Source organism: Colius striatus, chromosome 1, assembly GCF_028858725.1.
Source record: "Colius striatus isolate bColStr4 chromosome 1, bColStr4.1.hap1, whole genome shotgun sequence".
NCBI lineage: Eukaryota > Metazoa > Chordata > Aves > Coliiformes > Coliidae > Colius > Colius striatus.
This window is the reverse complement of record NC_084759.1, coordinates 71149828-71294006: the sequence shown is the minus strand read 5'-3', so window position 1 is coordinate 71294006 and position 144179 is coordinate 71149828. Positions and strand designations below refer to the sequence as shown.

Here is a 144179-nt window from a genome sequence, read left to right as displayed (position 1 = left end):
TATCCCTCCTGAAGAGCTTGTAGCCATCAGTAATTCAAACCAGAGTCATCTCATCCCCAAACTAGCTTTGTAAACAGAAGGAAGAAGTGTTTAGCCATGCAAATCACTGTCCAGCCTTTCAGATATCTTAGTGGTTAATGTATTCGGATGAGGTGTGAGATACTTGTCTTTTATCCATGACATCTTCCTCTAGAAAAGTATCCAGTTACTTGAACATAGGATTGACTAAAAGGAAACATAGTTTACCTTTGTGCTGTAACTGGATCACTACATAGTCAAGAGGTATGGGTAGTTACTTCATAAATAATTCTTCTAGATCATTCCATTATTATATATAATAAAAAAATATATTATTATTTAAGTATATTAATCATGTATAATTGAGTAAATCTACTAGTCAATCTACATTTACTCTTTTTTCTTTTTTCACTAAATGCATTCTGAGTTCCATAAATTATCTTCTAGAAGATACAGTTAATAAAAAAATATCTCTTATGCACATAAATACTCAACGTCCTTATTTTGCAGTATCAATGCAATTAAGTACTGTCATTTTTGTATACAACCTTAGAAATCATGATATCAGTTATTATTAATTATATGAAAGAATACAATAAATATCACTCTGTATAAAGAAAAATTATCTATTATTTTCTGACCACTATCAATATAAGATGCAATGGGAAGAGAAGTCACTTATAACACGTGTGTTTATATATTCAGAGTATTTAGCATTTTTACTAGACTTTGACTATTTAAACATAATGCCCCAGTCGTAAAGCCAAGACTTGTACTCTGAAAATTCACACATGGCATCAATATAAAGTATTTTATAAACACAAATGGGAAATTAAGTTTTAATAAACAATTTCTCCAAAGAACTCTGATGCTTCTGAAATACACAACACATTTACAAAGCACATATTTTTTCTCAAACATTTAATATCCTTTATCCCTCCAGCTCAGGGGAGGGATGGGTGTTAGATTTTGCTAATTCTTAGAGCTATGAAAGCTTAAGTGGAAACAACTATCCTTCAATCTCTATTACTTCTTTTAGCCACTCAGTATGGTTTGTGCATTGTGAATTGAAGAGTTCATAGCTCTTTTCTTGCTTTAATTCTTTTAATCTCAGGTATAAAAACAGACTATTCAAATATCAGTGCAAACAATTTTACTATTTATGGTAGCTACAACTGGCTACACAGATATTCATGTACACAAAAAAGGTTTTCTGTCAAACACATAGCAAACAGTTCTGCATGGTAATACTTCCATCTATTAAACTTAAAACTTCTCTCAAATTTTCTCTGATATCTCTGAAAAAATTGTGGAAGAAAATATGTCCATCACCAGGTTTTTGTATCAAAATATTGATAATTCTGATCTTTATAGAGCTTTTGGATGTATTTTTGATGTATGTTCTACAAAGTTATGAATTGTATTTTTTTACTTTTCCATGTTGCTTCAGTGTCAATATAGTTCCTGATGATCTCAAAATGTACTATTATATCCAGATTTCTTTTAAAAATAAGTATATTTTTTGCTATACTAACTTTTAAGCTAGTGTTTTACAGCTTCGCCACGAAGTGTTATATGGATGTGCTTCATACTTTAGTTCTGCAGAATCATGGATGAAGAAGGAAAAATGAGCATGTAAAAATCTATGAATTACGGGTATATTCCTACAAACTTTCTGCTGGACAGAAGCAGAGTGAATACTGCTGTTAGCAAAAAAAGGATACAGTTCTCCCACGTTTCAATAATACAAAATGGTGTACTTGCATCCTGTCTGTATGAATGTAGTTTTAAACCAGTTATCATGACCAAAAGAAAAAGTTATTTTATTCTTATGGACCCAGAGTCATACAGTGAAAAATAATCCACAAGAGTATGCATATGGTACTCCAATGTGGAAATATCTCATCTCTTAATCTCCTCAAAGATTGCTGATAGTCAAATATGTTATCCAAATATAAGAGTTTATGCTATTTTTACAATTTATCAGGCCATCTCATTAATTTTTCAAGCTCTTGCTGTAGCAAATAATTAAATTATTTGTACAAGAGGAAAGCAACAAACAAAACAAAAAATTGTTTATATCTTCCTTGAAGTATATCCTCATGTATGGAGCAACTGTAGCTAACTACTTGTTTAAGTAGAAAATATATTATCTCTTCCTGTTTAAATTAATGGTATTAATAGTTACTTGATCATTGAAATCACAGAAACACAGAATCACAGAATCATCTAGTCCAACCCCCAGCTCAAGCAGGTCTGCCTAGATCAGGTCACACAGGAATGCATTAGGTGATGCATTGAAAACCTCCAGAGAAGAAGACTCCACGCTCTCCCTGGGCAGCTTAGTTACAGTGCTCCTTCACACTTACAGTAAAGAAGTTTTCCTTAAGCTAAATATATAATTCCATAATATATACAGCTACCCAAAGTTTTGGGCTTTTTTATTTCAAGAAAACAAAATATATCTTCATCAGTACTGTAACACTGTAGATTTGCTTTCTCTACAAACCAGCCTATTGAGATGTAAGCATCACTGTGTCTACAGAAGTGCAACGTAGTTGCATATTTCAAATCTGTGAGCTTCATGGATGAGCAAACAAAAAAAAAATCACCACTGCACACATTTGTGTCAGGCAATAGTTTAGATATATATTTCTTCTGCTGAAACCTTTTGTCTCATATGCCAAATTATTAGAGCATACACAAGGTAAAGTACTTGAATTAATATTCAATAAGCCGAAATAAAGGTACTGTAATTCTGACAGCTGTTTCCTCTAAGACGTTTATAGACTTTTCCAGTCTGTGAAATACAGCTCCAGTCATAAACAGGCTAAACAGATTTAGAATGAGTAGTTTTTAGTAGATTAGTTGAAAAGTATTTTGAAATATGAAGGCCATCATTTTGTTTCCATTAAAAACAAAGAAACAGAGGGTTCCATTGAAGCAGCACAGAGGATGAAATGAGATTTTTTTACTCCAAAACACACAAGCAAACAAACAAACAGAAAACCCAAACAATCATTTGCATGTCTTCTCTTCAGAAATGCCTCACAGCTGCATATATTCCTATGGGAGCTTCTTAGAATGCTGGAAGGGAATCAATGTTTCATTTAGGTGTTTAGTTTAGAAAATGTTGTTTATAAATAAACAAGTCTATTTCTTTATTCCTTCATGTACTGTGTCTTACAGTAAAACTTGATAAAATATCTATCTCAATATTAAATGTATATTGTAGTGGTTGTTAAAACAATATTGAACTGATAAATAAAATAGAGAAAATTTTGTGGATGATTAATAATCATGTACTAAGAATGCAATTCCACATTAGATTATGTGGAAAATGAACATAAGGAACAGAGAGCCAGCAGAACAGAATACTATTTTTTTAGAACATGAATTAAAATCCAAGTCCAAAATTTTTTGATGTTTAAAAGAAACAGTAGGGTCACTGTGCAAAGTGTTAAGCAGGTTCATATCTCTTGTACATGTACTAGAGGTGCTCTTTTGTGTAAAATAGATACTACTGATTGAGGATTTTAAAAAAAACCTATCATGCATATAAGCAACAGATTATGTGTCCACAATAGTATACATGGCCATTAAAATGTTGTAACAGCTGTGAGGAGCTGTGCTGTTTTGCCAACAAGAGAAAGAGCAAAACCTACTTCAAAGAAGAGAAGACTGGAAAACAGAGCAGGCTGTGGCATGCATTATGCATCATAACACATCCTTGATTGGTCAAATGGATTTTTGCTGTTACTTCATACAAATTTCATTGAATGGAGATTTCTGAAGTAATGAAGAATTAGTAGTCATGTAGAGGTAGATTCAAAAGTAAGAATATTCATTATTAATTTCCTACAAAATTACTAAAATATACACACACCTAAACAAGGCAGTGGGAAAGATGCTTCATTTCTGCAATGTCATTTTCTCTGCAGAATTTCTTCAGACTAAAATGGAAAGTTATAGTTGTGGTTTGACACTGACAACCTCATTTAACACAGTAATCATAGATTATTGCTTCTTGGTCCCTTGGCAAGGGTCAAGATTGTAAATTCTCTCTGTATTTGTGCCATTCAAACTCATTAAATTGATATTGCTAGCTGTTGCCAGAAGGCTACCACAATGTTAAGGACAGGTAGCTAGACTGTCAGCTTTGTTTTCATTACCTGTGAGTAGATGACTCTCCTGAACAGCTCTGAATATAATGTAATTTCTTTTTTATATTTGCCTTTATCTTTGGAGGCCAGAATATTTCAATTCAGTTAGGACTGCAGAATTGAAAATTGTCTGGTATCAGATTTTCCTGTACTTGTAATAAAGAGTAACAGTGTAAAACATTTATCTTAAATACTTTCAGAGAAAGATAAAGTGAGAACACAAGAATGATGGCACCAAATAATCAGTATCACTCTATAACTGTAGCAGAAATATTCAACTTGGATGTAACTCTCCCTTAATGAACGTAACAATACATATCATTTTAGCTTTCATTTCAAGCAACACACACATTCATGCCTAAATATTAGACTGAGGCCATCCTTTTTTAATGCAACATCTAAAATAATGCTACGTGGATCAACACCTATCTATGGAGGTTCAGACTACTGATGACAAACCATAAGGCAAACAACTACTTTTTAACCTATCAGAAAGAACCAATTGTCCCAGTCTTAAATTTCATCTTTTATTTTATTAAAGAGGTTGAGCTTTCTAAAACATAATGTTGTTTTTCACTGCCTTCGATGTAAAAAAAAAAAAAAGTTTTAAAAAAGCAGAGTTTTTATTCATAGCTAGAAGAAGCTGATACGTAATTAGTTTTTGCCCACTCAGTTTGTGGGCAAACCTACATCACTACAGGTGGTAAGCTGCAGAAAGGTATAATTTGTCTAGCAGTACTTAGTTAAGAAAATCAAGGAAATTAATTATAGAATAATTTTCCTTCCTTGACCGTTTAACTTGTCACAGCAAGCTTAAGGGAAAGAGGTTTATCCCCATTCCAATGAGATTACTAGCCCAGCCAACTAGTCCCCAGGCCTCCGAAAATGTCCGATGCACATAGGGAAGTAAATGTCCATACATCATCTGCCATGGCCTAATGAATTCCCATTGCCAAAATTGCTCCTAGACAGCAATAGGGTTGGCAAGTGAGGGAGATCCTCTCTGAAAGGAAAGGTGGAGACTCATTGGCAGGCTGCCAGGATGAGGGACACCAGTATTAGAGGGACAACAGCATGAGGGCTGGTGCAGCCACTGAAGGAGGCCACACCTCACTGGGAGAACAGACCCTAACACAGGAATATAGACCCTCAGAGAGGCCACCGAAGGCACGGGGAGCTCAGGAACAGTATCAGAGACATCAACTCTGAAGTGAAGCCTGTGCCACTGCTCCGTCACCCTTACAGTGAAATAGTTTTTCTTATGTTTGAATGGAATTTTTCATGTCCCAGATTCATCCCATTGCCCCTTGTCCTGTCACTAGATACAATAGAAAAAAGGGATGCCCCAACCTCCTGACATTCACCATTTAGATATTTGTAAATATTAATGAGACCTCCCGCAGTCTTCTCTTCTCCAGACTAAATAGCCCCAGTTCCAGCAGTCTTTCCTCATAAGGAGGATGCTCCAGTCTCCTGATCATCTTGGTGGCTCTGTGCTGGACTCTCTCCAGCACTTCCCTGTCCCTCTTGAGCTGAGGAGTCCAGAACTGGACACAGGATTCCAGATGAGGACTCACCAGGGCAGAGTAGAAAGGGAGCAGAACCTCCCTCGATCTGCTAGCCACATTCTTCTTGATGCATCCCAGGATGCCATTGGCCTTCTTGGCCACGAGGGCACATTGCTGGCTCATATTTAACTTATTATCAATCAGGACTCCCAGGTCTCTCTCTGCAGAGCTGCTCTTCAGTAGTTCGACCCCCAGCCTGTACTGGTGCATGGGGTTGTTCCTTCCCAGGTGCAGCACTCTGCACCTGTCCTTGTTGAACCTCATGAGGTTCTTCTCTGACCAACACTCAAGCCAGTCGAGATCCCACTGAATGGCAGCACAGCTTTCTAGTGAAACAGTCAGTGTTGTGGTTTAGCCAAGCTAGTAAAGAAGCACAATGACAGTCTCTCACTCAGTGCTCCCCATACACTCCCACGCGTGTTAGCATGGCAGAGGCCTCAGTGAAATGGGAGTAAAAAGATAAGTAAGGTTGTTATGGATTAAGACAAGGGCTGGGAGGGCTTGTTGCCAATTACAATTCCAGGCAAAACAGACTCCAGTATTCGACTTAGAGAAGAAAGGAGGAAAGTTTGTTCTACTAACTACAAGAAATAGAACAGAATAATAGCAAAAAGGGAGTAGGATGATGAGAAAATTACAATCAGCACTTTAAGATCTCCTTCCCCCATCCCTCTTTTCTACCCAGGCTCAGCTCACTGCTCCCGATATCTCTACCTCCTTCCCCCTCAACGGCTCAGGAGGACAGGGAATGGAGGATGTTCTCAGTCTCTCACAGATGGGCTCTGCTAATTCTCTCTTCTCAGAGGAAGACCAACTCCTAGTATTCTTCTCCTGCTCCAATACTGGGTCCCTCCCCTGGGACACAGTCCTTAACAAACTTCTCTGCTGTGGGTTCTTCTCAGTAGCTGTGGCTTCTGCTGATACAGGGCCCCTCACACAGGACATAGTCCTTAATGAATACCTCTGGCATGGATTCTTTGCCAGATTTGCAGTCTCTGCAGATACAGGGTCCTTCCCTTGTGACAAGGCCTCTTCTGGGCATAATATAATGAGCTTATTTGTCGTGGGTTCCTCCCTCAGTTACAGCTTCTGTGAATATTGGGTCCCTCCCAGAGGACACGGCCTTCTCTGGCCATAGTCACTGCCCCTGGCTTAGGGTCTTTAATGAAGTGAATCACTGTCCCTGGCTCAGAGTTCTTAGCCAAATAAGTCTCTGCCTCTGATTTGGGGCTTCTAGCAAAATGAGTCACTGCATCTGATACCGGGTCATTATCAAAATAAGTCTCTGCCACTGATGCGGGGTCTTCAGCAAAATGCAAACAAATCTCAGCTTCACCAGTCCTCTCTGTAGAATGCAGGTGAGTCTCTGCTCCAGCACAGGTCCTCCTCTCTTCACTCACTGACCTTGGAGTCTGCATGGTTGTTTCTCTCACTCTTCCCACTCCCTGCACCACTGTCAGCCAGAAAAGAAGAAGGGACAGAAGAAGGAAGAAACAGGAAGAACCCTCCTCTTCCGGCTTCATCTTAAAAAGTGATCCTGGAGGCATCTAATTGGCTCAGTCCCAGAAGTGGGTCTGGCTTAGAGCTGAGGAGAGTTTCAAGCAACTTCTTACAGAAGCTATCTTTACAGGCCCTTCCCCCTTACCAGAAAAGGCTGTCATGGTTTGACATGACAGCCAGTCCTCCCAGTTTGGTGTCACCAGCAAACTTGCTGTGGATACACTCTGTCCCCTCATCCAAGTTGCTGATGAAAATGTTGAACAAGACTGGCTCCAGAACTGACACCTGTGGAGATTCAGATTATTGAAAAGAGGAAATGTGAAAAGTCTGATCATTATTTTTCTGACTTTGCCAAGAGTAACATTTAAGAAATACACATATATACTTATATATAAGCATAAATGTACGTAGGATGACAGGGAACTCTGGATGTTCACAGTCGGAGTGAACTTCCAAAACAGGTGAGGTTGCTCTAGCTTTGTCCAGTTCAAGTTAGAACAGCTTCATGCATGGAGACTCCAGACCCTCTCTGGGCACCTGGTGCAGCCTCACATTCTTAGTCACTCAACATACATGGTCATTTATTTATTATTCATCTCTTATTGAAGAATTACATCCTCATGGCAAAGAAATACAGTCATACTTGTCATCGATATTCACTTCAGTCTGCTTCATATATTTATATAGATAGTGCCTGACTCTCTGTTATATACACTGAAGAAACTAACAGATATTATACAGGAAAATCTGTCTTTCTGCTGTTAAGAGTGGGAGAATTTGGCCACATGAGACAGTACTGATATTTTCCTAGTGTTACTGACACATGAGTGAAAGCTCATAATCAGCTCTTTTTATTAACACTAGATAATATCACATTCATTGCACGATTGGCCTTCAATCTCACAAGGCCACCTTGAAATCCATATACCTCTGGGGCAAAGAAGTCATTACAGTTTTACTAGCTGTAATCTGTAATAATAATTCATGTGAAAAAATCTGGAATCGTCTGGCTTTGATTCATAGATTGAATAGAAGTTATCTTTGATCAAATTACCCATCTGTCTATTTGTGTGCATATTAAAAGAAAACAGATATTCTTCTTCAGAAAAAAAAATAATAGTTACTTGAAAATGTAATTTGGGGGGAAAAAATATGTCCTTGATCCAGGAGAAAGAGAAAAACATACTGTTTTTGCATGGTCCTTTTGGAGGAGCAGAGGAGAAAATTATCTACAGATTATCAGTCTCTAGGTGTCTGAAGATAATGATGAAAGGGAATTTATTTTTAAAACAACATTTTTCAAAACAAGCATATGCAATTTTATCATAGATTGTTACAAATCCTTATGACATACACTAACACAAAAACACCCATTACAGTGATATCATCCCTTTCTTGATTCAGCAAGATGACAACTGTTTTCACTTAAAATATTTTGAATAGTTTTCACTACAAAGTTAATCGTGTTTATGACATATTTCAGAATTATTTGGATTTGTATTATATTGTAACATAAATGTTTTCAAAATATTTTGGAAAGTATTACAAAAGATAAACTTAATCCAGTTCTGTTTTCCAGGACATCCACATACTGAACCTTGAAAAATCAAATTACTATATGAGTCAAGTTTCTCTCATCCTGTCACCCAATTTTCTTTTCTGATTTTGATGGCAAAGATATAATTTGGAAATATTTCAAGTCAGTGCAATGTTGGATGGAAAATATGTGTTCTATTTTTGTGAAACTGGTGATTTAAATGCTTTATTTTATACACACATGGAGTAATATAAATTATTCATGTAAACACACACTAGTTTTGATGTATTTAGTGCAAGATCTACTTAAAGACTTGTATCACTTAAACACAGTCTGAGTGTCCTAACAACGATTTTATTTCTCCTTGTGACTGAACAATACATTCATAAGTGTCAAGACCAAATGGCTCTTTTTGCTTTTTCTCTCAAGCAGCTGTAGGATTACATGAGAAGACAAAGAAAATTGAGAGTGTTAAATTGAGAAATGGGCATGTTCATGCATGAAGTTCAAACAAAATATGCTGGCAAGACAGAACAAAGTTCACCGGGTAAATCCAAATACATTCTTTGGGTAATTTTTCAGAGGGCAATGATCACAGAGTTAGCATAATAAAGGCTCTTTCAATAAGAAAACTGCTAAAGGAACTAAAAATGCTCTTCTCACACTCTTCTCTTGAATCACAGATGTAATTCCAAGACCTTGACAGCATCTGGCTTTCTGTGTGCCTGCTATGTTCTGTATGCCTGCTGCTCTGCTCTGCATGTTCTCCTGGCCTGATTTTTTTCTCTTTTTGTGTGTGTATCCTGGGTAATTTTGCTCTTCTCCATGTCATGGCTTGGAGAAAAGAGGGTCATCCTTTGTAACAGGCTGTATATTGTTAGAGCTCCTTTGAGTAAAAAAAAAATCTCTTCATACCACATTTTTGAACCTCTGGTCATATAAAGAAAATTTTAAGATAGTGGAACAGTCTCATTTACAATTCCAGATCTACAGGTGTGTCCTGGGACGTGAACATATCTGACACTGCCAGGATCAAGATATATAATTTAGGTCAACCAACATAAAGACCACAGGTGAAATTATACTAACGCAGAATACCAAAGGAAGAAGGAATCTTGGAGATTTCTTAAATATAAGCCATCACCATAAAAATCAGAGATTCCATTCCCCTGGTATTGTTGATATTATAAAAGAATGCTAGAGTTAGATTGATGTGAGGTGTGTTAGAATATGCTAGTATATACTAATAGAGCTGGTACTAAAATGGAAGGAATAATGCATGGAAACATGTATATAATTAACAGTCACCCTCATATTTTAACAGGATGACCATTAATTGATCTGTTCTGTATCCTTGATGTGAGGTAGCCACATAAGGTACACAGCATCATGAATTTAACTTTTCCTCTATTTTGTGAATACATAAATATATTTTGCATAAATGTTTACATATTGTAGATGTACAATTTCATACCTATTCCTGCCTTAAGATATACAGTGAAAGTTAGATCTAAAAGGGGATACTTGTTGCTATTGCAGATCCACTGTAAATCTACAGAGAAAACCTAAAGCCAAAATACATACACAAGAGATGGAGAATAGCTCTAGAAAATGCTTTCCAGTAATTCTCCATTGAATAGCCATGAAAAAGCATTAGACATAGAGATGGGTGAACATAGCTGTGGATTCCTCTGTGATCCTGTATCAAGAGCTCTTCTGTGGATAATCCATTTAAAAATGCTCTTTGGCCTGAGCTAGCATGTGCCAAGTTTCTGCATCAGTCATGACATTCTGCCTTACCCAAATAGAAGCCAGTCAAAAACTAATGCGATTACATGGCCACGATAGTTTTCAACAGGAAAATGGCTTAGAAACTTAAAATTGGATTTGAACTGATAATCCCTTGAATTCAAAGGTGACTCTTCATGTACTGATGCTGAAAGACTATTTCTAGCAATGGAAACAGGAGAAAAACTCCAGAACCAATTTGAGTTCATCTCTTTTTTTAAGGCTTCATTGTATTAAGAGTGTTCATCACTTAGTTTGGACCTTATACCTCAAACATATCTCTGACAAAAAGAAGACGGATCCATTTAGATACAGTGCACACACTCTGATCAGCCAATTATTTACTGTAAATGGGCTATGTTCTTTTCAGTCTACATTGCAGGGCATTGCAGCTCTATTAGAAGGAAGCAACAGACAAAGATGTACATAAACATCATTTACTTCCTTTTGAAAGTGCAATTAGGCTGTAGTGAAGTCTGAACTATTTGCAGCTGAAAATTGCTTATTAACTATGTATGAAAATTTAAAGTATTGTATCCCAGTAGCTCTGCTCTATGTCATTTTAGCAGAATGAAATTATTTTTTAGTTTAGCAGAACTAATTTTCTCTAATAGACAAAACACCTTACTGTAGACTACGGGATGAACAAGATAAGGTGTGAATCACAGCAGTGAGGCTAATTATTCCATTTTGTCCAAGTGAATTGCAACTTACTAAATATCAACTTGTTGCACTGATTTACCTCTCATCTATATTTTTTTCTTGGTTAACTATGAAATGTAGGAAGCAGAGCACAAAGCCATGAAATTTTGCCTTCGGAGCATATGGGCCTATACCAGCAGTGATACTTAACTGCCTCAGTCACCCAGCAAAAGTTGTAAACTTAGCTTTAGGCAGAGCAGTTGGAAGGTACCACAAATCCAGAATAAGATGCAGTATGAGGATAATCTGATCAGAAGCATATAAAGCCTACAATTGCCTGCTTCTCTTTGTCTGTCACAAATGCCACATTAGTGGAAAATCTTGTTACTTTTCCTGGGCTATCTTACTCTAATTTGGACATTAGCAATTACTTGATAATTTTGATTAATCATTTTTTTTTTAATCTCTCTGAAATTGTAAGCACTTGCATTTTTCCCGTATTTCTAGCCAGAAGAAGCTATCTTCAGGAGTTCAGTGGCTGCCTGTAGTCTGAAGAGCTTTAGTGAATGTAGGAGTCCTTACATGACCTGAGGCTGACCCTTGCCTGACTCTCAGTAAATGTAGACTACGGTAAAACATTGTGGCTTCTCTGCAATATGATACCTAGAGCACACCCCTCATATTAGATTCCACTCCTGTCTAAGTTTACATTTGCCTGCCAGTCCTTCATCGCTGGAGAATACTAGAGCTGCTTTTCTACAGTTGTTTTCCATGCATTGGATATCTTTGCATTCTTTGCCCTGCTACTTGTAGTAATACTTCTTTCTACAGTGGGTTTTGGGGATGGGTATTTTTTCCCCCTTTTTGATGTAGGTCTTTTCATACTGTGTATTAGGTTCTCCTTTTTTAAAATGTAAGCCTTTTAAATACAATAAGTAAGATTATTATTGGCAAGAAGCTGGATTTCTTGCATTAAAACCTGACATGCTTACCATCCTTTATTTTGAATAATTTATTAGTCCAAATACCTAAGAGTACCTTTAGAAAAACCTGAAACCATGTGTCCTGTGAAAGTACTACACCCACATCCACAAATGCTGATCGGTTGAACACTGTTCCTACAACCTAATTAGTACATCTGAGCCATTTGCTTTTGTACCAAAACAATCTATGGCTAAAGATTCACCCAAAGGCATGTTAGCTCTAAGTGGTTTTTGTTGTTTTGTGTCTGAACTTCAATGATTTTTCAAACCTCAGACTATACTAAAAAAGATTATTAAAGAAATTATCTCTTCATAAAACAGGGAATCTAGTGGCTCCATGTAAGCCTCTTTTCTTCCCAGAAAGTCTCTGAATCTCACCTCAAGATTTAACGTGAGAAGTATGGGCATAACTGAACAGGGTGGGTAATGTTAAAGGATGGGATTCATCAGATTTAGACCTCAGTAAAAGTTTCAAAGGGTTGTTTCACATCCAAAGACTTGACTGTCTGTTGTGAACTGTCCCAAAATAAATCAATGACCTAAAAATAAGACATTGCATTGTGTCTGCCATCTTCCTCCTTGTTATTTTTTTTTTCCTAAATAAAAGAAAAATGCAGTGATACAATCCATCAAGAAACAAACCAAAAATTATGGAGTTTTTATAACCATTTCCCATTGAACAAGGAGGTGATCCAAATGAGAAAGGGTAAGTAGACAATTGGTTTACAGTCCACATCAGACAACAAAAGAGAGAAAATAAATTAAGTTCATCTATCCTTCTAGCTGTTATAAATTATTCACTCTTCTAAGCAAATTAGGTTAACAGATTAGTGAGGCTGTATGTTTCCTAGTTCATCTTAATTTTTTTGTTGTTAATTAATCTTGAGAATATTAGCGAGAATATTAGCATTAGCTTTAATGTTGAGGTTCCTATTTCTTTGTAATGAGATTAAGTGATTCCAAGGTCTTTCATGTGTTTTCAAGTTCTCGTTTCAAAAGCTTTCATAACTGCCTGTTATTTTTATTTCTCCTGCTGTAAAGCCAATGTCACTGAGATACTTCTGCTCTTGCTCATAAGAAATGTTAAATCTGCTATTTTTGGAAAGGGGCTCTACATCATTTGTGCTGACTAATTACTTTCATTTCTTTCATCTTGTTTTCCATTTTCCATCTCTTTTATTTTGCATTGACCCCTTACTGCTAACATTCTCCAGGCAGCAGTTTAGTGAAGCCAGGCTACTATAGCACTGACAGCTCCTTAACAATATGCAGAGATACTTGGAGTACTTCTATGTGACAGGCTGCAAAAACATTCCCACTTTCCTGATATGGTCACATTAAGAGATAAGCTGTGACTGGTCACATGTTTCCTTTTGCACTGAGCTTTTCTGCTCAATTGAGCAATGGCAGCAGGGAGACATTTTTCTTCTAGCACTCATCAAGATGTAATAACAGGGTTCCTATTGTTAGAGAGGCAAGCCTTGCTTTTGTTGGCACTGATAAGTGTTTTAATGTAAACATTGGCCTTGAAAGGCAACATAGTTGTAGTTAAGAGAATACAAAAATGTCTAATAATAACATATGTTCATTCCAAATTCTGACATGTACCTCTGAGTTTGCCAGTCTTTCCTGTGTTAATTCATAGACTTATGTTAGTTATAGCAACTTTATAAAAGACATGGAGGTCACAATACAAGGCAGTTTTCCCCTTCATGAAGTTAGTTTAAAGATAATACTGAAAAAGTCAGAGCCTTCTCACAAAGAAATGGATATGAAAATAAAGGTCAGGATCCAGGCTCTGCCTGCCTCTGCCTTGGCCAGAAGAACCAGTCTTGCAAAAAAAAAAAATGGAAGCAGCTCACTTTGTGCTCCTTCAAAGTGCCAGAAAGGGTGACACTGACACGAGGTATGCATCAAAACACAGTGTGCCCTGTTCTTTGGTATTAGTTATCACATTTAATTCTCTCTTGCTCCAGGCTTACAGGTGCTCAAAACACTTTAGGAGCTGCTAGTCTAAAATAGCCTTCAGCTTGCTAAGCGCTGTCCCTACACTGCTTGCAAGCAACAGATCTCAATACGAGACTTAGCACAATTTGTATCTAAATATTACTGTTACTTAACAGTATAAGTCTACACATTAAATCCTTTTACCAACCAGATAACTTTAGGAGTAGTTGGAGATGACAATAAGCTTTTATTCTGACCTGCTCTCCTGGTTGCAAGAAAATGAACGGAATGGAAAAATCACTTGGTATTTGGCCACAGTTACAGTACTGATTCTTCAGAGCAAAATTACACCAGTGAAATGCAAACTCAAGGGGAAAAAGCAAGCAAGTCTGAAACTTCAGGCTTGTAATACTGAAGATTTAAATCCATGCTCAGATAGTTAAAGAACCTGATCAACAGTTACTGAGGTTACAGGACCTCCAATGAGCCAAGTGTCTGATTTTGTAGATTTATTTTCTGGTTGCCAGTGCACTGTCAATATGTAAGGAAGTTTTTCAGAACGTTATACAGTTTATTTAAAAAGTCATCTGTGGCTTGACAATAATTAGCCACAAGATCCACAACGTAATTAGGACCAGAGAGGCCAATCAGAATGACATTCATTTTAATGTTGTCCACACAAAGCCAAGGCTAAAGATTGACCAGATATATCTGATCCACTTTGGCTAGGTCTTAATGACATGGAATGTGCATAATATGATTATGGACCTGGACACACTGCTGTATCATGTCATTTGCTTTTTCAAACTGTTATCTTCTAGATTCACAACTTATATTTCAAATGTCTCTAATCACAGTGCTTTAAAACATAAAATGTGTGTAATCAATGCAGCAATGTCACTTCAAGTATACAGTCCAGAACAATGGCTTAAAATGGTGTAAATTGCCTCATATTTCCTGGAAGGATGTTATTGTCAAAGCTTGGTAACAATTCTCTTAACATCAATTGTTTCACTACAGATTCTACTAGATCACTACTAGGTAATCACCCACATTGGATGTAAGTACAATTTTTGTCAAATGTTTGCTGTATGAGATTAAAGACATTCACATCTTTTCATAGAATCACAGAAGGGTAAGGGCTGCAAGGGACCTCTAGAGATCATCCAGTCCAACTTCCCTTCAGGAGCAGGTCAACCTAGATCAGGTCACACAGGAACACATCCAGGCAGGTTTTGAAAATCTCCAGAGAAGGAGACTCCACACCCTCCCTGGGCAGCCTGTGCCAGGGCTCTCTCACCCTCACAGTGAAATAGCTTTTTCTCATGTTTAAATTGAACTTTTTATGTTCCAGCTTCATCCCATTACCCCTTGTCCTGTTGGTAGATACCATGGAAAAAAGGAATGTCCCAACCTCCTGACATCCACCTTTTAGATCTTTGTAAATATTAATGAGATACCCCCTCAGTCTCCTCTTCTCTAAACAGCCTCATTTCCAGCAGTCTTTCCTCATAAGGATGATGCTCCAATCCTCTGATCATCTTGGTGGCCCTGTGCTGACTCTCTCCAGAAGTTCCCTGTCCCTCTTGAGCTGAGGAGTCCAGATCTGGACACAGTACTCCAGATGAGACCTCACCAGGGCAGAGTAGAGGAGGAGAAGAACCTCCATCGATCTGCTGGCCACACTCTTCTTGATGCATCCCAGGATGTCATTGGCCTTCTTGGCCACGAGGGCACATTGCTGGCTCATGTTTATTTTATTATCAAGAAGAACTTCCAGGTCTCTCTCTGCAGAGCAAGTCAATCCCCAGCCTGTACTGGTGCATGAGGTTGTTCCTTCCCAGATGCAGGACTCTACACTTGTTGTTGAATCCCATGAGGTTCTTCTCTGCCCAACTCTCAAGTTGGTCGAGATCCTGCTGAATGGCATCACAGCCTTCTCGTGGATCAGCCAGTTCTCCTAGTTTGGTGTCATCTTTTCACTGTATGGCAAAAGTAATTCCCTACCTGGCCAGTAAAGCCAGGGAATGAAGAAATATGTCTCTTCCAAATCAAACTGGTCCCTCAATACTGAATAACATTTTAAGTGTCTGAGCACCCAGTTGTCTTTCTCTACCTGCCAACCTTCAGTATTCTCTTAGCTTCTCAAATGTCTTGTGTTGCTGAATTTAATCAAATGATATTTAATATTATTGTAGTACTACATAAATATGCAACAGGGCCATGCAAGAGAGTGGGAAACAAGAAAGCAAGCACACGAAGTGACCCAGCTTCTCAATGTCATGACATTTACCATAATTTCCAATGTAATGTGTTTCAGAAGTCACTGTTTATCTATTCTATCTAAATTGTCAGTGCTATCAATGGATATATTCTGTTCTCAGGAGAGGCTATTGCTGGGTCCACAGAAACATCATCTAATCCTTCCTCACCTCCTGAGAAAACTTTCAAGCTTTTTAATATGCAGTGAATACTTCAGCATGCAAGGGATGTGCCACTGGCACTTTTCTATTTTCTGATAAATTTATAATGACATTTTCACAAGAACAGTTGAATAAGTTATTCCATAATGTGCTACCATGTCTGTGAAAGAAAAAACAAAAAAAAAAGCCATAAGGAGTCTTATTTACTGAAAACATATGCTGCTTTATTTCTTGACGATCCTTTCATTCCGTTTGGTTAGCATAAGGGAAAAAGAGGAAAAGGAGAGAGTAAGCAAAGTAAAATAAACTCCCCTACCCTTTGAAAGCAGCATTTGGCACACTGACAACTTGCTAGCAGTTTTTCAGTAGTGATATTTAGCAAGTCAGCTTCTGTCTGTTTGTCTGTCTCCTGTTCAGTTGTATTTTGCTATCACAGTAGTTCCAGTCATAATCTTATTTCCCACACAGCAAATTTACCAGTAAATGAATTCTTCTGACACTATTTAATAATTCATCTTTTTAACGTCCACCAGATTTACATGTAGCTATTTTTGTAAAGTGAGTAAAATTGCATTACATAGAGTATTTTTGAGCATTTGCCCTGTCGCATCCTTTGCAACCCTTCCACTTGTGCAAGATGAATAAAGCAGTTTATGAGCTAGATATAGGCACTACTAAATGAAGGACTAAGTCAATAGGAGTAAGTTTCTGGGCTTACAGTTACAATCTTATGTCAGCAGCATTCCCAGAGAGATGTCCAGATGAAAAAGGAGGGTGATGAGCCTTGGAAAGGGTGGCTTTTTGTTCCATAGATGAGTCCTTTTTTGCTAGATTTTATTCTGATTTGCCTGTACTATGACAACAGCTCCAAGGACATATGTCGTGACAGATTTTCCTTCGCTTATGAACAGAAGAAATGCTCAGAAAAAAATAAAGTTACATGCTGCAAATACTGAGGAGTCTAGACATTGAGACAGAGTCCTTCAAATACTCCTTTCCCCCTTTTTCTCCCACCTTCATCCTTTCAACAGGTTTCTTCCATTCTTTTTTCTTCATCTATACTCTGACTTTCTACCTGTTCTTAAATGTTAAGAAAATTTTCATTCAATTGCTGCTATTTTTTCCTCTAATTAACTAAATTTTTTTCAAGTTTTGGACAGGAATTCTGAGGGAGTTTTTTCTTTAAATGTACAGATTCCTTCTCACTCCCATGATGTTAGAAGGCAGGCAGATCAAGGAAAATGCAAAGGATAATACAATTGAATAAAAAATTCTGCTTTGCATTCATTAACTATTTCTAAGAATAAAATCTTGCCACTGATGTCTAGTTACAATCAAGACGCACATCCCAAGGGTGAATAGTAAAAATTCTATGACCACTGCAACAAAGCGGCAAGAACAATACAAATCAGGCAGCAAGGCAAAGTGACTCTATCAAAAAAAGTGTTTATAGCTTTCTTGAAAAGATTTACCATAGGTTGTTTTAAAATAGAGAGAAGGGAAATAGCTAAAAAATATCAAGAAGGAAATAGTAAAACTTTCCATATTTGGAGAAAAATATTCTTATGTCACAATACCATCAAGACAACACACTGCAAGAGGAATCTGAAATTCTGACTGAAAAAAAAAAAAACATATAATGTAAAAATGGAATTGTCTAAAACCATCTACCATCAAGCTGGGTTCAATGTAAACTGAAAAAGAAACAATTACAAATAGATGAAAAGAGTTGGTATAAAGCTGCTGAGAATTTATATAACAAGTTCCAGTGAAATTGGAGTGAAAAAACAGCTTTTAAAAGCAAATTATCCTCTTCAGGATAAACAAAAAATGGTTAGATTGCACAAGCATGTTTACCCAGGATAATTCATACTTTTCAGAAGCAATTTTAGAGTGCCGAAGTTAAGACAGAGGCAAAGAACAGCACAAACTAGATAAACTCAACAGAAAAAAACCCAGTCTCATAAAAAGTCAAGCAACTAAACTAAGGTCATCTATGCCACCTTGATTCAGGCTGCCACTATATGATGTATGTTAGTATGGATGCTATCATTCTTTTTCTATATTCAATGGATAATTGAAGTACAAAGAACTAATTGTGTTTATTTAACAGAAAGAAAACTAAGTTTTCAAAGCCTCCAGCTGCAATGAAAATTAAACTTAAGGTGCTTTGATGACAATTGCTTTCATTACAATGCAGATTCTTTGATCATCCAAAAAAATGCAATACTATAGCATAAGAGGCAAGCCTCTGACTCAGATTTTTTAATTTTGAGTATTTGGAAACTTTATATTTCCTTAATGTGTTCTCCTCTGTATGTATTTTCTGAAATGTAAAATGAAGTAAAGTAAAATAAACCACAGACTGTTATGTAATCTGATGGTCTGTATAGGTTGGCAGTAGAATTGGAACTGCAACAGGGTGGATGACACTCAGGAGTATCCACTTCAACCCTAGTTTCTGCATAGGAGCACGTGATTGGTCACAGAGCCTTTTGCAGTCTTTACCCACTGTCTTCCATCTTCTCCAATTTGTTCCACAATAGGTTTTTACCCATGGATTACCTGTTTTTCCCTTTTTCCATTCTTCTTGACTGCACAATAATAATTTCCTCATTTCAGAGTCTCATTCTCATAATTTGTCCATCTGTCTCAATACTTTACCAGTAACCAGATTTGACGATGAAGATCCCAGACGCCAAGCTTGGGTTCCTCCCTGCCCTATCTCAGTTGTGCTGAGCTGTTTACCACAGACTCCTTTGCTTCCAGGGACAGTCCAGGATTTTCCAACTCTATATTTGAAGCAAACACTTAGAGACACTTTCATAAAATGGTTTTGTGTTTCAGAGAAGAGATCTAATTTAGAAGCTCCTCTCTCCATGAACTCCACAAGATTTTAAAGCAAAATACCTTTGTAACCTGCAAGCCTAATTTTAAGTGTTCCATACATCATCTACAGTGCCTGCACAGTGACTACAGTGATGGGAGTGGTCTTATTTACCCTGGGATATAATCTTTATACATAAAGATTTATACAATCGACCATACATACAGATTCAGTTGCCTATAAGAAATAGTTTTTACAGCAATTTAAGGATATATCTCTTCTTATTCTTTTCACATCCTGGTACTAATGAGGGTGTTGCTTTTAAACTGATTCAGATATATTAACATAAAAATAAACATCCTGAAGGATGTTCTTCAATGTAACAGAAGTTAATGCGAAACCTACTCTATATCGGTATCTTAGTGTGATCATTCACAACATCTTATACAATAAGAAGATATTACTATATCACTACTTGGATAAAGCTTGTTACTGTGTGGAACTATCATTTTTCTGTTTATTCAGAGCAAATAAACTCTTTGTGTGGCATTATATTTTGTAGTTTTGTTTTCCATTAGTAATACAATGCTTACTGTTGGTTCATGTTAACCTCTTTTTAATAAGTGTGGTAATTTGAAACGTGTTTCGGTGCCATCTATTTTTCAGGTGCAAAGTTCTAAAATACCTTGTGGTCAGATAGCATCATTGGACATTCAATTTCAGAACCATAAAAACTGTAGATAGAAAATTCCTGGGTAGCAGCTCTGACCCTCTCCAAAAGCAAATGATGGTCTCAATGGGATATTAAATCATTGTATTAATTATAACATTGGTTATGTGCTGGTGGCTTCTATTGTACAGGGCTAGTTCTTGAGTGGTGACTTCTCTGAAATCCATGATTGACATTGATTTGATAGGGAGATATAAGTTAAACTTTCACATTGAAAGACTGGAAGCTGAAGAAGGCTCTAGTATCCAAAATTTACAAGCATTTTTTCATAAATCAGTATCTTTTCAACACTGAAGATGGGTGAGGTTTTTTTAATTCAGAAAATTATCTGATTACCAAAGGTACAGTTTCATTTGGAGTTATTTATTTATTTATTTAAATTCTGCATTTTTTTCCTAATGATTGAAATAAGATTGATAACATATCACCCACAAGAATAAAAGCTTGTTAGAATGAGAACATTATAATAAGAATTTGTAATTTGAATCTGAAAGAAGGCATTCAAGTGGAAATTATTTTATTTTAAATTGTTAGCATCAATTTGAACTCCTATAATTACAACAATTTTCAAATACTACGATGTAGCTGAGCTAAGCAATTTATATACTTAGTGTATTTTCTATCTAATTATCTAGGTTTTGGGGATCATACACTAAATCCTGTGATCCAGTCATCCAGTATAAAAACTGAGAGGCATAATGCTTGCTCAGGAATTCTGCTTTCATGTCTTGAACCAAATCCCTAGCTTACTAGTCACTACAGGGTCCAGCTCTAGGATACGAGTTTGATATCAATTTGCAGCTGCACTCTTAGCCATATCCATCTCACTCAGGAGGCAAAATTCTCTGCAAAGTCGATTATGTTACTGACATTAATTTAAAAGAACACTGCAAACGCCAAAATGACATAAGAACAAAAAAATTACTGAGTCCATCTCCCTCTACTGAGGCAGGCTAGACCATTCTTAATAGATGCTCATCTAGTTTGTCTTTCAAAGATCCTAATTACAGAAACACTGTTTTCACAGCTTGTTCTTGTTAAAATTATCAGTGGGTTTTTAATTATCTTTTTCCATTTATGTTAAGCTTCTCTTCTTGTAAATTTCACCAGTTATGTCCTTGTCCTCCAGTGAATGTGGAAGATAAGTGAATACCATTATGTAAGAGTCTGTATATCCCAGAGGACATATCCATTCTTTTTTTTCTAGACTAAGTTAGCTCAGTGCTTTCAAATTGTCCTCAGAGATCATATTGTTTAAATGTTTTAGCATTTTTAGCTCTACTTGAAACTCATTCTAACTCACCTACATCTTTTTGTAGAGAGTAATTCTTGAAACTAGACACATCATTTTAGTTGAGACCTCACTAGATCTGGAAAAAGCAGAATAATTACTCTCTGTGTTATATATAACACAGCTGCTAATACCTCCTGAAATTAAATTTGCATTTTTTTAACCACATCACACTGTTGATTTAAGTTTATTATGTTATTGTTGTATGCAATATGTCCAAAACCTTTTTCTGTATTTCTTCTGCCTAAGATGTGATTCCCCATTTTGGTGTTTGGGTTTGGTGGTTTGGCTATTTTTTTTATTTTGGGGGATAGTGGGGGGGTGGTTGTTGGAGGGTTGGAGTTTTTGATCCACAGGTGTCTTAATATGCATTTTCCTTTACTGGATTTCATCTTACTGACCTCAGATAATTTCTCTAACTTATCATATTTATTAAATTCTTTCAATCTTTTCTTTGCATTGAGATATTTTGCTATTGCAAAATTTCATCTATTCTTTGAGTTACAGCTTTCTATCCTGATAGTTATCCTTTCATTCTATCTTCTGAAAATACTCTAATAGGACTTTGAATTTGCTGTCTCCTGTGTTGAAATATACTTCTGTCAGCCTTGTTCTTCCTCTTCCACCCATGTATTCTCTTTCTAGAATCCCAGATATGTCATAATCACTTACATCAATATGTCTTCTATCTTTGGATTTTCAAGTGATATTTGTCTAGCTAGTTAGAATTACTTCTCAAACTGCTGGTAGTAACCATTTATTCAAACAAAAATATTTTACCCATCTGACAAGTTGTTTTTCCTTGTGTGAAAAGCAAAATTACATTTCCAAAGATAAAACCTTGATTAATACCATCTACTACAACCCTGCTATTTCAATGCATCACATAGCTACACAAAAATAGCCTCATCCACCTACTCCTTCTGTTTGGCAGTTTACAGTGAATTCTTACCATTAAATTAACCTTATTCTTTTCCTCTTTCATCTTCACCCAAATATCCAACCGCATTGAATCCTCATGAACTTCAGAGCAGGTATGTGTACATTCTTGATCCACAGAGCAACAGTTCCCTGTGTTTTTCCTTCAGCGTGGGCAGGGTTTCACCCTATATTTAAACCAGACATGAGCTTTGTAACTATTTCACGTAAACATTGACTTATGTCCTGAAGCCTCAAAACTTCTCTGGGTAGTTTTCTGAGAAAACAATGACCTGTTGTAGTGACTTGCATGCGTACCAGCCCAAGAACAATGCAGATTAGAAGTGTATGTAAGGAGAAGCTAGCTGAGTAGGAATTAAAATGGATGAACATAAAAAGGCAGTATTTTATTAACACAATGAAATGCTGTACAACATAGCCAAGCGAGTAAGCAAGAAAAATCTGTAGCAGCTCTATAATTATCATGTAAATTGAGATTAATAATAGTAGAAATATTCATCCTACGCTCTTCTAATCAACAAATAGTAGATTACAGGGTAATTAGTAGGGAATTTATATATGATTATTAGGCTCTAGATTACATAGTGACTAATTATAGTAGCAATCTGAAGGCACACTAATAATGATGGAAGCATCATAGGCAAAAAGTCTATAAATTAAAGCTGTCGTATGTCCTAGAATTGTATACATGTTCAAACAGTGATATAAATATAACAAAATATTTTTCATTCTTTATTTCTCAAAAAAAAAAAGAAAAAGAAGGCATCTAAGTAGTATTATTTGAGAGAGTTCAGTGCAGGGCCACCAAGATGATGGAGTGGAGCATCTCCCTTATAATGAAAAGCTGAGCGAGCTGAGGGTCTTTAGCTTGGAGAAGGCTGAAGGGTGATTTCATTAATGTTTACAAATATATAAAGGGCAGATGTCAGGAGGATGGAGCCAAGCTGTTCTCAATTATGTCCAATCATAGGACAAGGGGCAATGAGTATAAGCTGAAATATAAGAGGTTCCAAAGAAACACAAGGAATAACTTCTTTACTGTGAGGGTGACAGAGCACTGGAATGGACTGCCCAGAGGAGTTTTTGAGTCTCCTTTTCTTGGGACACTCAAAACCTACCTGGATGAGTTCCTGTGTGACCTACTCTAGATGGTCCTGCTCTGGCAGGAGGGTAGGGCCAGATGATCTTTCAAGGTCCATTCCAACCCCTAAGATTCTGTGATTCTGTGTGATTTTTCAAAAATCAAAAAGTAGAGTTTCAGGACAAGATTTATTATTACTTATTGAATGACCATGACCATAAAAACATCCGTATCAGTTTCACTAACCTGGAAAAAGCGCAATTCAGAGAAAATTTGAAAGCCTAAGCAGTATGATGGACACATGGTATGTTTGTGGCTGTCACTCCTAATTCATTCCAGTGAGCAACATATAGGACAAATCCCATCCTTTCGAATGAAAGCATGTCCTTATGAATTTAAAAGTAAAGGGAATTCTTCCTGAAAATGTAAAATTAAAATTTATGAGATTTTCTTATTCAACCAGAAAATGGCTTCCTATGTCCACATTGGGACAACAACAGTATGATTTTGTGATGTGGTAGGCTATGCAGTAACTGTCTTGGGTGTAACTACCAGAAGCTAAGCATTAATAAAACTCAGACCTTATTTTGGAGCCAAAAGTAAACTTTCATTCCAAAATCTAGACAGCCTTTAAAACAACCCTCAGATGAAATAACCATCAAGCATCATTTTAGTAACATTATTGTAAAACAAGAATAATTTATTTCCTTGGAAAACCAGAAGAATGGGCAAGTTCTGGGCAATAGGGCAGAATATATATACAGTCACTGCCATATTCACTCCTTCATTTATCAATGTCTGCTTTCTACTGCAATCCAAAACAACAACAATAACCTTTAAAATTGATAGACCAGCATGAAAAGAGAGCAAGAGTGTTAATGGAAGAGAGCATACACTCAGGAGAATACAGTTAGAAGAACTGAAATGTTAAATGCTTGTGAAAATAATAAAGTGTGGGAGAAAGAATATCTAATGAGAAATAATATGGAAAGAGTGTGGACCATACTCTTGTAGCTGCCTAAAGCAGCTTGACTTTTAAGTTCTAGTTATAAATGCTGAATAAGATCAAAAGACTTGTTCTCAAATGAACAGTTTGACATAGCTTGTTTCATTCACATATTAATAATAACCTGGGAATCTGCTAAAGAACATTAAACTGTCCAGTGCTGCTTAGTCTTATGGGAGACATTCAGAAAGTCTTTCTTACACCAAGACTGAATTCTGCTTATCAATTAGCAGTTCTCATAATCTGTGAAGAGCACTTATAGAATTGGGACATATATCATTTAATCTGTAAATTTTCCATTACTCAAGGCAGGAATTATTTCTGAGATTCTAGAACTGTCTGATTTCTTTTGAGAGTCACCTTGGGAAGAGATCTGGCACATACAGTTCTTCCCCCTGTAGTACAGAAGACTGGTTTGGTTGCCCGTCTGATATCATCCAGACTTCTTAAGCTGGGCCAAGAAATGCCATGGGCTGAGGAACCACACAGAGAAGAAGAAATGGTTATTGAGTAGCCCATTGTCTTGAGATAGTGATGCAGAAATCAAAACCAGGGCTGTTCTCAACCTCAAAAGAAAATTATTAGAAAGCCTGGATCTATTTCTTTTCATTTTGTGCTAATATTTTACAGTTTCTCTGCAGAGCTTTTCTCCGGGGCCTTTTGCCAGACAAAGCTGAGCAGTGAAGTTGCTGTGAAGAACAGTGAGGCTGGGGTGGAAACGGATACATTGGGCTGTGAGATGCAGTTAAAGCAGCAGATTTTATAATGACTTATTTAGCTTATATCACACTCTGTCAGAATGTTTCTCCTCTTCAGTTGTATTTTTATTCCCAGATGGTCTTCACTGATGTTTTCTTAAAAATGCTCCCACATTAAAGTATAAACTATAGGGCTCCATAGCATTAATATATTCACTTAGTACAGCATAGAAGCAGCATTCCTGCTTTAGCCAACCTGAGTTAAAAGGTCCTGTCAACTGAGTGTCTGCATGATGTCACTGCTTCCAAAATCACAAGTGAGGATGACTACAGTCTCTGTTCTACTTTTTGTTCAACACTGAAAACAAAATCAATTTTCTCCTGACTTGCTATCCTTTTCAGGGAAATCCAGCTGCTGCATATACTTTCTTTTCATTTATCACTAATCAGAGCAACATTTAATCCATAAATCACTAAAAGAGAATTTTTACCAAATTTGGAAAAAAAAAAAAAAAGAGTTCAGCTGAGAAAATAATTATATGTGAAATGGATAAGAAGGACAATGAACTCTTACAGAGTAATGTAGGGGAAATGGACCTGGGGATCTTGGCGGACAGCAGGATGAGCATGAGCCAGCAATATGCCCTCGTGGCCAAGAAGGCCAATGGCATCCTGGGGTCTGTTAGAAGGGGTGTGGGCAGCAGGTCTAGAGAGGTTCTCCTACCCCTCTACTCTGCCCTCATAAGACTGCATCTGAAATATTGTGTCCAGTTCTGGGCCCCTCAGTTCAAGAAGGACAGAGAGCTGCTGGAAAGTTCAGCACAGGGTCACCAAGATGATGGAGTAGAGCATCATCCTCATGATGAAAAGATGAGGGAGTTGAGGCTCCTCAGCTTGGATGAGAGGAGACTGAGGTGATCTCATTAATGTCTACAAATATGTAAAGGGTGGGTATCAGGAGGATGGAGTCAGGCTGTACTCAATGATGTCCAATGATAGGACAAGGGGCAATGGACAAGGGGCTGTAACATGAGAGGTTCCAAAGAAACATAAGGAAGAATTTCTTCACTGTGAGGGTGATGGGGCACTGGAATGGGCTCCCCAGAGGGGTTGTTGAGTCTCCTTCTCTTGGGACATTCAAAACCCAAGTGGATGAGTTCCTGTGTGACCTATTATAGGTGGTTCTGCTCTGGCAGGGGGTTTGGACTAGATGATCTTTCGAGGTCCCATTCAGCCCTTAAGATTCTGTGATTCTGTGACAATAACATAGGAAATCTCCTAATTATTTCTATTCCTGTAAAATAAGTAAAAAATTGAATCATTGGGGATCAATACACTTTTAAAGATACATATGCAAGACTAATACAGATAGAAATGCCACTATAGCAGGTGAAGAAAATCTAAAACAACAGCAGGAAAAACAGCTGTGAGTGAGAATGAGGGAAATATGCAATAAATTGTTAGATGTTTTACAGAAAAGAAAGTTAGATACAATGGAAAATAAATAAGTGTATAGGCTACTAAAAAGCTAGGAGTAGTGAAGTGCTCCAAAACAGACTGTATTCCAGAATGATGAATTAGATGAAAGGTCAGGAGAAATAAAAATGTTAAATATGTCATGAGGAAGAACAAAAGCTAACACAGGTAAGTTAAGATATACTGTACAGTAGTACAGAGTGTAGTCTTCAAACTAACAGTCATGATAGATTTCACATATTTTGTATTACAAATGGTGAGATGCAATTACAGAAGAAAGAAAAGAGATTGTTAAAGACAAAAAAAATAGAAATGAGAAATAATGGAAAAAGGAATGAAAAAAATGTCAAAAGTCAGAAAATAAAATACCACCTTGATAATAACTGTTGAGAAATTCATATGGGATCTATCCAAAATTTGTGGCAATATGTTTCAAAGGAAGATAGTAAAGAACTACGAATGATAAGAGGAAGTCAAGATTGGCAAGATCTTCAGTTGAATTTGGCTCTGATGAGAGATTACAATAAGATTACAAGAAAATAAATAGATATTAGAATGTCGGATTTATTTTTCAACTACATGAAGATGGATTCTTCTCAAATACTTGTGAGAATAAAGTCAAAATAATTTTTGAAAGACAACAACAATAGACATGTCTATGTTATAAAAAGCAGATCATGAACTATAAAACGCAAAGTAATTAGGAATATGAAATAAACCACTTCACTTGGAATCAACTCTGGAGTATATTGTCAAGGACTACAGTTTAAGATTCAGTTGTGAATACAGTCTAAAGAATGTGAGAAACCACTAAAGACAGGTTTCACTACCTTTGTGTCTTTTCTGACTATTCTTATAAATTTTAATGAACCAGGTTGTTAGATAAAAAAAGTAATTTATAATTAAATGTAGATAAGCAAATAGAAGCTCTAGATGATATCAAGATTCAGGAGAAAACACAAGCGTTATGATTCTACCATGTTCTGTAGTGAGTCAATGTCAAGTAGTTTCCAAAAAAAAACCTCTGTGGGGTCATCTTAGGTAGGCTTCTTCACATGCAACACCACTGCACATAGCTCACATACATCCTCTATTCTTGAACACCTCTTTCATTTTTTTTCAGAGCTATTTTTGCAGTGGTGTGGTGACCAAAAACAAGGAATTTGTGATGCTGAAAAACCCCCCTTTCTATCATATCAATTTTCCTTTGCTAGGAAAGTTCACTGGGTGCTTGTGCAAATGAGGGGACAAGTGGAAGGGACTGGAGCAAAAAGAAACCATCAGATGAGGGCTGCTTAACTTGCCCCAAATCCCATTTGCCCCAGTGACTAAGATGATTAAAGCATCTGCTTCCCCATCTTGATTTTGCATACTACTATTCTTCCTATCAAAGGTAAAGTCTTACTTTTGTTCACACTGCACTTGCCTTTGCCTCCTCTCACCTTCATTTACTCATAAGCGTCTACTAGTTTCTCACTCAGAGCACTGGCTTCTGCAACTCTGTTTTCAGTTTATATTAGAGTAATTAGCAATACTCATTTTTTCTTCTTTTTACAACACAGAAATAATCTAGTCCTTTATGGAGAAACAAAAAGAGTTTTTACAGAGTGAAAAACCCAGGTAATTCCTCTGCACTTACAGAAATGGAATTTTGTTCAGAAAGCTGTCTGTCACCCTAAATAAATGGGCTTGTTTTCAAAATCTAAACAGTGAAAAAACCTCAGTTTTAGATCAGATTTCTAAAAGAGAAACAAAAATACAGCATGGCATTTTACATTGCAATTATATGCTTTGAGAAAGTGCAAAGCATAACTGTCATAGAGGCACTCAAGTATTAAATGTGTCTCCTAAAGAAAAATATTAGACCCTTAAGCAATATTTGGTTTAAATTTGAAACATGTTTCAAACTAAAATATGTCAACAGAAATTCAGATTCTAACCAAGCTGTAAAGTTCCCTGTGTCAGGTAAATGAACTACTCAGAAAATGTCTGATTTTCATTAGCGTAAACTTGGATAAAAATAGGAATTCTGAAATAGACCAGAATGAATGTTATATTACTTTATATTCATATTTACACATTACAAAAGAAAAAAACAGAGATTAAGTCAATGAATCAGGAATTTTAGTTGTTTTTTGGAGGCAACATATAAAATTATTGTAAAAGGTTTTATATGAACATTGTTTTATTGTAATGACATGAAACTTAGCTAAGTAAGGACAAATAGATACCACCAGAAACCTTTGTGTGATATAGAATCATAGAATCATTATGATTGGAAAAGAACTTAAGATCTTCTGGTTGATATTCGAGAGGTCATATCATTTTTGTCATCTTCAATAAGTTCACTATTTAGAAATTACCAGGCTTCACTGCAGAGGAAGTACTTTCATGGTCTTGCATGGTTGTCATAGCTTCAGCAGAAGCAAAGGTGATGTTCTTCTCATGCAAAGAAGAATCTTTTCACAATATTTATATAACTTCAGTTTTATTTTGAGATGTCTAATGCATAATTGCTTCTGATGACAACTTATGATATTTCTGTAACAAGGGGGAACACAGTTCTTCAGATTATATTAACAGGTGTGGGTTAATAGAAAATATTTTAAGTTTTTGGAAGGCCTTAGCACAGAATTTACATGTACCAATGGCATATCATTTGCTAGTCTATTATTTCTGCACTGCATTGTAGGGTCCATTTGGTAAGAAATCATTTCATATATTCAGCAGATACAGAAAAACACAAAAATGTACATTTCTAGTATTAAACTTCCTTTGCATCAATAGTTTAATGTTTTATGAAATTAATATTTTGTACATATTTGGAAAAGAATAGATTCAGATGCTAAAGAAATACTGGGAAGAGAATTTTTGATTTTCTAGTAAACTTGTGTCATGAGCACACATTTTCCCTCTATGAAATCATTACTCATTGTCAGAAACCATCAGTGTGGTACCTTATTTTTATGAAGTATTCCTTGCTCTGTGCTTCTTTCATGCTTTTGGAGTGGTAGAAAATAATTTCACGCCCAGTGAAATTAGCATTACATGTAATAAGAATATGCAGCTTCATTCTGCTGAATTGGCCTGATTTCGTACAAATGGTTCTTAGAGAGCCATGCCTCTAATTTAAACAGTTTGGTGAGATCAAAGGTAATTTTTCTCTTCTTCTTTCACTCTACTCTCATCGCAACTGGAGAAAACATGTAAATTATGAGAGTTTCAATCTAGTAAAGCACTTACTGTTAAGTATGTGCCTAGGTTTTTGGTAGTTAACAGAGCATTTGAACATTTATTTTGTTCCTACAGGTTTCACATAATTTATAAGCTTAAAATGAAATATGCATATATTTTCTTCCACAAAACAAGGCCAGACTGAGAAATACATTTTAAATGGACTTATCTAAGAAAACTTTCAAGCTCCCGTCTGATTCATTAAAATTCATTAAAGATTTTATCTTGATCAAAGTCCCTAAGTATAGCTGGGGAGATTAAATTGTCAATCTTTGAAATTTAACTAAACTAAAAACCTTCAGTCAAAAAAACTTTAAATAAGTATCAAAGTTGTCATGTTCAGTAGATAACCGCTGATTTTTAAGAAATAAAAATAATCTATGATGTAATGAGATTAAGATATGCAGTACTTGTATATTGACAAATAAATGCTAGTAGTGCTTTTTAAATTAGCTAGTGATAACTACTTCTCACCGAATTTCCGCAATAATATCACTCATTATTCTTTTACCTCTTCTCAAATGTGTAAGTCATCTTTGTGCTGTCTTTTTTTTTCCAACAAATATTAGAAATGAAATCATTTAATTTTAACAGCAGACTATATTGTTAAGGATTTTGAATACTTCAAGTGAATGAAAGTAAGTTATTCCATCCCACATAATGGAGTAGAACAGTACTGAAAAAAAACCTGAAGAAACTTCTGACGTTCCCTTCTTCCAGTGCAGTCTTGTTACCCTACCATACGTGACACCATCATAATATGATTTTCACATATTCAGCTCTTGATTTCCTAACTTCTGAAAACCTGATTGTATGTCTGCTTTACTCTGACCTTTACTCTTGACGTCCACTGGGGGCACAGGGTGATCCAGCCAAGCATTACCACTGACAGAAAAATGAGGTGCTCAGTCATGCTGCCTGAAGATCAACTGCTCATTCAGAAACACCTCACCAGGTGCTCCTCTACTAACCTCTACCGTAAAGCTTGTACCTCTGCATTTCTAGGGAAGCATTTCTGTTTCTTCATCATTGTTTCCTTGTGAAATTCCTGTATCCCATTATCTATGATTCTTTCTAAATGATGGTAATCTTTTTCTTTTCAGTAATCCCCAATTTCTTGCTGTTGAAATTCAGATACTAAAAAAATAGGATGAACCCATCTAAATCATCACTAAATAACTTCAGCCTTTTCCCATTATTTTTTTAATCAGATTCATATCTGGAGTCTAAATCATCCAAAGCTCACAGAACCTACAAGCAGTATAGATACCTTGACTCATACACAGACACAAACATCATGTGCTACTATATGTGCATTTTATTACCCATTCCATCTATGGGATTTGAAATAGATAGAGCTGGCCAGGAACATCATGTTATGAGCCATGATATGTTCAAAACAATCTATCTCTTCATTGTTTTCTACAGACTAGGCTTCCTAGTCTCCAGTGAAATATAAATCTGCTGAACCTCACTAGAGGTTCAGAAGGAAGTTGAAAAAGAAAACTCTGACAATGCCCTCCTTTAAAAGACAGGATTCAGAAACCCTCAGCAGCCCTCCTCCTTGGCAGTGCCACCTGGAATTGCTGACCTGATTCCCATTACGCTATCCATCCTGCATTTCACTTGGTTTTCAAACAGGAAGTCTTTCTCTTTCATCTATATGTCTGCTATTATTATTTGAATTTATCTTTTTTCACATACTATGCTTTTCTACAGTGAATTTGGATATTGTTTTTAATGGAGAATTTGAAAAAGATGAAGCTATCTGGCACAGTTTTCCACTAATTTCTGAGTAGTATCTTTTTCAGTTGTACAAGTGTCATCAGGAGATATGAACCTTGTTTTAAGCAAGGAGACTGCTTGGCTGTTTGACGAAAGGGTGTGTAAAAACAGAAGCAGATAAAAAAACCCACAGTATATAAACATGAGGAGAGCAGCTTCTTATAACATCAAAGCAGCACCACTTATATGAGGTTAAGGCAGCAAAGAATCTGAAGAATAACAGTCATTAAAAAAGTACGAACCAAAGATCAAAACTTCATCCTTATGTTACGGGTACTATCAAGTAGTTAAACATAGCCAAAGTTAAAATCAGAGTTAACCAATAAAATATTTTTTATTAAAATGTATATAGTCAGAGTTTTTTAGTAAATTAGAATATATAAATCTTTGTGGATTTCATAACACATATAACATATAGGAAAAAGAAAGAAGGAAAATAGAACCATGGAAAAATAATAAAAAAAATTAAAATAAGTGCAGAAAAAGCATTATTATGTTTTTTGTCCTCTCCTCTACCCAAAATCCTGATTTTTTCGCCTTCTGTTTCTAGTTAATAGCTTGCAAACATGCACAAGCATAGTTGAGAGAAGAACAGCTCTAAGAAATATATGTGGAAGAACAGTGGTTTGAATCAGAAATATTAGATAAAATATATTGCAGATGGATTGTATAAAATATATTTTTTAAATTAACACATAATATCAAGGGTACACAAATAAATGTTGTACCTTACACCGTATCTAAAAGAAAGGTCATCACCTTATTCTTCTGTGTCCCTTTTTGAACCGCAGTACTAGAAGAAAATGAACAGGGGTTCTAGGGTCTTGTTGTGTCTCCTTCTTAAACATGGCTATAAAGGAGAAGCAAGACGATCATTGTAATTTTAAAAAAAAGTTTCAATTTTTTTAAAAAAAGTTCAGTTAAATGGGCAAGATGCCTGGGTAAAATGTATTTCCTTTTCTACTTGAAAATCAGTTCATTCTAAGTTTCATTAGTAGAACGGATTTCAAGTTCATAAAATTACATTTTGTAAATTCATAAATGTATGAATTCATAAAAATATTAATCAAAGTATATAAGTGCATGCATGCATGACTGTAAGTGTGTAAGTAAGCTCACCTGTAGTCATTGAAACATTGCACCTTGTGACTAATTCCATTGGCTTTAACAGAATATAGGCTTTTGCTTAAAACTAACAGAAGTTAAGAAGGTGTTTAAATACTTTGCCTAATGACTCTGCAGTGACTCTCATGTACTGAACAGTTCATAAACTGTAAACAGAAGAATGAATCAGTTATATCACCTTATGTTTCTTCAGCAAAATACATGATTAGCAGAAAAAGAGTTAAAAAATTATAGATTTTATTTGTATATAAGAATACAAAAATAAATTCTAAGAAATTTAAGATCTTTTTCTTCACCTTCAATAGTGATCAGATTGTAAGCGAATCAGCAGAAATATTTTGAAGCCATTTCTATCTGCTTTAGCTCACTTATCCTTCTATAAGGATATTGACTGATAATCAGAGAATCGGAAAAGTGTAAACCAGGCCAGCTTCAAGTGTTAAAGTGGTAAGTGTGGTATCACAGAATGAACTTGCAGAATGTATAACATTTAATTTCATGAATTACAGAACATCAGAGAACAGATCAAGAGAGAAATTTATTGCTTCATAGAAGAAGATATCAGTTATGGATAACAAAGGCATGATTAATGCTGCTGGATTCAACTTATAATGTCCTTGCTTGTTCACAATTCTATTCCATTTTTAAAGATGTAGCTATCATACATGCAAGCATTTTGCTTTCAAAAAATAGGTAACAAGACTTGCTTACATTTAGCTATAAATATTTATAAAACTTCTTTGTACAATGTCTGTAAAGCATTGAGGACTGTGGTGTCATCTTCAAAGTTTTGTAGAGAATTGTTTAAACTTGGAGTAAGTAAGGATCTGACTGTGCTTAGCTGATTTTAAGTGCTACAGAAATAAGGGATGGAAGGCCAGACTCTTGCCTGGAGCTAACCCGGGCTAAATCTAAGTGCATATTTCCTGATAGAGCTAAGTAGATATCTCCAGAATACAAGAAATCCCGACAGTTTAAATGAGGTGCCCATTTCTTTCACCTGGTTTTATGGCCAGCCTCAATGCCCCTGTGAGTTATTTATTCATCCAGAACACTGAATGAACATCTCTTTTAAAATCCATTATGGGAAACACTATCCTCAGTTGCAGCCATGTACATTCATGAAGTATTCAAAGTGCTGATTTTTTTTTTTTTCTTTCAAGGAGCAGTGGCAGGGACAGCAAAGTCATAAACTGAAGAAAGTGGAGGATAAAGCTGAGCCAGCTTTATGATAGAAACACATCTGATGCCTCAGAATTCCACACAGCTGAGTGATTAGGGCACTGAATGCCCTAAAACCTTGTGCGGGGCAATGGTTTGAGGAACTGATCTGGCTAAAATCCCTAATGAATTTATTTTATAAATGAATCTTTGGAATAAGTCCTGAACCAGCTCACCAGGGAGCCTAAATGTCAAATGTAAAAGCAAGGATGTGGGTGGGACAGCTGATGTGAGAGAGGGAGGATGACAGAATTGTGACGGTGTGGATTTGGATCAGCTTAAAATGAACCACACCTTTCTAAGCCTGAAGCCTGCATAAATTCTGACACGGAAAAACTTGACACTAAATCAATGAAGATACGATGGGGTCTGAAGCCTGGCATGTTTCTCACTTTGATGCCTGCGACTAAAAGATTTTAGCTGTTTCTCTTTACTCACACAAGTCCTTAGTCCTGGATATGAAGATACCAACATGAAACCAAATAGAATTTTTAAAAAAATGTTAATGAAAAGATTTAGCCTGTTCATGAATTAGGTGTGTGTGTCTTAGAAAAGACATTATATGCAATTTCACTTAAAAGTAATTTATTTATTCTAAACATAGGGGAAAAAATGGTTTGTTACAGAAATGTTACATTTAACTAACTGAAGACTCTGATGAGGCAGCTTAGTTGTTGGCAGTAACAGTTGGGTTTTATTGTTCTGTTTGATTATCCTGGATATTATAAAGTTCATGTAATGCACGTAATGCTAAAAAAAAATTATAAAGCTGATATCAATTTAATAATTTCCGGAATTTATTATTTTACAGTAATCTTCACAGAACCCTGATAAAATGTGTAAAAATACACCACAGTTACATATCATAAATTATATAAATAAACGTGACTTGTACTGTATTTGATTTCTACAACTTTTGCAGCATTCATAGAATCACAGAATCATGGGATAGTAGGGGTTGTAAGAGACCTTTAAAGATCATCTAGTCCACCTCCCTTTCAGAAGCAAGTTTCCCTAGATCAGGTCACATAGGAACATGTTCAGGTGGGTCTTGAATACCTCCAAAGAACTAAACACCTCATCTCATGTGCAAGTTAAAAAGGAGTGTTTGTGAAGTATATGGCAGGATATATTCTGCAGTGGCCTTCAGTAATTTAAAGGAAGGAGGCTGGAATGAAAACTCCTTTCATACCGTTAAAAAATGCTGGATATTCCATTTGCTGAGTGACTTCTATAACCAGCATGCTGTCTTGAGTATTCAAAACAAGATGTGCTCATACATAACTAGTTCTTGGGGGAAAAGAATGAACAGAAAGATGTTCTTGTACATTGCTACTCTATTCTGTCTTCCACCCAAAGATAATATCACCACTTGTCTTTGAAGAGTTTTAGTGTCTCCTCAAGATTTTTTTTCTAAAATGGCAGCCATGACCTAATTTTGTGTAGGGAGCAGTTTTGCATATATGTAGAGATACTCTTTCAGAATGCTTACAGAACAAGTTCCTCAGCAAATGCAGGCAAAGCAATGTCTTCTCTCCAGATCTCAATCTAGTTTTGGCAGAAGCTAGGCAAAACTTGCCCAAAGTGGGCAGAAGCCTAGACATCCCAGTAACAGCATTTCCATGTTGGATCTGCCTCAGTCAATGCACTTCCGATGCAAAGCATCAACTTGGCAAGACCTGACAGAAGCATGGTTTTGGACGTTGTATTCTTGGTGCTTAAATTCCCATTTGTATTCAGCCACTATACTCATAATCATTTAAATGCTTTAAAAAAACCCCATTAAACATAATCACATTAAAATAAAAGTGTGGTAGTTGCTTCATGAATGCATAGAGACATTCGCATGATGTGTGATTGTTCATTATACGAATGGTCTTATTTCCATACTACGAAGGAACTACTTCAGATGGGCGGAATTATTTCCCTCTTCCTTTGTTACAGACAGGGATTTCTTGCACGAAAGGGTGCTTGTTTACTTCATAGAACTTGCCTGATCATGAGATTCTTTAGCAAAACAAAACAAACGAAAAACACATACCAGTACTAATTATCTTTATTAGTTAGTCTTCCGCCTCAGAGCAGTCCCACGTTTTTAGGCACTGTATGTAATGTGACAAAAGGAGAAGATAGGGAGTTATTTATTAGTAATCACCACAATTGAAAGACTTCTCCTTTTCCTCCCTACAGGTTTAAACAGGTTCCCTAGCAAACTTGTTGTAGTAGTTTTATTGTGACAGTGATGGTAAAGATATGCTTTAACAAGATACATAAGGAAAATTACATATTTGTAGGGAAGAAAAAAGCCCACTTTCAGGTACACAAATGCAAACATGCTCAGACCACACGAGAGACTCTTTTTGTCTGCACTCATGAAGACATTTAAATGACTGGTTCTTTTCTCAGAGAACCAAAAGACCAAGAGTTGGGTGCTTAAATCATATTCTCTTTGCATGGAATCACATGCATGTACCACAATACCCCCTTCAAATGACAGAGAAATGATATGATCTGTCATATCAATTTATAGATAGTCAGCCAGAAAGTTTGCAATCCTGTAAAACTGTTAACCAAAGGTTTTCTAGGAGAAATTAAAAACCTGCAGACAAACAAAAAGGAAGGAATGAGAGCTCAGTTAGTAATTCAGCGAAGAGTCATTTAACTACTGGTATGGATGTACATGCAGCAAACACACACATGAAAGGCAGCATGGAGTAATCAAATTGACACCTGGTCCCTCAAAATTCTGAGCTTACAAATGAATATAAATACAGTGAAAACATTTTGGACCTGAAATAGGAGAAAAAACCCCTTCATTTAAAATCATAACTATTGAGAAAACTATTTAATCTACTGTTCTCTACATTAAAAAACCTAATAATTTCTTTAGTAAAGCATTCATTGTCTTTGTAAAGAATAATCTATAACATATGGTACTTTTAAAGGAAAATGAAAATTGAGCTAACCCTTGGAATAAGCACCCACAAGGTAAAGGAACTGACAGTAACCTAAAAGAACCTGGTTGTAGGCATGTGTGCAGTAAAAGTAAAAGAGATGAAAACTATGAATTACTGAGAGCAAGGGACAGGCTAAGATTATTGAAAAAGTACCTGTAACCAAATGTTAACATATTGAATTAAAATAGCGGCAAAAATGAAAGAAAAAAGGGGGAACAGGGCTGCACTTTCCTATGAAGTGTAGCTAAACTGGACAAGAAACTAGGTTTCATATCCACTATTGCAACCCAGTGATCGGCCTTACTTCCACATATGATTTACGAAGTTAATGAGTTTTGATTCTCAGTCTCATTATATTTAGAAAGAACGGCATTTTCTTTCTTGAATTATCATGACTAACAATCAGTATCAGCACAAGAAACTCTAAGTAGGTTATACAGAGGTGGTAAAGCACACTAATAATATGTTGACATTCTAAATATAAACATTGCAATTATATTGCTACAACTAGCGAATGCTTTGGATGCCAGTCTAGCAAGGTAGGAAGCTAACTTAATCAAAAGGAAAGACACACTGCAGTGAATAGAGCTAATCCTGAGCTTATGGACCTTGCTGAATCACAGCCTTTTGAAAGTGTGCTGCCACAACAGGTCACCAACTGCTGAAGCATGGCAGTAGAAGATTCTTTAAAGAAAGTTTTAGGTTCTTGAATGAAAGTAATTTAATCACTAAGTTTGTAGCAAAAATATAAGTATCACTTGAAAGTAATCAATACCCTCTATATTTTCTGTCATTTTTAACACCTGAGCAGTGAATGATTTCTTAGTTTTTATGAAAAAAAACCAAAAAAATATTTCAGGAAGATTATATATTAATCTTCTTGGATAGACTGAAGTTAAAGGATTCTCTCTTGAAAATTGTTATCACAATTAGCTTGCATCTTTTCCTAAAATCACCTTGATTTGCAGTTATTTGGCTAAAAAACAAAGTTACATTTTTATATACACTGAGATTTCTTCAATGTATGAATGTATATTTTTCAAATATTATCTTAAATGAAGTTTTCTGTTATTGTTAAGAGAAGTTTGTTAGCTTTCTCATATTTTGACCAAATAGGCACTAAATTTACAGCCTGACAGAACATTTACAATTTGCAATTTAAGGAATCTTTAAATACTCAATTCAAGGCATGAAGCATGATTTTTTGTGTGTAGGTAAACAAAACATAATACAGAGAGAAATTAAATAATGTAGTAAAACAAAATAGAAGTGTAAAATTTTAATTCTGAACAGTACATAAATTAAATTTGAAATTTTGTAGCAATAGTGACATCATTCTCCTTGACTGGCAACTTTTCACAGGCTGACAGGAAGCAAAGATGACCTAGCATTTTTCCAGATTACTCATAACTTTTCATGTCAACAAGCTAAAAGCTAAAAAACATGTGTTATATGCTCTGAGTATCATGCCTATAAATAATATTTTAAGGCTCACCTAAAATTCAGTGAAGAGGGTTCTAAATGTGTAATTCTTAAACATCATTGCTATATTTATTCTTATTTTTTTTCTACATACACTCATTTCTCATTACTATTGAACCCATTCCACACAGAAACTGGACATATATTCCCCTGTTTTCACATCTAATAAAAAGTAGATGCAAAAATACCACCTGTGTGATTTACATATCAGCTTTACAGATACCCTGCTTATCGGAGCACATTGTAGGAGCCGTAAACAGTGTAAAGATGGGCCGGAACAAGGTGTGGGAAAAAAAATAGGATTTCCTTCCCAACTTTATCACGAAGTCATCTCAGTGACTTGACTCACACACCAACTTTCCCCATCTTTCAGCATAATCGCCAACAGTTTCTCGGCCACTGCGGAAGGAGCTATATTCGGTCCCCGGCTGCTGCTACAGTAGATGCCTCTCACTACATTCGGTGCGGTGCAGCTCACCGCACTCGCCAGCCATCCCCAACCACCGAAGTATTTTGCAGGGTCCGGCAGGGAACACGGAGGGGCTGCGGCTGTAGCAATATCCACATAATCCCTTAGAAATGTGCAGGTGGTGGGGACATTTACTGACGCTGAAGCACTCATAACAGGCGCGAACGTGTGGGAATAACTGACTTTTCCCGGAGCTGTCGGTGTGAAACCAGGTGGGCCAGAGAGACGCTTTGCAAAGGCCTCATCAATCATTTCTAACTTTCCGTGGGGAGCAGACGGGACTGTCCCCCGTCCGCCGGCGTGAGCAGCGCTGGGGGAGCGTGGGGCCGGGGAAGGGCGAACAAAGAGTGCCAGCGTTAGCAGATACCTGCAGGCTGTGCCCGCGACGAGGGTCGAGCTCCCCACTCCCGCCAAGTGCCGAGGCCGTGCTTCCTCCCCTGCCCCGCCCCGACAACCCTCTGCGAGACCGTGCCGCAGCGGCCGGAAAGCAAACCCCGCCCCTCCGCCCCGCGTGTGGCGCGGCGCGGCTGGGCAGAGAGCGTCTCGGCTGGGCTCACCCTCGCCATTGTCTGCCTGCGCGGCGGTCGGTGGGCCGCGATGCTGAAGGGCTCCGCGCCCCCTCAGAGGTGGCCGCAGGAACAGCCTCCAACCCCGGGGAGCAGCCACTTCGCCTGCTGAAGACTGAAACTTTGCATCCCCGCCACTCCCTCTCTTCCCCCTTCCCCTCGCCGGCTCGGCTCGCCCTTCTCCATGCGCTGAGCGGCCGCGGGGCGCTCGCCCGGCCCCATGGACGCCTTCAGCGCCGCCAAGGCCAAAATGGGGGCGAAGAGTGGCGGCGAGGCGGCTGCAGCGGCGTTGGCCGCGCCTCAGCCTTCCGCGCCGGCCCCCAGCCCCGCCGGTCCAGGCTCGCCCGCCTCGCCCGAGCCCGCCACCTACAAGCTGGAGGACCTGGAGACCCTGGCCACCGTGGGTGAGTGCGGGAGGGGCCGAGGCGGTGGGACCGGCGAGGAACAAAGGAGCTGCCCAGGTGCCTGCCTGCGGCCGTACTCGGCGGGAGAAGGGCGGGCAGCACAAGGCGTCCCTTCTCCCGCCGGGCGCGACCCCCGCAGGTACCCCGTAGCTGCTGTCTGCCGCCTTCACTTTTCTTCCCTTCCTAGGTACGGTTTTTCTGGGCGCCCCCCTCCCTTCTCCGCTCCTTCCTTTCCCCCGCCGCGCCCCGGAGCCGCGGCCGCAGGGCGTTGTGGGCTCGCTCCTAGGCAGCGGGGCTGGACCGTCGGCCGTTTAACGGCCGGCAGGTGCCGTTGGGGGCGATCCCCCTTCTCCACACACACCCCCGCAGCCCTGGGGAGGGAGGCCCGTGGCTGGTGTTAGGAGCTGCTCGGCGCCGCCGGGTTGTCTGCGGTGGCTGTTGGTGGCTCGGGAAGGCACACTGCAGCCTTGCTGTAACTGGGGAGCCGAGCTGTGAGACTGGGGGAGGCTGTCGGCATTGTCTGTCCCTGGCGTGGTGGTGCGGGAGCGGCGACCAGCACCTAGTCTTGCTGTCACCGGCTCAGGCTGCGAGAGCGGGGTTTTAAACTGCATCTGAGCGAGCATCTAACCGGGCTTGGCCCATCAGTGAGACAGGGACAATCATTGCCGGAGCCAAAAGACCTTTTGGTGTAAAACCTGATTTATCTGGTTTAACTTCATTTACCTGTATCATGATAAAAAAGTCATCATTTAAATGTAGTCGTCGGGCCAGTGAAGAGATCAAACAGGCTAACCGAATACAATTAAGTGTATTTCAAAACCACGACACGCTGTTGCACTGAATATTGATTCAAAAATGCTTTGCATGTGTAGAATTTTGGCAGAAGTCGAGGTTGCATCTCACATCTACTACACTTATTAAAAACTCCTGTAATCAGCGGTGTTGCAGAATAAACACGTGTTTAATAAATTGACATTTCACGCATCAGTGATGGCATTCATTGTGTGCATATCCTCTGGATCATTGTATTTGAACATATGTCTGTGTAGTTATATATGTCTTTGCTCCTGGTTTGGAGGCTTGTATGTTTAACTATATGGAATTTATTTGTTTTTCTTTATAGAGTTGCCATATTATTTTGGGCAAATTTATTCCTGTAGGTGCTTTAAGTCTCAATTTCCCTTAAGCTCTCTTCAGCTGAAAAGGTGCCTTTCTTGGGGAAGTTGATGGTTTTAATAGGTCTTTAAAAATGAAGTTGGAAAGGCCTGAGAACATTATGATCGATGAAGATCACATTATCCTCTCATGAAGTGCATTATTTTTTCAGACAAGTTTTCCAGTTTGAAGTGTAAGCAGGCATTTTATTATTGAGATGCTTAAGAGACTGCTTGAAATGTTTGTGATCCTTTTTTTTTGTTCTACCAGAAGTGGTTGATCTAATTTCTTGCATCATGACTAGTTGCTGTGCATATAATTGTCATCACAGGGGATTATGACTTCAAGTGAAACATAGGCTACAGAAAACTAATAATTTGTAACGAAAGCATAATAATGATGGAAATGTTCCTGGGGCTAATGAAGAAATGTGGAAGTAATCCTGGTATCAGTTTTAAATAGCAGATCTTCTTAAGAGTGTTCTTTGAGGTGCTTCTTATAGGTTAAGAAAGAAGAGATTTGTGGTTCCATGAGAAAATATATAAGGGAGTATAGAGAGAGACTTAAGACTGCTTGATATGAACACAGGGTGATGCAAATAAGATATAAAAGGAACAGATAGCTGCCCATCAGGTCACTGACAGGGTACTTAAAGAACAGGCTTCCTTCTTTCTGTCTTCCCCAGCTTGATTTTTTTTCATTTCCAAGGTAGCTGTGAGAAGATGACCATTCTTTGTACCTCTTAGGAGCTGTGGCTTTGGATGTTTTGTAGGGAGAAGGAAGACAAAAAGGCAGAACTTGAAGACTATAAAAATGTGCACAGCTATATACATAAGTTCTTATCAAAAAGGCTGAGCTGGCTTATTGTAAGATGGTTTTAAAATGAATTTATGACGTGTCTGTGTGCTTCAATAGAAGGCTGTGAGGAGAGGAGGGATCTAGCTCCTGACCAGGAAGCAGTACAGCAGCCTCAAAGTGATACTGAAACTGAATGCATTTATACCTGCCTCTGTGGGACAGAGTTTTTAAAAGATGCAATGCCCTGCTAATGTGTCTGTATTGCATCTGAGATCTGAGCTGGTAACTCTGCATGTGAGTGGACTGCTCCAGATGCACCTAATAACATGCTGCATTGCATTCCTCAGTTAAATGGACTGCAAGTTAGACTGGTCCAGAATACTACAGAATGCTATGTGGATGTGTCTTTTAGGTTGAAAAGTTCAGTTTTGCTTGGCTTAAACCTTTTGAATTAAGTTAGTAAAGTACTTAATTTAGATTTAGGTTTATATCCCATGTACTGAAAGTGTATGCCTACAGGGTTTTTTTTTAGCCGTGGTTTAGGTCAATATTACTCTCTCCTCTGTTTTGATCTCCCTGCAGAAACAGATGAGAGTAATGTCATCAGTTTCACCAGAGCAATTCAATTGTGTGCAGCTTGATTGCTGTGATAAGAATAGCCATTTTCTTTCTGGTGATATTCTTAAAAGCTATGTGCTCTGAGATATTTAGAGATGTTTGTGGAGGGGAAGAGGATACCCAGGACAGAGAGTTCTGATGTCTTCTCTACTGGAATCATTGTTGCTCATAGGTATAAGCAGGCTTAGAAACAGCATGGCCTTGGAAACTTACCAACTTGAGGAAGTAGCAAAATAGGGAGATGAGCTCCATGCTCTTAGAGCTGTTTATGAGTAATATTTAAGGTATGAAAACAACATGGATGTCTGTGAGATTGTGATCATCTCTGATTTTAGACACCTCTTGGAGGGTGGATTAAAGTTCATGTAAAAATAAAAAAAAATAATTTCAATATAATTGTTGCTTTGAATATCCTTCATAGTCTAAGAGGATTAAAATTTTTCTGTTAACCACCATAATGCAGGCTGGGTTGTCCATGTTCTCTGTGATTTCTTTTGGACACTTTGCCTGGTTTAGCAAGGAAATCACTGTGAGGGAAGAAGGAGCAAAAAGGGAGAATGGTTTAGCAAAATGATAGGGAGAGTATTTATCTCCCAAAAACGTCACAGGGCTCGACCTTTGTCTTGGTGTTTATGGGTCCTTTGGCCAAAGACATTGGGAGCGGAGACTAGATGACAGTTATTAGGGGACATGCGTTAATATTTAGTCAATAAAATGAAGTTACAGGTTTGGGGAGAATACAGGAGTGGGGTCCATATGGTTTTTTAGCACTAAGAGAAGTTAAACAGGAAGAGTATTTCTTTGAGGGTACTTCCTGAGAGGTTGAAGATACGTTTTTGAACCTTTGAAGTATATGGATTTTTTTAACTAGTTCTGGTACATGAACGGTGAGTGTTCATGCTCTGGAGCTATTGAAGGTATCTGGATGTCCACTTCTGATTTTTAATTAATTTTCCTTTCAAAGGAGGCTGAAATATGAATGTTTGTGTACCATGCTCAGACACTGCTGCTTGGACCAGGCTGAAAGAGTCTCAGTTGAATTCACATACTCACCTGTGCTGCACAGAAGCAGAAATTAATATGCCTTCATCATCATGGCAGTTAAAAACTGCTGAAACTTCATGACCCACCTGTGCTTATATGAAGCCATTTCAAACTTCATCGGTCTGGTAAATGGAAGTGGGAGGCTATGAACACTAGTGGCATAGTTTCTAAATCATCAGTTTTTCAAGAGCATTTAACAATAACAGCCTTCCTATTCCAGTAGCCAGAGGGACTGCAGTTAGATACCTGACATGTAACCTAAAAAGGACATATTCAATTTTAATTATGCCATAATCAAGAAATTATTCAGATAAACTAGAATAGTAATTACAAGAAAACCAGATAATATTTTGGGTAGATGAAGTGGGGAGAACAAATGTTAGGTTTCTAAATTAAATGTATGGTAATAGGGGAGGGGGAAGGAAGAGAACTCTAGGAAAAAGATGACAAACTTATCCTTGCTCTCTCCTCTGTGAGATCTGTTTCCTGCCCTTTTTTCAAAGTGCAATGAATTCCATAGCAAGCTTATAAGTATAATTTGTTTTTTAAAAATATATTAATTGAAATATTTTAATCATAGTATTTTTATTTAAAAAGTTATTTTGAACAATGCTTCCCATGAAGTGCTTTACACTAACCAAATACAGAATAAAAAATTGGGCAAGCCAGCATTTTAATTTTTCTGACCATGTGGAAATTTTTTTAAAGTGTATGGGAAAATTGAGACCCAACGTATTTTTAAATATTTGGTTTCACTGCATTCACACACAAAATATACTGGCCAAATATAGTTCAAGTGGCATTATATCAGCAGGACAGTAAGTACAGAACTATAGTCTAATACTGTAAGAAGGAATCTGTGCCTGTATAGGACGTTACAGTGCTATTTTCTCTATGTGTAGTCTCAAGCAAAAAAACCTGTGCCAGAGTATTTAAGTTTTTCTTTACTAGTGAAGAACACTGATGACCTTTCTGTTTTATGAAGAGACTCAGCTTAGTTTAGTTTCTTACCAAGTGTTATTTTTAGTTTCTCTTCTGAGGTACTAACCTATTTAAAAATATTATAATATTATAAACATAAATTTACAATTATGCTGTATTATATAAATATAAAATATATGTTGTAAATAAAAATATTATACTATTGATATAAAATTTAAAATATTCTAAGATATATGGGAGTGTTTTTTTCTTGTTTTGTCACCTTTTCTTGATACTGAAATGATAAATAATAATCCATGATTTTACTTGGCCATGTCCCTAGATACCACAAGTTTTGAAAGAAAACACAGTCTGAATGTTATGACTATATAACGGTGACCTGAATTCACCATTACAGTTGTACATCTTTGAGACTTCAGTCATAAAGCTAAATTACTTGTATTTTGTTTTACTCTGTCTATGGAATGTCTGTCTTGTTTCATTTTTCCCTCCCGTAAGATCATACCTCTCTCCAAATAAATCCTCAGTATTCTTACAGCTGATGTTCTAGAGAGAAAATGACCAGGTGTGACTCGAATTTATTCTCTTGCTTTTCCTGTTACCCATTGCTGAGGTAGATTTCAATAGCATAATGTATATTCTGGAGTAGGCAGCAACAGATCCTTTCCCATCAAGTTCTTGTTCTCATTAAGCTGGAAAAAAAATGAATTGAAACAAATATTCTCTTTTATCTTTCAGAAAGATCAGAAAAGTGAAATTATATGGAAAAAGTTATAACGTGAAAATTGAAAGTTCACATTTCTGCTTTTCTGTCTTCAGTGTTTCAATTCAATGTTGAGGTAAACGGCTACTGTTTGCCTGACACCTGTTTCTTTTGCTTTAATCTTACTTAGATATGAAATGATTGTGGAAAGAAATTTGGATTTCTTTCTGTGATGTTGTGACCTTGATGGCATGTTACAGAATAGACGTTGACACTCAAATATCCTTCTTGAAGAGAAGTAATTTAAGTCCTATAAATAGTCCAAAGATGCCCAAAAGTGCCTGCTGCAACGCAAATAAAATCATCTGGAAACCAAATAGTCCTAATATTTCAGAAATAAGAAGTAAACAAAACTCCTCTGCCATAAAATCAAAAGCACCTAACACTGCACCTTCCTTCTGCCAAGTTTGTGCTTAAATAAAACTACTGTTCCAGGGGAAGATACTGTTAAAAAAATCTTCTGTCAAGTGTTGTGTGTCAGTCCAGTCTGAAAAAAAGATAGAAAACCTGAAATGAAATAGAGATTTGATTTTTTATTTCTTTTTAATTCCCTCTTAGTCAAAAGGAGGAAATACAAACTTAAAAGTACTGTTGGCTGACAAAATGTTCGATAGTAGAGCTTGACTCACCTTTTCTGTGTTTAGATTCTTGAGTTTGCATGCCTGGACTGTTAGTAGTGGACAGGGAGAGCAGCCTTTTTGAGATGGAGGTCTTGGTATTTTACTTTTTAATCTTGAAAACTCAGAAAAATGAGTTCAAAGTTAAAATGTATTTAATCCTGATTTGATCCACTTTGATAAGCAATATATAAATATTTGAAGAAATAGAAAGGTTAAGGGTATGTACCACTTGTGTTTGTTAGGAGAGGCACAGACATGGATACAGTGATGAAGAGTGAATTTTTGTGCAGTAAAATATGGCGACTTTGTGTTTATCTTGCAAGGGCTTGCCTAGGCATAAGCGATTCTTAACCAAATTAGTTTAAGTTAAACAATACAGTTCTCTTACTGTTAAATACTTATCAGTGTAAAACATCTTCAACATTAGCTTGTGCTACTCAAGAGTAGTTTAACACAATTTCTTTACTTGAGAAAGCATCCCTCCCAGTCCGAAACAGTTTCAGGGCTTCAAAGTTCTTGGTAAATAAAATTTCGGTGAGTACTGAGCGCTAGCATGCAGCTGGGATATTTAGATGAAAGGGAAGAGCAGTTCTCAAAATTAGGCTTTTTTTTCTGTTTTCCACAGGAAGGTGCTTCATCACATGAATGAACAAATGTGTCTTTTTTTAAAATTTTGTGTTTTTTTAAAGGAAGGGAGAGAGGTATATGATACAGCATTCTTTTAACCACTGTTTGCACTTCACAGTGAGGTAGTGGTCCATTTTTAATTTGAAATATGTATTGCTTTATTATTGTCATAATTATTTTGTAATACTGAAGGTGGATCAGACGTTTTTCCTTAATATAGCCTCTTCTTTACTATAGAGACTGTAAAATTTAGAGTGCTGAGGAAATTCACCTGGGAGACAAGTGAGTAAATTGTGAAAGTAGCTAACAAAACACATTATATTTGGAAAGGTAATGGAACATTACAGAATGAAAAAATATTCAAAACCACTTATTTCAGTCTCACTCTTGTATTTCTGTGGGTACTTGTAGTTTTGCATTGTTAATTTTAAAAGAAATGTTGACGATTTTGCTCTTTGTTTACCATTTTATTTTGGGTAAATAACATATTTCAAATATACTGAATTAATTTCAGTTGCAATAGTAAAGCTGTAAGTTGGCAAATTAAAGACTTTCAGAAGACAGTGTTACTTCTGAAACAATGAGTGGTGTTTGTTTTCTTCTAAAGGTTTAGAGGTACAGCATGTAAATCAGATAGTGTTTCTGTGAGCAGTCTTACCTTAAACTCATTGATAATTAAAAAAAAAATTCTGAGAATAATAGAGATTAATCATTTTGGAAAACTTCTTTGAACTTGAACAAAAGATCTTGTTCTACTCTGAAGGGCATTTTGGAAATACTGAAGTAGTAATCTCATAAAGAGAATTAACTTAAGCATTTGCTTTTATGCAGTTTAAGGGTCATAGTCTTATTGAACTCTAAATGTTGTGTTTTTACAATTCCATTTAAGCAACTGAACTATTCTATGTAAATACCTAACCTCTTTCTCTGAAAGGCCAAGCAGTGACTGGAGCAGGGAAAATAGTGTTGAAAGTCCTAGGAGTTTCATATTAAGAGTATTCAGATGGTACTCTTCTGGACATACCTTCTTTGTAGCATGTGCATTTACAGATCTTCTTTGTAGACTAGATTTAACTGTTTTTCACTTCATTTCAATACAACTGATAGTTGTATTGCTAAAATGCTTATGTTTTTCTGTTAGTAAAATAAACTTGTCTTAACTGCTGTGTAATGCTCATGCTGAAGGACAGGTATTAATATATATGCCAATTTTAAGATAATTGAAGGATGTTTGCCTTGCAGTGGCTCTTCAAGTGTGTGAATGCTCAGATGGGTGAATTCTGACAGCTGCCTTATCCAGTCCTAAATTTTGGTGATCTGTGCCATTTCTGAATGATATCTTTCCACTCAACTGCCCTCTTTCTTCTCCTCTCTTTACTTCCATCCCAGCTTGGAGCAGTTGATAGCTGGTCTGTTAATTGATTGACAGTAACTTTTGTGTAAATGTCATTTTTCTCCAGGGAATCAATTGGTCTGCTTTGATATGCTTTGCCTCAGACAAATTGCTAGTGTGTGTGTGTTTATTTATAACTGAAACACATTAATGAGGGAAGCATGGCTTCTATGTGACTGAAGTGCATGGTGTAACATTTCTATATAGTACTAATGGCAATGGAATGTTAGACATGTTAATTGAATGGTCAGTGGAACTGTTCCCAAAGTCTAGCTTTGACCCTCAACTTTAAGTCTGTCAAGATTGTAGAGAGTTCCAGCTCAATTTGACCTATGTTATAGTTAAGTAAATCTGAACTGCACCCCTCCCCTTCAGGCATTTGGAATACTTTGTAAAGTATCTGGCCTTGTGACCTTGTTGGTGAGTGTTTATTTAATACTAAATTAAAAGTATGTTGATTGGGGGTTTTTTGTTTTGTTTTTCTTCAGCATATTCCATTGTCTTATGCCAACAGGTTGTGATATCTAAAACAGACTAATTTTTGTGTAGAATCTTCTTTGGTCTTGTTTCTTTTCTGGATCTTCAGTATGAGTATCACCTACAACTTACTCTATAACATTACAAATTATACATATATAGAAGCATATGTTTAATTTTTTATAAACTCTTAATAAAACTTAAGTTCTACAGCTTGATGTAGAAAGAGTGAGAATATGGGCAAGTCATTTGCTTATTCTCTCTTGGCATATATAGTCCTTCCCAGTTGAGTGTCTGTGGCACTTAGTACTTTATTTCTGCAAACTATTAATGCAGTGTCTACAGTGTGTGTTAATTTATTCTTTTTACTCCTTAAACGATTGATTTAGAGCTATTTTTTTGTGAAAGGGCACATATCTGGTATTAGTTAATTTGGTTCTACCATGGAATTTGCAGGAAATCAGGTGTCATGATTTATATTTAAGGTTATTTTGAGTACTTGGAAAGGCAACTCATGGCAGAAGATCTATGTAATGCAAACTATTATTAGCAGTTGGAACCTTTTGATTGATTGGGGGTTTTTTACATTATTCTTACATAGGAGGTCATGATTTATTACCAGAATTGTATGCAGTGACCATTTAGGGTGCCCACTAAACAGTATTTACATTTTGGTATGATTCCTCATTAAAACATAGCTTCTTACATGGCATTTGTGGCATTTGCTTAAGTGTTGTTTTGTTTGTGTTGTGGAATTTGTATTGTGGAGACTGAGCAGTCAGAGAGATTTACAGTAATGACACTGCCATTATTGTTGAAGGTACAGGGAGATTACTGAATGTCTAGTTAGTATTGCTTTTTATGCCTCTCTGGTAGTGTTATAGTCAGTAAATTGAATGCTCCAAAATTGTTTAGATATATAAGAGACTTGTCCCTTTCTAGCCTCTTCAAAAGACGGCTAAACTGGGTGTAAGGTTTTTCTTTTCTGATCTACTAATTAGGATGCATAGTAATAGTTGTATGGATGGTGAATATGAAAAACAAGAGACTGGATGCTGTCTATGTTTATGTGAAACTTCTGGGTGCTATAATAATAGCAGACTCTTTGAGCCATTTGCCCCGAAACTGATGACAGACTTGGAGCCTCAGACCTCTTACCCCCAGCATGATTTTGGCTTCTTACAGCTCCTTGGGTGCAGGAATGAGAGAGCCCGTGCAGTTTTAATTTGCATGGCCTGCCAAAAATAATTTCAGAGTATGCATTGTAAAATTTTAGTTTGTTTTGGGGAAGATTAGTATGTAACTTCTTGTCTATCCCTGGAGAATGAACAATGAGGACAACCGCTGGTCGCTCTGTTTCTAAACTGGGATTCTTGTCCCCTCCTTCATCAAAATATTTCAGGTTGCATGTCAATATGCTGAATTTGTGTGCTGTGGCCACTAAACTCTCCCTGACGTTTGACTTCAAAGGCCTGTGGAGACTTCTGTAGTATGTCTTCACTTAATCTGCCCAGTTGTGGATATAGAAGTTATTACTGAATCAACAACTTTGTTCGTCCTCTTTTTTTTTTTAGTGACTGACATATTTCAATCCAAATAAAATAAATTCATATTAGCAACCATATGTGTAGGATTGGCTCATTCATTAATATCTTTGTAAATACTGTTATTTGGGATATAATAAAAAATATTTCTAAAAGTTTCCCAGAGTTGCAACTTCATTAAAATCATTCTGTTTAAAAGCTTTCTGAATATCTTCTAGTAACTTTACAGTGAATAGCAGTGATTCGTTGGATCTGTTTTTGGAATTTTTTCCTTAATTAAAGTTGGTTTTGTTACTTTTATTAGAAGAAAAAAGTAACACGATTTAAATTTGTGAACAGAAGTTGAGCATAAAATATGGCCAGACTATAATTCCATGAATATTCAAACTGGCTGACATCAGAGGCAGACTGAGAAATAGAATGTCAAAATCCTGTTTAGCGAGGATTTTAAATATTCTTTTAATGTGACGTATGTATGACTTGTACTATACCACAATTGATGTTACTTATCAGTGAATTCCATATCTGTTGTGAAATACTTGGAATACATACTAATTCTGGAGAGAGAAGTAACATTATGAAATGGGAAACAGAAGACACTTGGCTCTGTGGATCATCAGACAGTCCTTTGGCAAACTTTATTTTCTTCGGACAGGTCTTCAGGTAAATCCATCTAACATAAAAAAAAACCTGGAAGCTGATTGTGTGGTTATAGATTTCATAGCATAGGGTATGCCTCCTTTATGTTGCTTTTAAGAGCTTCCAAATAGTGTACCTTGGTGATAGAAGCCTGCAACATTAATTCTTTTGAAAAAAAGGGATGACTTGTTTTTAAGTCTTAGATGTTTAATTGAAAGTGAAATACTTTGATGCTGTATTTGGAGGTAAGAGTTCACACCTCTATGTTAATTTTATATATACTTTTTGAAATGCATTGACTTTTTTTGCATGATTGTTATTTGAATTTTAAGAAAGGATTCTTAGTGAAATGGGGACTATCAAATTGGTTGAATAGTGAGAGAAGACTGACAGGCAGTAAGAGAAATGAATACATAGGTGACGCTGTACCTTTTGTTTCAGAATGTTGGAGTTCTCACTTGAAAAACAAGAGTTGAAAAAAGAGCAGGAAAAGGGAACAAAGCTGTTTTGAGTCATTATTTCATTTTATTAGGTAGGTTTATGTTTCCGCAATACTGTTTCTGGAAGCATAGTTGAGTATTTTGGTAGGTATATCAGAACTTGTAGTTATTGCTAGTTAATAGTGAGTGTGTGATGTTAGCAGCTTCGTTATTTCTTCATCTGGAAATAAGCCAATCCAAATTCACTGATACCCTGAAGTTGCATCTTTTGTCATAAAATGCATTGATTAACTACTCTGTGATTTTCACGTGGTTTAGCATTTAAAATATTTGTAGGAGTAAAAAGTTCTTCTGTCAATTGAATGTAACAGGGAGAGATTCAGAAGTTCAGGTACTCTGAGACTAATTGTGATTTTTAGCCTCAATTTTATAGAGATGTTAGGATCTTGCACTTTTTGAGAACAGATACAGCTTTGTTGCTTGGCCTCACTTGTCTCTCTGAAGTATGATTATTGAAATAAAATTAAATAATTATTGTAGTTAAAGGAAAAAACTAAAGCGTGACCTAGAAACTCTAGGACACTTGGGAGAGGAAGAGTGGATGGAAAAAAAAGCTGTACTGTTTGATCACTCTGCTTTGGAGAGCTTTCTAGTTGATTTAGTTCTATAAGCAAGACAAATACTTTCTCTTTTTTTTTGGTGCAAGCTATTGAATAATTTAAAGTACAGTCATCTCTATAAAGAGTTTTGGATGTCATACACAGACTTCAGTTTAAAGATTGAGGAGCTCAGCAAATTTGACTTGCTTAAAAAGGGCAATACAGTGAAAGTTGGTGCTTAGTGACTCTAAACATTGATGGTACTTGTGTACTGGCAAATCCTATCAAGGATAACATTTAATTCTCACATCAACAAGTAAGATATTTGTATTAGTCATTGGCATAGCTTTCCTCTGGTATCTCCTGAGGAGGTGATGTAGGAGGACCTCATGTATATGAAATAATAATTTCATCAGTCTCTATTCTGTCTTCTGAGACCATTACCTGTTCCTAGGAAACATGAAAGCACCTGAAACAAACTGCAATTCACTTCATAGAACAGTATATATATTTGGGTTAAAAATGAACCAGTGACCTGGCCCAGATAGATATGTTTTGTGTTCATTTCTGATCCTTATACTTGGCTCTGCCATCTAATTTTAGCACGTTTGTGCTTGTGCACTATTGCTTTAAGAGTAATTCCTGACTTATAAATAGTATTGTAATTATTATTCTTTAAAATAATTAAAAGTACATTTCTGTTGTCAACCTCTTGGTAAGTGATAATGCCACAAATTTGGAGAAACAATCTATGAGGGCATGTCAGGTACTCTTGGCGTGTGAGCTATAGCTCATGAATTCAATTAGCTGTAATTTAATCAATCCTATCAAAGTGATGTTGGATTTGCTATTCATTACTCTCTTTACTGCAGACTGTGGTCCTGTTTTTAAATATATCAGACTAGGTTCAGATAATTCTGAAATTTTAGGGGGTGAGACAATGGCAGAGAATACAAGTAAGAAGCAGCTATGGCAGTAAACAACACAATAAATTAACATGTGGTTGGTTAAATGGGAGTGTGTGTGTGTACATATTATATATACAAATATCTATGTATATGCTAAGGAATTTGTATGATGAAGCCATACATAGGATAGCAAAGTGAAATAACCAAAAATCTAAAAGAAAATACCGATTCTTCTGAAAAAATGATGACTTGTTTTTATTTTCAAGATTAGATTGTTAATGATTAACTGCTTTCAGTGACTTGAGAGTGAGAACAATGGAGAGATAAAAAAGTCTCTATGTCTGACTAGTTCATAACTGTAACTGCCATATGATGGGTTGGAAATTGTGTTTCTATTAGTAAGTTCTGTCTACCAGTATTCACTGTTATTAGTGCTATCTGAGATACTCGATTGTCTTTATCACCGTACAGAGCATTAAGATTTAAAGATCTGGGAAAGAACTCCTCATGGCCTGTGGAACAGAGCAATTGATAAATCTTTAATGCTGAGCATTGGTAAATACACAATATGTGAAAGTTAAACTTGTGTACAGAGAGAGGTTTTTGAGAGAGGATGTAATCAGGCAAGCTAATTATGATCAGTTTTAAACCTCAAGGTTCTGATCTCCCGATGCCTTTGACTGCCACATTAATGGAGAAGGATTCTTTTTTTAAAAAAGTTCATTTTGGTCTTGTTTTCTGTTTTATTTTAGTTTTGGTTTGTTTTTGAGGTTTTGATTTTTTTTGTTTTGAGCTTTGTTTTCATTTTGAGGCATTCTTTACCTAGGGAGTCCACTTAAGATGGAGAGCTGTCCACATGTATTGAGCCAGCCTGGTGTCCCTGAAATGCAGTTTTTAGCATCTCAATTGACTTTTATTATATATACTTCTTAAGTGATTTGTCTCTGTACTAATTTGAGCTTAGTCACCATCAGGTATCCCGTGAATCCTATGAATTGTTAGGCTGAGACTCTGCAATTTGATATGAGTCTTTTGTAACACTGAGTCATTAGCAAAGATGAGATTTTTATCAGCCTAAACTCAACACATGTGAAGACTTATGTAGTCTTGTCTTCACAAAGCATTTAAAAACTGAAAAAAATTTGTTTTACAGTGTTTGAAGGGCTTTCAGATTTTATAACTCCTTGGGTATTATATTCAGAGGTATAATATTGGAGAAAGACTAGATCCCAGTTTGGAGATGAGAGGGAAAGGAAAATGTGTGTATAAGCAGTTGACTTCTAACCGTGGAAGCCTGGTATAATGGCTTTTCTTTCCTATTAAGAAGCTACATAGTAAAAATAGAAAAGAACCCTAATCAATCCGTTCTGTGTTCCAGTGGAATATGAGGCTGAATTTAAGATAGAAAAGGGAGCTGAATTTTATTTGAGCTTAGATTTTTCTGCATTATATAGAGAAAACAGTGTAGTACTCCATACAATCCTGAACAGTGTGAAAATAGTGTGAAAAAAAATTAAGTCCTTTTCTGCTTAGACTAAACATAATTGTTAAATTAACATTGGCATATTTTCTGTAACCTTAGGTATTAACACAATATTTTCAGTCTTAATTTCTATGAGTAATGTATTTTCTGGTCACTATAGAGATTTTCTTATGAAGTGTTTAACTGATATTCGAGAATGGAATTTGGAGATTGGGATTTTGAAACTTAGTATTTTTGTCAGTGTATTTGTTCCAGTTCCAGATCAGATACAAATTTATTTGGATATTCTAGATTTATTTCCTCTTTCTCACATAATAACTCTTTATGTGGAGAATATTTTTGTGTCCATTCTAGTGCCAGGCAAAGTGATTTCATCACCCTACCTTGAACAATATTACACTTTTTTATATGGTGTAGTATGAGAGAATTTGGAATGGTAAGGAACATATGTGAAGTAAATTCTAGATACATCATGCATCTTTACTCTGGAGTCTCTCAGGAACATCAATTGATATTGCTTTGTGAACATAAAACCTTTCCTTTGAGAAATACTTTGTTCCACACATGAATTCTCAGTGTATTAACCCTTAAACAAAAATTAATCTACTTGCAGTACTTGTTCCAGGTTGAAATAGTGGTGTAGGAAAATATTTTTACAGACTTGTGGCTTCGTTTTTTTTTGTAAAACTTAATTTACAAAAGATAGGACATAGGGTCTTAGTAGCCTAGCACACTGCTTACAGATGCAAGGAAATCGTTTGAGTCTTTGGGGAAGGTATTCATTTTGCTGTAGTTACAACACTTAAGTCCATTGTGCAATTATAAGGAAATCTCTAAGCTTTCAGTACAACTCCTTCACAAGAAAGATGAAACTAAGTACATTGTCCAGAAAATGGCTTAATTGTATCAGAAATCTTTTTCCAGTTTTTGTCTCCATAACTCAGGTATGAGGTAAACATAATAATTTTCAATACCTTCTAAGACTCTCTTGTGCTGTACAAACTTGAATAACACATGTAAAATTACAGATTATATGGGTAAACTCAAGCTTGAAAATTGAATATTTTTTGGGCTGTGATTATTTGTGGAAACTATCTCTCTTCTTTCTTGCATGTTAACCATATCAGATTAAAAAAAAAAAAAGTTAGATGAATGACCTGCCTCTTTTAATAGCACATTTGTGATACTGTGCCAGTAAGTTTCATTTGGGTCACAGTGATGAAGATTGTGATCATTTGACATAGTTTTGGTTATGTATATGAAGACTGTAGTGAGTTGCTAACAATTGTTTTTTAAACCTTACAAGTGTTTACTTCCTTATACTTATTAGCATATTCTGTGTCAATAGTTTCCATGTCATAAAATCCCATGTGCATTTATCAGACCATCTAATTTCAAGGCTGGTTTCTCCTGTTTGAATGTAGACCTATGCAGTGTAAATAACTATCAAATCTAGCTATGTAGAATCACTATAATCAGCAGAAGAAAATAGGTGCTTCTGGATTCATAAATTGTATGTGTAAAACTGCTCAATTGAAGAGAGAAATGTCGTCTTTTTTTTTTTTCCCCCTTCTAACTTGGAAAGGTCCAAAGGTGGAGCATGTCCACAGCAGACCACTAGGATGATGGAGTGGGTCATCTCCCTTATGATGAAAGGCTGAGGGAGCTGGGGCTGTTTAGCTCAGAGAAGAGGAGATTGAGGAGTGACCTCATTCATGTTTACAAATATGTAAAGGGCAGATGGCAGGAGGATGGAGCCAAGCTCTTCTCAATGATGTCCAGTGATAGGATAAGGGGCAATGGGTACAAGCTGGAACATAAGAGGTTCCAAAGAAACACAAGGATTTCTTCACTGTGGGGGTGACAGAGCACTGGAACGGGCTGTCCAGATGGATTGTTGAGTCTCCTTTTCTGGAGGCTTTCAAAACTGCCTGGATGAGTTCTAGTGTGACCTAGTTAGTGCTGCTTTGACAGGGCGTTGGACTGGATGATCTCTTGAGGTCCCTTCCAACCCCTAAGGTTCTGTGATTCTGTAAAGGTGTTTGGGGAGCCTGTTGATTGTTGATCTGAAAGATGGAGAAATTTTGTGTCTCAGCTTGTGTTTGGGGTACAAACAAGCTGGTTGCTTACTGCACATACACTGTTAGTCTGCAACTTTACTACTTTGCGACTGGGTTTTTTTTTTTTTTTTGTATTGTGAAAAGACTTATAAGTTTCTGTCATAAACTGCAACAGACCAAGAACAATGGCAGTCATTCAGGACTTATATCCATTGGATCTTTTAATATCTGACCATAAAGACATGATATAAGGCTACATGGTACTCTGGGGCAATCTTTTGTCTTTGAAAGCAGAAAGATCTTTAGCTTGTAGTTTTTCCAAGCTATCAGTCTTAAGATTTCAAGGTATAATGTGAAGAATGAACTTTCTGATGCTTCGAGGCATTTTAAATACTATTCAGTGGACAGGCTTTGTCTTTAATGTTAAAGTACAGAGGTTTGGGTTTGTGGATTTTTGGTGGGGTTGTTTTGTTTTATTGGTTTGTTTTGTTGTGTTTTTTTTTTTTTATCCTGAGTTAGCTCTATATCTGTTAAATTTTAAAAATGAAAGTTGAAGGTGTGATAGAAAAACTTTAAGGAAAAAAAAAAAGGAAAAGTAGATCTTCACTGCCACAGAACTTTAGTTACACTACTAATTTGATACAGTTTGCTTTCTGAATATGAGTGTATGTGGATTTCAACCTGACCTTTCTATCTAAATCTCAATCTTGTTTTTATATGTGTGCCTAAATATGTAAATGTGTTCCTGGACTAGGACTTTCAGTGCTCAATTCTGTGGTATTGGGTACAGGAAATAGATAATCTTCAACAGTTTTCTGTTAGCTGCCCATATATCTATTTCCTGAAAAAAAAAGATATAAAATATGTGACTGCATTTAAATTGTCAAAGTCTTTGATCTGTCTTCATCCAGCATCTCTTCAACATAATTTACTCTTCAGTCTTAGACTTTAAAAACATTGTAGAAATACTGTTTTAAGTAGTGAATATTTAATCTATTTCAAAAGTGTTTAAAAATATAATTTTTATGCGCTATGTGAAATGTTCTCCTCATTGCGTTTCTCCTTTAGCATTACTTTAGATGGAAGTTAAATGCAATCGAAAGGAATGTATTTTAAGAGGTACCAGTCTGTCAAGGCTTCTGTCCAGCATTAGTGAAGGAGGAAATCAGTCAACTGCAAACAATGTGGCTTTTATTACATTTGTTCAGCAATAATAAACCTTTGTACTTGAACAAGATTTTTTATTTGCTTTTTTAAAGGACAGAGTCAAGGATATTAAGCCTGATACTTTCTTTGTATTAATACGGAACTGACTTGCATCAAGTAGTTCTGAGAAAACAAAGGAAGAAATCTGTAAGACCCGAGCTTCAAGAGAAACAAAAATATACTGATTATGTAAAATCCTAGAAGTCTGTTGAAGCACATATTTCTGGGTTGAAAAGGAAAGTGGCTATCAAGTGTTAGATACCTATTAAGTACTCCCATTTAGACTCCCACGGTTCAGAGAGAGCTTCGGTTAAAGTTTCTACCCATGCTGCTGCATCTATCCCTGATCTTTATCAGACTCAATGTAACTTTAACTTCTGTGAACAAAGAGACTCTAAATCCTTCACAGATTATTGCTGTTGTAAATGTTTGTTTCTTAGTCATCAAAATGTTACTCTCCTTAGATAAGAACATGAGTTTTGGGCACAGCCATGTTTTGTAGTTTGGCTGGTCAACTTTATTTTCAGCTTTTCTGTTTTCTTTGAGTATAATTGTAGGCTTTTTCCATACAGTAGTTTCACAGCAACATATAGAACCTAATGTGTTCAACTATAGCAACTGATAGATCAAAAGCTACTGGAACAAAACATTAAGTATCTGAATTGTGGCAACAATCACCTTAGTGATTGTTTCCTTTAGTTGAAGTTTCTTTAAAATGTTTTAAGTCTGTCGTTGACTTTGTGACACAGTAAATTTTGGGGTTTTGTTTGTTAGATTGTTTTTTGTTTGGTTTTTTTGTGATTTGGGTTTGGTTTTTTGTGGAAGAACAAATTAAATACTTTTGTACTGAATTTGAGTAAAGCAACTAACCAAATCAGTTTTGTAAATGCTTCCTGAAAACAGGGGAAACTGTAGGTGAAGATAGAAGTGCTGATAAAATATGTCAGAGAAGACTTTACTGTCCCCTTCGGTAAAAATTGATTGTGGGAATTAAACTTAGTGTCCTTTTTTTCTAATTTAGATTGTCTCTACGTAGGTTTTTAACCTTCTTACCTTCATTGGCAGGGGATGAACATTTAATTGATGAGCACTTCTATCTCATCATCAGAACAGTATAAATGAGTAATCATACATAAATTAGAAATTAGAGGTCTATCTCTTTTTGCTTAGACTGCTTCTGAGACTTCCATTTCAAAATTTTAAATGCAGTTATAATCCCAATGCAAGCAATAGGTGCCATGTAGTCATAATAGCAGACTTAAAATTGACAATTTCCTAGCATTTTTCAGTGTTATTTGAAAAAACTAAACTAAACCCCCAAAACAACCATACAAAAAAAATTCTTGTAGACTAAAATCTGAGATTTGATGATACCTAGAATAATACAGGACATTTTTTTGTTTCTTTTGCTCAAATCAGGTTACTTTGTGATACAGTCTTTATGGCCTTGTGGGAATCAAATGTGTAACAGGCTTTAATTAAATGTAGTAAGTTTTAGCCTGAAAGTTCATCAGGGTTTAAGGTTTGATTTTAAGGAAGCTGTTTCATAGTATTTTTAAACACCTCAAGTAAAAGAATAATTAAAGTAATTATAAAATATTAACTTTGAGCAGAAATTCAATTAAAAAGAATCCTGAATTACTCAACATTAATTTTGAGCACAAGTTAATGGACAGAAGATGGCTAGATACTGAGTTTTCAAATGTCTGGCTTCACTGTTTTAAAAGGTTGGGGTTTTTTGAGGAAAAAAGAAAAAAAATTCCTTGCCTTTAATATTTGCATTCCAAGAAGCTATCAGTTGGTATGCTTATTTTTATCTACCCCTTCTTGGAAGAAGCAATTCTGTGAAAAGGATTTGGAAACTGTTTTATAGCTTTAGAAAGTAAAAAATGGCCTATCTTGCTAGTATACTTTTTAGTTTACAATTTCTTTTCCAACTATTAGAATGTGACACTTTGATAATGCTTAAATTACTTGAAGTTCTTATCAGATGAAACAGATAATTCAATGCTTTCTGGTGTTTTGAATTGGAATGTAATGCTAGCCTGATTCTTTGCTTAACTGTGCTTGTCTTAAAATGTGATAGTCCAAGTTTTTTTTAAAAGCAAGTCAATATAGACGGATGCACTTTTAGCAGGGATATAGTATCAGTTGAAATACACTGTTTCAACAGACTACCTAAACTTAGTTTAGCAAAAGTAGTATAGAGCTTACTTTCTAGGTGAAAAAAGATCATGTTTAAATGTTTCTGTTTGAGGTTTTTAATTAAAAAAAAAAAAGTTTTGTAGTTAAGGTTTATCAATGCTTCATATGCAATTTTCGGTAAAAGTAGTAGTAATTATAACTTCGCAATGTCCTGTTTTTCCATATGGAGCAAGTATTTTTCATCTACGTATCAATATTCTGTCTATCAACATGTCACAAATCACAGGTAGTGGAAGGCCTGGGAAGAGTTGCAAAACTACAACTGAAGAATCAAATGGGGAAATCTCAGTTTTACGAGAATTGTTTTGAAGATTGTGATATTGTGGTTTAACCCTAACCAACACCTAAGCACCACACAAGTGCTCACTGCTCCTAGTGGGATGAGGAGGAGAATCAGGGGGGAAAAAAGTGAAACTTACAAGTTAAGATACAGAACAGTTTAATAAATAAAAGGAAATGGAATATAATAATTAAAATATATGAAGGTAATTGTAAAGAAAATACTGAAAATGATGCCCCGTGCAGTTGCTCACCACCCACTGAGTGATGCCTGAGCAATGATCCACCCTTCCCCACCAGCTCACCGCAGTTTATATACTGGACATGATACTTTACTGTATGGAACAGTCCTTTGGCTAGTTGGCATCAGCTGTCCTGGCCCTGCTCCCTCCCAGCTTCTTGTGCACCTCCTCACTGGCAGAGCATGGGAAACTGAAAAATCTGTGATGTAGGATAAGTGCTACTTGGCAACAACTAAAACATGGTTGTGTTATCAACACTATTTTCACACTAGTTCTAAAACGTAGCACTGTACCAGCTACCAGGAAGAACCAGCACAATGGATAGTAGAGTTTTGAAAGGGAACATGTGCATGCATCTAAATTCAGTGTTCTATGAGTTGTTTAGTAATGGAAAGGATTAAAGAATATTTTATTAGCAGCAAGCTGGTGACTTTCTGGTCTCATTTACTTATTGGTTCCTAGTATATAAATAAATAAGAAAACTTTGAAGGATTCTTCGCATTTTCTTTAAGGACATACTGATATTCACGGTGTTTTCATAGAAATCCAGTAAGTTGTGAGAGGAAAAAAAGAAAATCTGGAATTAGACAGGGAGTTCCCATTATGGGTGTTGTGTTGAATGGCACTTTTTGGAGATGAAGAACCTGTCTCTGAACTATGTGAAGAACAGAAATCTTGACTGATGGGTATTAATTAGCTAGGTGGTTCCTGTATTCTTAATTCTTAAGGATTGTAATTCACAAAGGTGTGAATGAATGGGTCAACAACAAGAGCTGTTGCCACAACTACTTGGTATTCTCTTGCATATAAAATCGTGTGTGAAGTTGAAAAGAGACTATACCAAGTTTCAGGTTACTAAATATATGATAGATTGTTAAATGTGGTAGTTTTAGTGGTATACTGTTACATGCTTCCTGTATATCAAGTAAGAAAGAACCTGAAAATATGTCAGGTCTTTGCAATCTGGAAGCAACAAGAAGGTGGAAATTTTTTACATCAGTATCTTTGAGTCAAAAGCTAGGCTATACTTCAAATATGCATTACTAGTTGCTTTTTTGAGTTAACTGAGATAGAATAAAGAATTCATGATACTGAACTCTCAGCAGAAAAATGGATTGGCAAGGTGTGAGACTAGAATTCAAAATACAATTGAGGGAGAGAACCACTGGTAAGCCACTGGCAATAAAATTTCTGGGACAGGTAGTCTGAAAAGTGATCTTGCCTGGAATGTAGCAGCCATATTACTTGCTGCATAGCAGGCTGCTCTGACAGAGCTGCACGTAGTGAACACTACACAAGGCTTTTCTATTTTCTGTGCTTTTGCACTTTTGACCAGACTGTCTTCTCAGATATATGATCTTTGGACAGTATACTAAAGCTTAGCAAAAAGTGTTGTTGACATTTACTTTCTATATTCAATAGTGTGAGGCACTCTGTTTAGACAGAACAATAGGCAGCCTGTAAAATCTCTTCTAAATTTCTCTATTGCTCTGTCTTGTTTTTCAGATTTAGATCAGAATCCTCTAGAGTGGTGCAGAGAAGTATAGAACCAGTGTTTTAAGAGTTATGGTGAGCAATCCACAGCTGGTTTGTGGAACAGTGTGGAAGACACCGAATTTGAGAAGGTTGAGTGGTAGTCTGCAAGACATTTTCATCTAGGTTGAAAAATAAAAGGTGAACATGACTACTATGATGTACTGAACCATTACCTTCATTCTCTGACACGCTGTTCACGTGTCAAACACATCTTCTGTTGTAGAATGCCACAGTTGGTGCGTGGTCGTGGTTTCCCCATACGTTTCTCTCAAGTGTTAATCTTCTGATTACCAAGCAGGCTGATTTCTTTTGCTATGTCACTTCTTTCCCTTCTTTGTCAAGAATTATTGATAACAACCACTCCCTCTTTTAAGACGTATTAGAGTTCCATCCCAAGACAAGACAGAGGTTAAATGGCAGACAGATTTGACATTCAGTAGTGAATTTATAATCTGATAAAATTTTATTAGTTTATCTCTGATATTCAACAGACTTATGTCTGTTGTGCATGTGGTTACCAATAAAGACTAATATGTGGCAGAGTAGGAAATGTTTCTTCTAATTGTAAATAAAAGCAAATGAAACTGATGCTTTGTAGGCATCTGTGGAAGTCAGGACCAAAGTCTTTGGGAGTCAGAAAGCAGCCCTCAGGGTCGTGGATCTCACATGACCTAGTTTATTCTTCATTAAAGCAGATGGTATCTATCTGAGCAAGACAAACTTGGTTTTAAGCAAGCTGGGGATTAAAAGGATGGGAAGCTGGAACAGCAGGGCCTAATTAATGGGAGCAAGTTAAAGAGGCAAACTGAACATTAAATTAGTCACCTACATCAATAGAAAAAATAGTCACTACATGACCACTCAAATGTTTAGCTGATCAAAAGTTGCAGGATTGGTTTTCCTAGCATCAAAAGTATCTAAATTGCATCAGAAATATTCCCACACTCTTTATGCTTTTTCTACTAGGCTTCAAAGAGAGTAAAATCCTGGAAACTGGCTATGGTATTTTGGCATGCCGTTGGGGAATCCAGCATGTTTTGTAAGACTGAGAATGCCCTTCTTGCATTTGATACCTAGGCCAAGCTGGTATTCTGCAGTTTTTGGCCTCCTCCCTCTCTGTGTGATTAACATGAGGAGGTTACTTAATTTAAAAGATTACTGGCATTCCTTCAAGTTCTGCAACCACATTAAATTTGCAAAGGGATCAAAAAAATTTATTGTTTCTGTTGTAAACAGATTATACTGGATTAGTGGTTAACATTTTGCATATTTTATTCTGTTTGCCTATTTAGTCCCGAAAATCTTTAATTGTGTTGCATGTTGCAAATATCACAGCCTTCACTTGCTTTTGTTACTGATGGCCAGAAGCTTTTATTTGCTGTATGCCTTAGCAGGGACAAGGGGACTGTACAGATAAAATAAAAATCTTCTTTCATGCCTTCTAATATCAACTGTTTTGATGAAGTATAACTTTCTGATGTAAACACTCTAAAAGTCTGCCATTACATGCTATGAGAGAGACAGTCAGGTAGGGATATGCAAGTGTATGTAGCCATTGCTCTTCCTTTAGAAGAGCAGTATTTGGTAGATCCCAGGACTCATCCAGAACAGTGCAGAGTCCATGAAGTTCACTTGGTTTGAGCTAAACATTAAAAAAGTCAGTAGAATACTGTGCAAATCTTTAAGCACCATATTTCCTTTCATTAATATGTGCAAGTACAGAAAATTTCCATTGTAAGGTAGTTCTAAAGAATGTTTACTGTTCTGTCAGAGAGGGTCAAATTTAGCCAGTCTGTACAGCTAAGCTCTGAGGTGATGAGGGCAAAGAATTTCATGGGGATTAACAGAAACTGTTCCATGAGCTTAGGGTCTGCTTCCTGGAGGAAAGAAAGGTAGTAGTGCTTTGATAAAAGACTAGTAGTCATGCCTTTTTCTGCTTCCAAAAACTTTCCATCAAATTTGTGGAGTTGAGCTTCTGTCTTATGCACTGCTGCTTCGCTGCTTCAGTTTTTTAGTTTTCTTTTCATGAATGTAAGGGGCAGAATTTCTACCCAGCCACAGCAATTAAGACCTATTTTTATACAAGATATTATCTTGACTGTGCTAAACAATCATAAAAACATCTTATTGCAGCCTCTCACTGTGACTGTGTGGGACTCACAGGTCCCATCCCATGCCTCCCTCCTCCCCTCCATTTGCAAGGAAGAGAATTTTAAAAATCTTTGCAGAGAGGGATAAAAGCATGAGCAGGAGATCCAGACCAAAAGCTTTAGATGAGACATTGGAATTATAGTCATCTGTGTCTGCAAACTTTTATCTGGTAGTCTGAAGACTGGCTAAGCATACAAAAAAAGACAACAGCTCAACAGTTAGTCCTGTATGTGGCTGTGGGAAGGCACAAATTACAGCCCATTTGCATACTTTATATAGCTGTTTTGAAGTCAGCAAGTTCTCCTGCTCCCCCTTGTTAATGACCCTACGTGGTTAAAATCTTTTTTTTGGTTGAAAAAATATGTAGTACTCACTATATTTGCTCTTCACTTTGAAGTAAGAGGAATTTAACAGCTTAACTGGTGTAAGTAAATTCTAGAACATCACTATTATTTTTCCTTAGGGCAATATGAGAGCATATTGTTTGTTAAAAGTGATGGAAAGGGTGATGATTGTGTGTCTGGGCACTGTCACTACCAGCTGATGTAGACCTAATGGATTTTCTGAGAAGACTTGAATGAGACAAGTCATGTTATAAAAAGAGACATCTGAAAACAAATGTTAGATGTCTTTTTGGTCTCTATTGTCTTGTTGGTTTACATAGTTGCTTGAAATTGGACTAAAGAATGTTTGAAAAAAACCTGCTTGAAATCATTTCAACAATAAAACTGGTTAGGGAGGTTGTATGTTCTCGCCTGTCTGTGTGGTCTTCTGGTTTTCCCAGAGGCTCTCTAGATTAGGTGCTTGCCACTACTCTGGAATAGCCTGCCAGGCTTTACCATTCCCAGCAGAAATGTTTTTAAAGAGGCTATGTTTCCAAAGTTAGAACTAGTGCTATGTAAGTCTTGTTTGACAGGATGTGCCCAGTGACAGGACAAGGGGTAATGGGCACAAACTGGAACACAGGAAGTTCCACTTGAACGTGAGAAGAAACTTCTTTCCTTTGAGGGTGAGTGAGCCCTGGCACAGGCTGCCCAGGGAGGGTGTGGAGTCTCCTTCTCTGCAGGTTTTCTAAACCTGCCTGGACACATTCCTATGTGACCTGGTTGAGGTGAACCTGCTTTAGCAGAGGGGTTGGACTAGATGGTCCCTAGAGGTCCTTTCTAACCCCTACCTTTCTGTGATTCTGTGAAAATGAGTAGAAGTTGTTACTACTATTGTTATTAACTTATTATTTCTGATCAGCACAGTTTGTAAAGTTAGACCAATAACATTAGGAAAACTTGAAGCGTTCTAAAATAAAAAATTTCTTGAATGCCAAGAAACAGGAGATCACTAGAGACCTAGGAACAATTAGGTATGTGTTAACTTCTGACTTTCATGTCGTATATGTCTATGGAGGCACTTGGTTCATAAAAACATCAAGAGGTATATAAAACCAGTATTCAGTTATGCGATTGATACTGTTAATTTCCTCACATTTGGAAGTCCTAAACATTTAATATAATTTTTAGTTTCAGTATGTAATATGGTGGTTATTCTCAAATGAGTCTGAGTTTTTACTCAATTTAAATTTCAACTCTTAATTCTGAAGTAATGTAAATTGTTTTTGTAATCTTATGTATTCAACAAAAATGTAAATAATCAGTATTTTAAGTAGCTTGAACAAATGACTCTGCTTGGAAGATTTTGTGCATTCTTTATTGGTGGATTTTGTTGGTTTTGTGTTTGGCTTTTTTAATGCAGAAGCCCATCCCCGTGCAACAAAGGTTTTACACAGGTAAAATTATGTAATGTGACTACGTTGTTAAAGGATTTAATTGCATGATAAATTTTCCAGAGTAACCTGATGGCTTACTTCAGTATAACAGCAGTTTTTATCTGAGCCTGTTTACAATTTTCGTGGTTCAAGAACGGTAACTTAGGACAGGTGGGAATGTAAAACTGCTTTGATAGAATCTTTTGTGCTTAGACAACTGTAATCCTTGGTGGTTTTCTGTGGTGAGAATTTTTATCTCAAAAGCTAGTTTGGAAAGTTGCATTGATAATGGAGTTGCAAGTTCCATAAAAAGGGGCTCCTGAAGTTGTTAGTTTCTCGTCTGTAATATGGTATTCTGTTTTGGTTTTTAGTAAATACCACACTCTTGAACAATATTACAAGTGACTGCAAAGAGTAACAGTTGAAGTGTAAATGTTTTAAACGAGAATATGTATATATAAACTAAACACTTTAAAAATAAATTCTCAAGTTTCTTGTACGTACTAGAGGCAAAAACTCCCTTTTTTTTCCTCTTTCCAGGTAATACAGTTTTGAAATGTCATTTTTTTTATCTTTTCCCACTGCTTCTCTCAAAAATCTATTTCCTTTCACATATGTGCTCGTCTTTCTTTACTCACTACAAGTCTTGGAAAATTTTTGGGTAGCGTGAATTGATCATAACTAGTTAGCACAGTCTGAAATCATTTGACATACCACTTAATAATACCGAAACTACTCTACAAGCTGCCTTCCTTGTGTATGTGCAAAGAAAAGGATGATTGTGAAACTTAAGTACAAAATTTTTACTTATTTGGAAGACGTTTCTCAAGAAGATCGTGACCTTTTACAAGTTAGGCAATTGGTTTGAATGTCAAGTGTCCTTTGTAGTGGCACATACTTCTGTCAGAGAACAAGATTTAAAATGTACGATATATTGTTCTAATGGAACCTTCATGGCATTGTTTAATGAGCAGAAAAACCAATGAGCAACCACTCAACAAACTGAATTGTGTGCTCATCTTTACTGTGCTGCGGGACAAATGGCAGTGTGACTAAATGCTAGCTTTAACTTTCAAATTAAAGAAATGGCTCTTTTCTCAAGTGCAATGCACTTAAAAGGATCTTCAATGACTACTTTGGGTGGAGAAATGCATAAGACATTATTTAAAAGACAATGTATTTTTATTTTTCTTTTATGAATTTAAGACTGAATTGAAAAAGGAATACATTAACTACAAAAAAGAATGCCTGAAGTCTACTGTTTCTGTGTTTATATAATGATGCCGCACTATAAGCAGAATTTAAAAATTTAGTTTAGAAAAGTCAACAACTTTTAAGGTTTTTTTTTTTTTTTTGTTCCCATCGCTCTCTTATCCTACTGAACTACTTCTCTGGGCATATTTAAGAGAATAATCTCACCTGAGTAACTGCAGACAACTATTCTCAGTCACTAAACCTTGATAGGTCAATATTTTGAATTTTTCGTTCTTGTCATCAGTTTTGTACTTTCTGTACTGTGTTAGGAGTTCCTACATTTTAAACCTTAATTGACTTTTTAGCTACCTTGTTTAAAAAAATATATGGAAAGTTTTGGTTTTTTCTATTACAGAATTAAATCCATTACAACTGAACATTACAAAAAAATCAGAGATTATTTTTTTCTATTACGTCACATACTGTAGCTTTAGTAAGCTGAATGCTACTTTTGAGTTGATCCCAGCTCTCTCCACCCAACAGAAATTAAAACTAATCTCTGAAATTGTTTTTGCAGCCTTTCTTCTTCACTTAAGAACAGTTTTGCTTGGTTCATTTACATTGGTTATATTTTAATATTACATAGTTTTTTTTTTTAAATACACTTCCCTTATCCTTTCTCAGCACCACTTCTCTTCTTTGTAAAAAATGCATTCCGTATCTATTCCAAGAGTGCCAATATTGCAGTACTGTTATTAAATCATTATTGCTAAAAATTAAGAAATCACAAAAAAATAGTATGAAAACAGGTAAAAGTGTAATACTGATATATTGATGAGGAAAAAACCCAACTAAACAGGAATTGAGTTCTTATAGGCTTTTAGTAAATTATCTTATTTCTTTTTTGCAGTAAGTTGTTGTTTCTTCTTAAAATTTCCAGGCACAGGTACCTTTGGACGTGTTCATCTGGTGAAGGAAAAAATGGCCAAACGTTACTACGCTCTGAAAGTAATGAGCATTCCTGATGTCATTCGACTGAAGCAAGAGCAACATGTGCACAATGAAAAGTCAGTCTTGAAAGAAGTCAACCACCCCTTTTTGATCAGATTGTAAGTTGTTTTTTTTTTTTAATTAATTTACTCCATATATAAAGTGCAGCTAAAGTCTTCCAGACTCTCATTGCAAGTTTTTATGTACTTAACCAACACCAAACATTTAATTTCTATTATTTCTATTATCTAAGCTAAACTACACTTCAGACTAAAATATTTGTTACAGAATAACCAAGAATTTCCAATCAAGAGTCAAAATTTAAACATTTAAGCAATAATTTATTATAAACCTTAATTGATCTCTTATTTTCATAGTGTTGAAGATAAATTTTCTTTAAGTGGAGGGAAAATGCTAGTGAAGGATTTTAGGACTGGTTTGCCAAAATGACTTCTAGAATGATTCTTATTGTTAGAATGGCAAGAAAATAGGTACTTTTGTGAATTTTTCTCTTGTAGACTTTAAAAATAGGTTGAATAACTGCAATAGTTCTTGGGCTTTGTTGTTCCCATATTTGAGGTTAAGTGATGGAAGGTATTGAGAAACATGATTTAAACACAGTTCATGAAGAATACTTTTTTTTTTAGCAGAATTGTAGTGATTACAGTGATCCCTTTATTAACGAGAAAAGGCATCATACTTTTCTGTTCACAGGACCACAACACCTTTTGCTAGATCTGAGTCCGTATCTATTAATGGGATAACTTAACCTCTGGGTAATTGCACAGTTTATTTCCATTTATATTTTCTCATGCATGGATACAGGGCCGTTGACCAAGATATGTTTTGCATTTACCTGCGTTAATCAGTTTTACATAAAATTGGACAAAATTAGCCTCACTTAATCTCTAGCTGCAGGGAGTGCAGCCTCCTCCCAGGGCTAAGAAAGTATGAGAAGGAAGAGAGTAGTCATCCAAAAGATGGAAAGTGTTCTGTAAGAAGAATGTTTCTCTTGATGTGCTGTTGCTTTTTCTAGCATCATGATGCTATTAGTTTCCAGCCAGCATTGAGAAACTGTGTACGGCATGAGTAACGTGAGTTGTAGTGTATGTGGAGTTTGAGATACATGCAGAAAAGATGGAGAGACTGAGTATGTCTAATCAAACTGGTTAAAATATGGACAGAACAGAGGGAAAGGGAATTTTTCTGTATATATCTATGTATGTGCGTTAAAAAACAAAACCAACCAACAAACAAACAAAAACCCAACCCAGCACATCTGTGCATCTGAAACGGTGCAGCAAGGGTGAGACTACAGAAACATGGGTGAGAAGTCAGATAGGGATGTGAGAGTTTGTGTCCGTACAGAAATGCTCAAAATTCCAGATGGATAACTTTTCTTGGATTTCACTCTTATTTCCTAAACATCAGATTTGAAAAATTGCCAAAGGAAGAACACTATTCAAATTTAAGTTTGCTTGTGTGCAAATAAAAATATTATTCCTGTCTTCCAGTCCTCTGCCTTTTCACTGAGATGCTGCATCAACAATGCTCATGTAATTGTCCTTGTGGCAACATTGTCACTTGACAAAAAAGACTCAGAGCAACCTAGTTGAAATGTAGTAGCTTAAATTTTAAGTCATGTTAATATTTGTGTGCTTCAGGTTAAACAAGCATTCGTGGAAGCTTATCACTGACTATATCATGAATAAAATTGTGCATCTTTTTTGTGTGACTAACAGCTTTTTTCAGCCACCTTCTCCCCCACCCAACACATTTTGTTCCCCAGGAATTCTTTGACTATATCTAATCAACAAAAAGAGTAGAAAAAACCTATACTATATTTTTTAGCACTTTATGATGGAAAATTTTAAAGTAACACTGCACATAATTTTTCTGGTGTTCATCTTTCCTATATCTTCCTATATATGTATAAAGAGTTTTATGTAAGATTTTCATTTTCCTTTTCTTGTAACTTTTGAGAAATACCTTTTCTGCATATATAGAGGTCCTGATTTTCTATAGATACTCACGTTATTTACTTTTTTTTTTTTTTTAAATCCTTTGTGGAAGTGCTTGTTTGATACTCTTGCAACAGCTAGTCAGTAGAGACTTCCAGGGAATCTTTACTGACGTGTCTGAGTGAAGTATCATACCTTTGCAAGTGTGCAGTTCAGACTGTCATGTAATTCTGACATGTATCTTTGTGTTTGTTTGGGTTTTTTTTTAAGGAAATAAATATTCAGTGAAAGTCAACTGTGTCCTTCAGTCCTGTAAGCTAAACTGGGTTGTCTGTAAGAGCTGACAGTGGCATCCACAGTTCATATAGTGAAGCTGAATAGCAAAGTTACATGACACCATGGATATTATTCTAATCACAGCTTCAGTTAGATTTTCCTTTTTTATATTAAAATAACATTTAAAGCAATCTGTACTACAGAAGCTAAAAACCTTAATTTGCCGTTTTTCATGTATATCAAACTGTGTCCATTTTTCTGTTGATACTCAAATTTAAGAATCAATTCTAGAAGAAATTAATTCCAGTAAAAATACCATGGTTTAATGGGGTGAGTTTTTTCCCTCTGTCTGCTTTGTCAGATTTTGCTGTTCCTCTCCCCTGCTTGTGGTTCACTTTATTTTACATTGCTCTTCTTTCTTTGTTCATTGTAGGTGCAATGTTGCCTAATTAGTTTAAAAACACTCTTGAGATTTATTTTCTCGGTCAATAAAGATACTAAAAAAATCAACAGCCAATTAATGATGTTGATTACATTGTAATAGGGAAGTAGAGCCATAAAAGCAAAAGGAAAGCCTGTGTTCTGCTTTCTTCACTTTGAAGGGAGCTATTGCTAACTTTTGGTAATCTATCTCGTTTTCTTGATTGCCTCAGCACTGGAATCAAGGAAAAAAATATTACTGAGCAAGTGTCACTTACAGGTTTGGGAGCTCATTTTGCTCTGCTTATCTTTCTTGAGACTCGGTGTCTGCATTAGGAACCAGCAAATAGAAGAAAAAAAACCAAAAATATTTGATCTTTTCATTCTTGTGGTACTGCAGAAGTAGTTACTAAAAGTTAAATTAACTTCTGTTCTTGTATCAGTGAAGTAGGTAGGTGTACAGTGTTCTTTATCTATTATTAGAGAGTAATAGAACTAGCTGTTTGGTTTAAAGTAGTATAATATTATCAAGATGTTGTCAGGCACCTGTTTTTTTTCTTAACTGCTGGGTTACATTTGGGGTGTGATATATGAGTTTTTTAATGTGGGTAGAAAGAAAAACAGCTTTTTTTTGGAGAGTAAAGGAGAGAAGATTCCTGTATTCTGTAATGAAGCATTGTAAAGCTATGTGGAATGATTTTCTTTCTTCTTTAGCCGCTCTGTACTGCAGTCTAGTAATTAATGTACCACAATAATAGTTCTAAAATTAAAGACAACAGTCTAAGGATTGGATGGTACTTACCATTAGGTTAATTTTGAGAAATAGAAATGGATCTTGTTTTACTGTCATTTTGTCTTTTCTGTTGCTTTTGTTAATGATACCCTAGAAGAGCAAGTAAGCCGTTGTGATCTGATACTTTAGTTGTGGTTGTATATTTCTGGAGAGGAAGGGATAGGAGAAGGGAAGGAGAACTCCTTGGTGTCCTGTTTTTCAACATGTTATCATAAACACCTTTACAAAAGTAGTTTCTGTTCTCCTCCCATCACTTCCCAGTACTTGATTAAATGTCAGGTGTATAAGAATTGTCTGGTCTTAGCAGACTGGCAGCATACCAAGTCAGTTATGTGCTTAGCAGAGACTTATATTATGCTATGTAACAGAGTCTATCAGTTATATTTTCTTTTTTGGCCTATGCTGCGTGCATCCTCAGTTATCTGTTTTACTTTTCAGGTTGTCAGGTTAAATCCTGCTAGAGTCTTGGAGTTTTAGTATTTGCAGAATAGGAACCATAATTTAATTGCATATATGGTGGAGGCAACACAGATCATTTACACAAATGTATTTCTAAAGCAAATTGGAGATATAATTTGTTTATTCATTAAAAGAATATTTTTATTTCAGATTTTGGACCAACCATGATGAACGCTTTTTATATATGTTAATGGAATACGTGCCAGGAGGAGAACTTTTTAGTTACCTGCGCAACATGGGACGTTTCAACAACAGCACAGGCTTGTTTTACTCTGCGGAAATTATTTGTGCAATAGAATACCTGCACTCCAGAGAAATAGTTTACAGAGACTTAAAACCTGAAAATATATTACTAGACAAAGAAGGACATATCAAGCTTACTGATTTTGGATTTGCTAAAAAACTGGTGGATAGGTAAGTAGGTTTTTGTTACGGTAATTATGGTTTATATGTTAAACATTTGGAAGAAAAAAATCCCTTAATATGAAATAAAATATTATCTTTTTTTCCATGGCTGCATGGAAACCAATTTTACACCTTAAGTATAACTAAGAACAGTATCACAGATAGGCTAAAGTAAAAAAAATTAGTTTTATTGAAGTAGTTTTCGTATATTCACATTCTTATCAGTCATCTTGTAAAAAGGGAATTCAGTGAATATGAGCAAATAGCAAGAGATGTCCATCAGGATGTATTAATGCCCTCTACGTGTTGAGTCGCAAAATGTTTTGGAGCTCACGTTTCTTCTGCTTTCCTTTTAGAGCTATTTTTGACATGTAGGAACAACATTTTAAAACAGAATAGTGTGTTTTCACTAGCCTGTTGATAAAATGAAACTGGAAAATCTAGACAGAAACAATAAGGCCAGTTTCAGCAGATGTGATTTTTTTTTTAACTGTAGCTTCTACATATGTAAACTTTTTGATAATGCAGATGTTTTTCCCACAGTAATTTCTCTGTCCTCTCCATTTGAACTACTCTTCTAATGTTATAATACGTGTATTTAAAAAGAAGCAAGAGCTGTCACTGAGATTCAGAGAAATGGAGGAAAGAACTAGCCTACTCTATTAGAAAAGTGGTATGACAAAGTGTGGTAGTATGTCCTTGGGTCCCCTCTTGAAGGAAACCATATTTGATTATTCTATTTGAGGCAGCATAGTGAGTGAGTTGGGCATTACATAGGTTCATCCTCTCCATTCTTCTGCATCATGCTGCCTTTGCAACAGTTCAGTATGTGTGTGAAATTCTACAAGATAATTTGATATGAAGGTGGATCTGAGGGAGCTGCTCTTAATGGATCCCTTGTGAAATAAAAGTCAGATGAGACCAATCAAGTCATGTTACGGAGATCGTAAAGGTTACTTTCCTATCGGTTACATGCTCACAGTGCTAAGGTGCTTCTACATGGAAGAATGATAGACAATAAATAGATATACTAGTTCTATTTACTCTTAAGGTCTAAAAAGTTTTATTTTAAAACTATCATATCTTAATATCAACAGGAGTTCAGTTTCCACTGGGCAAGCAGATAGGTATATAAATGCTGGTGCCTTTTAAAAATACTTTTGTTTTAAAGTAACTTTTGCAGGAAGAGGTAAAATTGTATCCATTTAAGAAAGTAGGATGATCTCTGTATAAGACATTTTCATACAAATTCTTATGACTTCCTTTTTACATGTAAATACTGCCACATAGTGGTGGTTCTTAATTTGGATTTCTGTGGGTTTAACACACAACAGAAGTGACTCTTAAATAAGATCATAGGTCACATCAAAGCGTGGTTTTTTTCAGTCTGTAAGGTGAATATGTAAACCTACAAGGTAGATTTGTTCAAATACATTTTAGGCTATCAAAATAAGTTATCACTACTGGTTTTAATTGGAATTGGCAATGAAGGTGATCAATCCATGTTGAATTCAGTACTATAACATTATAGTGGTTTTATATTCATAGCTGATTTACCATAAATGTACAATGAGTAATGTAAATACAGAAGTTGAAAGGAGCAAGGTCTTTATCACTAGTAGACTTAATACAGGTAGTTACCTATGTAAGTCTAGTTTGGTTTTTTGTATAGGTTTTTGTGGTTTCTTTTTCTTTTTTGGAACTACATAATATTCTCCCCACTAACTGTAGTCATTTTCACAATGCCATTTTTGTCACTGTAAACATACACAATTGTCAGCAACTTACCCACTAATATACTCCGACATATTATTTTTTCTTACATTTTGATCAAATAGTCTATGAGATATTTTTGTCTTTGTGTATTGCAAATATCTGTACACATGAACCTTATATGTATGTGTGTATATATATGCATATGTAAATATGGTGCATATGAATTGTGAAAATAAAACATATAGTATATATGTTTTTAAATATTTGTGAGGAAATCTGCCCTAAACTTAGGACCAACAAATGTATTCTTAGAGAAGACATAAGTAAACTAAAACATGATCTGCAGAAGACCTTCAATACACTTACACGTTCTTGATACATAATACTTCCCATGAATGATTCTGTAGTTGCTTAATTGAGGTTTTTCTGTACGTGTTTTCTTTTCTTCCCATTACTAGGTGTAAAGGGGTTTTTATCACGTCCATCGTCAGTTCAGGTGTTCTTTAAAGGGAGGATCTGACTCATAGCTCCTGGTCCTACTCCACATTTACATTCTTATTAGTACCTTTTTTTTTTTTTTTAATAAGTAGGAGAGGATGTTTTCCTGTCTCTGTTCCATGTTGATACATCCTTGGTTCCTCCCTTTTCAGTCATGGCATACTTTTGAAAGTTGTATTTTTTTTTTTTTTTTTCCAAAATGATGTGTCTTTGCCTCAGTTGCTGTTTATTTCTTCTCCACCTTGGTATTGCTTAACTAAAGGCTATATAAACTTTTTTTCTTTTTTGGAAAGTACATTCAGAAAAAATAGATGTGCTTCTACTTGAGAAAAAAAAAGAACAATGACCAGAAAAGATAGGGATGTGGGCTGGAAACATAACAATCTCCATTTAACATAGTTATGGAGAATCTTCTAGAAGAGAATTAGAAAAGGACATTGTTATTAATCTCTAGTTTGTATGTAAGAAGCTGGTAAGGGACTACAGAGGTGGATGCTGAATCATGTAGAATGCTAAAATACATTAACCGTCAAAACTTAACTTCATCAAATAGTGCTGTTAACAAGTGGGACAAATATTACTTTATAGCTTATCTTTGTGAGCAGAATAGAGTCTTTGTTTTATTTTCATGTTTGAAAATTACATGTTCAATCTTATCAACTATTACTTGCCTCTATTTCAGCTTTTATCTTGAAAACCCAGAGCGGTGGACTTTTTGTAGCAGTTTGAAGGAAGCAGTCTGTTCTTATTTTTCTGCTTTTATAATTTTTCTTCGAAAGGATGATATTGATTTTCAGATGAATATGCAGCAGTAATGGAATAGAGATTTAAAAATAAAATACTTCAAATGATTTTATATTTTTGTAGTATTAACTTGATGCATTTTCCAAAATATTAAATAGCTTGTTTAATGACCAGCAAAAGAGGAAATAGAAGTCATGACCTTATAGCACAAAAACACATCTCAACAAAGAATTGGAGCTTCCTCCAATTTTTTGTGTAGTTAGTAAACATAAATTTCTCGATTGAAATAAAAAGAAGTAGATAACCAGCTGGTGGTAATAAATTTTATTTCCTATTGCAGCTGGGTGACTTCAAGTTATGTTGGTCTTTCCTTAATTTGCAACTTTCCTTTTGCTTGAATAAAAAGAGATCTTATTAACCTGTAGGGTATTAGTGTCATTTTCATTACATTGTCTCTAAAAAATTACCCTATGCATACATAGTAAAATATGACTGTATCTTTGCTGAATTTGTGCTTTGATAGTCTTGGCATTCTTAGAGAGGAAAGGATTACTGTTGTGGGGCATTGTCCTTCAAAACATTTAGTTTGTCCATTAAAATGAATATCTGCCCTGTCAGTTTTAATTGTACAGCCCATCTTCCCAAATACAGTAAAACTGGCAGTTGCTTCTTTGGCAGCTGTTTTGTTTTAAAAGACAGAAAAACTTTGTTTTTCATAATTACCTAGTCCTGATCTAGGCAGTTGCTAGATGGCAGTAGTGTGTAATGCAGTGCTGTACCTAAGAGTTTTCTTGAGTATGCTTGATTTGGGAAATGACAGTTTGCATTTTATGGCAACACCCTTTTATGTTAAGAATTAAAAGTGTGTTCCTTACACTAATAAATGTAGTTTAAAGAACCATGGAGCACATAGGTGCATAGTGTGTCTAATGCATGCTGATAGTTTAGCTTGAGTAATTTAGCTTTTGGTATCTCAAAATAGAACTTAAAGAAATTCAGCTCTATGCAGCATAAATTTTAACTTGGTCTTGACTGCCTTTACAACTCCTCCTCCTTGATCTTAAGGGTTTTTATGAATCAAGGCTAAGGTTAAAAAAAAAAAAAAAAACCCAGAAAAGGAAAATAAGAAGAAACACTCAAAAGCTTTGCTTAAAATAATTGTACAATTTAGAAAAAATATATTCTTAAATTTAAAAAAAAAAAAGGCAGTCTGAGATTCTGTAAGGTGCCTCTTGAATATCCATGTACAGTGAGGAAAAAGAAGGCTTGTTAAGTTTTCATTAGTAGAAAAAACTATAAGTTCGAATGAATATGTATTACTTCTAAAGGTGATTGCTATTCCTTGTAATGCATTTATTCAGGATCATGTTACTAGTTTGATTGTAGAAGGTGATTCTTCACAAAGAAAACAGAATATCTTTTGCTGCGAATGAGAAATCATGTGCAGTAACTATTAATTTTGTGGCTATATTCTTTGTCATATCTTGCTAGAACTTTTCTTAAAATGCAGCACAATTTTTCTTTCTTATTGTGTGCTGTTATTTTTTCCTCTCTTGAATTGGTGAACACTTCTTCAAAGTTTAATCTTTTGACTTGCCATTGGGGAAATGTAATTTATTCAGAATGAAAGCACATTTTCTTCTCTAACATATATTTAAACTTAAGTCAAGTTACTGATGCCAGGCAAATTCTACACGGATATTTTCACTAAGAAGCGTTCACTTTTCTAATATAAACGGTTTTAGAATATTCATTGTTTCAAAATATAATTTGGTCTTCTAAACATTAACTGCTTAGCTTTAATTTCTTTTGTGACTCTATAGAACTTCAAATACACATTTCAGCAATATAACACTTTTGTATTGTGAGCTTATGTTACAGCTATGGCTAAATATGACATTAAACTGTATTAAAATATTATTACTTAAATATGTCACACTTGCTTAAATACACCTTGTAAATATTTTAAATAATTAAAAATACAAAATGTTTCCCTTTTAATGGATATTGTAGAAATGATGACAGTTTGCTAGTTCATACAATCATAGAATGGTAGGGGTTGAAAGGGACCTTTAAGAGATCATCCAGTCCAACCGCCCTGCAGAAGCAGGTCCACCTGGTTCAGGTCGCACAGGAACGCATCCAAGTGGGTCTTGGAAGACTTCCAAGGAAGGAGACTCAGCACCCTCCCTGGGCAGCCTGTGCCAGGGCTCCCTCACCTTCACAGTAAAATGGTTTTTTCTTATATTTAAATGGAACTTTTTGTGTTCCAGCTTCATCCCATTATCCCTTGACCTGTTGCTATGTACAACAGAAAAAAAGGGATGTCCTGACCTCCTGACATCAAACTATTTCAAACTATTTGAAAAACATTAGATTATAAAAGACTCTTTCTTACATCTGAAGCTATTTACTGATTTAAATTTACTTTGTCATCCCTTTTTCCTTTTCTTTTTTCTAAATAAAAATTTTCTCTTTTTCTGAAAAGGACAGTAAGTTTATCTTTTGCTGGACCTTTCAGGCATAATCCATGAACTCCAAGGCTATGCAGCATTCAGGGTGAACACCACTGTTAATAGTTTCAGTGCAACATAGGCTAATTGACAAAAGTGCCATACCAGCAGTCAGAAAATGCAGTACGTATGTATTTTCTTTGGCCAAGAATTTTCTAGTTTCTATATATCTATTATAGAAGAATTGGAGAGAATCATCAAAGCAATGTTTTTAGATTTAACTAGAGGTCTTTCTTTTTTATCTTGTTCCTATATCCAGTAAGTACATAGGTGTATCCTGAGTACTACCTTATGTGTGTTTGATTTTTTTTTCTGTTACTGTTGTTTCAGTTTCACTTCAGTCTGGTTTTGTTGTTTCTTTTGTGGATTTTTTTTTCATCTTTTCCTCACAGGACATGGACGCTCTGTGGCACTCCTGAATACCTTGCACCAGAAGTTATACAAAGTAAAGGACATGGAAGAGCTGTGGATTGGTGGGCCCTAGGAATTCTTATTTTTGAGATGTTGTCAGGGTAAGTGATAATGATTACTGCATCACAGCAATATTATCTATTACAGTAATACAGAATTCTTTACCATCGCTGTGATATTTGGAATAGCAAATTTTGACTAAATTTATTATTGATAAAACAGTTTACTTCTGTCTCTGAATAATGTAATTGAGAAGCTCTACAAAAGAACAAATATCAGTGTTGTTACAGGGATTTTTTACTTGCTATTTTTTTACCTGGTGAAAACTCAGGTTTTATTTAAGTTTATATTTTTATATATAAAAGCCTTTTGTATTTAAAGGGTGAAGAAGAGGAATACTAACAGGTTTTTTTTAAACTTCTGTAATTAATTTCTAGTGTAGTTAAAGAATTTTTGCAGTGGGAACTCTAATCTGTAAAAAATGCATAGTAGCAAGCAGAAAGACTTTTATTTGTACAATTTCTATTAGTGATGAGCACTGTTTTTCTTTAAAGAAAAAAGAACAGGAAAAAGTTTAAAAGATTTATTTGGAAATCAGTTTTCTCAAACACTACTTTTGGTGGGTTTTTTTTAATTTACTTGATAAGCAATGTTTCCAAAAAAGCATAAAGATGAACTAATAGTTTCCTACTGACCCAGACAGGCTTAGTCGACCGGTCTAATAAAAGTTGTTATTTATGTAGACTGATCTGTACAGAGGCTAGGCTTTACCCTTTTTCTACCCCTTCCTTTAGGGATGAGCAGCCCAAGTTGGTCAAGGGAATCCTCAGAGGCATAAAAAGAGCAAGAGTTTTCTAGCAGCCTTGTACCACTAATCTTAGTCCTAGACAGCATGAAGACTGTAGATAAAAGTGTCTGGTGCTGTAACATGAGTGCAGGTGCTGCAGTTCCCCAGCTGCAGTCTGAGAGATTCAGCTTCCTGCTGCGAGTTTCAGCGAGACCGCTGTTAGATCTGTGTTGTGTGAGTATTGGGGTTTTTTTCTGTGCCTTACATAGATGTTGATAGAATTCGCTCTACTAGAAAAGTAATAAAAACTGAATTTCCCCAGTTAGCATACTGACTACAGATGATAGCCAAGGAAGCTCCAATTGAGTCAGTGGCCTCAAGATGGCAGGATGCTGAAGTATGACTGCTATATGTCTTTCATTAAAAAAGGGAGCAACTGCAATTCATTTGTATGTATGATCTTTTGTGTCCTGACATGATCTGACTCGAGTGATGATATCTGGATTCCCCCAAACTTAATATAACTGCTTTGACTATAGAGACTCTTTACCAATAGATGTAAATTGCACATTTCTAAAAGGCAACGGAGATTTTACATGGGCTGATTGACAGAGCAGCTGTCTGCTACTATCACAGAAATTAGGAATAAACTGCTTAACACTACTGTAGCATTAAGCAGCAAGCATTCCTTCATTACAGTGCTGGGTACACAGGAGATCACTTAATGTGCAAACCAAAAAATGAATATTCTGTATATAAATTACAGAGAAATTAGCAGTTATCTCACTATGGGCACTGTGGCCTTGCTGAAACTGTTTTGAGCTATTTGCCTGCCGAGTCCCACAATTTATAGCCAAAATATAACTGGTTTGCCTCTGTAAGGCTCCCTCCCTTGGCTGCTTTTGAGGCTGATTTTGAAGACATCCTACCCATAGGGATCTGCACAACAGATAAGCGAGTACTAGCAGTATTAAATACTTTTAATCCTTGGCTTACAATTCTCTCATCATTAATCACTCACCTCAAAATTCAAGTCATGTTTGTATGAAGTAGCAAATGAGGGTAGAGATCTAGAGTCTATAAAAGAGAAGTCTCTGAAGTCTAGCATAACTGCAAGTGTTTCTGTAACTGTTTTTACTACAGTGTTTGTGTAGACATACTTTTCATAATGATTGGATGCTGCTTTTCATTTCTTGGTGTTCAGGTGGAGTCCCCATCCAAAGCTGGGATAAGGACTCTGCCAAAGTTTGCTTGTAGTTTTTGGTTTGCAGATCTTGTTCTTGTTTGCTGTGGTGCTTTGTGATGATTCTTGTTTTTTGAGTTGGATTTTGTTTGGAGTTTCTTTTTGAGGGGGCAGGTTGGGGATACAACATGTACATTGGTATTACTTGCATAGGATTTTTAAGATTCTAAGGTTAAGGGAGTTGAAGGAGGCAGGGGTAATGGCTCATGTATATTTTCTTTTGGAGAACAGGTTGTCACAGCATATGCTTTTAGCATTTTGACAACTTCTCACTCTTGTTGGCAGTAGTATTTTAAAATGCTTTTCCATGCCATCTCAATATGCAGCTTGATGTTTACTGTCAAGGCTTTAAATGCAAAACCAGTCATGGGTAACTTTATCCTTTGAAATTCAAAGAAGAGTTAAGAAATATGGAAATTATTTAAAGGTGGACAAAACCTGAATTCAAGACTAAGTTGTTTTCTGCAAGTAAATTACTTAAGACATTTGGTAGTTATTTCCTAAAGTTACTCTCTCTGAAGGCCAAAAGCAATTGAAAAGAATTGATAGTTGTGTGTGAAAGGAAATAGTCTCTCTAAAAACAAACAAACAAAACCACACTTTCCTGTTCTGCGATGTCTTATTTCTCTGACTTGATCTTCAGAGGCCCCGTGGAATTCTGGCACTGCACTTGTTTTAAGGCAAGGTCACATTTAGGTTTAAGGTAGTAAAATATAGGAAGAGGAGAGAACAGGGAGATCCGGGGTGAGAAGAAATCTTTGAAGAATAGTGGTACTGAGTTCATAGAGTTAATGTAAACAAGCTAAACAATCAATAGAAGGAGTTGAAAGACCTCTTTATTTTGAGTAAATATGTTCGGTTGCAATCTACCATAGAGGAAAATATATTTGTTATTTAGTGTTAGATGTTAGGTCATAATTTCACTGTCATCAGATGTGTAGATAACTGAATTTTCTTATTTAATGAGGACTTCTTGGTTTTCATTTTTGCTTTGATAGTCATAAGTCATGTGCTGGTCTGTTGTTTCTAGTAGCTGATGATTCCTATCTACCATTTCATATTGTCAGACCTGTGTGTTTTCCCTTGGGGTTTTAAAACTCCTCTTCTTCAGTACTAAAACTGAGACCAATGTCAGTGCCGTTGTTATGGATCAGTCAGCAAAAAGAATGATTTGCAGCTGTTGTCTCATGTACAGAGATATTTTTTTAAGCTTCTTTTTATTTGGTGGGAAAAAAGGCAGCTGTTTTTGTTATAGGATGAAGATAGTCTGAAACTTAAGGGAGTTTTTGTTGATTTATTAGGTAGCTTCCAGCACAACATTTGCATTGTTTTGTTGAATATCTGTGCTGTGTTAAAGATTGACGTCTACAAGTAGTATCAAAGTCAAATTATTTGGTTTATCTGTAAGAAAACTAAGTAGTTTTTCAAAACGATTCTCATTTTGCATACAGTTCAAATGAGCTTTAAGCAGTATTGTTGTCAAATTATTATATAGCCAAGAGTGATTTAAATTTCTCTCAGGAATTCTAGACATAGTAATTTTCAGATTTACAAAGTAGGGAAGTAATTTAAACATATTTAAACATGTAAAGACATACCCTTATTCTTCTTGATTTCTCACCTCAGCAATGCAGAATGTTAGATGATGGAAGGAAATGCAGTTTTTTCCATCAGTCTGCTTGCTGTAGCTGATACTCTTGTAAGACATAGTTCCAAAGTCTCATTCTAATTGCTTTATGGATTTTTAGGTGCTGACATGTAATAATAAATGCAAAATTGAAAATTGAGCATACTGTTTGTAAACTTGCTGTGGAGAATGTGAAGGACATAATGTTGCCTGACTGAAAAAGAGATTTGTATGATAGTCTCTCTGGTGTGGGGAAATTTTACTCATGTTAAATATCTATCATGTTTTCCTTGTTCTTAAATGTCAAAGCAGGAATTTATAAACTCAAAAATATTTTTTTCCCAAAATTCTTAGATTTTCCAGGCTTTTTCCTAGCTGAGACTGTTCAGTTTTTCATAGAGAAACTACTCTGGCATTCTAAACAATACCAACAAATATTTTTCCGTCTGTCCTTAACCAGATAGTTTTATCATGCTTTTCTGTGGTTTGGAGTATCTTTTTTTACTTTATGCATACAGCCAACTTAACTATTTGGATACATTTTACAGTATTTTGAAGGAAATACTAATCTACCTGACCATCAGTTAACAAAGAATGGAGTACTTCTTAAAACACATAATGGAAACAATGTATACTACTTGTTGAGGAACAAGCTAGTTTGAGTAACATAAAATTAAGCAAAGAATGTGAAATGAGGAAACATTATTTTCACCCTTGTTCATGCTAGCAGTGATTTCTCAAAGCCACCAGCACTGTGTTTGTGTGTGTACTCATTAAGTTATTTTAAAGTAATTATAAAATGTTAGGGAGATGTGGAAAATATTTTAAATGTTGAACTGTAATAGTGATTTGATATTATTGGTAAGATTGGTACTCAAATTTTCTTTTTTTTTTTTCCCTATTCTGTAGGGTTTTTGAGACAGAAACATAGTGAGAGGGAAGCTTTGGTTTTGTAACAGAAGTCAAGGTTGGACTGAGATTAGTGAATGAGTAGTTCCATTCCCCTAAAAGATTTCCTGTGGTAACTTCTGAAAAGGTATCTGTCACTCTGAAAGCCTGTTACCACTTGGACTAAGCTGCTTACACTGACTCTACTCATATGCCCATACTCTGAGCCTATGGCAGCAATCAGGGTACATATTATACTAGTAAAGGACGCACAATAGAAAGCTCTCAATTCTTACTGTAGCTGTAAGACAAGGAGTCACTGTTGTTATCTTACAACTTCATGAAGAACTTTCTAGAAAGCAGTAAGTGTAGAATTTTATTTGTCTCTTGATTTACTGATCATCTTGGGAAGATTATGAAATAAATAATATTGGTCCAACACAGAAATACAGTTAGAGGAGAAGATGAAAAATGGTAATACTGTTTTGGAAAGTATGCCCTTTTGTTTTATAGATGAAGGCAGAGCATTATTTGTTTTAAACACTGAAAATTTCTTTCTTTATTGATATTTTTGCTATATTAATGTAACAAAAAAATCTTTTTATAACAGTTCTGTTTAATTATTTAGTCAATGTGTTGCATATAAAAATGTTTACTGTTTTGCAATAGCATCCTTAAGTTATTCTTCAAGTTTATGTTTGATTATGCCTTAATGAAAGGCACTGTATGATCAATGACTTCTGAGGGGAATTACGAGAGTTTCTGGAAACCTTATAAACAGTATTATGTTTCTAACATCTAAAAATTTGCTGTATTAAAATAGGTTTCCTCCATTTTTTGATGACAATCCATTTGGTATATATCAGAAGATTCTTGCTGGCAAAATAGATTTCCCAAGGCATTTGGATCTATACGTAAAGTAAGTCCTTGACTCCCAACTCTTCTATATTCTAAATACCTCTTAAGCACTGTTTCTAAAGGATCTTAGACCAGATACCAGATTCTGATTTTCTAAAACAACATGTTGGAAAACAATTTAGATTACTTGGACTGCAAGAGTAAATGCAAAAGTTATCTGTTTGGTAGACTTCAAGCTGGAGATGGTTGTAAGATAGTATCTGCCTCTCTTTTCTGCATGTTTTGGAGTATTAAATGCTTTTTCACATTGTACAAAGCCCATTGGTATCAAATTGGTGCATGGAAGAAAGAAAAGAAGATAAAATAGGGAGATAATTTAATGAGTCAAAAATGAGGTGAGCAGGAAGCAAATACTAAACTGTTCTTTTTTTATGCATAAATACCAGTTAAGTCACTCTCAATATAACTACTCGAATTAACAATCTGATACCTACGAAGTTATGATATAAAATCAACGTCCACTTCTGATAGCAGAGCTCCAGCTGAAAATGTGGTCTTATACATACATGTGTAGGTTTTATTCTTAGTATTTTTCAATTGTTTCAGGTATATTGCAGGTGAAATGCTTTTTTTCCCCTGCTTGAAAATTTCATAATTGAAATAATTGTTAATAAACATTAGAACAGAGGAAATGGTATTTTAGACATAAAGTTTCTCCTCAGAAGCAGAGATGAGTGAGTGAGGACGGGAAGTTAGACATTTCCAAGTTAATCATTCAAAGTGTCTTAAGGTGAAGTGACCTTGGAGATGGCATTTGCTTACTGTCACTAGTAGGTAAATAAATAAAATGTTGTACAGCAAATCTAATGAAATCTGTCCAACTTTCACTGAATTTTTATGCATTCTCTTGCAAAAATAATAATTTGGGGAAGATATTTTTAAGCCTCCATTGAATCATCGAGTGCACTGAATTAAACATATCTGCATCACCTTAGGCTGATTAATGTCTTATATTTGTGTCTGTTTTTAAGAGTTCTCTCTTACTGTCTTGATGCTGTTTTCTATTTAATGTAGATTCATTATCTGATCTTCTTAACACAGTCTATCTTAAAAAGAATACTGAATGTCTCACGTAGTATTGAGTTTACTGAAGTGTAAGAGTGTGACCAGAAGATGAAGAGCTCAAATTAGATTATCACTAGCAACCTCTCTAACATGGTGAGAGCATGTAGTAGTAAAGGTGCTGTTAGCTTCTGTTTGTGCTCAATATTCATAAATCAACACTAATTTCTACTACCCAAAAGACAGACGCTGTGACATTTCATAGTTACAGTAGTAAACGTGCAAATGCAAGTTTTGCTCTCCAGTCTAAATGTGACTGCCATTGAACTGTAGGATACATTAATTAACGTAGTTGTTGGTACACCTCTTTCCTATCTTTTTCTTACCCAGATGTTCTTTCAGTATGTGCTTGGCTGCTTCCTTCTTTAAAGGGTGTCATGGGATTCTGCCTTGGACTTTCCTCCTTTCACACCTTCATTTTGGGTTATCTTATTCCTTTGCATGGCTTCACCTATGTTCTGTAGTGAGTAGTTAGCATAATGTATCTCTCTTGTTCCATCAACCCCTCTTCCTTTTTTACACTACAGTATGCAGAATTGGGTAGTCAAATGCCACGTTTATTTTGTTCTAAGCAACAGTCTGCTTTGTAGCTTACTTGTATCCCATTTGCTTTTTCTCTCTTTCTATCAACTGCTATTTCAGCAAGGATAGAGACTATCTTGGATCCTGCCACGTCCAGGCTATGTCTGATGTGTTAGTGCTATACAGCATTTATAATTGAAATTTAGGTATCTGTTTGTAGGCAGCAAAACTTTTCCTTTTTGAACTCCTGAGAAAAGTTTTCTACCTGAATGTACTACATAAACTTACTAGTTGACATTTTTCTACACTTCTAGCCCATATCACTCTCCTATACTTTTAACTTTTAAATTATTACCACTTTTCCTTTCCCTCTTGCTGCATGATGTTCAGCATGTCTTACTGTGCTGTTTAACTTATGTCTGTTTGGTGTAATGCTGTTCCTTCTGGCCTGAGCTAGCATCTCTTCACATTGCTCTCTACTGTGTCACTTCTATTGGCCTCTTTGCAGTTTGATCAGATGTTTTCTTCAAGTCCTTTGTCTCATATACATGAAGTCCCTAACACAGTTGACGATTTGCTCAGATGTCTTCTGAAGAGCAGCTTTTACCATGATGATGATAATAAATTAACCAACTAGAAATTCCAAAATAAGACTGTCAGACTACTATGTTTCTGGTAAAACATAAATTTTAATTATTTTCCGCTTATTATTTGATCACTTACGAGCTTGTAAGTTGTTTGTATTTTTCTTCTTTTTTTGCTTTGATAAACTTTTTCTTTGCTAAGACAATTTTGGAAAATGCCAATCGAAACATCAGTGCTACAGCTCTTTAATAAATATTGATCTGGAAAGACCTTGATGTAGAAATTCGTTCCACAAATGCATACAGAATCATATCCTTTAGATTAACATGATAATTTCTAAATTATTTTTTACAAGCTACATAATAAAGAAGCACTAAGGAATCTATCACTTGTTTCAATTTAATGGACTTTTGTGTACTAACTTGGGCCATATATCTTGTGAATCAAGTTCTGGTTTTCTGGATTTCTTTTCAGTCTTCTGTTATAGTTGATTTTGTAGCCTGCTCCATAAGGAGTGGTGTTCTCCACTAAGAGCTAGGAGGTATTTTTTGGAAAAGAGGTACATCTCATGATTTAATATAAGCCAAATATTGATTGACTGGACTGGTCATGAGAGTTTTAAAAATTATTTTATACCTTGATTTTCAAATCCTCTTTTTATCTGGCGGTTATATATTTTTCCAGTTGAGTTTTGGAACTGTATTTATGCCAACAGCTTTTCAGTCTAGCACATTCATTCTCAGTTCATGTATTCTTTGTGCATATACTTTTATGATTTAAAAGATGTAGACAGAATACTATTTTTATTTTGGGACAGTAGATGTTAGGGATGGAGAGAAGCAAGTGTTTCATTTCTATGTTTCCATTCTTTTTTGTAAATAAAGCTGTTTGGCTTTTTAAACCTTCTGCAAGGTTAAAAGTTGGAATTGGTCATAATCTGTAGAATCCCCAGCATGTCATGCACTACTGCATCTCTTGAATCTGTTTGAGGATCTAAAAAGAAGGGTAGCTAAACTTCTATTCTTTCCTGTCATTGGCACTTTATGCAATGAGACCAGAATGCTGTTATTCTAAAATAACAAATTAGTCTTTGAGATAAAAAGTAACTCCTTATCAAAATACGAGGCCAAATTTTTCTGGCAACTCTTAAGTAATCAAGCTATCTTAAAAATTGTGTTGCTCACTGTGATTTTTGTTGATTTTTTTTGGAGCTTAATATTTAAAGAAACTTGTTATTTAAATGGCAGTCCTTTACGTCTCTAAACTTACATTCATCTTTCGAAATATTGATTTAGCTTTATGTAAAACTGTTCAATGAGCTAGAATCTCAGGGGCGCTTTTTGTTTTCAATGAAATTAAGGCTTATAGATGTTACTAGTTTCAAGCAGATTATGAAGTCTTTCTTGGTTTCTCTGAATATTTAACTACCACAGATATTAAATATCAAGGTATAAAGTTGAGGATGCAGCTTATCTTCATTTTTTAATGTATATTAGAGTCACGTTTTGCCAAAAAGGTTTGAAGTTCATTTTGAGATTTGGAATGTCCACCAAAATAAAAAAATACAAAGAAATATATGGTACTGTACTGCTTGGGTGACGTGGGTGGTCAGGAGAAGAGAACATTTTTCTCTTAAAGGAGCTTAGAAGAGTTGAACAAGTTACTTTTAGAACAGGTTATTTCTTTTTATCATTCAGTCTTAAGTGTCCTAAAATATGTAGGAAACAAATGGGTAAGTTACACTTAGTATTAAGCTAGTGAAAGGGAAGAATTCTGCAACATTTGTGTGACAGTTAAATACACATTACTTTTATTTAAGAGAGAACATGTTTTCTTTACTGCAGGGATCTTATTAAGAAGCTGCTTGTGGTTGACAGGACAAGACGATTAGGAAATATGAAGGTCAGTATAAAATGGACAACATAGCACAAGGTTGAAAGAAGTCTGAAGGAAAGATATACAACAGATGGTCTTTGGCTTTTGTCTTTATAAGCATGTGCAATCCTAAATACAAAGGTTAATGGTGTATTTCTAGAGATCATACTCCTGTTTGTCTGGATTAATACTGTCCTTCATGATTGTTCCCAACCCATACCCCTGGTACAATATTTTCCAAAAGAGGAAATTAAAAAAAAGAAACCCTACCTGTTTACTGATTAATTTAAAGATTTAGCACCATATCTCTGGTCTAATGTAAGCCCTGTAGAACAGGGTACCAGATACTTCACTTTGATCTTTGGAGTTGTTGAATCCCACAAGGAACAGTAATCAAATTTGAAGCTTAAAAATTATTTTAAGGAATATGAGATGTTTGATGATGGGACTGATTAAGCACAATCACATAGTGTTCCACAAAGAATTATGCATCCTATGCTGAACAGAGTTCTGAAGGCAATAGCTGACTAGTCAAAGTGCTCATGGGTCTAGGGTAGCATTCCAGCCTACCTCAGAAATGCATTTATATCTGTGATATGCCAAGGGGGGACAGAAAGCAATTCTGAATTCTTTTAGATGTCCTGATGTGTTACTACTTGTAGTGCCAAAATGCTGACAGCTGTGTTACAAACTTATTAATTCTGCAGCTGCATAGTAGCTATGGTTGGTAGTGCAATGTGAAGTTAGCTGCATATGAACTAACTCAGGAACTTTTAACAGGCTAGCTAAAGCACCACACAAAACTCAGTATAGGTTAATTCAGCCTGTTGCAGGGTGAGTTAGTCCTATGTCCATTGACTTACTGGTGTTACAGTGTTGCATATGCCTGAATTAGCTTGTGTAATCTTTTAGTTCTTTAGACAAAGGTAAGAGGATGCACCCTGAGCAGGAGTGGTTACAGATTTGGTTTTTTTCACAAAGCACAGTTTATAGTACACATAGGTGAAGAAAGTAAAAGAAGTACAGTCATCCAGATTCCTTGAATGTGTTGATATAACTATGGATGCTAGAACCTTCTGTGCAAAGTTCCTTTTCAGAGCCTTTTATGGCACAAATTTAGACTTGTAAGAAAAGCTAGGAAATAAATGCTTTTCTTATCCTTCAGAATTCTCTTTAATGTTCTTCATGGGGGCAGCAGGAATATTAAAACATTGTTCAGAAACTAAAAATCTAAGAAGGTATTGACCAATGAAAACTTCTATGAATAAGAAAAAGAAATGAAACAAAAGCAAACCTTAGTTTATTCAAACATGGATTTTGAGAAATGTGTTTGACTGGTTTGTTTTTTTTTTTTTAGTCTGTGGTTGTTTAGGTTTGTTTTGGGTTTTTTCCTCTAAAATTGGCTAAAATTAAAAAAATAAGAAGTAGTCCTATTTAGGTGGGATTTGAGGTGGGGGTGGTAGGTCTGTGTTAAGTCTGATCGCTTTCCATACTCATAGTTGATTTAAAAATATTTAAATACTATTGGGCATTTTCTGGGGAAGCATTTAATCAGAACTGCTTTGAAGACAACTGGATGATACATTACTTGTTGCCTCTTTGAGTCTTGTTCCACATAAATCTTAAAAACTCAGGTATGTGATATCCTTCATTCCTTGGAGCTACATTTAGTATGAGCTTGAGTGCTGTGCATTAAAACTGTGCAGAGATCAGGTCTGAGACAGAGAACCAGCTGTTTGTCCCCAGCACATAATGTGTTTTGAATGAGTCTGTGCTTGAACTAAGCTTCATTCTCCAAAAAAAAAACCCAAGAAAAAAGAGAAAAAAAAAACCTGTTTAAAACCCAAAAAAGTTTATGTATATAATCAAGACAGTCCAGAGAGAACAATCATTACAAGACATGTACGCCTTTAATTATATATATAAAATAAAAACAAATGAGTTTTTATATCTATATATACATACACTTAATACTGAGAACCTCTTGTCAGCACTAGACATCTGTAATTTGATAGACTTACGTGCTCTCACACATTATTTTTATTTATGACCCTATCAACTCTCAGTTGTACTTTTCATTAGTGTAAGAATTATAAAGTATATCTGAATGAGAAGCATTCTCTGAAATGTTGGAGATAACAGAAATTGATAAAACTGCAGTATATGGCTCTGTGGGTATTGTAAAGCCTATTCTTGATCATCCCTGTGTCAGAAGAGTGCTGCTAAAAGAAGGAAACATGGATGTTATTCCTGGAACTCAGGATATGCTAGGGAAACAACTATATGAATTTATCCTGTAAAATCTTTTAAGTATTATCATGTGAGAAAAGAAAAAAGATTAGACAGACCATTAGTCTGCCCCAGTGCCACAGTTCTTATGATGAAATACATGGTCGGGCATACATAGAACTTACTAATTTTTTTTTTTTTTTCTCTTTAAAGAATGGAGCAGATGATGTGAAGAGACATCGGTGGTTCAGGTCTATAGATTGGGACGCTGTACCTCAGAGGAGACTAAAGGTAAGTTCTGCAACATACTGTATAGGACATCACAAGAAATTATTCATTTAAGCTGATCTGTTGAGGGTGTTTTGCCTGTTGCATCCGCGTATTCATGTGTGTATATGCACACATCAATAATTACATGTGGTTTGCCCCTTTTCACTGGAGGATTAATTGTATGAATATGTAGTTACATTTTTTACTATATACAAAATTTCTTTTAAAAAATCTCTGTTTACGTGTTTTGCTGAAGCTAATTAGTTAATACAACATTTAATTTTCAGTTTTAATGTTCTATAAGTAATTACTTGTTGCAGATTTGTTTTTGCTTGGGGAGATGGGGAAGATCAGTGCTTTGTGGATTTGATTTCTTTCTCTTTTTTTCTTCCTTTGCCCCTATATCTGTGGAAGTATTTTACTCTGGGCTTTAAATTTTTATGCCAAGTTCAATTCAGGTAAATTCTTTAATAAAATGTAAAGCATATGGGAGTAGAAGAAGTAGAGAAGGTGAGAGAGAAGGATTTATGAATGTAGTTCTAACCTGCTTTTTTATGAATGTGATTCTAACATACTTTATAACATCACTGAATTCTAGTATTGTATGAGGGCAGATGTTTGCAAAAGCGATCAACACTGCAAAATGCATTTTAAAGTCCCTTGGAACTAAAATTGCCTTCCTTCTTTCCTTCCTCAAACTTCTGACTAGTACTATTTCTTACAGCAGTGATTTTCAGTTTCATAGGTTGCATATGCAGTCCGTCAAGTACAAATTAAAAATTCAGTTTCCCTTTCCTTTTCATTAGTTTCTTACTATGAATTTATGGCTAGATCTCTTAAATAGAGTTCTTGATGTATTCTGGTAGACAGCACCCTCATACAAAGCTGTAGGTGACTTCTTTTTTTTTTTAAAAAAAGGATTTACATTGTTTTAAATGCTTGGATTTGGACAGATTATTTTAATGATTACTGCACTCAGTCGATGTTTTCTGTCGATCTATTGTAATGAAGTCACACCTCTTGAATTATTTACTGTAAACTCCATTTACACATTTGCCAAGAGCACAAACTGGGTGATAAAATGTTTTGTAAACATTTAAAAACTTAAGTTTCAGACAATCTATTGTATTACAAATAAATGATATACAAATAGGGTTGCAAAATAAATGGTAGAGGTACAAATCAAAAGTCTCATATCCAAACATCCTTCATGTTGCATTTTTATTTAAAACAAAGTCACCATAGCATTCAGATTGTGAATACAAAACTTGTTTCTTAATCTCCATGATGGTTACTTTAAGCTCTTAGAAGACAAATTGCTACTTAATTATACTTCAGAGCAAGGATGTGAATTGAGAAACATTGAGAACATTGCTAGTTCTCAAGGCAGCTATATTCTTCAGAATTAGCTTCCACAAGCTCACTCTGCTCTGTAATCCATGAGGAGATTGAAAATATGAAATAATGGATAAAGTGCTCCATTTTCTTTGTAAAAAGTGTTAATTGGCCTATGGTATAAATGAAGCATGGATTCACAGACCTGATAAGATTATAAATGTCAGTATGATATAAATACTAGTAATGGCTGAAAGAGACAAATCTTTTTCATCTGAAATAGAGGATTTTCTTTCACTCTTTCTAAAACTTTTCTTATTTTGTGTATCACTGTCACTTTCTTGTCAAAATGCTTATGGGGGGTGGGAGTACCAGACTTTGCCCACAGTGGAGCAGATAACCTTCTGGAGCAGAGCAGGTTCTACATGTGTTCTTAAGCAACTGAGAAATATACTCTGACTGGCACACGCAAAAGTAGGACTGTACTTTTGACTGAAGATTAGAAGTACCCTCAGGACCCTTTTCTTTCCCGTCAAAAACCTACTGATGACATTATTTCAAATCGAGAAACCCAAAAGATCAGAGATCTCAGAGCTAGTGGAAAGCTGACTTTTATCTTTTTGAGACACGGAATAACATTTTGCTGTACTTTTATAGTCCTGTCCATGGTATGACTTTTATTAGCCAGTTTGTTTATTGTCCGTAAATTTTTCTCATCCTGAAGTGTTTTGTTGGATTCATGGCAATAGTTAAGCTCTCTTTTACTGAGAAAGGGAATAGAGAGATGAATGGCCCTTGAGAGGCGAAAAGGATTTTGCCCTGCATTAACCACTGAAGTTCTGAAGCTGCTGGACAGTAGTAGAAATCCAAAAGATCCTGTGGGGAAAGAAACAGAAAACAGGTATTTCTCTGGGCACCTCCAAGTTGACTTTAAAAGATCCCTTTACATTAAGATGCTTTTACAGACATCCTTGTGAAATGAGGTTTTACAATGTAGCAATTTCTTTACCTTCTGGAATTCAGGCTAGGAAAAAGCATAGTAGGTAATGTGAAGCACAACACAAGTTAGTAATTTCAGTCTCTTTTGAAGCAATCCATATATTTAAAAGCAATGAAGAAGAGTCTCTTCCTTCAGATATGGGAGAATATACTGTAAGGCACGTGCCTGGAAGCATAGTAGTAGTATTTTTTTTTTTCTGGTAGTTACCCTCAGTCTACAAGTTCAGTCAGCAACTAGAACTTGAATGCTAAGTACAATGTGTATTACAAGTGCCTTTTAACCACAATATTTAGTTGCAATATAGGCAGAATGTTGGAATGTGTCTGTGCTGCTGCAAGCTTCTCTCTCTCACGCCATTCATTACTAGTGAAAAAGATGAATTTTATAAATATCTCTTTTGCAGAATTTCTACTGTAATGTAGTGGAGAGGAGCTCATTGAGGAAACTGTATTGAACGTTTTAATTGTGTTTGTTCTTACTAGCCTCCCATAGTACCAAAGGTATCCAATGATGGGGATACTTCCAATTTTGAAGCTTATCCTGAAGATGATTGGAACAAGATGCCGCCAGTACCCCCTAAAGATCTAGAAATTTTCAAGAACTTCTGAATGCAACACCTACGCTGAATGAGGTATGTGGAAGTCCTCTTCAAAACATTGCTGATCGGAGAGCCATATACAGGAATTACATTGATTCGTAACGGTGATTAATGCATTCTTACAGTTCATAAAACCAATATGAATCGCAATAATATAGTATAAACTCTTGAAATAAAATATTGTAAAACAGGCAATTTATGTCACAGTCTTTGGTGTTCTTCCATGATGAAGAGTTATTTGCATACCAATATTTAAGTCCTCCTGTCCTTAAGATCTTTAAAGGAAGATATTAAAAGCAAATATATTGATTGGTTTGACAAATAAAAAAATGTGATTGTTCTCGACTGCAAGATTTTTATATTAAGGGTGAAGACTTTAGTTGGAGGAATACGATTGTCAGAATAGTTCGGTATCCTGTATTCTGTCTTAAAACTGTTGTAGGTTGATAGTTGTCTTTCAATTAATATGCTCCACATTGTATTTCTTATTCCTTTTCCATTATTTTTTTGTCTTAGAAACTGGAACGAAATTGAAGTGCTAAGAGCAAATCTGAAGAAAAATGGAGATCATACCAAAATGAAGACTTTGTGGATAAGAATGATACTGCATTCAGATATGAGTATTCATATATAGGAGTTGGAGGCAGGCAAGAACAATTTTTTGCTCTAAGCATTTAGTAAATGGTAACAGTAATAGTCTACTCTGAAGTAGACTCACTAAAATGGTATATTTTAGGATTTTTTTTTAACTTATGGTTTAGTTGAGTTTCTTGCTATTCCCAGATCCTTTTTGCATAGTTAACTCATAGACTTAATTTTATAAGTTTATACTAAACTTGTGTAATAAAAAGCACAAATTAGTATATATGTATATAATGAATACAATACAAGAAAAGCACAGGAACTGTGCAGAGATGTAAATTTTTGTACTTTGCAGAGTCTATGATTTTTATTTTTAAAATAATGTTTTTCAAGAAGTTCTCTAGGAATAAAAATCTTAAAAGGATAAATGAGTTTTTCATCATCTTATATACATTTTATAATTCTTTGTAAAAAATAAAAATAATTAAGTTTTAAAGAAGATTTGTACCTAAAATTTCCAATGCCTCACACTTGCAACAATAGTACTTGAAAGCAGAAAGACAAGGGCATGTTTTGTTGTTGATTAAGGTGCATCTTTATGGCTAATGTATGAAGTTCTGTTACAACTATGTCTCTTTACAAACCAAGATATTGAGTGATTATACCCTGTCTGACATCAGATTCCTCACATGAAGACTCTGTAAATGTGCAATTCAATGCATACTGGCTCTAACTGACTCTTACAGGAGTAGTTGTCTCTCAAGCTTGCTGTCTTCTCCAAAGGTAAAGCATGAGCAATGGCAGGCTTTTTTCATTGCTGAAACAGTTGTTGAATACTTAACACTTCAGAATATCAGAGGGAAAACTGAATATCTATTAGAATCTGATTTTTCTGCTCCTGCCTTTGGAAATATCCTCAAGTTTCTGCTGCCAGGAATTTAATATATACAGAGTTCAGACCTTAGGTGTAAGGAGCCTCTTCTTTTGTCCTGTACTAAAGTCTTTCTAGCAGCTTGAGTACACTGCATTTAGGAAATATTTGCAATATGGCTTCGTTTTAAGTAGCACCAAGTGTCGTATGTTTATATGTATGTATGTATCTATATATATGAATACACATAAACATGAAGGTAGATTATATACAAGCCAGGATCTTTTTTTTAGTATTTTTTCACGCCACGTATTGTAATACCTGTGTCAATACAGGGGAATTGATTTTGAAGTGCTTCGATTTCAAAAAGTAATGACTTTTTTTTTTCAGGTGTTAGAATTTTAGACAACTTTTGGTGAAATTATGGTATTTAGACCAAAAAAAAATTTTTCTGAAAGCACATCACCTCCCTGGAGTTCCACTGTTATGACTGATGGCTCTACATATAACTGTTTAAATAGATGGGTCTCCCACAAACTTCTGTCCACGTTATTGATCGCTATGGGAATTAATTTTTCTGAACTAAATCCTGAATACTGATGAGGTAGGCATCCTACTCATTGTTAGTGAAATTGCCATGTTTATGATTTTATGATAAATCTGCAGCTGGAGTATCCTTATGGAAAAGTGACCTTCATTTTCTTTTGTTTATTTCTAAACAGTACAGAAATGCTTTTGAGAATTTGCAGTTTCTAGGGTATAAGATCTGTTCATTCATAAAACAAATCTAAGAGATTGCATAATTCTTTGCAAAAACACACAATGTGTAACAAAATCAGTGCCCTTCAAAATGACAATTATGAGTATCACAAAACCATCCTGATGTGACACTTGCCTAACAAGTTTATGGCCCCAGCTGTCACTCAGTAAATATTGTGTAAAAATACATAATGAAATACGGGAAAAATCCATGAAATATTATAATTTTTAACATGATCCAAATACCTTATTGTCTTGGAATAAATTAAACTGGTCCAATGTAGCCACATTTATGGAATTAGTTAGTCTAAAATAAACAGAAAAACTGAAGCAGTGAAAACAACTTACTTTGTGAAAGAGGAGCACGTACAGTTAATGTGTAAGCTTACAGTATTTTATGGAATCTTGAGTACTACAAAAGCACTTTCTTGTTTAAAAAATACACTGTGCATCAAGCAAGTGTGCAAAATATATGTTTTTCACATTTAAAGGCTGCATTGTGTTTAAGTCTTCAAAGCTGAGGAAGTTAAATTTGACAAATGTGTCACGTTGGTGGCTAGAGGTTTTGAATGCTTGAGTGACAGGAGAGTGTGAATATTTTTCTTTTTTAATGAGTCTTATCCATTGCTGGCAGTGGATGCACTGACACTCATTATGACAGAGACAAGAGAAAAAAATACAATCTTATTAATAATGCTAATCGATTGGCATTTTTTCCAGAGCCATGTGTACATATGCCTAAATGCTGACCTCGTCAACATGCTTTCTAGTACAAAACAGATTTCAGTTCTTTTTAATTAAAATCCTTAACGAGTAAAACCCACCAAAACCTTTTTGAAGCCTTATTTTAAGTGATCAGTTATTTTCTCTACAGTCTTGAACTTAATGAGCTCTTGTTACCTACCCATTTTATTTATTTGCACAAGTGAGTCTGTTTTGTTTTAAGTCTTTGCTGGGTCTTCATGGCCCACTAATGTAGTTCCGTCTGGGTGTTCACACTTAAGTCCCAGGATAGTCACTGCACTAAGGACTCTGGATTTATGTCCTTTTTAAGCAGACTAGAACACTTTTGTTTTTTGTTCAAGTATGGTATTATCTAAAGTACATTTTATTTTGATTGCTTCCATTGACATGTGTTTTTGCATATAAACTGTTGCATAAGGACTGTTTTCTTACACGAGCCCATAGGCCTTTGATATTCTGCTTCGGTGAACAAGAATGTTAGACATTAAGAAACAACCTTTATTTTCAGGTTTTATATACATATATATATATTTAATTGCCCAATTTGAGGTTTTAAGTGATAAACATGCATTGTAAACTCGATTGCCTTGTAACCAAATGATATAAATGCTTCATGATTTCAATGGAGAACATGCTGTAGATTTTCCTGTAAATTAGCTTGATCAATGAATATGTGTGCTACTGAGCTTTAACTAACGTGATCTTCCACTGTAGAAAGTCATTGTTAATGGATCAGATATAGGTACTAAACTATGTTTAAATGGATGAACAGGGATTTTGCAGTTTTGAATGCAATCAAGATACGGCTGTTCTGCAGCCTATCTGCTTGCCGTTCAGAAGAGTTGTAACGCAGTGCTTCCTATGCTATGGAATTATTTTTCAGCTTTCAATGACTGTAGCATGATTCCTTTTTGTACTGTACTGTGTACAGATTTTCCATGTTTTGCACTTTTCTATGGCAAACCTTGACTGCTTTATAAATACTCTGTTATGTAGTAGGTCATGATAGTGGTAGATAGACATTTGTGTACTGCATAATCAGTTTGAACCGCTAGACTTGCGAGGTTAACTTGGACTAATGTTGTATGTTGCTGGTTGCTTGTTGTAGCTCACATGTCTGAGTACTGTTCAAAGTTACAAAGTCAACCCTCATTGCACAATGAAAATCACTGTGATCTGTACATAAACCCTAGTAAAATTTTATTGCTGTTTAATTTATGTAATATCTGTCAAATCTGGATTCATTTAATAAACCTTTATATCTTTTTAAATGTTTAAACCTAGTTTGATTCCATTTCTGTTGTTGGGGGGAGGGTGTTTATATTCTTCATCCGAAAAAATTGAGGAGCAGAGAGAAGTAGAAGAACAACTGTTCCTTCTCTTCAGAAGTCTTTCCAGAGCAAGACGCGGGTGATGGAAAGTATTTCAGTTGGCATGGAAGAAGCACCAAAAAACATATTTTTAAATTAATTTCAGGTAGTGCACCAATAATGAAAAGTGCTAACTCAGACTTCTCATTAAACTTTGATTCTCTGACCTGAATTACTTTGACGTTTTCACAGCTTAACGACCTGAATGCAGTCCGGGACACTCATTTCAAACTGTTTCTTTAAGCATCAAAAAATATTCTTGTGGTGTTAGGCTTTTATTCCATCAACTTTTATTTCATCCTCCATGAAGAATTTCAGAATTCTATTTTTAACAAAAATTATCTGTTGGTGTGAAAATACCTCTCTTGGGTCAATTGTATTTTGTTAGTGACTAAATAGCTTAATCTTTCAGAAATAATTAAGTAAACATAGAACCAACTGGATACAGTTTGTACTAGGTACAGGATGATTTTTTAATACAGAACTTTGTGATTTCTTTCTGCCTGGCTTAATTCTAAATTTCAAGCATTGATGTTTTTCTCTTGTAAACTAATATGTCATGTGCTTCCAGAAATTGCTAATGGTAAGTGAAAGAACACTGCAATAAGCCCTGGCAAGCTTTTAGTCATGTCTTTGATGTGAATTCAAAGAGCTGCTCAGTTAAAACATTTTGAATGTTAGCAAGTGTCCAGGGTGTTTGTAAAGAATTTGATTTGGCATCTTGTTCTTACCCCAGCCTTTTGCCATGTCATAGAGGTTTTTTTCATTTGTTCTAACTAATCTTTTTTGACTGCATGTATAACTGGATCTTACCCTCCAAAAGCCATTTTAAATATGCTTTTTCACTCGTACTGGAAAGAGAAGTTCTGCTGGTGTATAACTTTGTCTGGACCATGCTCACAAAGCATTACTACTCCCAAATCTATCTTATTTCCGTAGTTCATCAGCCCTTTTTACTGCAAAACCTGTTAAAAAAAGCATTTGAACCCACCCTTCAGTGACCTACTATTAACCAGTAACAGTATATTATAAGAAAAGGTTGAAAGCAACTGGCACTGTTGCAACTCAGGACCATATCCACTGGACTGTGAACTGGACTTATGAACACGTTTTGCTTCTCCTTGTGCAAACTCCTGCTAGCTGCTACAATCTCAGCTTCAAAATTTAAGCAGGTTTTCACAGGAAAAGTAAAAGACTTTTCTACTGTCCTCAGTAGAAGTCTCTTATCTTTCCTTCCTTTCACTGCTTCTTTTCATCTACCCATCAAGAAAATGCCATCCATGTCAAGCTTTATATTTATCCTTGAAACATGGAATATTATAAAGTTTTAACATGAAAAATTGTAATAATTTCTTTCATTATATCCAAATGTTTTTCTATTCCTGTGCAGGAATATTCCAAACCATGACAACAAAAATTTCAGTGGTAAGTAAGGCTGTTACACCATCTTTGAGTTATGACAGTCTTATGTGGTTTGCTGCATTTGTTTTAATACCAATAAGAATGAGTTGTTGGGCAGTTGGGAGCCAAATATTTCTTATTGAATCTGTAATTTAGGACACAGGCCAGTGAAGGTGGAGGGAAATCCCAAAACTAATATGTAACCTGAAACACCAAAAATGCAGGCACGTCTTCTGGTATGTGAAACTAAGCTGCTGTCCTGATGCTGTCTCTACTGCACTGATTTTTACTTATAGCAGAGTATACCATAGATGTCTTGAAAACAGTAGTCTGTTTTGGCTTAAACAACAACAATTTGAGATTTTAGTGTTTTAATTCCTACTTGTCTTCAGCACATTGTCCGTGTTCAGGACTGTGGTAACAAAGGAGGGAAATGGAAGATAAAATTATTTTGGAAAACCAAGTAAATATGAATTGGACTTTAATCAAGAAGTAACTTGGTATGCGTGAAGAGTATGGACGTGTACCTGTACTTGCGCTGTCACTAAAGGTAGAGAAAATTGTGCCTATTCTAGTTTCACACTGGCTGCTGATCTGTAGACTGCTCCTCTTCCCAATGTTCTATAAAAAGAGATGTGGAAGATGTAATGTGTCAGGCTTCTTCTAGAGCCTACATTTAGGTCTTCTCACCGTGAAAGACCGTGTATTCTTTCTTTCAGTGGTTTTTGAGAATGCTGCTGAAAAGTTTAGCAAATATTGAGAGCGAGCCTTAGAAGAACTCCTGAAATTTTTTTTCAGTGTCAGCTTTAAGTCTGCCGTTCTTCAGAAGTGAAGCATTAGACAGTTCAATTTTTAATTTAGGATAGAAAAATAAGTTTCTCATCTGTTTAGCTTCCAAAGTGCCATGAGCAAATGTCATAAATGTGCTAGTACTTTCTCAGAGCTGATTACAATTTCTTGATTAAAAAGAAATTTTAAGTTAATTTAGGACCCCCTTCTAATCAAGGTGCTTGTAAAAGCAGGGTTGCTATACTGTGCTAATATAGTAAAACCTTCAGAGCTGGCATGCTTTTTATTTCTGCTGATTAACAGTTTCCTTTGGGGCATGCTCACTATAAATTACTCAACATTCTTATTCTTACATTTTGGTCAGGCTTTTACCCAGTCTAGTAGCACATTTTGTAAAAACTAAGAACAGGTTAGTGAATGGAAATAGGTAATTTATTTTGTCTTTGTGTTAATAAAACAGCTGGGAGTACATACAGAAATGCATTATGGAGGAACAGCCAAGTTTGTTCCAAAGTAATACATTCATGGCTTGAGCATATGCAGCTTCATAACTTTTCTTAAAACTGGCCTCTGTCTTAAAGTAGCTCTGTAGTCCTGTGCCGTGACACTTGCTTCCTTCTGCCAGTCTGCCATCATCCATGTAGCAGCAATAAGTGAGCCCATTAACTCAACTTACCTGTGAGAAATGTTTCCTTGCTGTGAACTGAACTTTGGATCAAATGCACTACTTCTGCTTAGTTGATCTGAGAAGAAATCTCCAATAACTGAGTGCAGCTGAAATCCTATCCTCTCCATAGGTGTTTGCCACCAGGGCGCAACACTATTGCAATACACTGTAAAGTAACACAAAATTCAAACAGCACGTTTGGAACCCGTTTACAAATATTTACATACAGCTCCTGTGACTCCTGTAATCCCCAGAAAAATTTTGGTGATGCAAGAAGGAAAGTGTGGTGATGGATCATCTAAGTAAGTGTTGTAATGGCCTGAGTCTGTTCTTTAATTTCACTCTCTGACAATTGAGGAAAGGGAGATTTTTGGTGGGAGTTTTTTTGTTTGTTTTGTTTTCTGGTTGTTTTTTTTTTCTCTAGGCAGGCCAGCAGTACATGAGTGACCATTATTCTGGAGTCAGGTTTTCTTGATGACCCTTGGTTTTGAGATAATAAATTTTTGGATTGTGAAAATGTCTGAGAGTCTTTTTGGAGACTATGGGTTCTGACATTAATCAGCAGCATAAATAAAATTTCACTTGCAAAATATGACAGGTTTGAAATTAATGTTGTTAATTTTTTAACATTTAAAACATGGACTTGGCAGTCAAAGAAAACCTACATTCAATTTAAATAAAAGCAAAATATTTTAAGATTGGAAATAGAGTAATACTATCTAAATAAACAGCTTTTAGAAAGGTAGGCTGATTTCAGTTCTTCAGATGGGGATTAAAAGTAGAAGCTATTGAATGAGTAATGAGAAGAGGAAGATGGCAAGCATTCTGTTCTTCCCCACATGTGTCAAAAATTATCTAGCAGAAAAAAATGCAGCTACAACACTATCTTATGTCTAAAAGTGAAGCTCAGAGATACCTACAGGGCATTTCTCAGATGTGTAGTCCAGATCATGGTGAGCACTCCACAGATTGTTAAACAGATTTTACTGGCTTGCTTTCATCTAAAAAAAAAAAATGATGAGACATGTTGAGAGTCACTCACCTCCTGAAACAAATATTAGTTGTTATCATTTGTTGATACTCTGAATGCCTGTTATATGACTTCAAAGTGTAAGTAACTTTGATAGAAATGTTAAGTCTGGCATACTACCCCCACAAGCAATGTTTACTGGAATGGAAAAGAAGCAACTAATAGTGTTAACTGTATCTCTTTATTTTTAATTATTACTCAAAATTACTAAGTATCTACATGAAACATTAATTGGCTTAAATTTTGACATGTGATGTCACTTTTTTTAAGCGAAGAAGGCATTACAGCTTTAAAACATGGAACTTTTTCTCTTTTGTATGTGTATTGAGCAATACATGTGGATATCAAAGGAAGAGTGAAGTTAAAAATACAATCCGGTTTTAAGCTTTTGGATTTTCTGCAGACTAGATATCTTTTCACAGGTAAAATGTTTACCAGAGGATGGGATTCATGGAGCGAAATAGGTTATGATCAGTGTAGGCTATCAGCCTAGATTGTTTCCTCGGCTTGTACTGAGCTTCTGGAGATAGACAAGAGTTGTAAAAGATTTTTTGAATTTCCGAGTATAAAATAGGAAGATTCAATGATCAGTCAGTGGAATGATGATCTTTGTCCTTGTAATTAAATATTAAAACCAAATAGATGCTTGCTTCATGCAAGCACCAAAATCATGAACAGGACTGAAGCATATCCTCATTGTTGAACTATATTATGAGTCTGTGTGTTCTTGGTTTTCTTCTGATCAACAATAATATTAATGCAATAAGAATACAAATGAGGAGACATTTACTTTGTAATGTATTTAAGCTTCTAGCATATTCTGTACAGTGAGTGGAGATTATATTCTACTTGAAATAATTCGGTCCATACCTTTTTTTTTTCCTCTAAATCTCTTCAGTTGATCTTAGATTGGCCTAGCTTCAAGTAGCTAGAAAGAGAAAAGCTGCAAGAAGGTTCTAGAAACAGTCAATTACTTTAAGAACACATGTTGTCTGGAAGTGTGGGTTTGGGTTTATTTTTTTCCATCTGCATAGGACCATAGAATGTGATGTATTGGAAGGAAAAATACAAGCCACCTTGAAAATCAGGTTTTAGTTTAGGTTCATATATTGCCAAAAAGTTGTTGCATTTACTGGCTTCTTTTAGCTAGTCTTTAAAGACATCCATAGCTGTATTTTCCTGTATTGTTCTGGAAGTGCTTGCCTCACGTTCAAGCTTGTTTCCTGGTTGCCCTGAGGGTACTGTTCAGTGGAATTCCCTTCTGCTTATTCTATCAAAAAATCTCTGATCCTGTTTCTTCTCAAAGTGTTATGAGAGATAGCAGCAATAAATTATGGATTGAAACAATGTATCATTGTGAGTCACAGTGATGTGAAAGACTATGAATAAAAAGTAGACAAACAAAAGAGAGAGAAGATACCCTATCATACTAGAGTCTAAAAGGATTTCCAGTAACACGCTTGTTAAAACTCTTTAAAACAAGATCTCAAGATACAAAGCTTAAGGTTCAAAGACAATTTCTGTTAATGTCACTTGTTCCATCTACCCAGTCTTTCTTATTTTGCAGAGGCTCTCTGAGTAAAGGAATAAGTGAAAAAAGTATTTTCTGCAAGCTGCTGTAATAGGAGTGTATTACTGCATAACAAATGTTTACTTGTGACAAGAAGCGGGGGGGGGGGGGGGGGGGGGGGAATGTGTATCTGCATTATATTTCTTTCCAGGTATTACCATGGCACATTTAGGCAGTGTTCCTGTCATTGGTTGGGATTTTAATTCTTCAAATTGGAAAAGGGACTGTGCAAAATAAAAATCTTCAAGCCTTATTTCCTTTCATACTATGTCCTGTTACTTCTATAAGAATACACTTAAAACCAACTAAAAAAACCCACCACTCATGAAGTGGTTGATTTAAGACAGATGCAGGTTCTAGTAGCAGAGACTACTTGAAACTAAAGAATAGTAACAGTTTGGGAATGGGAAAGGAAGTTACTTCCTTGATTTAGAAAGTTTTCTATCTGAGTCTCATACTCGACGCTTCATGTTACACCAGAGGGACTCAGGACTTTAAGTAAATTAATCTAATCTATAGGAAGGAAATACTTAGGAAAGATGCTTTCACTTGACCATTTCGCAGTCATAAGATAGTTGCGGTTGGAAGGGGACTCTGAATGCAAAAACAGTATTTTGCATTCTTCCCAAGTGACATTTTTGGAACTGTCCTCAAAAGTTTAGAAAATAAAATATATACAATACTTCTTTATTTTTTTGTATTTCACTAAAAAAAAAAAAAAAAAAAATTTGGATTTTTTCCATTCTAATTTTCTCAAGAGACACCAAACTAATACATTCATTGTTCTTATAACTTTAACTTCAGCAGAGTCAAAATAACGAGCCAAGGAATTTTTTCAGTCCTTTGTCTTAAATGCTGTGCAAAGACTGTTTAAACTTTCTGGACTTAATGGAGGTCTCAAGTTGTGAAATAGACTTAGATGTTGATGTCAACTGCTGCAGGCTGATTACTCATTACAAGCAAGTTCTTATGTTGGAAGGTGATGCCAATTTGCTGTCTCTATAGACAGCTTTGGATTTTTGTTTGGAAAAGAACTGATTTTGTATGTCAACCAGCTTCTGGCAGAAATAATGTCCCCTCATTGACTTCCCTGTGTAGAACTTCTTTCCCCCCTGTTCTTTCTATGGTAATGCAACAAGATGCCAAATAATGAAACCCTGTGATACTATGCTTGCATTTCCAGTAGACACGGTTGTCTGGGTGACTCATAAACGCCAAGGAGCTCTCATATGGCTAGTTCGAGTGTGGAAAGAGAATTCATCACCACAAAGAAGCCCTTCCAGGAACCACGAGCACAACTGTCATCATATTTGCCTTGCCAGCCAACTCTTTCATCACAGGCACATTGGAATGGAGCACAGCAAGGCCTCTCAGAAAAGAAGATATTGTCTACAGCAGGAAAGACATTCAAGGCAAAGACTAGAGCAACTTCATGTCTGTTCCTTGGGCTGGGTGACAGGGAGATCTGAAGACATAGATCTATCCGCCCTTATCTTTCTTCAAGCACCACAAAAGCACTACCATATTGCTTATGCAGAGTGCCTCATGTCAACACAATAATTCCTTTTAATATTTTAGCTTTTACTAATACAGAGAGCACACCTTCCTCCTCCTCCACTAAAAACTATGCCATGAGAATTGGCCTGGAATATATTCAACTGAAAGCAGAGGAAGATTGATACTGTCTCCAAGTAATATCTGTCTTATGATATACTCCCTGTTTACTTAGCAATCATTTTATGTACGTATAGTAATACTACCATCTATTTTTTTAATCCTTCTTTCTTTTTCATTACATGGTATTTCAAAGCACTTCACACAAAGTCAAGAAACATGTGACCACTGTTAATTAACAGAACCTAAATTGTTCTTGTACTTTTGGAGCAGAGAGAAGGGATGGTTCTTCCTGTGTTTAAAAAATAAATATCAAAAAAACCCAGAGGAAATAACCACAGAAATACTGTTATAGTTTTATAGTATACTCCAGAGTTGTCTTATTTATATTTAAACAATACTAAATCATGGAATTGTTTCAACCAGGCTTAGTTCCAAAGAGTTCTAAATTTGGACCTAAAGAATTGATCTTGAAAAGATGGGCAGGAAAACAGAACACTCTTCCTCTCTCATTTCCTGTTTGAATGGATGATAATTCAGGCCCCTCTTCAGTTAATTTGGCAAGCATTACTCTCCTATAAACCGACCTTTAAGAACCACTGAATGTCCTCTTCTCATATGAAAAGCATGAATTTATAATCCAGCATGAGTTGTAAAAAACTGTTTTTTTTTTTTTTAAATGAGCCACAGCAATATTAAAGGATTTTTAAGTTTTACACTACTGTGTACAGAATTGATTCCGCTTTCAGCTTGCTGTGTACATATTGCCTTCTAATACTGCTGCTCATAGTACTGCTAAACCTAATACGTAGTGATAAATGCACAGCAAAACACTGTGAGATAACAACTGTGAGGCTCTGATTCCTCCTGATGGTCCTAACTCAAGAAGTAGTGATAGAAATGAATCAGAAGATGGAGACTCTGCCCCAAGAATATAAGTAAATGGCCAAGGAACATCAAAATGTCTGTGGACAAAAAGAAGTGTCACAGACCTCTACAGGGGCTGTGTCTCTGCTCATGTGAAGTGTCAAGAATTTCTTGGAGATGTCAAGTGTGGACTTAGGTGTAAGAGGCTCAAAGGTTTTGAGATTTCAGTCACAAAATTCTCTTTGTGATATTTATGTCTGCAAATACTAGTGATTCTGAGTGAAAGTATCGCTTGTGTCAGTAGATATGGTATACATCACTGAAAAAAAAAATAGTCCATCTAACAGCGATCTACCTAATAGGAACATTTTTCAAAAACAAAGGTCATTTTGTTTTTCATTTGTTTTTTTTTTGGTATTTTCCAAAATGTTCTAATTTAGAGTGGCAATTGTAGGTTTATCCAGATTAAACCTATGCAGCTATTTAGAATCACAGAATCGCTTCAGCTGGAAGAGACCTTTAATATAGAATCATAGAGTGGTAGGGGTTGGAAGGGACCTTGAGAGATCATCCAGTCCAACCCCCCTGCAGAAGCAGGGTACCTGCTGTTCAGGTTGCATAGGAACATGTCCAGGTGGGTCCTGAAGACCTCCAAGGAAGGAGACTTCACAACCCCTCTGGGCATACATATGTATAATATTGAGTCCAGCCTTTAAACTGAGTTTAACTGAGTAATCGTTAAGGACTCCCTATTCAGATAAGCCGTGGTTGTACAAGCAGCTCTGACTTGTGATTTTAGAAGACTGCAATGTTCATATACTCTACTATCCTCTTACATTGCCTTGACTCTTTGAAAAATAGATTTGTCATCACATTAATGGTACCTGTAAGTTCGACTCATACTTGAAATGATAATGAGATTGGAAAGATTATTTCTTCTGTAATAGTTAAGGAGTTTTAAACCACTTTATAAAAACAAGATAAATTTCTTCCCATGTCCTCAAGTTCATCTCCCCTAAGCCAGTCATAGTGGGCTAATGTCTTAATGTTTCTTTTTTAAATGAATTAAACAATAATTACTGGTTTTCAATATATAAAACGGGCATTTTGAAGGGAAAAATGTATGGTACTTGAGGTAGCACTGGAGTACTGTGAAGAAAAAAAAATAGTAAATCCAAACCTGAACAAAACTTTCTGGGTTTCATTTTAAATAGCCTCCCAGAGAAGTGACTGGGATATAAATTAAGGACAACACAAGTTGATTAATAAGAATTCTCCAGGCAAAAAGAAAACGCTTTACTAATACACAAAAATAGTTTTGTATCCAGGTCCCATACATGATCATCAAAGAAGAGTGATTCAACAGGCTGGAAATTGTTGTTGTACTTGAGGATGACACATGCCATGATCCAATAAAGAGCTCCTGCAGACATTTTTCAATAGGAGCTTTTTGTAATATTTTAGATATGTCCAAGCAGCAGGAAAAAATTCTCTCAAAGATCTGAGGTATGCTGGATTTTTGCAGACAGTCAAACACTGTAGTGAAGGGAGCCTGGCAGTCTGGGTCATGTATTTCAGCCTGAGTCAAGCCTTAATACCTTCTAGGTAGTTAGCAGCATCTGCCATGAGCAACTGCTATAAAAGTCCTTCTGGAGTCAAATGAGTGCTTGAAATGTCTTGTTGCTTCTGTCTCTGCCAGTACCTGCCAGCGTTACTGAAGTGGAAGGAGGCAGATGAACAAGTGCTGGGGAGGGTGAAGCCTTGCTGTGGGTGGCATGGCGTGGGGAAGACCGGAGGAGCAGGATCTTCCAGCTGATGGTTAGCGGGTTGCATCCACCTGTCAGTACCTTCTAACTGCAGGTTGACAGCCTGAAAGGGCATTTTTAGCCAAGTAGATTTGTGGTAGAGATGTTGAAGCATCCCACTGTGTAACACACAAACCCAAACACCCACGTGATTCATCTATCTTTCAGCAGACTGTTTCTATAACAGTACCATAAATGTGGGAGCCAAAATAAGGAGTGGTCTTTTTCCGTTGTATTTTAGTAAGAGGAGAGACTGTAAACACAGTCCAAATGAAGGAAAACAAAAGAGAGACTTTTGCAGTAGAGCCTGTGGTCTGGGGTTTGCACAAAGACGTTAAATAGCAGCCAGAGAGAGAAAGCAGAGCTCTGACAGCTATCTGGGGGAAGAGGCAAGATCTGAAAGAACAACGGGGTAGGAAAAGGAAGCTGTCACAAAGCCAAGATTAATTAAAACGGAATGAGTCTGAAAGGACTTGAATTGAGAGATTTCATTTGCCTTTTCTTGGATGAAGAAGCAACCTCCTTAGAAACTAAAAATGTTTTTAAAGTGTTTTCAGCTATGTCACTCCCTAGCAGTAGGCCAGTTCTTATGGCGTAGGTTGGTCTGCAGAGAAATCCCCTTCTCCCAAGGGTTGCTGGGGAGTGAAGAGAGATGTGTCTTACCCTGCCCAGCTCTGCAGCACTGTAATCCTGTTCATTTCAGCAATCAGGGCTCCTGTTGCTGGTGGCTGCTGCTATTGCATTAGCAAAGCTAATTGTGCTGCTGGGAACCCATGGCTTCTTTGGCTCTGGAGGCTGTAAATGTGCAGTTTTTGTTCTCTCCTTACAGTCCTCTCTCTTTTGGTTGCTTTTAATGAATACTGTTTTATTATACTGTGGGTAAATTCAATGAACCTATATATCACTGGAATTAAATATATGTAATAAGGTAGGCTTCTCTCTTCTTTCTCATATATTTTCCTGTAGAAACTGAGTCCACTTATTAAATATCAGTTATACATTGTGCAGCACCAGAACTGTAAATTGCAATTTGTTTCCTAGTTTAAATAGCTTAATCTCATTAGCTGTGTCAATTTTTTATAGCAAGACCCTGTATTATTGCTACCCATGCTATATCTCCTGTGGGTAAATGTGTCTGCCTGATAGTTTTGCCTAGCAGTATGTTCAAGAATAGGAGAGAAAATGATTTAGACCCAGGGATACCAAATCCTTTTCTGTAGCCAGAGATGGAGTAAACACCAGAAAAATTATAGTATGGGATAAGCAGGCAACTGATTTGCAGGCTAATTACTAATAACTATCTGCCAGCTGAACAAAACGCCTCTGGGAGTCCTAAGACAGTTTCTACTCTGTTTCTTACCCACTCTGTCTCTTTATCTCTTTTCTGGTCTTCCTACAAAAGAACTGCTGTGACTGCTTGTTTCCAGAATGATAGTCTGGTGGCAGCAGTATGGGTCAGAATGAGTGAAGCAAAGATCAGCATAAATTATAGTGCAATTATTTGGAAGATTCTACAATGAGATTCAAAAATCCAAGGAGGTGGCGTATAAAGAAAATTATCTAAATTCTTACTGTGCAAATGATTCCAGACTTGCTCTGCATAAAGGTCTTTGCTTTCAAGCACAAAATGTCATATCCTACTTAAAGATAGAACCAGATCCTGTCTGATCCCAACAAATGTAAAAGAATTATGCTTTTTTTTTTAGGAGCCTACAAGGATGAGAAAGCCAGAGAGGGACTGGTGATAGGACAAGGGGTATCAGCTTTAAGCTGAAAGAGTTTGGATTTAGATTGGATATCAGGACAAATTTCTTCATTGTGAGGGTGTTCACACACTTCAACAGAGGTCATTGCCCAGAGATCATTCAACCCAATTGGGTTCCTTTCAACCCAAACCTTCATCACCTGGAGCACTTGCCATTGAAGACTGACGCAAAAAAAGTCACTGAGTACCTCAGCCTTCTCCATGTCCTGGGTAAGTAGGTGTCCTGTTTCCTTCCAGAGAGGGCCCACATTTTCCCTCGTTTTCTCTTTGTCACTGATGTACCTATAGAAGCTTTTCTTGTTGCCATTGCTGTCCCTGGCCAGATTTGATTCTGTCAGGGCTTTAGCTTTCCTAACCTGATCCTTGGCTGCTCAGCCAGTTTCTTTGTATCCCTCCTGGGCTATCTGGCCTTGCTCCCAACCCCTGTAGGCTTCCTTTTTGTGTCTGAGTTTGCCCAGGAGCTCCTTGTTCATCCATGCAGGCCTCCTGGCATTTTTGTCTTAATTCCTCTTTGTTGGGATGCATCACTCCTGAGCTTGGAGAAGATCCTTGAATATTAATCAGCTTTCTTGTGCACCTCTTCCCTCCAGGATTATATCCCATAATACTCCACAAAGCAGATCACTGAAGACACCGAAGTCTGCTCTCCTGAAGTCCAGGGTGAGCTTGCTGTACACTCTTCTTGCTGCACCAGTTGAACCCCACCATTTCATGGTCCCTGCAGCCAAGGCTGCCCTTGAGCTTCACATTCCCCATCAGCCCCTCCCTCCTCGTTGGTCAGAACAATAGCATCTCCTCTATCACTTGGAGATGGAAATTGTCATGAACGTATTCCAGGAACTTCCTGGATTGCTTATGCCCTGCTGTGTTGTCCCTCCAATGGATATCTGGCTGGTTGAAGACCCCATAGGGACTAGGACTGGCAAATGTGAGGTTGCTTCTGTCTATAGAGTGCCTCACCTGCTCGATCTTCCTGGTTGGGTGGCCTGTAGCAAACTTCCCCTGTATTGTCCCCAGTTCCTGCCCTCCCTTTTATCCAGACCCACAAGTTCTCAGTCAGCTCCTCATCCATCCCCAAGCAGAGCTCTGTGCACTCCAGTTGGTCACTGACATAGAGGATGACACCCCTCCTCATTTCCCCTGCCCATCCTTCCCAAAGAGCCCATGTCTTTCCATTCCAACACTCCTGCCATAGGATCCATCCCACCAAGTCTCAGTGATGCCAATGAGACCATAGCCCTGAAGACATGTGTTCAACTCTAGCTCCTGGTGTTTACTCCCCATGCTGTATGCATTTGCATGGAGATTTTTAATCTGGGCCCTGATGAAGCTGGTTTACTGGCTGGAATAACTGAGATTCCTTTGTGCTGCCCTTCAGGTGCTCTCCTGCTGAACTGTGAGCCCTCTCCAGGCTCTGGGCATCATTCACTGGCCCTGATATCAAACTGGCAGGAGTGGGACAGACTGAGGTTCACCTCCCCTGGAAGCTTTCAAGTCCTCTTTACCAGCTTGGCAAGTCTATGACTGAAGATGCTCTTCCCTTTCTCTCAGAGATGGGTACCATCAGCTCATAGTAGACCAGGTTTCCCAAAGCAAGTCCCATGGTCTAAGTAACCAAACTCCTGGCTATGGCAACAGTCTTTGTAGCCATTTGTTAATTTACCAGATTCAACTGGCCCCTTTGAACCCCTTCACTTTGACTGGGAGAAGAGCTGAGAAAGCCAACTGTGCTCTAGAGACCCTTACCACTGCTCCCAGGGCTCTCTAATACTCCTTAGACTGACTGTGTCACTGGTGGCCCCATGGAAAAGCAGCAACAGATAGTAGTCAGTGCGAACTGTGCGAGGCCTGGTAGTCTCTTGGTAACGTCCCTGATACGAGCCCTCAGTAAGCAACTCACCTCTCTAGAGTTCTGTTTTTTTTTTTTCCTGAGGAAATAGAAAAGATAAAGAATAACTAATGAAAAACAGATTACTTACATAATCATGTAACATTCAAGAAAATAAACAAAATGGAAACAGCACAAATAATTAAGGCTCTGTTGCCAAGCCTTGGCAGCCTAGTTAACAGAGTTGCACTGTCCTCATCTACCTAAGATCCCATTGAGTCTGTAACAAGCCAGTACTCCTCCCTATTGTTTCACATGTACAGTTTCCAAGATGGAGGGCCCTGTACAAACAGGACCCCAACACAAAGCCTCTTTCCTTGTTCTGTGTATATTTTTAATCCTTTTCCAATGCAGGGACAAACAGATATGAGGCCAATGTGAACTGTTTACTTTAGGTCATCTGTCAGAGCGTTCCTCTGCCCTTTCTCAGTCATGAACACAGTGATGATCCATTAGCATTTACATGTAATACAGTTGTGGTACAGCTGCAAGTCATAGCAGTTCTGGAAGTGGTATAAATAAGGCTGACTAAAGATCCTTCTATACCTATATGTTCTTCAGCTTTGGGATTTATACTTGCATTGCAAAGACTTTAGCCAAACTTCTTTCTTCTCAGGGAAGCTCAAGTCCTCACCCCTCTCATAGTCCAAATCAGAATCACATTTCTGGACAGTAAACTGGACTCCTGGCCCCAGGCCCAGCTGCTATGTTAGGCTGGGGAAGCATGTAACAGCCTTGAAAACTGCCCTGAACACACTGTGGAGTAAGAGAGGAAAACAGCTTTTGCCCATCCTAATTGCTCACAGCAGTAAAGGGAGATGGACATGTCAGAGCTGGCTGTAGGTCTTGACGATGCCCTCTCCTCAAATATCTACTCCATTGATTTGGTTTGATTTTCTCCTAGCATAAGAAAGTTAGAGGGTGGAATCTGAGATCATTTTATGATAAAGCAAAAACATCTGTTATCCCTGCTACTGTCATGTCCGCATCCAGCGGCCAAGAGACCGCCATTTCTGCTCCACATTATCAACTGGGTGTTACTTTGATCAACAGGAAAAGTCTAGGGAAATAAGATTTATGGAGAACAGAACTTTGCTGGTGTGAATCAGAAGGGTGGATTGTCTCGGTCATCAGTGAGATCTCTTGAAATGCAAGTCCTCTTCTTCAGTGAATTAATCATGCATGGTCAGTCCTGCATGGAGGACCTGGAAAGAGAAGGAATTTCTGGTAAATTGATAGCCTGCAGAGACTGCAAATGGCAAACCAACATCTCCTCAGAGTTATTTTAAATTACAATATTTGTAGGCATATGGTTGGTGCATATGCTGATCCTGGCCGCCTCCAAATGAAGGTGTTGCTTTGTAAAAGGTGACATTTAAGTGAAGAAAAACCTTGGGGTTTGGTGTTTTTTTCTATTAAAAATTGTCTGTGCAGTCCTATGTCTATAAGGATTTGATCTGAGAGTTAGTTATCTTAAACAATTAGCAAGGAAAAAAGGAAAATATTCATTTAGGATGTCTGTGACAGTAATATCAAGTGGCTCACTCTCTGATGTAAAGGATGGACTCTCCCAGGACGCAGGCAATAGTACTCTGTCTTCCTTTCTGTGTGTATGTATGAGAATGACTGACAGTCTTAAAGCTTGTTTTGATATTCAATTGTTCATATATCTGTTCTTGAATCTTACCTCTAAACGACTCGAGACGGTATTCATTTTTCTGAAACTTGTGGTCTGCGACATTGATACGTCCCTGAGTATCTCCAATAAGAAACATTTGTAATTGATGTCTGTTTGTGTACATTTGGTTACTGAGAAAGTAGAGCAGAGAGACAATATCTAGTAAATTATTTTGATTGAATCCTAAATTCTGCATTCTGACCAGAAAACAGAACATTTTACAGTGAGGTCTCCAATGTCTTAGATATCAGCAATGATCTAAGTAAGATTTTCTATCTAATATTGCTATGGGCATATAGTTGCTACTCTTTCAGGGTTCTTTAAATATATCTCAACAGTAATGCTAACAGCTGTGGGTTCAGGAACACAGAATGTAGTTGTTATTCAAGCGAAGAGACTGAATTTGGACATTTTCCTTGCAATTTACTGTAATTATGTGACAGCAATAGGTGTCAGCACTATACTATTACTGTAAATATGTGACAGCATTAAGGGTCAATGAGAGAGAATTTAATTCTATCATGATGACAATTCTTTTGCTTTCCACACATGAAGTATCAATTGTTAAACCCCTTGAATTGATGAGTAGAAAATCAAGATTAATGTCTTATCATACTGTAAAGAGAAGGAAATGTGGGCATTGTTAGTAAAAATGTGAACCCTGATAAACTAGACAGCTATAGTCCTTTTGTGGGAAGGACTGAGATAACAGAATATGACATTTGGTTTTGTTAATGAAAAAGCCTTAAGAAATAAAACACATCTCAGATGTTTAATCACTTCAGGGTGACATCATATAGGTGCTTGCTGCCTCCACGTATCCTTGCAATATGCCTTCTATGCAGAGCTCACTGTGGAGGAGGATGGCTGGAAACAGCTGTTTTGTCTCAAATATTCCAGATAGCAGCTTCTCAAAACAATCTGTTGGTGAGCAGGGAACTTCTTGTGACTAAGTCATTTTTAGTGGATGTTTCATCTCTTTGTCTCACTTTCAAAGGTCTGCTTCCTTTAGGATTTTCTACTGCAAGAGTCATGAAAGTCAGCTAATGTTAATGTTGTTTGTATTATGGATTATTGTTACTTTATCCCATAGACACGATTTTACAATCTGTATGTGTGTGCTTGTCAGTTTTGTACTGTGTTCAATGCAGATGAGTTGACTCTGTGACCAAGGCTCATGGATGTGAACCATGCAAATAATTAATAACAGTGCCACCCACACAGAAATCTCAGTGTCCTAGATATTACAAATGAGAGTCATGAGGAAAAACTGATGTGCAGAACAAAGTGGCTTCCTGAGGGTCACTCAATTAAATGTTTAAATTCAGCCTGCCATCCAAGTCTCCTGACCTCCAAAGCCTGTTTCTTCTCTAACTGATCCCTTGGTAGTACCCCATGACACAGGAGCACCACATAGCTTCTGTTCATATACATGTACATTAAAATGAAAAGTGAGACATATGATGGAGTCATGTTACTAAAGACTTAAGACAACTGAGATAACTCTTGACAACCTTCTAAGAATACATTCTGCAGTGGTTAAGAGAAACACATTTCACATCCTGTCGCCAACATCAAAGGCCAGAGATAGAACATAGATGGGGAAAAGAATTTCAGATTGCACAGAAGTGAAGATAGATTCATTGTACTTAGAGGCTGATTGAAAACATAACTCGAAATAAAGAGGTAAACACACACTGGTCTTTCCCCTCTCTTACAGGAGAGCAAATGCAAGCTTGCAGTATTTCCTGATTTTCTTTTGGCTATGTTTGCATTTGAGTAGAAATATTATCAAGAACAAAAGTGTTTGAGTTTAATGCAAATATCTGGGATTTTCTACAACAGTGAAGTTACACAGCTTCGTAATTTCTCAATGTTGCTTTAGCATCCACATGTCCTTGGGTTTTTGTTCTGATATGTTGATTAGTAAGTGCTCCATCAACTCTCCATGACATTTTACTTACAGTATTTTCTACAAACCACATGATATCCACTGTATATCATTTGGATGAAATAATGAAACTGACCTTACTTGAAATCCTTGTGTAATGCTGCCAAAGTCTTTAACAGTAACGATGATAAATATAAACTCAGAATTTCTTAGCCAAGATTTAGTAATGAAAAAGCATCAAATTCCCCAGACATTATATTCAGCTGTGTAATTACTTTGTAGGGACTCTGAGATAAAACAGGTGGCCAGGAACAGAATTGTTCCATTTGTCTCATTTGGGTGTGTGTTTACACAGCAAAATACTCTTGATTTGTACATAAAAAAGAGGCCAAAGACAACGCCAAAGTCCATAAAAGAAGGTGTAAAACTGCAACACAGCACAAAACAAAGCAAGAGATACTTTTTTTGTCAAAAACATACATTTCTAGTCCTAAAACCAGAATACTCTGAAACAATGCCAGATTGCAACAATAGCTTTAGTTATTTCCACGTTTGCCTCCTAAAAAGCATTATCCAGTCATTAAAATCGGTATGCTGACTAATATATCCACCCAAACCTCTCTGCTCCTTTCTGGCATTTGCATGCCAGACACTTAAACCTGATTTAGCTGCTCTATTTGAGACTGTCTGCAGAGAAAGAAAACAGGAGTTATAGGAAGCAACCCACCACTGACCTATCAGGTTTCACTGAAACTGCTGTGTGGGATTAAGTGGAGATTAATTGCAAAAAAAAGGAGAACGGAAAAATCTATGCATCTTTGTGTCCTGAGGCAATGTCTGACAGTTAATTCGAGCCATCCTAGACCTGCATATGCACTGTTGTATCAGCTGAGAACCCAGATTTCACTGCCTAGCTGGAGCTGCAGAATCACCCAGCTGCAAACTGCTGGTATTCCCAGCTGACTTGATAACAGCAGTGCTGGTGCCTTCTACTATCACCTTGGTTTCACAATAAATACGTAGGTGGTGGGTGGGTATTTCCAGCCAGTGATGTCTGTGTGCCGTGTTTAGCAATAGTCATGTAGCTGTAAAAATAACCAGCCCAGACTTTCCCAACAGCTCTCCTCCCCTTATGCTGAAAGCAAGGAAGACAAAACATATTGCTTTCACTTCCTTTACCCTGGGCATAATTTTAAAGGCTTTCTTTTTTTTAATCTCACACATCTTAGTTTCCTTTTGTGTCCCTCTCCATCCAGAAAATAAAACCTCTAGACAAAGTCATGGGTGATGGCAAGTCTGGAAAGAAATCTTACAGTCCTGTAAGGTGCTCTTTGGCCTTTATCAATGCAAAAACAGCCTCTTCTGCCTTGTTTGTTTTCCCCATCTTCCCCATGACTTTCAGCTCAGCTACAATTTTTGGTAGCTCATACCTTATATTAAAAAGTTACCATTTTTCTCCTGATCATAGCAGAGGCATCATGAAGGTTCAAAATGTGGAGTCTGGGTCTGTTATGATTGGACTTGTTTTCAGATCTGGGAATGCTAGGTGCAGAGAGGAAAGTTTTACTCGGTCAGCCTGCATATCTCTCAGACAGGACAGACATGTTCCTCACAGCACATTTTCTAGTGTTAAGTCTAATTTTAAATGTGGTATCTGCCACTTCCTTATGCTAGCCTTTCATACTTAGATTTGATCTCAGTCAGGCATTTTTCTGTATGTTCAAGTGTTTGCTTTCTTGATTCCATCCTATTACTTCCAATAAACTCCTTCATACCATGTTTAATAACTTCTCTTCTTACTACCTCCAACTCTATGCAGATGCTGATATGTTTCACTGTAGTCAGAACTGAATCAACTTGCACATGCTGAACAAATTAGGACCATCCAGGATTTTTTCTTTTGTGTACATATCAGTTGGCTCCACGTCACTAAGTTTTTTCTGAAAGAGCCCATTCCCTCACACAAGCCAGTCTGTACCTGGGAGCATTGCAGTGTTAGTCATCACAGCATCCCTGGTTAGCATTGCATGGGTCAGTCTCTGCCTGGGAGCACCAGTCAGAGCTGCTGAAAAGTGCTCCATTTGGAGAGTGGATAGAGGACATCTGTCTGGGGAGAAAAGGAAGCAGGAAGAAAGAGGAAGAGGGACTTCTTCCACTTCTAGCACCAAGGCGAGAGCTGGGCACAGGTGACAGAGATGGAAAATGGAGCTTTGCATTTATCAGATACTCATTCCCAGTAATAAAAAGGCTGAAGGCCTTGCATTGAATGAGAAACCTTCCTGAGCACCTCGCCTTCTTCCTGACAGCAGAAAAAGCAAAATGGAGGAGATAACTTCTCATAGAATCATAGAATTCTGACTACAGAATTGTACCCACATAGGTACATTTAGTCTGTCACGGTCTGCTCAGGACACAGTAATCCGTTGCTAATGTAGTCCAGGGGACTGGTTTTACAGATACATTCTGAGTATCTAAGATTGTACCCGAAGCAATGACTCCTGGCTTTCTCAGTATTTCAATAAATACTGAGAGAGTAAAATTCATCCCATTTGTGCAGGATCCAGTTCAGCTTCTTCTTCGCCTGTCAAGATTTGAACAAACACCATCTCCTCTCCAGTGGATGTACCAGTGAGTAAAATAATTTCCTACCTACTAATTAATCCTACTTATACTATGTAAACAATTCTTTAATACTCAAGCAAATGGGGAATGGAACCCAACTTATCTGATTTTATGGAAGAAGGCTGGTCCACAAGGTTATCCTTCTTTAGGACTTCCAATGTAAATGCTGAACTACTAGACCATTAGATAACAGAGATGCTGCAACAGGTGCCTTACTCATCTGGACAAACACCGATGATTTGGGACAACATCATAGCATCATTTTCCAATTACATGGGACAACTCCTTATGTTTCCATTTAATACTAGGTAGCTCAAGTAACTCACCACAGGGCTGCACAGTTCTCTTGCTTAGGTATTTGCCGATTTTGTAGGAGTACTGTTTACTGAGGATATTGATTTGACTTTACAACCTGATACAAAAACTAAATTAATAACTACTCTCCTGCCTTCCAGCTGAATGCCCTAATTATTGGGCTATAGATTCACACTTTCACTGCATCTTTCCATGCTTTGTCTTCTAGTGAGCTCTAAATAGTTTTTATGCACAGCTTCAGTGGGAGGCCTGAGGCCTGCTTCCACCTCTGGATTCACGGGAACTTTGGGTCTGAATCCTTCCAACTGTAAGGAGACTTTCAATGCTCCCACGCTGAGGGATTAGTTCTGTCCAGAAGTGTGCCCAACAGGAGCTTTATTTCTTTATATCCTACATGTGCTGTGCTTAATGAAAAACTGTTCCTGGACTCACCTTAAGCAGAAGCTTCTGGTTTTTAAGGTGATTTTCCTCATAGTGAAAGCCGTTTAAACACCAGAAGGCAGAACTGAAGACATCCTTCTACTTAACATTTTCCCCTAAATGCTTTCTTACACTCAGGACTGGATTTTAAAAATAATTTTGTTTGAATCTACCTGATTTTTCCCTTGCACTATGGAGGGAGACTTCAGTGCTTTGCTCCCTATTCCAATGGGAAGGAAAGCATCAAAGTCTGTCTGACCTGCCTACTGATGGTGGGCCTTTCCATCTCTGCTGGTTCACCACAGAGAACACAATTGTGGTTTTTTAACATGTATAAAATCTAAATTTATATCAGGCAAAATAAATATAACACTTTTTCTAATATAAATGTGTCAAAAAATGAAAGCAGCTGAGATAAAATATAACTCTTTTTTTTTCTTTTTTTTTCAAAAACGTATATTTTGGCAGACATTTGTTTTATAGCTCACCAATTTAGCATTCCAATTGCCTTGTATTCTTAATTGTTATGTCTCCTGCGTAAGGACCATGCCCTGTTTTTGGTTTCTAGGACACTGGAAGTTGGTAGCATAGTTTTAGGTAGTAAATATATTAAAGCGATAAATTAAGAAACAGAATCAAGAAATAAATGAAAAGGACTATCTACATGTCTTTGTGCTAAAAACACTTCTATTCGTGACATCTTCCTGGAGCTCCTTGTTTTTCTAGCATAACACTTAGGGAAATAAAAATAAATTATATCTGCTTGCATTGTTTTGAAGCCCAGAAATGTGACTTAGAAAAACAATTTGGAATTACAAAGAAAATGGCTTGTTACTGAAGAAGCTGAACTATCACCAAATTTAATTCACCACCTACTTGTCTGCCAAGAAAATTATGCCTTGCATGTATTTACTACTCTACTTCCAATTCTGCAGATCAATATATAAAGAAATTTTCCTTTAAAAGATTAAAGAAAGGCATTAATTGGAGAGATTTTATCCTATCAGAGAGAATAATAAAAACCGTGTCCATTTCAGGACTACTATACACAAAAGCCTTATGATAGGATTGAAATGCTCTGAGGGTGGAGGAAATGTCTGGAAGTTGTTCAGCAGCCTGGACTTCTTCTTTACATTTGAAATGAAGGCTGAGGAGTTCAGTCATGAATGAGAACAATAGAGGCTTTTAAAGGAATGCAATTTGGTAAGGCTGGCTTTTATTGGCAGTTTGTGCAAGATCTGTGCTTCCAGAGTGCTGTCAGATGCAAGTCTGGAATGACTGAAGAGCTGTACCAGCTCCTTTGAGTTGAAGGAACTCAGATTTGATCTTGTGGCAGCTCACAGACCATGATAGTGGCACGAGCCCAGCTGTAATCGAAGACAGAAAAGCAAAGACAGTCGCTTCTGAAAAGGGCACTGTAAAAATTGAATTATAAACCAGAATGTGCAGATTCCACTTGGCTGGGTGGAAAAACCCACTGTTTCTCTGTTGTTGTGGTAAGGTTTTAATTAAAGGTAGGTTCTAGTTAAAAATTTTATGGCAACTGAATCTGCATGGTTTCTTAACACTTAAGTAAATGATTAAAGGAATGGTTTTCCCAAGGTTTCAGAAGGAAACTGTCATATAGTACTTTCTCTAGGCAGATTTAAAGCTGCTGTGAAACAAAGAATTAGAAGGAAATTTTAATTCATTGACTTTTGCTGAACAAAAATAAGGTTAAATCTGTTCAATCATTTAATGTCTCTCTTAATGGAGAGTCACAAGTGTGTAGGAAGGAACAAATAGTTCCCATAAAAGGGAAGCAAAAAACATTGACTAGTTCAAAGAACATTCAAATCCACTGCAGTAATATCCTGAATAAGGAAACCTGGCAGGCAGAATTGTTAGCTTTTTCTTATTATTTCTATAACCATCACCCCCAAGGAGACCCCATTGCACTAGAGGTGCTCAGGCTTGTCCCAGGGTCCTTTTGGCTTCCTCTCCTACTCATGTCTCCCAAAGTCATATTCTACAAGAAGGGCACGGTACAAACTATGAAATCAAATTAAACATAACGGTACTAGATTGTCGCATCTAAGTTTTTTTAAAAACAGACATGACCACTATGATGAGTGTATGGTGAAAGGAAATAAAACTAGTGAGTATAGACAAGTAAAGCTGTTCAAAAAGGTTTATTTCAGATCAGGAAGAATATTTAAGTGATTTAAGTATATTGCTACTATTTTTTTTTTTCTAGGACTTAAACTCCATATTCAGTAAGTTATTCTTTCCAAGTGATGATGTTCTCCCAAAGCATGCTTTTATGTTATAGTTTTTCATGCAGTCAATACAGAAGTGGTCTTTCCAATTGTAACAAGCACAAGGATGTATTCCAGATGTTCCGGCCCATTTCCACTATATATAGGTGCACTGAATTATCTCTCTCTCCTAACATCACAGCTTTATCTCAAAACAAGTTTCTGAAACTCCTACTTGCCTTGTAAGTTCCTTAGATGTAGTTATATGATGTTTACTTTTATCTGTTATCAATAGACTCAATCATGGCTTACGAAACAGTGATTTGTTTAGACATTTTTATAATTTGATCCCAGATGTTTGTCTCATGTTGGCTGAATGGGAGTCTGTAACATACAGAGACTCCAAAAGCTTGATTAGGTTATCAGGAATGAGTTACAAGGGGCACATACATTTTGGGAATACTTGAATAGAAAAGAACAATATCTAGAAAAAAATAACCAGTTGAATATTCCAGAAAGAAAGTGTTGAGAAAAAGACACAAAAACCCACAAAAAGGAGTAAAGAATCTTCCCCAAACCCTCTTGCCTTCCCTTACCTTGCCTTCTCTTCCCTTTGTCTGACTTGGCCTTTTTTAAAATAAGTCTGGCCTGAACATGTATTAACATGTACCAGCTCTAAATCAAACAGTAAAGACACACAAAAAACCAAAAGTTGGAAAAATCAGAGGAGGAAAAAGAGTCAGAAGTCTCCCAACCCCAGGATATACCTTTAATGCAAATTATACTTAAGTGAGGCTATGACCTCATTGGCATGCCTCATAGGCTCAGTCCTCTGATCCTGGAAATCTCTTAGAGATGTTAATGTAGTTTCTTACAGAAATCAGACTCTTGGGAAATGCTGCATACCTGTATTTGTTTTTCAGAATGTAGCTTATCTGCCTGCCTACACCTGGGAACTGAAGATAACGGTACTTACCAATATACCAGTTTAGAAATGAAATCTCTGCTTGTTATTAAACAAATTTTTTGGCTCTTTATTGATCCCAGAAGCTGTAGGTATTTCAACAGTTCTACTTGTTTTCACAGAAAATAAAGAAAAAATGTCTTTTCATATGAAAAATATAAATAAATTCAAATAACCTAAATTGTAACCTTCACTGCTAATGTCAGGAATGTTATGTAATGCATTAAAAATGAAAAACTATATCCAACAGAGATCAATATTTTATGTGAGCATTATAAATAGGTGTGGTTTTACTACTTTCTAGTTCTTTAATAATACAATAGACCCTGAAGCATAATGGAGGAGGATAAGTGAACATGAGATCTGCTTTATAGTGCTGAAATAGCTACCAAGAATAGTAATGAATATGATCTCAGTGGATGTGTTATAAAGCATATTCTAATGAATTTTCCCTTTTGAACAGACAGTTGGCAAATGAAAATGCCTACACAAAGGGGAAGTCATAATGGTGTCTGCTGTTAGGATATTGTTGCTAAAAATACATTTTTACATGTTTTATGTGAAGCCTTCCAGAAAACAGTATTTTAGTAAAATGTAATTTACTGATTCACTTGTGATGTCTCTTTCTTGAAACTTGGGAAACGGGTAAGAGAAAACAAAGCCTTCAAAAGACTAAAAAATGGAATGAGAACATTTACAGTCTTCAAAATCCATGATTTTCAAACAGTTACTTCTGACGAGAAGGGATTTTGTTGATTTTCTCAGAGTGTTCTCTGGGGAGTTGCTCTAAGATCTTCCATCCATGATCTCTGAACTGGCATGCTGCAGTAATTCTCTTTTATTTAAGACTGTCTTTCTGGAAAAGGAGTCTCCACTTTCTAATTGTCTTAGCTTTCTTAGCTAAAGAAATTATAGACCAGTCAGCCTCACTTCCATCAATGGAAATATGATGGAACAGCTCATCCTGGATTTCATCCCTAAGCACATGAAGGAAAAGATGGTTACCAAGGGGAGTCAATATGGATTCACCAAGGGGCAATCCTGTTTGACCAACAATTGATAGCCTTCTATGGCAGCATGACTGACTGGGTAGATGAGGGGAGAACAGTGGATGTCATCTATCTTGACTTCAGCAAAGCTTTTGACACCGTCTCCCATAATAACCTTGTCAGAAAGCTCAAGCAGTGTGACTTGGATGAGTGGACAGTGAGGTGGATCCAGAACTGGCTGAATGACAGAGCCCAGAGGGTGGTGATCAATGTCATAGAATCGAGTTGGAGGCCTGTGGCCAGTGGAGTTCCACAGGGATCAGTTCTGGGGCCAGTCTTGTTCAATATCTTCATCAACGACCTGGATGAGAGGACTGAGGGTACCCTCAGCAAGTTGGCTGATGACACCAAACTGGGAGGGCTGGCTGATTCCCCAGAAGGCTGTGCTGCCATTCAGCGGGATCTCGACTGGCTTGAGAATTGGGCAGAGAGGAACCTCATGAGGTTCAACAAGAACAAGTGCAGAGTCCTGCATCTGGGAAGGAACAACCCCATGCACCAGTACAGGCTGGGGATTGACCTGATGGAGAGCAGCTCTATGGAGAGGAACCTGAGAGTTCTAGTAGACAGCAAACTAACCATTAGCCAGCAATGTGTCCTTATGGCCAAGAAGGTCAACAACATCCAGGGATGCATTGAGAAGAATGTGACCAGCAGATCTAGGGAGGTCCTCTTTTCCCTCTACTCTGCCTTTTTAAGGCCACATCTGGATTGCTGTGTCCAGTTCTGGGCTTCCCAGCCCAAGAGAGACTGGGAACTTCTGGAGAGAGTCTGGCAGAGGGCTATCAAGATAATCAAGATGATTGGAACATTTCCTCTTGCAAGAAAAGGCTGAGACCTGAGTCCCTTCAGTTTAGAGAAAAGATTAAGGGGTAATCTTATCAACACTTATAAATACTTAAAGGACAGGTGTCAAGAGAACAACGTGACTCGATTTTTCTGTAGCGCTCAGTGACAGGACAAAGGGTAATGGACACAAGCTGGAAATGTGAGGAAAAGCTTCTTTCCTGTGCAGGTGAGGGAGCCCTGACACAGGCTGCACACAGAGTTTGTGGAGTCTCCTTCCCTGGAGGTTTTCAAAACCCATCTTGACTTATCCCTGTGTGACCTGATTGAGGTGAACCTGCTTTAGCAAGGAGCTGGACTAGATGAACTCTGGAGGTTTCTTCTATCTCCTACTATTCTGTGATTCTGTGAAAGAATAAATATTCTGTGTTAATTCTGTTTCAGCTACATAAATAAAGGGTGAAAGAGGTTACTATGTCTTTTCAAAATAAAGTTAGTGAAGACTGTTTCACATTTACACGGGTTCTTGATCTGAGCTCAATGACCAAATTGTCTGCTCTTATAAATATGCTGAACTTTGCTGAAGACACTGAAGTGGTCTCAGTTAATGTCATGCAAAATTAACCTTTTCTAAACCCCATCTTTTTAAGACTGGAAGAAAAATCACTGATCAAGACCTTTTCAACCTGAAAGTGCTCTTAGGCCTTCCTGTGATACCCTGAAGGAAATCCATCATTAAGCCCATGATTATTGGGAAGATTATAGTCACGTCTGCAGTAATGACTGAGATCATAGGGGTTTTGGATTATTCATATAGATACCCTTCACTTTGTGTGCCTACATGAAAAAAAACAGCTTCTAAAGCACTGCCGTGAGGTGTGGATTCCTCATCTCAGACCAACTCCATCTCAGAACTTCTTCACGCCACAGTTGATGCAACCACTTATTTCCTGTGGCTTTCCTTGTCCTTCTAGACCAGATTGCATATGTTTTGTATTACTTGTGTTTCTATATAATCCAGGTTACCCTTAGCAATGAGATATTAGCATATTTGAGCAGAGAGTTTCCAGGAATCCAGTGCCTACCTTAGTTTCTCCTGAAAGCAGACCATATTACTATAGTACACACAGAAAAACTGTTTTCCAAAAAATATAGACTACTACCAGCTCTATAGGCCTACATTTGGTAGAACTCAGAGCAGATGTTCATACAAATACAGAAATACTGGTGCGTTTCTCTGCAAAGCTGTAGTGAAGTTTCAAGTGCTGTAACTATGCGTGTGATTAGGGACCAACAGCTTCTGAATTGACATCAGATTAAGAAAATTGTACTATTGTTTTTTATTCTTTGGGGAAAACTGAAGTTTTGTATTCCAGGCTAAAAAAGTGTCAATTCTGCCAGTAATATTGATTTAATTAAAAATTTGTTTTACTTTATACCAGCTTTGCCATTTATTATTGACTTCATGTAATACTTATTTTTCAGACTGTTTCTTTTGATGTATATATGCTGGCTTTCTTCAATATCTCGTGATTTGGTACCCTGAAGAAGTTTTTTCTATTCAAATTATGTAGTACAAGAGACAGAGATTTTTATTATTATCATTCTGAAAATTTTAAACTGACTTTTTTATTTTGTCTCTTTTTTAAAAAGATAATTATTTTTTAAAAAATATAAATATTTCTAAAAATATATGGGAGAAAGGATGAAAGATATGGATATTGAAATTTTTGCTTAACCTATTGCTAAGAGTATGGAAGTAGGTCAAAAAAAATGAGAACAGAGCTTCCTTTTTTTTTTTTTTTTATTCTACCAGTGCAGGATCACCATAGCAGTGTGAGAAAACTTGAATGATTCAGAGCTCTTTGGAGGGAAAATAAATAGAAGACTAGATTAAAGTAGACAACCAGTAGTGCTATGTTTCTTACTAATTTTTCACAGACATAATTCTAAAGCCCTAAAAGTCAAAGAAGATAACTGACAGAGCCACCGGTTGGCATTTATCCCAGGGACACAGCTATAGACAATTAGATTTCAGTAGTCTTCCCTTCCTGAAAGTTAAGGAAATAAAAACAAAAATCCCTTTTCCATCCTGGAGCCTTTTTTTAATGTTTTAGGAATCTAAAAGCCATCTGTTTCCATCTGTTCTGGTAGATTTGTGTGAAGTATTACACTTACATCAACAATTTAAGACACTATTAAAACTTATATGAAGTACTTTGTTAAAAAGATCATTGGACACAGCCATGGATGCAGAAGTAAACTCTCTATAGATGTCTATTTCTAAACTTTCTTGGTTTCCATAAAAATTAATCGTTCTGTTTGTTTTAGTAGTTGACTAAATAAAATATTTCACAGCTAAATGCTAATTTGAAACCGCTTTAATAGGACATTGTCTTGTTTTGACTGACATGTGGACTGTCTTTTTTCTCTTTTCCTATATCCTGTAAATGCATGACTACTGTAGATTGTTCCTTGACAAATACGAGTGCAATGAAATTGCATGATGTGTTATCTCCTTAAACTGTGTTTAATAACACCCTGATGCTTCTGGAAAAACTGAAAGCAGCTGGTTTGATCTTAAGCTGGACAGTAAAAATTTTCTGGGACACTTAGGCCTGCTGATGAATTATCTGTCTGGAAAAGATATTACCATCAATTCTTGTAAAAATTTAGTCTTTCTTTTTACAGTATTGAATGTTTTCACATGAAATAGGTTGTTAAACATGGAGAAATAGCCACACCCACTTAGCCAGGGACTACAAGTTTTGCCAAATATGTTGAGCCTTGAAACTATGGGAAACCCAATCCATATGCACAGCTGAAAGTCGTGTTCCCACACCAAATCATCTTACAAAGGCACAGAGAACTCTTACAATCATTTTTTTAGTGAGACTGGCTTGTTTCAACGTTTTTTTGCATGACTAAACTTCCAGGGACCTGGAAGTGAGAGAAAGTTACTAATATATAAACTGATTGCCTATTGAACCACCAGTGTTGAGGCCAAAGTCTTATTAGATGCACCACAACTTTCTACCATTTTTGCTCCACCAATTTGGTATGACCAAGATAATAATTATTTATAATTTTCTTTCATGTTACTTTTATAGCTTTATAATTAATTTTTCTACTTTTTTTTTCAACTAAATTATTTTTCTTCTTCTCCTTCTAATAAATTATGAGAGTGGAACTTTTAAAAAATTTTTACTGAAAAGCAAAAGATAGAAACAGTACAGGTTTTCAAATCCCAAATACGTGTGACTTTATCTACAGATGTAAAAAGATGATCTACAAGTTGAAGACAACTAGTAAATTATATTGTCTTTTTACTTGGATGAGATTTAAACTTAAGATTCCTGTGTTCTTCTGTAATAAAGGAAGACATCACTAATATCCAAAACACATCAAGAATCTGAATGACTTAGGCAGTTTTGCATTCAGAGGGGGAACCACTGGAAATGGAACCACTGAATATGGATATGACATTTATATGAAAAAAAAGAGATAAACCAAAAATTAGGAGTGGTTTGTTTGGTTAGTTTTTCCCATGGGATAAACTATAGAGACAATATTTTTATTTTCCTATTAGGAAAAATAAAAAGGGAAAAAAACCCAACAAACCTCCTCTCAGGCCAGAGAATTGATTTTTCAACCAAATGCTGTCACTTTGCTAAATTTCTGAATAGAAACTCCATAAACATAAACAAGAGGAATGTGGAAATCCAGAAGCTCTTCAACATCTTTCAAAAGAAGGAGATAGAAGGAAAGAAAAAGAAAATGCCGGGAGCCAGCCTTTTCTAATAGTCTGTCAGTTTCAAGACCTGGTCAAAATCTTTCAAAACTGTTCAGTATACACCCTTTGCAGAGTTGATTGGTATAGATCTTTGTCCATAAACAACAGTGTTACTTTCAAAGCTCAAACTGGATCTAATGTGATTGTGAAGCAGGTAAATGCTAAGCATTTAGTGAGCAACATGAATTTAAAGTATCTTTAAATTCCTAACCTGTTGGCTTAATGAATGCTTTTCTAATCTGAATCCAGGTTTGGATTCAATGCCTGGACTGAGGAAAACTGCAGCAGCAGAGGCTGTTAATTTATATTTTCTTTCTTGTTCCCCCTTTTTAGCTGGCATCATTTCTTGTCCCTTCCTCTCCCTACTGTAAGTACAGTGTTAATTGTTTTGAAAGAACAAATAAATGATTTGATTAACTTTTTTCCTAAGCCTTACTTTATTTATGAATTTTCTGACTGTTTTTACTTTCTACTTCAGAAGTCTCAACTTAGTTTTGTCTCAGACTCTGGCAATTAATTGTAATGAATTATTTCATTATTTTCATTCATTGTTTTTCTGGAACAAATTAAAAAGAATTTACTTCTTACAAACCTCAGTTTTCTCTGAAGTCTGTTATGTGATGATATCTTGGAACAATGGGACCCAGCAGAAGTCTGCCTTGCTGGCAGAGGTCTGACGGTCAGGATTTTATGAAATGATCTTTTACATAAAATCAGAAGCTGCTCCAGCTGGCGCTTTTCACTGTGTCTGTATAAAAGGGAAAGGAGAGGATCTGAGAACAGGCGTGCAGTTTCCAAGCTTTGTGTGTACTACTGGTGAGCAACGCTATACCTATATCTCAGTTTCCCTGCTACTTTTTTATCTGCCAATTATTATTTCAGATCACTCCTGTGCCTCTGCAAAGCCACACGAATAATATAGTGAGCTTTTGGAGCGTTGGAGTGATCACTGAAGGAGCAAAGGAGTTAACTACGATAAAATTAGTTAACTATGATAAAAGTGGAGGCAACTTGAGGAAGTAGATGGATCTCAGTATCACCTGAAGCTCTCTCTAGCACTGCCTTTTATTCTTTCATGAGAGCATGCTAAAGATACTACAGATTGGCTTCTGCAAGGAGTACAAAGCACATTTTTAGGGCAGCCTGTCAGTTCACAAAGTGAACCTGGATTAAATTTAACAGAAAAACCTATGAACAGATCTTTGGAATTCCAGCTCCCTACAGATAAGGGTATCTGTCAGGAAAATCCAGAGTTGGCTGATTGTAGAAACTCCTGATATAGCCTAGATTAGATCTAGGTAGCACTTGCGTGAGATTTAACCTAGAAAAAAGCTTAGAAAGATGATGTCACTTCTTCAGAACTGGCTTCTGTTTTCAAACATCTTCTACGTTGTTACAGGACCATCTGATATATTTGGCACATTACACCTTACAGGCCAGGCAATAAAAAATTGACTAAATGGCAGAACCTTCAGAAAGAGTGCATGTTGAATATACATATCTCCAGAAGGAAATATTTCAGATATCTTTTGTAGTGCTCTTTGAGAAGAAGAAAATGATTTTCATTGTTCTCCTTCATCATCACATAGAGAGACAGAAATTATTACTATCTTGTGGAGGTACTGTGTAGTACCAGTTGGGGCATACCAATGCACAAAACTCATAAAATAATTTGCATCTTTCAGACTTGATTGTCTCAGGACAAGTTTTTATTTTCATTTTCATTTTTTTAAGAAACTATGCACTGCTAAAAGCTAAGGGAGATAATGAGAGAGGGATCTGTGGCTCCTAAATGTCATTAAAATTTTTTTGAGACAAAATAAAATGTTTTTCCTGTTCTTCTGAATACTAACACTCAAAATGTCATACGTAAATAAAATATACAGTTGCTTAGCATGTCTAATGATGAAAATGAAGTAAAAGCATAAATATCTTTTGAGAAGTTGAACCATATAATAAAACAGATATCTTTTTTCTATCGTTTGAAATCCCAGCTGTGTACATTGGTTATAGCAGAGGTAAATATTGAATTAGTCTAAATTTTTATATATTTATTAATTATATGTGTATCTATACACACACACACATATACATATATATACCTGTCTAAAAGTGTAACCTAAATGTTCTCTTCACTAACTGGATTCTACTGAACTTAATGTCAAATATGAGTCTCTCCTTGAGATATATTCTGAAATTTCAGATTCATTCTAAGAATTTCAATTTTGATCAGCATAATCCTCTCAAGCCCACACTGGACTCCATGGGATTTTCCTTGCACTCCACTTGTGGTAGAAGCTAGTCATTATAATTTTTTTACCAGCATCATCTATATTCCAAAATGTTTAACAGAGATTGATTTGGTGCAAGTTGGGTGAGCCATGTCTCACAGCTACCTTTCCCTCAAAATTAGTGGAAATGCCATTGTCTCAGAAATGTATCTATCTGACACCAAATCTCTTAAGATACTTGGTAAAGATTTATATGTATAAATTGTACTCCAATACAGCATAGATGTTAATGATACTTGGAGAAAATTACAAAGAAACAGCTAATAGAAAATGGTACTTCAAATAAGCTTGTTGGACAAATGTTCATTGGATTCTCCATTAAGGCACACCTAGAAGAGTCATTACACCACTCAGCAGGAAGCTCACTGTGCTCCTGTCGTGATTAAAGTGCTGTCCGACACTTTCTGCTTGTTCATTTTATGTCATAGTTTCATAAGGTGGAAGCAGTGAAGAAACAAGTTTTATGTTTTCATTTACCAATAATGTCATGAGAGATTTAACAGTATTTTCAATTAAAAAAAATCAAACCAAAACAAAAGATCTCCATTAAATATATATATATAAATATATAAATATATAAATATACAAAGTCACAACCTGAAGATCTGTATTTGTTGAAATGACATTTCCTTTTTTTCTGTTTTTAACCATTGGGTTTATATTTTAGATGGAAGACAACAGTTACAGAGGCAAGACTGTGGCCACAGAAACTAGGTAAATTGGTCAAAACCAAAAGAATTTCTTGATAAGTACTTTCTGAAGTTTATATTTCCAAACATGTAATAACAGTGGATACTTGATTTGTACAGAAGTCTTCAGTGTTGCAGGATTTATATGCTTATATTATTTGACACTTATGTGTGAACACTTGCAAGCACAGAATTCATGCATGAGCAGGCACATCCAGACATTTTGGAGCAACCTCACTAGAAAGTATTTGATTTCCATTTAGAGGTGCCAGAGACACTTTCTACATATTCTAAATACTGGAAAAGACCAATTTTGAGTTATAAGCCTCAGTATACTGTAGAAATATATTTTACCAATAGCTTTCTGAATCTGAGCTTTTGCTATATCAATTTCAAACTTTTATTTTGAATATATGGAATTGTAATGCAATAAGTGGTGTGAATTTCATGAAAATTCTGTCCAAAACTTTTCTTCTTGTGTTCTTTAAAAAAAATGTGGATACCATACTTTGAATTGTTTCTACAAATAATTCTAGGCAGCTACATCAGGGACTGTGGTGACACCACTAGTTTTTTGAAATTGTTACATCATTTACTGACTTTCCTCATGATGGGATACAGGGTGACAAAGTGTATGTATGAGTGTAAAAGACTCCAATAAAGACATACATTTCAGAATACCTGGGGAATTTCTCTGCTATTATAGCCAATTAATGCTCATTGCAAAAGACTTAGGAGTTTGATGGCAAGCTTATTCAGAAAGGTCTGTTTTATGGAGAAATTGATACAGAATATGGAGATGTTAGAGCTGAATCTAGTAATTAACCTACAACGATAACTGATTGCATACACCAAGCAAATCTCAGAAGGGAAGATATTTATCTTGTAAGTTATGCCATTAATTGAACAAATATAAACAGGTTTCTCAGGTCTTTTCTCCCAGAAACTTCAAGACCCATTTGCACACCTGTGGAGAGAGAGGTGGGAAGGAGAGTAGGGGATAGCAGGAGGGATGAGACAGCAGAACTGCTCTGCTTTGGGCTCTGCAGGTGGCCATGCCCACAGCACCACTCTGGGACCCCTCTTCTGCTCTCAGACTAGCAGCAAAACATCTGCCCATCATGGCAAATGGTGGGCTTCCAGAGCAAGGTCAGGGCATGTATATCTTGAAGAGCTGGTTTGGCCCAGCTAGCATAGCAGCATCACGACAGTGTCTCTCTTGGTGCCCCCATTAATCCCCACCCTCGTTAGGATGGCAGAGGCCCCAGCAAAGTGGGAGTAAAAAGATAAGCAAGGTTGTTGTGGATTGAGACAAGGGCAGGGAGGGTTCACTGCCAATTATGGTTCTGGGCGAAACAGACTCCAGTACTCGACTTAGAGAGGAAAGTAGGAAAGTTTATTCTACAAGAAAGAGAACAGAATAAAAGCAAAAAGGGAGTAGGATGATGAGAAAATTACAACCAGCACTTTAAGATCTCCCTCCCCCATCCCTCTTTTCTTCCCAGGACCAGCTCACTGCTCCTGATATCTCTACCTCCTCGCCCTACAATGGGAGGCTCAGGGGGGCAGGGAGTGGGGGATGTGGTCAGTCTCTCACAGATGGGCTCTGCCACTTTTGTCTTCTCAGATGAGGACGACTGCTGGCATTCTTCCCCCGCTCCAACACTGGGTTCCTCCCCCGGGACACAGTCCTTAACAAACTTCTCTGGTGTGGGTTGTTCCCAACAGCTGCAGCTTCTGCCAATACAGGGTCCCTCACACAGGACACAGTCCTTGATGAATATCTCTGGCGTGGATTCTTTGCCACGGTTGCAGTTACAGGGTCCCTCCTTTGGGACACGGCCTCTTCTGGGCATAAGTTTAATGAACTGCTTTGTCATGGATTCTTTCCCACAGTTACAGCTGTGGATATTGGGTCCCTTCCTCGGGACACAGCCTGCTCCAGCCATAGTGATAAAGGGCCCCTCCTTCGGGACACGGCCTCTTCCAGCCATAGTTTTAAAGAAGAAAATCACTGCCCCTGGCTCGGGGTCTGCAGTGAAGTGGTTGGGTCCCACCAATGGGACACGGCCTCCTCCAGCCATAGTCACTGCCCCTGGCTCGGGGCCTTTAATGAAGTGAATCGCTGCCCCTGGTCTGGGGTCAGCTTTAGCAAAATAAGTCTCTGCCCCTGATACGGGGTCGTTATCAAAATGAGTCTCTACCGCTGATGCGGGGTCTTTAAAGAAATGAAAATAAATCTCAGCTTCACCAGTTCTCTCCATAGAATGCAGGGGAGTCTCTGTTCCAGCACACTTCCTCCTCTCTTTCATCACTGACATTGGAGTCCGCATGGTTGTTTCTCTCACTGTTCCTACCCCTTGTACCACCAACAGCCAGAAGAAAAAAAGAGGCAGAGAAGAAGGAAGAAGATGGAGGAAGATAGAAGAAGAAACCTCCTCTTCCGGCTTCTTCTTAAAAAGTGATCGTGGAGGCGTCTAATTGGCTCTGCCCCAGAAGTGAGTTTGGCTCAGAGCTGGGGAGAGTTGTGAGCAACTTCTTACAAGAGCCATCTTTACAGCCCCTTCCCCCTTACCAGAAAAGGCCGTCATGTCAAACCATGACAAGCTCCAGTAGACATACATCTACTGTGAAAGAAGGACTCAGCCTTCATGCACTTACTAGGGGCTAATTTTTTTTGGACCTTGACAAGGTCTGTTAAAGTTCCAAGAGGTACAAATTGCCATGTCTTTTCTTCTGTTTTCTGAAGGTAAAGGTCCAAATATTTACCATTGAAGATCCCAGTTCATTGTCTTCTTTGGTTTTCTTTTTGAATAAAACTTATACACTCTTTCTCCTTTGTTCAGGGTTTACCAAGCTAAACAAAACCAAATCAAAACAGAAAAAAACTGGAAAACAAAAAAAGATATAGGAGTCATCTTCTGCAACAAAAGCGTAATTAACTGCATGTAGCACATGAGTGGCAAATCAGTTTTCAGAAATATAGTGTGTTTTACGAGGAACCAAAAACCAAGCAGGTTCTTTCTTTTGAACAAGAGTCAGCTTCTGATGGGTTAAGGCTGAAATGGTTACACAGTTTCTCAGAATCTTAATATACATAAAAATTCCAAGTGTAGTTACACAAAGATTGTATGATCCAATCTTATCGCTTTGGAGAGCATTAGGTTTTAACTAGCGGGCTGGTTGAGAGGACAGTTACCAATGGAACTTTGTTGATCTGCAGTAGTATTCATATCTCCAAATGTGGAGGGGGAAAGCAGTAATAATAAATTTCCTTCCGCATTTAGATAAGCAGAATACAATGCAGTTGGGTACAACAAAAGTAGAACATATTTTATGATTACAGTTAATCAAGCTCTCCAACCACTTAAAAAGATCTAGATCTAGTAGTAAGGACCTTGATGAATTAAAGCCTCGCTTTAGAGATGATACAGACAATGGCTTTTTATATTAAAAAGTAAGATCATCTGTTTTATTTATAGTGGGAAAAATATGTCAGTTCTTGACCTTCTTTGTAAAATGTTTGCATTTCCTGTCTTTGTGTATACACCAATATAGCAAGGTCAAACATACTGTAGGAGAGATATGTAGAAGAGGAAGTTAGCAGTAGATAACTTTCTCAAGGAAGAACTTGGAAGATTTTGGCACAAGATGAATAAAAGAAGTCTCTATTCATGGAAAACCAAATTATTAAGATTGAAGGAAAGAAAAGAAGGAAGAGAAAGAACTCTGTTTGTCCAGGTACCAAGGATTTACAAGGTTTAGGGTACAAATCCAGATATGGGATGTCTGTAGACTACAAAGATGTGAAAGCTGAAAGAAGAAATTACTGAGGGCCAGCATGCAAAATTCTGGGATTATTCTGCTTGTACTGTAGGATTTATATATCATTGCCATTACCAACTGTCTTTTGATAACATTGGCTTTCAGAAACAGGTGAGATTACCCATTCCCAGTACATCAGAGTTCAGCAAAAAGATGGATTTGCCATGTAGCACACACTGAGAATGACACTCTAGCAGCCTCTCTACAGATGACTTTCACAGTGGACTCATTTTCTTGTTTGTTGTTTCACAATTATCTGTAATATATTAAAAGTCATTGAAATCATTTTACCATGAAATTAAAGTTTTGGTTATTTCCATGAAGCTACTCTGAAGTTGTAATGATTATTTGAACTAGCAAGATAACCAAAGACTATTTTATCTGCTAAATATTAAGAAAGCTTTTTTAACATATCACAGCATATTCTATCTCATTTGAGATATAGTGAATTATAAAACCATCAATATTTTAGACAAATTAAATAATTTTATGAATATATTAAATTCCTAGTTAACTGTAAAGCATTGTAACTCTATCAGTTCAGGACATGTCACACTATTTTGATGGAATTAATTGGTTTACATCAAACTGCAGGAACCCATAAGGAATCTCTTTCAAAGCCTAGGATGCATTTTCAAATTGTTATTTGCAATAATAATATTTAACAAAAGGATCAATTTTGGACAAAATGTTCACTTAGTTCAGCCGACTCTATTTCACTGTTTTACTGTCCAGCTTTATAATGATCATATAGTTCAGTTCTGTTGGTTATTGTCTTCTTGGGAATCTCTCATGAACTTTTACAACAAAAATAATTATCAGTCATCCTGAAAGTAAAAAAGTTCTTGCAATGTAATCTGCATGTGTGTGTTCTTCCTATGGCGATTCCTGGTACATGGAGTATTCAGTATTAGAGGATAAGAGGAAATGAAGGTGGCTTTCTGCAGCTATTGATAATCATCCCTGAGCAGGGTTGAGACCAAAGCACAGCTTAAATCCTCACGCTTACTCTCCTGCAGGAAACCACTGTCCAACATAGTGGTGCAGAAGGCACTACTAGGCACTCTACTCTTCTGCAGTAGGGAATTCACGTCCAACCAGCCTATGACCTGGCCTCATCCTCTTCTCAGCCCCATGTGATGCCTTGTAGATCTAAGAGGTATTTAGTGGTTCTTTTTTAGAACCAAAGCACATAAAATGTGAAAGACATAAATGTGTTGTAAACAGAGCAGTATAACCAAAATGATAGCATGATTGAAAAATAAATTGTATGCTCACGCATTCACTGAATTAACTAAAGGATGAGAATGATATTTTCTGTTGCTTCTGCTTTTGTAACAAGAATCTCACAGGAGAAGTGATGTAATGTGTCCAGCAGTGTTCATCTACACAGAACAGCACAAAATCTTAGGTTGGCAGAAGAGAAAAAAGAGAGGATTATATGACTTAGTATTCTCAAATTTAAAAAGAAACAATAATCTATACTCAGAAGGAGAAAACTGAACATCTTGATTTCAGATTAATTAATTGTTCTTCCTTAGCAAAACTAAGATTCCATAGTGATACATTAAAAAAATATCAATTACTTTTCAGTCTACCAAGATGTCACCTTCATGCAGGTAACAGGTTTGAGAACATTTATTAATATGTCTATGGACTAACTGCCTCGGTAGTCTACTCATGTAGGGTTCAAAACCTGTTTGCTCTTGAACAAGGAAAGTTGGCAAATAATAGATAAATTAATTGAACATTTACCCCAATACACTATTCAGCTTTTTGTGAAGAAGTCCCTCTAATGAATCAGAAAAGCCCTTCACTAGGAGCAGCCATTTCCCTGTGTTGACGATTGTGGCTTTCCCGAGAGACTGACTCTGCTATAAAAGACTGTCCTGTAAATGTCTCAAATGGGCCAAGGTAAATATCACTTTAGCACAGTAAGGCTTTATCCCAGTTTTAGGGGAACATTTATATTCCAGCAACACTGGAAATGTCATTGGTGGTGTGATTCAGTCACTTTGACCCAGTTTTGTTATGGTGTTATCCTAAATCCACAGTGGACTGTGGGTGCTATGGGAGTTGGAACTGTTTCATATAACTTTCTGACACCATTTCTAGCATGCAGGGTGAATTTCACAATCAGATTCACCAGAAAGGACAGAGAATACTCTTCAAAGGCTCTTCCACTACCACAGAAGAGAATCTAGATTCTTGATCCCTCATGACAGATGAGAGAACAGTCTGACTCCTCTCAGACAGGGGAGAAAGGTGACCCATGATCTCCAATTGCTTCTTTGACTCCCTACAATTACCAAGTTTATATTTGGTAAGACTATCCAGTTGCAGTAAGAAGTAAAAGGAGGAATTTGTAAGAGCGAGTCCCACTGCATGTTATATAAAGACAAGTATATTTTGACAAGTACAGTCTGTCAAGAAAACTCCTTTCCATTCAGATAAGCAAAGTAAAACCATACCTAATTTATGTGTCCTGACTCAATATGTGATGCTCTTCTACAGCTCAGCACTACAGGACTTAGATTGACTGCCCCAAATCAGAACTGTAAAGATCCTTAAGATATGTAATATTAAAGGACTGAAGACTCCCCACAAGCTTTATGCACCTCTAGGATTACATGAGACTGAAGCAAAAATGTTGAGGATTTATACTTTGCACCACCAGCATTTTTTTCCTTTTCCACTATTCTTTACATTATAATAAGCTAAGATGAAGAAATACCACATGACTATTTGCAGTTCAAATGTTCTGGAGCTAAAAACTTTAAGCTGAACCCAATAGTATCTTTTTATAAGAATGTTTAAATTAAAGGATTGGAATTAAGCCTATATCTGATTTATATGTAACATCACATAGCACTATACTTACATATGTCTAACTATTCATTTCTGTTATTCACAGCATTTTTTCCATAAGGTTAAAAAAGACTGGCACTGATGAACAGCTACAAAAATACAGAGGTAATAAATATGTCATTTAGCCAAACATAATATCTTTGAAGCAAACCATCCCAAGAAGTATTTTTTAAAATATGGCAGCTGTCATATTTTTGACTGAAGACAGGAGCCACTAGAGACCACCATATACCTCAAAAAAAAGAGATTTCTTTCCCAAGGGAAAATCTTAAGACATGTTCAACTTGTACATAACTGACCTCACCTTTCTCATTAAATTTATTTGCAAAATTTGCAAAGAAAAGCATTTCTTGAAATTAGGTTTTCTTTTCTATCTCATTCATTTCCACTGACACAGCTTTGCACTTTCATGACAACAAACTGAAGGCTGGGGAGCACTAAATGATGACTTCACTTCATGAAAATTGCTTTCTCAATTATTCCTGGAAAGTAATGAACTGTGTTCAAAATTATATTATAAAATAATGAAATTAACAAAGTAGTCTGCTTTGTTTTTCAAATAGATGCTTTTTCAGAGAAGATCATACAATTTTAACATGGAATCATTTATGTCAAAGTGGTAATTGAAGTTACAATGCATTGCAGTTACTTACATTGGAGGCAACTCTTCACTTGGAGTCTTCAGGATTTTTAAGGGAAACGTTCTGTTCAGTCACTCAGCTAACTGCTTATGGTACATAAAATTTCTTCAGGAATCACAGTAAAAATAAAATTTTAGAAAATTCAATGCTCAAAGTTCTTATACTTAGTGTTTAGCTACAGTGGAATAATTAAAAATACAAAACTACACCAACTCATAGTTCTCAATTAAGATCATGTAGCATTCTCTGGAGCCATAATGAAACTTCTATTAGAATGAAGTTGAATCTTGCACTTTTCTTCCTTTTTGTAGATAAGTATATTCTTCAGCTGAAAATTGCCTTTCTCCTGGTAATTCCTTGATTTCTGTGTTCAGTCAGCTGAAAAGACCCTTCTGCTTTGCAGAACAGAACAGCCTTCAATTGCCATTGCCTTTCTGGGGCAGTTTAAATAACACAAAGAATTTATTTAGGAGGCTAATATGTACTGTTTTGCTATTGTTCATACTTGCAGTGCTATCAATTTCAAACTGTTGCTCCTTCGACAGGATGAGATGGTCAAAGGTGTTAAAGTTTGTTTTATTTAATATATTGCCTTTGTCTTCATCTGAGAAGAATTTAAAGCGTGAAGTTATTGAGAATTTTAAGCTCATATTGAAGCTTTTAGCCACTGAGACTTTGTTAAGTGACATGATCTCTGTAATGCAGCATCCATGATCTGTGTTCTCTCAGGTAAAATGCAATGGTGAAATATAATGAAAACAATCTGCCTCTAAGAAGAGTGAGTGATTCATGAGAGGAATAGGGATCAAATGTTTGTTCCTGAGTGTTCTTTATTTTCTAAAAAGTCAGAACCTCGGTGTAAGATGATAGCATAAGTATTAAACTGTTGCCAAGTGTAAAACCCCAGGACAATTGCTGACTGGTGAATTCTGATGTAAGATACTGATCAAGATATAAATCATAAAAAGGAGTAGCAAAAACATTTATGATTTGTTACAGAGTAAACCCTGCGTTTCAGTGGGATAGTACCTTCTATCACAAATGGTATCCTGGATTTTCAAAGGATCCTCTAGATATTAAGGATGGAGTTCTGGAGAGTGTTCAGCAAGATCTGATGATTGTACTCTGTTAAAGCTAAATGTTACTTGTGTACTGTAAAGTGAATATAAGTGAAAGGAAAAGATGAAAGATCTCAGCATTAGTTATTCTATTCACACATGTGGAGCTGCATTCTCATTCCTTTGCTTTCAAACACACCACGTACTAGAAGTTTTTCCAACTTAGATAAGTGTTTTCTCTAATTACTAAACCATAAACGATAATCAGCAACACATAACTGCTATGCTGGTGCCAAATTTCAAGCTGAGCAGTATCTCACTGTCAAGGAGATACTGCCTTGAGCAACAATTATGCCTTATGTTTTGTGTCTGTCTCAGAAGAAAAATACGGTAAATTCATAGTCCCCTTGGGAAGAGAATGTCAGAAGCTCCAGGACACAGTGGACACTTCTAAAGCTGGCTTTGTGTTCTTTTTGCTTGTGTTTTTGTTTTCAATGCAAATATCTTTGGTCATAAATCCATTGCCAACTTTATTTTTTTAATGGATGATACCATGTGATACTCTTGTCTTGTCATGGTTTTTGTAAAATCTAGTTTTAGTTTTTGTTGCAGAAAACCACTTAGACAAAGATGTCATTTTCTGACAACTATACTTATTATAGAACTGTGTGAAATTTAAACAAGTTTTCTTTTGGGGGTATGAAGACAGATCTATTTTCTGGCCTCATAGCATATACATAGACTTTAGATCTCTTGCAGTACTTCCATACTTTATTCATAGTGTTTGTACTTAAAAATAAGGAATCTATAATTTTAAACAGGTTTTGAAGAGTTTTAAAAAAATCAAACCTTGGTCTGACATTTTTTCTTGGTTGGTTTTTCATTGTTTAAAGGAAAAGAAAGTCCCACATGGATTTTCTATGATGTTAAAGTATGGGTCCCCCCCACTCCCCAAATAGTTGAATGCTTACTCACTACCACAGGTTTATTTATAGCTTTTCCAATGACACCTTCCATCTCTTGGGTTTTTTGACTCAGCTACCTGCAGACTGTTTTTCCTCAAAAGAGGCCTCTCCTGAGGCCTTTCCTCTGAATATCACTTTTCAGTGACTATTTCTCTTTCACATGAGTATATAATTTCTGTTAAAGTCAGTACAACTCTCTACTTTTTTTACCCCCCACATTCCAGAAACCACTCAGCCCACTTACATCCCTGTTACACTCCGTTTTTCAAGGCTGACCCTTTAACTTGCCTATCTGCTTTTATCTCCTTCACTTCTTCTTGATTACCTTCATGTGTTTCTAGTAGTTTTGCTCTTTCTTACTCTGACAACTCACATGGATTTGGTGTGAGGATCAACGCATCATTTTGTGGCTGTACTCTCAGTAACTAACTGCTTGATATAGAGTTTCACCACACACCAACTCCCCCTCTCCCGTCTCTGCTGTTCCTGGTGACCGAGATGACCCCCTGACCCACATACAGAAAACTAGAACTCTTTTTCACAATTCTCTTTCGTGATTCCCAGAGGAAGTGAATGGATTATAATAATGTAGGGAAGGGAGAAAAAGCTGTCAGTTGTTTCTACCTCTGGATGTTTTGGTTGCAAGGAGGGAGGTTACTGTGTTATTAGGAAAGGATGCTGTGCTATTCTGAGATCTCAAAACAGGAGGATAAACAATTTAAACTTTTATTTCCGTGTTTACAGATTTGAGAGACAATCTGTCTCCCTACTGGTCCTCTGGACTTAGAAACTGGTTAATAAATTCTGCTTTTATTTGGGAATTTAAGGTTGTACTTTGGACTGGAATAAAACACACACTGACCTTTCTGAGGTTCAGTTACCTCTTTTGTTTGTGACCACATCTCAGACATATGTGGGGTCTCTGCAGCACAGAGGTCTTGTTGCCATCACTTCCCCCTGTCTGCAGGTTGCCTGCAGTCCAAGATGCCTGTTCTTTGTTGAGGGCAGGGCACCACACGAGGCTGAGAACCTCACCCTGCCAGCACCTCTCTGGCCCCAACTTCAATCCCAACAGCTGGAGGCTGGGGTCATCTGCCCTGTGCCCCAGCTGACACAGAGTGCTTATAGGGCATGAGGATCTTCTACAGAGACCTGTGCTCCTCAGCCCCTCAGAAAGCTTTCATGTTTTGCCATTAATGAGCTCAGAGGACCAACAGTGAACTTGTTGCACTATTTATAGGCCCATGTGGGTAGACATTTGTAGTACTCAAAGCAAAAGAAAGCTGGATAGCAGATGTAGCAACATTATATGTACTACAAGTAAGTGCTAATGAGGCACCTTAATGTAATAATTAGACAGAGTTTAATCTGTGGTATATGAACATCTATGACCCAATTTTAGATAGGGATGACTCTCTGAAACTTAACTCTTTTGTTTTACATTTTGTAGAGCAGTTGAATCTGATATTTAGATCAACTTTTCCCCTCCATTTGTTAAGGTAAAAGTTTAAACTTTTTTTCTCACTTTTTCCATTCAGCCTTATATAGATCAAAATTTGATTGATTAGTTATATATTGTTATGGACAGACTTGGAGCCAGGTTTATTCAATTGCTGTCAGAGTGGCACATTGTTACTTACGCTTCCTGCACTGTGAATGGAGTATCTCCTGTCAGAAAGCCAGCTACCGGCAGCTGGGACCTATCAGGTACCACTGTCACGTTCAAGCAGCCAGCAATACGACCTCTCCCAGGAGAAATAGGTACTGTAGTGTTATTTGATTCAGGAGGCCAAGGCTGCTTTTGCTGTTTCTGCATTAAAAAAGAAATAAATCTTAGAGTTCTCTCAGATGTCTGCAGGTCTCTGAGAAAGAATTTATCAGATAGACAAAGAAAAGATTAAATACACTAATGCAAAAAGCATGAAGGTAAGACAATGAGACTAGGTGACAAAGCAATGAAATTTTCTTCTTTCTTTCCCCTTCCCCTTCCCCTTCCCCTTCCCCTTCCCCTTCCCCTTCCCCTTCCCCTTCCCCTTCCCTTTTCCATTTTCCTTATTATGCCCATTAGTGTATCTAACAGCACCAGTTACTAGTGTTATGAGGGAGCTGTGCATATGACTTAAAAGAGTGCACATATATGAATGCAGATTACTCAAATGGGAACACATTCTGCTTTAAACAGTGTTGAAGTAAGAAAATACAGATAGTGCATGGGGGAAGGAATTAGACCCTGAGATTCTTCATTTGATCAATGTATACAAAACATGGTACACATATATGTATGACTGGCAAGAGCTGCAGTAATCCTAGACTTGTTGTGGTATGTGCTTTGTAAAACTGTTCTGTCATTGTTAAGCTTCTTTGCACAATGAAGAATTTTTTTGACTACGCACAGTATGCATGAAAATTCAATCTCTAACGAATACTTTGTTCGCCAGAACGTGAGCTACTTCCAGCACATTTGAGGACTTTCCACAATTGGAAAACTTCTAGCTGTGGGTGTGGGATAAACAGGGAGGGCATAAAAAAGTCTATAACTGTTAAAATTTTCACTAGTAGGACTGAAAGCTGGGAGTAAACGTGCCTGGGATGGCAAAAAAGAATTTCACAGAACATTGCATATCCAGAGTTAGATGTTCTTTTTTTCACTTGTAGCATATTTATTACACATAGGGGACAATATACCTTCATATAGATATAAAAACCTAGTCATCATAACAGAAGGAACACTTCAATATATGTCATAAGCCTCGTTTCATATTTAAAATTTCAAGAGCTGATGGTATATTCAGATGCCGATATAAACTTTACTGCATCGTTCAAACATTCTGGGATACTGCAAGTCATCACACAAAAGGAGCACTGAGAAAGTAAGGTGATAGAGGAAGCAAAGAAACACAGCACGACCTCCCGCTTTCAGGCAACACTTTTGAGGCACAAGCTACTACTCTTCATTTATTGTGGCAATGTCTTTACGGGTGAACTCTTCCAAATGACGGCAACTTCCTTTCTAATTTACTGGTTGGCTTTCGTAATTGTTCTTATAACAGCAATAACTCAAAGTTCTCATACCTTTAATTTTTCTTTAAGGAAAGTATCATTACTTCAGTTTTACAAATGGATGAACGGGGAATTTCAAATGTCAGGTCAGTTGCATAAATAAGTAAAATATTGTTTAAATTGCCTTTGTGCAACACCACTGATTTAATGATAACAAATAAAAACTGTAAATTGAAATGTAATGTGATTGTGACCTTATCTGAAGATTCAAATTATTAAGAGAACTTTGTTTTATGTCTCAGCTACTTAAATTTTAGGCACTGAAGTCTGAGATGGTAATGTAAGAAAAATATGTTCTGTGACTATCTAGTACAGAAACCACCTGAAATAATTAGGCATCTTCCTCTGGCCTAAAAATTCTGTTGTAGCTGTATTTCTGCTGTTGTAGTTACTCAAAACTTTCTCATCTGAGTACCCAGGTGCTCACTTTCCCACTACTCCATTCTGGGATTAGGAAGCCTGGCAGAGCCACCTTTGACCTTCTGTGTAGTGCCTGGCAGCTCATGCACAGAGCGAAGAAAGGGAAGCCTTGGCGCCCAGTCCCTGACTCCAGTACTATTTTTATTTGCCTCTTTTCTGGTTCCAACTCATGTCTGTATTCTGTCTCTGTTCCCAGAATCATTCACACATTTTTACACTGAAGAGACACTGGAATAAAACAAACAATTTTTTCCATTTTCTGATCACCACACTTAGATCCTAGTGGTTAGTTCTTCTTTCCTAGAGGAAGCCATCATGATTTAAACCCAGGCAGCAACTAAGCACCACACAGATCAATCACTCTCCCTTCCAGTGGGGTGGGATGGGATAATTAACTCTATCCCAGCTGAAACCAGGACAGAAGCAAAAATGGAATTTATCACTTCTTTAGCTGAAGAGAGAATTTTACCCATGTCCACTACTTTGTAAAGAAATGCTCTCACCAGGGAACTGTTGTTAAGGCAAGAGGGCACCACATCCTATTGTTTTAGCATCATTATTGTTTTAGAGGGGTCACTGTCTCTTCCAAACAATATTTTACAGGTGTCCACACTCAAAGTTTCTAAATCTTGATTATGCAGGATAGTCTCTTCTGACCCCTGGGTCACATGTTCAAGCACTAGAGAGGGTTGTGATTTCAGTTCTATCTTCTGAACAGCATTTCTCAAGAGCTGTAGGTAGTTCCCTGTCCACTTTTTTTTGTTTGTTTGTTTTTGTAGAGCTGCCACTGTGAATCTTACTCTTTATGAATTCTCAAGGTATACTTCTGGGTTGCCAGTACAGTGTGGTGACAAGACAACTAAAAGCTGATGTCACTTTTGTAGGAATAGGTAAGGCCTGAAGATGCACTTATCACAGCATCTTAAAGATGAAAAGATCATCTAGTCCAGTCCCCCTGTCAGAGCAGGAACATCAGGATTAGGTCACACAGGAGCTCATCCAGGTATGTTTTGAATGTCCCCAGAGAAGGAGACCCCACAACCCATCTGGACAGCCTGTTCCAGTGCTCTATCACCCTTACAGTAAAGAAATGCTTCCTTGTGTTTCTTTGGAAGCTCTTATGTTCCAGCTTATACCCATTACACCTTGTTCTATTATTGGACAAAAGATGAGCAGCCTGATCGAGATTGGCAGAGAGACACTGTTTCTTGGGCAAGAAAGGTTATAGAGAACTGAAGATCTCTAGAGTTGCTGCAAAGCCTTGGAAGAAGATCCTAGCAAGAACTAAAACATGCACATGAACAGTTAGATTTTATGACACGAAAGAGTGCCACAATAAGTGGCTGTTTCATCTTGACTGTTATCCAGCACCAAAGAGAAATGGGATTGGACAAGATTTGCAGAGATTTTATAACAATTCTAATTTTTCCCTCTCATCCCTCAGAATAATCTGCACCTATGCTTGCCTAATCTGCTTGTAAAGGCATTGAATGACTGAAATAATACAATCTTCTCACATATGTTATTCTTTTTATGTCTCCTTATTTCTAGGAATTTCTTCCGAGCAGGTAACCTGAATTTCTTTGTGTCTGAAATTCATGTCATCTAGCTTTTGTCCATGAACCCAGACTTTTCCTTGCTTCCTTACAGAGTAATGTGAAACTGTTTTCAGTTTCTTGGGATCTATTGTGATGTCCTCCCTCAGTTTTTTATTCTCTAATCAAAATCAGATCTTTTTAACTCTCAGATCACTCTTTTTTTCTTTCTGAAGTGTGTCTAAAACTAGACACATTTTTCTAGCTAAGGTTGTAGCAATGCTGAATTGACTGAAGAATTTCTTAACACTTCTTATCTCAATACGTTGGGTGCTTCTCCTACAGTTGAATCCCGTGTTTCTTCTGTTGATTATTTCTTCATGATGTAAAATCATCTATTTGTTCCTATGGTGCTCCATTTCTTCAGACTATTTATTTAGTATGTCAAAATCAATTTGTAATCTTTTCTTCTGGTTATTTTGTCATACTAATCTCTCCTTGAATAGTCTATAAAGTTTAAAAGCTTCTTTTTTCCACCATCTAGGTTCCCAAAGAAATATTAAAGATGACTGGAATCAGAAACAAACCGTAGACTAATAGATATAATTCTATTTTTCTGAGCTTGAAATTATTGACATTTATTAATAGTAAAATGATAAATTAGAATGATAGCTTTAATTCTA

The 144179-nt window shown here is 36.5% G+C and overlaps 1 protein-coding gene across 1 annotated transcript; it reads left to right on the top strand.

Annotated features, from left to right (window-relative positions):
• The first annotated feature begins 39416 nt into the window (after nucleotides 1-39416).
• On the top strand, nucleotides 39417-96902 carry PRKX (protein kinase cAMP-dependent X-linked catalytic subunit). Its single transcript, XM_061998614.1, has 9 exons — nucleotides 39417-39860; nucleotides 67483-67651; nucleotides 71592-71855; nucleotides 77710-77829; nucleotides 83097-83192; nucleotides 87205-87262; nucleotides 89678-89755; nucleotides 92552-92700; nucleotides 93184-96902. The coding sequence occupies exons 1-8, from the start codon at nucleotides 39677-39679 to the stop codon at nucleotides 92675-92677; spliced, it is 1095 nt and encodes a 364-aa protein (XP_061854598.1). The 5' UTR covers nucleotides 39417-39676; the 3' UTR covers nucleotides 92678-92700; nucleotides 93184-96902.
• Nucleotides 96903-144179: the final 47277 nt, after the last annotated feature.

Bases quoted from the DNA above. Each gene is read 5' to 3' on its own strand.
- PRKX (XM_061998614.1), top strand. From the start codon at position 39,677: ATGGACGCCTTCAGCGCCGCCAAGGCCAAAATGGGGGCGAAGAGTGGC. The intron at 39,861-67,482 runs GTGAGTGCGGGA...TAAAATTTCCAG, and splicing joins GGAGACCCTGGCCACCGTGG to GCACAGGTACCTTTGGACGT. The intron at 89,756-92,551 runs GTAAGTTCTGCA...TGTTCTTACTAG, and splicing joins TACCTCAGAGGAGACTAAAG to CCTCCCATAGTACCAAAGGT.